Below are 144,179 nucleotides of genomic sequence, written 5' to 3'. Positions count from 1 at the left end.
TAGTGTGAGAAGCTTGTGCTGAGGTGGTGAGAACAAGCCCAAACATCTCATTTTCTAACGAGCCCCTGTGGGACCGGTTGCAGTGCCGGGCTACAAGCAACCAACTGAAAAGTGAGAGCAGCCTGAGCTACTTTTGGCCTATAACAAAGCAAGCGTGAACATTCCAAGTCATAAAATAACGACCTAATATCACACTCCCGGGTGACAAGCTGTTGGATGGCACGCCACAAAGGCTACAAGGAGATGTCAGATTCAGTGATGGCTCAATACAACAAAACTGTATCGTTACATGGTTGGTCCGTGTTTCTGGGATCATCTGCGGTACCTGAAGGTTTAAGGGTATGTCAGGCAATTACTGCAGTGCTAGACAGAGCTTGTCGTACTCTCCCATTGGCCAGTTGTTGATGTGTCTGATGTTCTTTGTGTCAGTGATATGCTGGATATTGTGTCTGGTATAGTATTAGACTTGGGAGATGTACATTCTTCTTCCGCAGTCAAATTGATCTGTAACATGGTTCAGAGACACTGGTGAGACATGTATACCTCCAACTGCGGTGTGTAGCATGTGTATGTAGCCTTCCACTGTATGTCACTGATATTTCAGTGTATAAGTCACTGATATTTAAGTGTATAAGTCACTGATATTTCACTGTATGTCACTGGTATTTCAGTGTTTAAGTCACTAGTATTTCAGTGTACATCACTGATATTTAAGTGTATAAGTCACTGGTATTTCAGTGTATAAGTCACTAGTATTTCAGTGTATGTGATTGATATTTTAGTGTATAAGTCACTGATATTTCAGCGTTTAAGTAAAATCAAATCAAATCAAATTGTATTTGTCACATGCGCTAAACACAACAACCTTACAGTGAAATGCTTATTTACAAGCCCTTAAGCAACAATGCAGTTTTAAGAAGAAAAAAAAGAAAAAAAAGAAATAAAMGTATCAAATAATTGAAGAGCAGCAGTAAAATAACAATAGCGAGGCTATTTACAGGGTACAGAGTCAATGTGCGGGGCACCAATATTTCAGTGTATGTCACTGGTATTTCAGTGTATAAGTCTAGAGGCCACAGGGACATTACCATTGAGGTAGTCTTCATCACTCGCTTCCTGTGTTTATTGCAAGTGGAAGCGACTCATTAAAGGATTGTGCTGGTTGGTTGAAGCCGAGGAAGGAAGAGTCAGTGTAATTAATTTTCCAGTGTGGCTTGACCATGGTGTTGTGTCATAGTTCCTGAGTGGCGCAGTGGTCTAAGGCATTGCATCTCAGTGCTAGAGGCATCACTACAGACCCTGGTTCAATTCCAGGCTGTATCACAACCGGCCGGGATTGGGAGTTGCATAGGGTGGCGCACAATTGGGCCAGCATCGTCCGGGTTAGGTTTTGGTAGGCCATCATTGTAAATAAGAATTTGTTCTTATCTGACTTGCATAGTTAAATAAAAATAAATAAAATAAAATAGTTCATTTCAAGCCATATCACTGTTAAGAATCTCCCTGCAGRCCCCAAGCTTCAACTCTAGGATCTCTAACCTTATCTACACCCGGTAGATAGGTTTGTCCCCACACAACCTGTCTCTGAGGAGATAAGCGTCTCTTCGGCCTGTATCCAGTTTTTTCTGTGGCCTTATGTAGCTGTATAAAGGAAACTAACCTAATCCTAGATGTCTATTGGGGCTGGTTTGAAGTGTTTTTTTAACGTTTTTTGTTGATTCTAGCAGCTGGTCTCTTKGAAACAGATTAAGTCTGGTCCTGGACTATAAAAGCACGATCAATGGAAAATATCTTAATTTGTGTCCGGGAAACGGGCCCTAGGTGACTTGGACGATAGGGTTTAGAGAATGAGGTTCTTTAACTGAGACTGGTGCTCTCTGGATCGTTGGTCCTCAAATGCATTTTGATAATGAACAAGTGTTTGCGCTTACTTTTTAAGACAACTCTCATTAGCACCATATTCATTAATTTTGCCATTTTCTCATTAGTCATGGAAAAGACAACGCGAAACATATGTTTCCTAGAGAAAAACGAACTTATAACGAACATTTCCTTACATACTCTAGGTGGGCAGTCCCGCAACTTGTTACTCAATGCAAGTACACATGATCGTCATTTTGCGTAACTGCTTTCTAGCGTTGTGTAGGTTAWAAATGAAGCTCGAGTCACCGCTTCATCCTTAATTACTCCTGGTGTCCACAGCGCACCCTGAAAGCCCACTGGTTTGATTGGGCCACTGCATCTTCTAATTACTTTTAGAATAATACCACATTAGTGAACAATAAACGCCATACGTGTTTTTGATTTCTAGACTCCGAAAAAGTCATTTATTTATTTTCAATCCACTTTAACTTGAATAATTGAATTCTTACTACATGCGATCTTGGTCACTCTGGAGAGAGAAGGTGAGCATGTCTGGCCTCTTATTTCTCTTCTGCCTGTCAACTCTGGGTATTCATTGTGTGAGGTTCTAGCAGAGGTGGGATTCATTTAACTGTACGAGGCAATTAGAAGGGTAAGCGTTGGGTCCTGCATGTATTAACCTCTTCCATATGTTCTGCCTTGTATGTATGTGTGTGTGTGTGTGTGTGTGTGTGTGTGTGTGTGTGTGTGTGTGTGTGTGTGGTGTGTGTGTGTGTGTGTGTGTGTGTGTGTGTGTGTGTGTGTGTGTGTGTGTGTGTGTGTGTGTGTGCGCGCTTGTCCTTTGCTACGTGGCAAGTGTACACTTGCACATGCCTCTATGTGGTGGGGTGTGTGTGTGTGTGGTTGTGTACACATGTGTCGTGTGTGTTGGAATGCGCATGGATTATGTTTTCAATAACGGGATTGTTTATGGTGTATGGTAAATTTTTGCATCAGATCTGAGCGTTTGTCCACATGCAGTGATGTAGTCTGCTGTCAGACGGTCTTGGACAGTGAGACAGTCCCTAGGGCAGCCAGCCCTTACTGTTTGCATTGGGACAATCCCCCAGTCTCACCCTGACAACTGTTCTGAGATCTGCTCCTGGCATCTGGTCACCACAAGCATGCCCATGTTTGCTATCAGAGCTTGTGTGGCTTCTGTTTCCTTTACGCCACAGAGCATTTAGGTTAAAAGGCAGTAGAAAGTGTCAAACAAATGTTTGTTTAAAAAGTGTTTGTTTAAATAGGAGCATATCTTGATGAAAAGGGTCTGTATGGCATCGATAGTAGTCAGAAACATTCATTCTAGAGCCAAATTGACTACAAAGTGTAAATAATATAACTCTGGTTATTAAGGATCCGCCCCTTTATTTCAATTTTCGCATTAAATACTCAAATCTAACTGCCTGTAGCTCAGGCCCTGAAGCAAGAATGTGCATATTCTTGGTACCATTTGAAAGGAAACAGTTTGAAGGTTGTGGAAATGTGAAAGAAATGTAAGAGAATAAAACAGAATAGATCTGGTAAAAGATAATACAAAGAAAAAAMCAACCGTTCTTTTGTATTTTTTTGTACCATCATCTTTGAAACACAAGAGAAAAGCCATAATGTATTATTCCAGCCCAKGTGCAATATACATTTTGGCCACTAGATGGCAGCAGTGTATGTGCAAAGTGTTTGACTGATCCAATGAACCATTGCATTTCTGTTCAAAATGTTGTATCAAGACTGCCCAAATATTCCTAAATTGTTTATTAATAACTTTTTATGTTAAAAATTGTGCACTCTCTGCAAACAATAGCATGGTATTATTTCACTGTAATAGCTACTGTAAATTGGACAGTGCAGTTAGATTAACAAGAATTTGAGCTTTCTGCCAATATCAGATATGTCTATGTCCTGGGAAATGTTCTTGTTACATACAACCTCATGCTAATCGCATTAGCCTATGTTTGCTCAACCGTCCCGTGGAAGGGACACCGATCCCGAAGAAGTTTTAAGTCAGTGTCTTCCAAAACAGAGATTTGCGAGATGTATTAATGATGTTGCTAAATCATTGGACATTTGAGGGTTGGGTTTGGATTTCAATCATACCCACATGCCCACTAACATGGTTCAGCTGCCTGGTAACACCTAAAGGACCAAGCTGCACACTATATCAACCTACAGCCCGTCCATTTCCTTACAGACAACAAAACTACCCAATTGAGTCATTAGCATGCAGCGCCTGGGAACTTGTTTGATTGATATGAGACAATGAATGAGAAATAGCTACACAACATTATCGCCAGTTTTMTGTTGAAAGAACGAGACGTGTTTTTTTATGAACGGCTTGTAGTTTTTCTCCAACACAAACATCCTCACATTCGTGAGCTAACGTGAGCATCACAAACATAACTGTCCTTCCAACTTTAACTCAGCTACAGTGAGTGAAGAGGAACAAACAAGCCTAACTGCCAGGGTATGATATAGCGAACACTACACACCCACAAACCAAACCCCCTTTGATGCAAATCACGTGTTTCTTTATGAGGATGTGGAAAAACGATCCGAAATCAGTATGTTCAGCCCCCCCTTTAAAGGGGTTAAAAAAGTGTTGTTTTAAAAGTCTAGCAAAACTGAAACAGAAACTGTCCGTAACCTAATTGTTTTGTTCTCTATGTTGTGTTTCCATGGTGATCAATGATATTTGTTTTTTTTCTTGACATACACGTTATACCATTTTGATGTACACGATGAGTTGTGGAACGAATCAATGTGAAAATCAACAAGTTGTAGTTAATTAACTTATGGACTTGCTGTTTAATGAAGTAGATGCATGAATAAATGTATAAATGTATGGAGTCTCAGTGGGGTCCATATTACCCGACAGACATTATAGATYCACAATGATTTGAGAGAAATGAAGCACATGTGTTTGCAACAACATTCTCACCTCCTTCACATTTTAATGGTTCTATATTTTTCATTCACTTTTTTTATTCTAGTGCTTCTTTTTTAAACCTGTTTGGGCTAGGCATCCCGCTAGCGGGACAACTTCCGGTGAAACTGGAGGGCGTGCAAAAAAAAAAATGGATATTAAACATTTAGGTACATACAAGTTTCTTATATCAATTGAAAGCTTAAATTCTTGTTAATCTAACTACATTGTCCGATTTACAGTAGCCATTACAGCGAAAGCATGTCATGCGATTGTTTGAGGACAGCACCCCACATCAGAATATTTTTCCACCGGCACAGGTTTCATAAATTCACAAATAGCGATTAAATATTCACTTACTTTTTGAAAATCYTCCTCTGATTTGTCATCMAAAGGGTCCCAGCTATAACATGTAGTGTCGTTTTGTTAGATAAAATCCTTCTTTATATCCCAAAAAGTCTGTTTAGTAGGCGCCATCGATTTGAGTAATCCACTCGTTCAACATGCAAAGAAAGGAATCTGAAAATCTACTCCTAAACTTTGTTTCAACAAGTCAAAATATGTTTATATTTACTCCTCAGATACCCTAAAATGTAATCAAACTATAACATTTCTTACGGAAAGAAGTATGTTCAATAGGTAACCGATTTWAGCAGGTGCGTTCTGTCTTCATCGCGCGCACATATACAAATTTCCAAGACTGTGTCTCTGTACTAAAACTCATATTTGTTATTTGTTTTGGAAGTTACAAGCCTGAAACCTWGAACATAGACTGCTGAMACCATATGGAAGCCATAGGAATTGCATCCTGGGAGCTAGAATTCAGTATGCCCCTACACTTTCCATTGTAAGAGCATGGGCTCTCAAAAAAATGAAATTCTGGTTGGTTTTTCTTTGGATTTTCTCCTACCATATCTATTGTGTTATATTCTCCTACATTATTTTAACATTTCTACAAACTTCAAAGTGTTTTCTTTCCAATGGCATCAATTATATGCATATCCTGGCTTCAGGGCCTGAGCAACAGGCAGTTTACTTTGGGCACGTCATTCAGGCGAAATTGAGAAAAAGGGGCCTAGCCCTAAGATTAATATGATGTATCACTTCAAAACAGCTATAACTGTAGCGGACCAAATTATTAATTAGGTTAACAATATGCTTCTATTTTGAGCGTGAGGGATCAGTGGAAGACCACAGGCAGTAACGTACCTTCATGATGATTGACAGAATCACATAGTATGAGGAGAATAACAAAGAACACAATGTCACAGAAACACAGCTGTCTGTTACAGCAAAGCTAGGATTCATTTGTAATGATTATTAATGTCTCATTGGATTTTCTTCCCAACATCGTGTGTCACGGATCCCTCCGGAACATTCATTACACATACCTGGCTCTTATTCCCAGTCATTAGTAATTGTWTAAGTGTGTCCTTGGTTTACCATTGTCCTGTCGATTATTGTTACAATGTCCGTTGGTTGTGTGGGTACCTGTGCTGTGTGTTTTGGCTTTCGTGCAATTGTGGATTGCGCAGATKATTACGGGTCTYGTCCCGTGTGATAATCATTGTGCTCTTGTGCTATTTATTCAAGGTACTCCTCGCTCTTTTGTTTGGGTTTCAACCCTGTGTYTTGTATGTTGTTTGTTTGGTCTTCATCCCGGTGCCTTTACACGGCACGCTGTGATTTGGGTAAATTAAAACCTCTATTACGCATTCCTGTGCCTGTCTCCCGACCCTTTATACCGCCATGACAGAATAATCGACCATTACGGGAGACTGCAGGAATAGCCCRTCCGACAACGCTGCAACTGCTCCGTCCGGCGTCGCCGCATCTTTGGAGCTGCAACTGGGACGTCCGACATCGCCACAATGGGTCCGTCCAACGATGCAACTTCAGCAGCTGCAACTGGCCCATCCTATGCCGCCACAACCAATCCTTCCGACGCCACTGCTATTGGTCCATCCTATGCCGCCGCAACTTCGGCAGCGGCAACTGGCCTGTCTGACAATGACGCAACTTCGGCAGCTGCATCAGGTTCTAATTGACCCGCACTGCATTCCTGTGAGGCCAGTTTCATTGCGCTGCTGGTGCTGTCACGGATCCCTCCGGAACTTTCATTACGCACACCTGGCACCTATTCCCACTGATTAGTAATTGTATAAGTGTGTCCTTGGTTTACCATTATCCTGTCGATTATTGTTACATTGTCCGTTGGTCGTGTGAGTACCTGTGCTGTGTGTTTTGGCTGTCGTGTCATTGTGGATTGCGCAGATGATTACTTTGAACCAATGTGGAAAACTGATTGGATTTTCATAAAGTCATCAACGTAAAGGAATTGCGTCTTTTGTTCACTCAACTTTCAACCTAAATCCAATGACGTGAAATGTTTTGTTGACTTCAAGTTGATTTCATGTTAGTTGACAACTCAACCAACCTTAACTAGTTGAACTGACTTCTGTGCCCAGTGCAAAGGAAGTGCATTCTCTCATACTACTCTCACAGGTTTACTTTATGGAACATTTATTTCTAACCAACTTAATGTATTAGTATCCTTAGTCTCTTTGTGCTTGTGTGTCAATTCCTCTCACTTCTAACATTTCTTTACGGGTATTTTCTCACACTCAAACCTGTATTAATTGAAAACAAGGATGGGTTGTGAGATGCAATATGACACATTTACTTTGGAAAATGTTACTAAAGTAAGCTGAACTCTGACATTGAATGAATTTAATGGCTAAATGCTTAGGTTTCATGCACGCACATRCATACACACATTGTCACTCACACTCTCACACACACTCACAGAGACAGAGAGACAGACAGAAACAGAGACAAACAGAGACAGAGAGAGACAGAGACAGAGAGACAGACAGAAAGAGACAGACATAGAAAGAGAGAGAGAGACAGACACAGAGAGACAGAGAGACAGAGAGAGACATAGACAGAAAGAGAGACAGAGAGACAGAGACAAAGCAATAGTACATGCGAGTCCCTTTTGAGGTACAATCAAATGGAATATGTAAATGCTCCCTAGAATAATTTGTCATTACAAAAGCCCTTTTTTTTTTACTAATTTAACCAGATACAGTACTGAATATTGAACAATATGATCCAAGCTGACAATGAGTATGTGTATATGAATAGTCAGAGTAAGAAACAACAATTCACATGACCATAGCTGTTTGATTATTATCATGTGCATTGGCCACATACAACAGTGCCACAATAATCGTTTTTTTCTTCTTCTCAGGATTGCAATCTTAAACCGTGATCATTTTACCCATTGTCATTCAAGTGTTGAGTCTCCAACAAAACAAAGAACATGCTGAATAACTCCAAACAGCCTCCCCTTCTTTCTTCAACATGAATGCTACTGCACTTCATTTGCTGAGTGCCATTTCCCAATACAATGCAGGTTGCCTTTGATAACGGGAGAGAATATAAAAATCTAATTTTATAATTCAAATTAAGCAATTAAAGTTTGCGTAATAATAACCTCTCTGACTATTGTGTATGCAGGGTTTCTGTTTGGGAGCAACATGGTTGTTGAATAAACCCCTTCGATCTATCTCACCTCACTGAAAGGGATCAGAGGAGGCAGGTTGGTTACTTCCCCTCCTTTAATAACAGAATGGCCTGTGAGGGGAAGTATCCGTATGTTGGTACTGTTTGAAGGCCAAAGGTGGCCATTTTGTATTCTGCAAGTTGATTTTTATTTGTTTATTTTATATACAGTATATACTGTATATTTCATCTGACAAACAACAATACAATACAGACAATACAAATGTCCGCTCCCACAGTGGGTGCTCTGGTCAGAGGGTGCTATCCCACAGTGGGTGCTCTGGTCAGAGGGTGCTCTCCCACAGTGGGTGCTCTGGTCATTAAACTACCCATAACTACCAGGACCAGCAGACACACCGCGCACAGCATGAAACTACCCATAACTACCAGGACCAGCAGACACCCCGCTCACAGCATGAAACTACCCATAACTACCAGTACCAGCAGACACACCGCGCACAGCATGATACTACCCATAACTACCAGGACCAGCAGACACACCGCGCACAGCATGAAACTACCCATAACTACCAGGACCAGCAGACACACAGCATGAAACTACCCATAACTACCAGGACCAGCAGACACACCACTCACAGCATGAAACTACCCATAACTACCAGCACCACCAAACCATAAACATAAAAAACGAAAAGTAAATAGTCCCATCCCCACCCTCACCCCTGATTGGAGGACCTCAAACATTTACACTATACATTTGTGTATATAATTATTCCAACACTTATCAATTCCACCCTTCAGACAGACACAGACCAACCCATATTTGCCAACTGTCTGACCAAATGTCCCTAAAAATAAACATTTTACCCAACAGCACAATGATGTTTCCGACTGTGGTTCAACAAATCCCCCAGCAATAGTGTGCAGGTCAAACCGCACCCTGATATTATGGCAGGGTTAGTTCAATTTGCTTTGCCCCTAAAAACCTGGTATTAGGTTTGTGTTGGGCGAGGGGTAAGCTGATCCTAGATCTGTGCCTATTGCTTACAAGCAATTTCTACCTGGCACTAGAGAGCCTATGTGCTTTTCACAACAACCTAGCATTGTGCATTGGGACTTAAACTCATGATATTCTTTGTTGTTAATTTTACAGACACAAGCAAAGGACATTTCTGAATAGATCAGTGAATGACTACAAATGTATTATTGTTCATTTATTTCTGCGAAAGAGTGAGAGAGCGAATGAGCTTTGAAGTGAGAAAGTTAGATGGGTGAAGATGAGACAGGGACTTTTGTTTAGGGAACATTCTCAATCTTGTACAAAACATCAGTGTGCTCATTCTTCTAAACTGACAAGTCAGTAAAAAGAGCTTTCTCTCTTTCCGACGTCTTGATTGAACTAGTTTAATTAGTTGAAATACTGTCTGAAAAGGATATTTCATTACAAGCCATTTTATTCAACAAGAAAAAAGCATTTTTCCTTAGATGTAAATTCTCCATTGCTTCTACTCCACCCTGCTATTTGCTTATCTCCGTAATGCCTTTTCTTTGTCACTCAGATTTTTTCAGCGTTATCCACATAAAATGAYACATTATTTTGCATTCTGTAAAACATGTATGCTCAAGAAATTAACAGGAAATTAATAAAAATGGCCAATGTGCCATTAATAAAAATGGCCAAATATGTGTACAAAAGCTATTTTCTCTGCGTAGTGTTGAGGGGGGTTGTCAGCATGAGCCGTGAATGTAAGAGGATGGTCAGAGGTGGGTAGACACATTGGAGGCTTGTTAAATGCCCATTGTTTTCAATTGGTATAAAATTCATAACAGGAGACATGTATGCGTGATGGCATTCCTGGGGTTCATATTTATATGCCAAAGTTGTTGAACAATCGGTTCATGGTTTGCACTTACAAATTACCCTATGCTGGAGAGGAGACCAGTTTATTACACCGTCTTGAACTAAATTGTCCAAATCTTGTGGTAAATTGATCTGTACTGCTGGCCTTTGGATTTCATCCAGAGCAACAGACAATGCTCTGTGACCCTTCACAAACAAGTTTAATATTTTGCTCATTTTTTTCTTACCTTGACAGTCTCTTCTGGGACAAGAATACCTGCAAGTGCGATCTGGGTTGTGTCCATTGGGGAACCCATTGGAAAAGGTTTTAAAATGTTTTGCAATGGAAAACAAAAATGTGTGTTTCTTATTGGACAAGTCCAGTTAGTCGCATCCTGTTTCAGTCTCTTTTCTTCCATTTGGTGCCTTATGAACACAACCCAGGCTTTTAGTACTTTAATATAGCCACACAATGCTAACATTAGCATAGATTAACACAAAAAGATAGGCAAAAATGTTGCAGACTGCAGTAACTATCAAGTAACTGTAAAAAGCAAATGGAAATCTGTGTGTGAATCATCTTTTCCACTACCTTTTATGCAGCCATCTGCCTTCTCCAATCATTGTCAAGCAATCTTAAGGTTTATCCACCTGCTGGATGTCATTGGTACGTTAGAAAACCTTGGTGCAACARTAACTTCATAGACACACAGCTAATGGCATCATATACATATGAACTTTTCATCCCTAGCTGCTTCGTGTTCAACAAGGAATAAGCGTTAAGTTGTGGCCCACCTGTACATTGCACATTTTAGTACCCTAAGACAAAAGMTCCTCTATTTCTTTATTCCTGAACAGAGGATGTTACAGCATGTGCCACAGAGGGATAGCATTAAGACTGCATTGCTCAGTGCTCAGTGCTGTGTGTCATATCATGTTGATGAAAACATATTTGTCTGAAGTTCCCTGTTTTTTAATTTGACATCATCCACCCACCGTGAGACTGGATGAAGGGTGACTGAGACCATGCCTCCTACATTTGTTCTTCCGTGTAAATCAATCCTGAACATACACATGAAGTACACGCATATTGAGGTACATGCGTACCTCAATGTCGATTGAATATGTATTTATGTATGAATTCTGATCCACCTCACACAATATTGACCCTGGGGGTTTCGACCAAGACAGATGGATCTTAACCATAGAAGTATCATCTATAGAACATGTTCTATTTTTATGGTTATGATCTTACAGTTTTTCTCAATCGCGTACAAGCATTTTTTTGGATTCTATGTTGAGATGCAGAGAAGGAAGTTGCGTTACATCTCAAACATTGTGACCTTCCAGTAYAGAGCTTTGCTTTGGTGTGGATTGAGGCCTATCCAGTCATATCAGTTGTATTCCTCCATTGTGTTCACCTTTCCTTATTTCTATCGTGGATTGTGTTTCTGTGCACCAATGGAAAGTCTACAAAACAATGAGCAAATCAGCCAATGTATTGAATACGTGGAATTGGATTGTGATGATACCGATGAATGAATCTTGCACACAATGTGCTACATTTTTATTTTAAATAATTAAAAATCAGGAATAATATATAATTTGATGGGTATGAAATTGTTTAGTGAAATGTGCATAAAAGGAGACTAATTGCTCATAAATATGCACCTTTACATAGTTGTACTTCCAATTTTGATCATCATGATTTAGTGACTGCAATGAAAATGTATTGATCTACTGAGATTTWAAAAAAGACAGACTAACTTTCTGTTTTGTGTGCTTGGACTCAACAGAAATTGTGTGTTCATCTTTTTGCAGGCAGAAATGAATGTATTCACAATTTTTACAGTGTAATTGTTGTGTATATGTTTTGAGAAAGCAATGACATTTACTGTTTTGCAAAATAACAAAGAGTTCTGTAATGTAATATATGTCATCTGACTCTGAGATGCAGTACATAAGTGGTTGCCTACTTCCCAACCCTCCTCTTGAATAGTGTGCAGACTTTTGTTCCATTCCTACCTTAACTCTCCAAATTCACTGAATAAAGGTCCTGTGGAGCTGCTGATTGGAAGAACCAAGGGTGTTAAAGCAGGGCTGGGGAAAAAAACCTGCACACCCTGTAGCTCTATCTTGGAGGAAAGTTGGCAAATTAGCAACTCATGTAGTAGGCTACATCTACCCGTGGGAATACTTTTTTCAATTCAAACAGACCTATGCATTTGACAGGACAAGAACATAGTATTTCCTCTAAACCACCAGCAACTATCGAGAACTTATCCCAAATGAGATGGTGCTCTAGGAAAATATTATGTGTTCATGCTAGGCTAAATGACATGACAGAGGAATAAACTGTCACCTGATTTTATAATGGCTCACATAGTACAACACTATCCCCTAGTGGCCATTATTAGTAATTACACAAATGCGTGCTGACCAAATTGATTGTGTTGTTTAGTTACATAACTATCCAGCAGCAGTAGTGATGGAGGGGTGTCTATATGGAATGTGTCTGATCTGCCCTGCATTGCCTCTCTTTCCCACGCCACCCCCCAAGTGAGACCAGAGAGAGAGAGAGAGAGAGAGAGAGAGAGAGAGAGAGAGAGAGAGAGAGAAGGAAGGAAGGGTTACTGATGATTGGTTCATGGCCAGTATGTAATAACACTGGTATGGCCTACATTACAAAAACACAAACATCAATCTAAATGACACTGACAAATTCAACCATTTCTAACCGGGGAAGGGTGAATGGCATGTTACATTACATTTTAGATGAAGGCTAGTCTGTTCATCTTTAGGCTAAGCGATAACGGTTATTACAACAAGGAGGATACAATATACACCATATACAAACTTCCAGACTTTTGTGTTTGTCCATTTTTACCTGAGGTAGAAGGTGTGCTGCATCTAAATTAGGAGAACAATCAGGAAATCACAGACAGAAACACATATAGGCCTATACATATTCATAGATCTGTAAATATTCATAGACCTGTAAATATTCATAGACATAGCTAGAGGAAATACACTGAGTATACAAAACATTAGGAACACCTTCTCTTTCCATGACATAGACTGACCAGGTGAATCCAGGTGAACGTTTTGATCCCTTATTGATGTCCTGAAATATTTCTGGGTGATCAGGATAGGGCAACCCTTCTCTCAACCATTTCACTGTTCTGTTCTCCTCAGACAGAGAGATGTCTGTATGCTGTGTTTGGATACAGTGTGAGCTTACAGACATCGCACTTTACTTATACACACTTATGCACTCACATACAAGTGCACACACAAACTGTCAACAAACTGGTCCTGTGTCTAACATAAATCCTGATTGACACAAACTCTTAACATACTTGAGTGACACCAGTCTACACTGTTGATCTTCCAGTCCACCAGAGAGCAGCTTCAAACCTGAACCTCCTGGGTGATTGTGACTCAGTTCCAGCTCTCTCAGGTGGGAGGGGTTTGACCTCAGAGCTGAGGGTAGAGAAGCAAAGCCTTCCTCTGTGACCACTGGCAGCAGCCCCAGAGACCCTCCTCTGATCTGGAGTATTTCTTCAGGTCAAACACATCCAGCTCCTCTTCTGAAGTCAGCAAGACAAAGACCAGAGCTGACCCCTGAGCAGGGGAAATGTTGGCTTCTGAGATATGTCCTGAACTCAGGTAGCGTTGAATCTCCTTCACCAGAGAATAGTCATTCAGCTCATTCAGACAGTGTAACAGATTAATGCGTCTCTCTGAGGAGGGTATTTCTCTGATCTTCTCCTTGATGTACTTGACTATCCTCTTATTGGTCAGTGAGAGGCTTCTTGTCTGTGTCAGAAGGCCTCAGAGGAGAGTCTGATTGGACTCCAGTGAGAGGCCCAGAAGGAAGAGGAAGAACAGCTCCAGCTATCCATTCTTACTCTGTAAAGCCTTGTCCATTGCAAATCCAGCTGGTGACGCCTCCACATACAATTTAAGAAAATCATCAAGGATAACACAATAAAGCTTAACAACTTATTTCCATTGCAGTCTTTTTGAAGATGGAAAGGGGAAGGGGGAATAMAACCAGGTTAGGCGGCGATTGTAATGACAACAGACAATGACAGACAATTTTTGTTTGTTTCACAGCATCCAATAATTAATACAATTTCTGTTCCTAMTAAACTATGAACAGGTACATCTTCCATGTCTCACATACCCTTAAAATATAAACAATCAATCCCTAATATATATATATTAGGGATTGATTGTTTATATATATACAGTGGGGAGAACAAGTATTTGATACACTGCCGATTTTGCAGGTTTTCCTACTTACAAAGCATGTAGAGGTCTGTAATTTTTATCATAGGTACACTTCAACTGTGAGAGACGGAATCTAAAAAAAAAAAAATATCCAGAAAATCACATTGTGTGATTTTTAAATAATTAATTTGCATTTTATTGCATGACATAAGTATTTGATACATCAGAAAAGCAGAACTTAATATTTGGTACAGAAACCTTTGTTTGCAATTACAGAGCTCATACGTTTCCTGTAGTTCTTGACCATGTTTGCACACACTGCAGCAGGGATTTTGGCCCACTCCTCCATACAGACCTTCCTCAGATCCTTCAGGTTTCGGGGCTGTCGCTGGGCAATACGGACTTTCAGCTCCCTCCAAAGATTTTCTATTGGGTTCAGGTCTGGAGACTGGCTAGATCACTCCAGGACCTTGAGATGCTTCTTACGGAGCCACTCCTTAGTTGCCCTGGCTGTGTGTTTCGTTTCGTTGTCATGCTGGAAGACCCAGCCACGACCCATCTTCAATGCTCTTACTGAGGGAAGGAGGTTGTTGGCCAAGATCTTGCGATACATGGCCCCATCCATCCTCCCCTCAATACGGTGCATTCGTCCTGACCCCTTTGCAGAAAAGCATCCCCAAAGAATGATGTTTCCACCTCCATGCTTCACGGTTGGGATGGGTTCTTGGGGTTGTACTCATCATCCTTCTTCCGTCCCAAACACGGCGAGTGGAGTTTAGACCAAAAAGCTCTATTTTTGTCTCATCAGACCACACCGACCTTCTCCTATTCCTCCTCTGGATCATCCAGATGGTCATTGGCAAACTTCAGACGGGCCTGGACATGCGCTGGCTTGAGCAGGGACCTTGCATGCGCTGCAGGATTTTAATCCATGATGGCGTAGTGTGTTACTAATGGTTTTCTTTGAGACTGTGGTCCCAGCTCTCTTCAGGTCATTGACCAGGTCCTGCTGTGTAGTTCTGGGCTGATCCCTCACCTTCCTCATGATCATTGATGCCCCACGAGGTGAGATCTTGCATGGAGCTCCAGACCGAGGGTGATTGACCGTCATCTTGAACTTCTTCCATTTTCTAATAATTGCGCCAACAGTTGTTGCCTTCTCACCAAGCTGCTTGCCTATGTCCTGTAGCCCATCCCAGCCTTGTGCAGGTCTACAATTTTATCCCTGATGTCCTTACACAGCTCTCTGTCTTGGCCATTGTGGAGAGGTGGAGTCTGTTTGATTGAGTGTGTGGACAGGTGTCTTTATACAGGTAACGAGTTCAAACAGGTGCAGTTAATACAGGTAATGAGGAGAACAGGAGGCTTCTTAAAGAAAAACTAACAGGTCTGTGAGAGCCGGAATTCTTACTGTTGGTAGGTGATCAAATACTTATGTCATGTAATAAAATGCAAATTAATTACTTAAAAATCATACAATGTGATTTTCTGGATTTTTGTTTTAGATTTCGTCCTCACAGTTGAAGTGTACCTATGATAAAAATTACAGACCTCTACATGCTTTGTAAGTAGGAAAACCTGCAAAATCGGCAGTGTATCAAATACTTGTTCTCCCCACTGTATACCATATAATATGGGTAGGCCCTAAATATATATATATATATATTAGGGATTGATTGTATAATATACAGTGGGGAGAACAAGTATTTGAACCTGCAAAATCGGCAGTGTTTCCTGAAAATCCAGAAAATCACATGTATGATTTTTAAGTAATTAATTTGCATTTAATCCTAGTAAAAATTGTCTAGGTCAGTTAGGATCACCACTTTATTTTATGAATGTGAAAAGTCAGAATAATAAGTAGAGAGAAATGACTTATTTCAGCTTTATTTCTTTCATCACATTCCCAGTGGGTGAGAAGTTTACATACACTCAATTAGTAATTGGTAGCATTGCCTTTAAATTGTTTAACTTGGGTCAAACGTCTTGGTAGCCTTCCACACGCTTCCCACAAGAAGTTGGTGAATTTTGTCCCATTTCTCCTGACAGAGCTGGTTGTAACTGAGGCAGGTTTGTAGGCCTCCTTGCTCGCACACGCTTTTTCAGTTTCGCCCACAAATTTTCTATAGGATTGAGTTCAGGGCTTCATGATGGTCACTCCAATACCTTGACTTTGTTTCCTTAAAACTTCTTGACGCACGGATCCCGATAGGGATCATTTTCGTAAACAATCGCTGAATTGCAGAGCGCCAAATTAAAAGACAATACAAAAAATATTTATAATCATGAAATCACAAGTGAAATATACCAAAACACAGCTTAGCTTGTTGTAATCCACCTATCGTGTCAGATTTTGAAAATATGCTTTACAGCGAAAGCAATCCAAGCATTTGTGAGTTATCAATCACTAGAAAAACAGTAAGAACAGCTAGCCGCAAATTAGCTGGTCACGAAAGTCAGAAAAAGCAACAAAATGAATCGCTTACCTTTGATAATCTTCGGATGTTTGCACTCACGAGACTCCCAGTTACACAATAAATGTTATTTTTGTTCGATAAAGATTAGTTTTATAACCAAAAACGCCATTTGGTTTGCGCGTATGTTCAGAAAACCCCAGGCTCGTTCCGGTCCTGAAGGCAGACGAAAATCCAAAAAGTATCCATAATGTTCGTAGAAACATGTCAAACGTTTTTTATAATCAATCCTCAGGTTGTTTTTAACCTCTAACGAGCACAAACCCGGATCCGGGATCCCCCCATCAAAAAGCAGACTAGCATAGCCTAGCCTAAAGCTACAGGGATATCATATAATAAAATGTCATGAAATCACAAGTCCAAGACACCAAATGAAAGATACAGATCTTTTATCCAGCCATAATTCCGATTTTTAAATTTTTACAGGAAGACACAATATGTATTTCTATTAGCTAACCACCATAGCAAAAGACACAACTTTTTTTCCCCACCATTTTTTTCTTGCATAGGTAGCCATCACTAATTCGACCAAATAAAGATATAAATAGTCACTAACCAAGAAACAACTTCATAGATGACAGTCTGATAACATATTTTATGATAGCATATGTTTTGTTAGAAAAATGTCATATTTCAGGTATAAATCACAGTTCTACATTGCAGCTGCAATCTGAAATAGCGCTGAAGCAGCCAGAATAATTACAGAGACCAACGTCAAATACCTAAATACTCATCATAAAACATTTCCGAAAAATACAAAGCGTACAGCAAATGAAAGCCCAACATCTTGTGAATCCAGCCAATATTTTCAGATTTTTTAAGTGTTTTACAGTGAAAACACAATATAGCATTATATTAGCTTACCACAATAGCCAGAAACACAAGCAATTTACCAGCAGCAAAGGTTAGCGATCGTAACAATCCAGCAAAAGATATATAATTTTGACTAACCTGATATACTTCATCATCAGATGACAGTCCTGTAACATCATATTACACAATGCATATAGGTTTTTTTTCGAAAATGTGCATATTTAGCAGCACAAATCGTGGTTATACAATGTGATTAGTAGCAACATTTCAGGCAATCTGGCCGGCGCCATCTTGAGAGGCACCTAATCTAATCAATAAATAATCATAAACTTGACTAAAAAATACAGGTTGGACAGCAAATGAAAGATACTAGTCTTTATGCAACCGCTGTGTTAGATTTTTAAATTAACGTTACTACGACATACAGGGTGCGTTTATAGCAGACCCCACCGAAATTAATGGAGGAATAATCATTTAAATCTTTCCACAGAACAACAATTAACATCATAAATAGTTACTTTTGATGAGCTCCCATCAGAATCTTGGGCAAGTTGTCCTTTGTCCATAATAATCGTTGCTCGGCTGTAGAATGTCCTCTTCAACTTTGGAACTAGCAGCAAACGGAGCTATGTGGCTCAGAGGTGTCCAACTGTCATAGCGCAGCACAAAGAAAAATCAGAAAATCGAAATATACTCATGTAAACTGAATAAACTCGGTTTAAAAAAACTACATTATGATGTTTTTAACACCTATATCGAAGAAAATCACAGCCGGATATATCTAACTCGATAACGTGAGCTTTTCAGAAAGCCATGCTGATGTCTGCCTTGCGTCATGGCGAATCTTGAAAAGAGTGCGCCACTCGTGCCAAGCCTATTTATATGGCCCAGATCTGCCTAGAAACTCCATCCAATTCTCATTGGTTACTGACATCCAGGGGAGGTGCATGCAGTCATGTCGACCCATAGGATACATACAGAGTTTTAAACTGATCCTAGAACAGAGTCAACATTTCAGATTTTGGAGTTCCTGTCAGGAATTTCGCTGCCATACGACTTCTGTTTCACTCAGAGAAATAATTCAAACGGTTTTAGAAACTAGAGAGTGTTTTCTATCCAATACTAATAATAATATGCATATTGTACGAGCAAGAATTGAGTACGAGGCAGTTTAATTTGGGGACGATATTTTACAAAGTTGAAACAGCACCCCTATAGTGACAAGAAGTACATAATCGATAATATTTCAACCGGACGGTAAACTATTCAATACTACAGAGAAAGAAAATGTCGAGCAACAACTCTCGGGCGCATGAACTAATCAAAGGACACCTGACGCGTTTTGATAAATCTCGCTCATTTTTCAAATAAAAGCTTGAAAACTATGTCTAAAGCCTGGTCACAACCTGAGGAAGCCATTGGAAAAGGAATCTGGTTGATACCCTTTAAATGAGAGGGCAGGCAATGGAACAGGGATTTCTCCAAATAAAAGGCACTTCTGTGTTGGATTTCCTCAGGTTTTCGCCTGCAAAATCAGTTCTGTTATACTCACAGACAATATTTTGACAGTTTGTAAACGTTAGAGTGTTTTCTATCCTAATCTGTTATATGCATATTCTAGCATCTGGGCCTGAGAAATAGTCTGTTTACCGTGAACGTTATTTTTCCAAACATAAAAATAGTGCCCCCTAGCTGAAAGAGGTTAAGCCATTTTTCCACAGCTTTAGAAGTATGCTTGGGGTCATTGTCCATTTGGAAGACCCATTTGCAACCAAGCTTTAAATTCTTGACTGATGTCTTGAGATGTTGCTTCAATATATCCACATAATTTTCCCCTCATGATGCCATTTATTTTGTGAAGGGCATCAGTCCTTCCTGCAGCAAAGCACCCCATAACATGATGCTGCCCTCCGCCCCCGTGCTTCACGGTTGGGATGTGTTCTTCGCGGCTTGTAAGCCTCACCTTTTTTCCAAATATAACGATGGTCATTATGGCCAAACAGTTCTATTTTTGTTTAATCAGACCAGAGGACATTTCTCCAAAAAGTACGATCTTTGTCCCCATGTGCAGTTTTTTTTTTAATGGTGGTTTTGGAGCTGTAGCGTCTTCCTTGCTGAGCAGCCTTTCCGAATATGTCAAAATAGGACTCGTTTTACTGTGGATATAGACACTTTTGTACCTGTTTCCTCCAGCATCTTTACAGCGTCCTTTGCTGTTGTTCTGGGATTGATTTGCACTTTTCACACCAAAGTACGTTCATCTCTAGAGACAGAACGCGTCTCCTTCCTGAGCGTATGACGGCTGCGTGTCCCATGGTGTTGATACTTGCATACTATTGTTTGTACAGATGAACCTTCAGGCGTTTGGAAACTGCTCCACAAGATGAACCAGAGTTATGGAGGTCTAGAGTTTTTTTTCTGAGGTCTTGGCTGATTTCTTTTGATTTTCCCATGAGTGAAGCAAAGAGGCACTGAGTTTGAAGGTAGGCCTTGAAATACATCCACAGGTACACCTCCAATTGACTCAAATATGTCAATTGCCTATCAGAAGCTTCTAAAGCCATGACATCATTTCTGGAATTTTCCAAGCTGTTTAAAGGCACAGTCAACTTAGTGTATGTAAACTTCTGACCCACTGGAATTGTGATACAGTGAATTATAAGTGAAATAATCTGTCTGTAAACAATTACTTGTGTCATGCACAAAGTAGATGTCCTAACGACTTCCAAAACTATAGCTTGTTAACAAGAAATTGTGAAGTGGTTGAAGAACAAGTTTAATGACTCCAACCTAAGTGAATGTAAACTTCCGACTTCAACTGTAATATATATATATATTATATAATATATAATATTATTATATATATATATATATATATATATATATATACACACACACAAGACAATCGCATTATAATAAACAACAGGCACCAAAAAGGCTATCCCGGGCATTTCCCTCTCCGCCACCTACTTTAATCTTACCACTCACTTTTGAGACATGCTACTATTTAGCCATTTTTTCAGTGAGAACTTGAAACTACCTATGGAGGTTATAAGTTTAAAATTCTTTGGAAGATTATTCCAAAGAATGGCAGCCGAGTATAAAAAAAATATTTCGCCATACCACTTTTAAATCTAAAAGGAACGACGTCAGTTTCACTCCTAGTGGAATAGTTATGGTTATCCCTTACTAAGTTAAAGTAGTTACATAAGTATCTGGGGACCATACTGTGGACAATCTTATGTACAAGACATCATTTTATCTGAGCGACTCTCTCATCCACTAATTGCCATCAAAGGCTTTCAAAGTGGCAATAGTCAAGATGCATAAGTGCTGGAAGTTTAATAATAATCCTAACTAATTTGTTCTGAGATGTCTGCAATTATTTTTTTTATATCTTGGGGGCACAATAGTACCAGGAAGAACATACATAGTTGAAGTGGCACTGAACAAGAGCCCCTGCCAATGTCCCCATTGCATTCCTATCCAGGAATGGCACAAAATATTTGGAGGTTCTAGCCAGGAACCTAATTTTATGGTTCACTTTGGCGATAACATTTTGTGCCATGCTCTCCCCTGTCAGATGGTTATCTAGCACACATCCAAGATACTTTACAGAGTATTTTTCTGCGACTACTATGTCACCTACTACCACCTTAAAATGTGGGGATTTTCCTCAGTTTCACTTTGGACCCAAACAAGATGGACTCTGTTTTCCAAGGTGAAGTGACAGCTTATCATCATATAGTAATTTACTGACATTCAGAAGTTCAGCACTGAGGGCTTTCTCAACCACATTTTTGTCTTTGTGGGAAACCAACAGTGCAGAATCATCTGCATATAGGAAAAGGTCATTTATATACAATAGAAATAAAATATACAATAGAAAATATACAACTGAAATAAAAGTGGACCCAGCACACTCCCTTGGGGTACCCTGCAGGTCAAGATTTGGGGTTTAGACAGGGTCCCATTCACATCCACTATCTGTTTTCTTCCTTGTGGGTAAGAGCTGACCCATTTTACTGCTAAGTTGTTAAAGCCCATGGCTCTTAATTTGTTTAACAGAATCTCATGATCCACTGTATCGAACGCCTTTTGGAGATCTAACATAACCATACCACAAAACTTCCCTCCGTCTACTTCCTTCATTATGTGGTCATTCAGATATAGGCAGTAGGCAGGTGTCAGTGGAATGGGATTTCCTGAAGACAGATTGGAGCTCATAGAATAGGTAATGCAAGGATATCAATCTGCTTGAACATAATATGTTCCATTACCTTCGATAAAGCACACAGGATTAAGACAGGCCGATAGTKTCCATGATCTAACTTATTCCCTTTTTTGTATAAGGGAATGACCCTTGCAAGTTTTAGTTCACTGGGAAAACACCCTAGTTCAATAGACAGATTCACAATGTGAATTACACAGGGGGTGATAATTACCGCAGCATCCTTTAGAAATCTGGCGGGAATGTTGTCAAGGCCCGTTGCTTTGGAATGGTCAAGTTCTTTTAGCCTCTCCAGCACAGTTGACTCAGACACCTTTTCAAATAAAAAATAATCTACTTGAATCCCCTGCTGTGAGTAAAACTGCTGGACATAACTCTGCCCATAGCAACCTGATTGACTAGGTAACTTGCTAACTAATGTATTAGCTATAGTTGTAAAATAGCTATTCAGACTGTCTGCAACCATGGTCTTATCTGATGTAACCTTTCCTCCAATGTCCAAGCTAAGATTGAGAGCTTTGGTCTTTAATCTGTTACTATAACCTAACAGCTTCAGACACTTCCATAATTTACTCAGATTGTTCATTTTCAACTATTCAAAAAGAACAGTGTCAGCTTCACTGTAGAGGTTGATTGTGGTCCAGCCTTTAGACTCACATTGTTGTTGGTGAATGATAGGAACATATATAAAGCAGCAAGAAACTCCTGGATGCTCAGATGAATAAAGCAGTACACCTTCTCCTGGTACAGACCACACTCCTCTCTGAAGATCTTGATCAACACTCCTGAGTACACTGACGCTTTCTGATATCAATGCCACACTCTTTCAGGTTCTTCCTATTAGAATATCAGATTGCCCTTCTCCAGCTGTTGAAAAAACTGTTTCTCTATTGTCATGATGCACTCTTTATTCCAGTGGGGATCTGTCTCATTTTTCCCATGATACTTCACATTCATTAATTTGGACAGAAATACCAGGAAGTATGTGTACATCTCAGTCAGTGTCTTGGGAATCTCTCCTCTTCTATCTGAATTCTAAATGTCTTCAAGAACTGTAACTGATATCTAACAGAAGACTGGGTATCTGGTGCATGATATGGAGACTCCTTGATGTCTTTACGTGTGAGATGATTGTGCTGGTAAGGTTCTCATCACTGAATCTGTACCTGAAGTGCTCCTTCTGTGGGTCATTGAATCCTCGTACCTCTGTCACCTGGTGAATACACTCAGGAGGGACCTGATTGGCTGCTGCAAATCGTGAAGTTATTCAGAGGAGAGCGGAGGGGAGAAGATTCCCATTGATGATGTTTGTCAATAGCACATCCACTGAGGTTTAATCTGTGACATCACACCCTTTTTCGTTGTTTTTGAAGTCAGAGGAGGTCGACACTCATCCAGACCATCAAAGACAAACAGAATTTTGTACTTGTCATACTTGGAGATTCCGGATTCTTTGGTTTCCAAAAAAAAGTTATGAAGAAGTTCCATCAAGCTGTGTTTGTTCCCCTTCATCAAATTCAGCTCCCGAAATGGAAGTGGAAATATGAACTGAAGTTCCTGATTTGCTTTTCCTTCAGCCCAGTCCAGAATGAACTTCTGCACAGAGACTGTTTTTCCAATGCCAGCAACTGCCATTGTCGGCATATTTCTGATAGATTTGTCTTGTCCAGGTAAGGGTTTAAAGATGTCATTGCATTTGATTGCTATCTCTTTTGTTGCTTTTCTGCTGGATGCTGTCTCACCTCATTTTCATTATTGCCCTCTCCACTTCCACCCTCTGTGATATAGAGCTCTGTGTAGATCTTATTGACAAGTGTTGGGTTTCCTTGTTTAGCTATTCCCTCAATAACACTTTCAAATGCCAATTTGAACTTTTCAGCATGCCTTTTCAGCATGCCAATTGCACTCTCCCTCAAAACTTGAGACATCTGTGGCATTGTGTTGTGTGACAAAACTGCACATTTTACAGTGGCCTTTTATTGTCCCCTGCACAAAGTGCACCTGTGTAATGATAATTATGTTTAATCAGCTTCTTGATATGCCACACCTGTCAGGTTAATGGATTATCTTGGCAAAGGAGAAATACTCACTAACAGAGATGTAAACAACTTTGTGCACCAAATTTGAGAGAAATAAGCTTTTTGTGTTCATACTCTTGTTCAGTTTACTAAGAACATRAAGTCCATTTTGTGTCATTTTTACAACAGAACATGACATTAGGCCTTCCCAATAGACCTGCATGAAAATGCAATCAAACAATGCAGTTCTAAAAATGTAACATGTTTTGGTTTATATCTGTGGTTGTTCGTCTTGTCTCAATCACCCACTGGAGTTTATAGTTGACCTATCTTTTTTTATACCACTACATCCCTGTTTGCAACCCTAACTACAACCAAGAAATGTCTATGTAACTAACATGAGGTTTAAAAATGGTGGACCATTCTTGATAACACACGGGAAACTGTTKAGCGTGAAGAACCCAGCAGTGTTGCAGTTCATGACACAAACCGGTGCGCCTGGCACCAAATACCAGGAAGAGTAGCTGCTGTCTTGCCAGCAGCTAATGGGGATCCATAAAAATACAAAATACAAATACCATACACTGTTCAAAGGCACTTAAAAATTGTGTCTTGCCCATTCACCCTCTGAATGGCACACATACACAATCCATGTCTCAATTGTCAAAAAATCCTTATTTAACCTGTCTCCTCCCCTTCATCTACACTGATTGAAGTTGATTTAACAAGTGATAAGGGATCATTGCTTTTACCTGGATTCACCTGGTCAGTCTAAAGAGCATGGAAAGAGCAGCTGTTCTTAATGTTTTGTACATATGTGGTCAGTTGTTATATTGAGTAGTGTCAAATAAATGTATTTACTTACTACTTACAAGTTATATGAAGGCTCTATCATTTAAAAAATCTTATTTACCTTAATTCATGTATTTTACTCAGCTCTTTTTCACTGACAGTGTAGAAGTAGCAACATGACCTGTCCAGTAGATGGCAAGGTGTAGGCGCATTCCATAGACTTGGATCAGGGGAGAACGACTGGCCCCTCTCATTGAGGATTTCAAGTCAATGGGAGTATGGTGATCTTCATGGTCAATATTCATGTATAAATAAAAATAACCAATACTTATATTGCACCTGATGTATGTGGATTGCAAACAAGGGGATCCCACAATCCAGGTTAAATTTTTTTGTAAAACTGGGCCCAGACAATACATTTTATTTACTATAACCATACATTTCACTATACTTTAAGCATCAGACAATACATTTCACAATTAGTTGGGTTCTTACCTTGTGGTCTGAAATCCCAACTAGAACATGACGTCAAATCACTGAAATATCTTAATTTCTGTTCTGGGAGCGATCCTTAGAATAGGTGTTGTTTGTGAACCTTCCCAGTGACGAGTAGCTCTGTTGCAATCTAGGTTGAGTGTACAGTTGATCTTGGGATGCAATAATGTGTGGTCAACATCTAATGTCATCTCATTAACAGATGAGTGGTGAGGTTTTACGTGTGTAATAAAAGCCCAGTTTAATCATTAACAGAACAATGTCATCTGAACATCTAGTTTTGATACATAGTATCCACATTCACTCTTTCGATTTACACGTACAAGACCTCAGATAAAATCACATGCAACACACACATACAGTACATAGTTTACAGGTGCATGTGTGTGTGTGTGAGAGCCAGAACTGTGGTAGAAGTAGTCTCATTCGGCTTGTGTGTGTGTGTATGTGTTCCATCATACGGAACAGAAGAGTAAATAGCAAGCATCCTAAATATGGATGTGGTACATTTGTTGACCTTGAACACTTGGTATAAATCTTGTTTATTAATATTTAAAATGAATGAACCTGGTTGAGGGAATTATTCAAATATAGCTGCAATTACTCGTAAAGTGAGAACGTGGACACGCATTGTCCCTTTATCAGAACAGCCCTTGTTAGAGCGCAAATAGTCCAACCTTTGTAAAGTCATTAAGGAGAGGGATCGTCAGTAATGATAGAAATGTAGCATTTAGATTAAACATGGTTCTATGCACCAAAAGATAAGAGACTTGTGTCAGGACCAATCAAAGGCTCACTCAGTCTAAATGTTATATTTCTATCTGAAAAACTGGGTAACTTTGCACCTTTATGAAGTTTCCAGGTATGATATGTCTGTTGCAGCCATGATGGACATAGAGACTCTGGACTGACAAGCCTGGCAGACATTTTTCAATTAACTGTCTGAGGCATTTTCTCAGGTGACAGGAGGCGTGGGTGGCAGGCGCTGATGGGTAGGTAGGCAAGGCGGGCATGGTGATATCTCCGCCCATTTGGGCCTGTAATGAGCCACTCTGACGAGCTTGTCTGACAGCAGCCAGTGAGAAAAAATTCTAACYGTAAACAGCCAGCCAGGGATAAGAAGTGCAAATGAGAGTGAGAGAGGAGAAAATGTGTCATGTGTGCTGCTCTTAAGGCAGCAATACATTCTGTTTTAATGGGACACCACTGCAGTAGCATGCACTCTGTAGCAGCAGCCTGTTGTGTTTGATACCAAATGAGGAAGTAAAGTGATTTGCTGGTCCAAACTCTCTCTCCACCCCCATCCGTCTCATCACTCCTCTCCAAACATCCTAGATGTGAATTACGCCATGCATAGATTACGCATGAGGTAAGACGGAAGTACATTGGTTTCAAATGGGATGTGGTGCACACTAATGAGACTTTGCATATCCCGATAATTGCAAGTAGCCAATAACATTCCTCAAAAATAGTTGCAGTCAAAATCTGTGCTACTAAGGATAAAAGAAGCCAGTACAACAGTTGAAAGGAAAATAATTGGGCGCCAATCTCTTCCTTTTATTTTGGATTGAGATAAAGCCTGAATCTATACAACCGGTAGAATGAGATTAAGTAAACTTCAGACAATTATTTTTAGATCCGAAACTATTTAGAAAAAATTATTTGAGTGAAATATCCCTTTAATCCTGTCCTCATGAACAAGATACTGAGCATACAAAAAAAATGTTGGTACAAACTTTATATTCACATGATCAACAAATTGCATTTCTTAGAGGGGGAAAGATAGTATAAACAGTGCATTTTGATGGTGTATCAAATGGTGCAATTGCACCCCCTTGAAACTACTCAGCTAAACACACCTGAAAGAGAAATCACTTCAATCACATCACCTTCCATCAAGTTGTAATTTGTTTCGTGAGAATTGTATATCAATAACAGGACAATTACAAACATTTTTCAAAAACTTACAGAAATAGCCCAAGGGACATTCTGATGTTCTTTGCAATCTTTGGTTAGAAAGTTTATTGGTTATTTTTATTTATACATGAATATTAACCATGAAGATCACCATACTCCCATCTGATGTTCTTTGCAATCTTTGGTTAGAAAGTTTACATAACACATACGAGGGGATTATCTAATAAAAGGTTAGCATGATTATTTTACCACAAAAAAAAACTACTTAAATCATCAATAAAGAAAAACATACAATCATTGCATTCCAAAATACAGATCACATTAACGGTTACAGGACTGTACAAATGTTCATTTTTTTCTGTTCCAATCCAATGCTAGTGTCCCTCCAACTCCGTGATTACAATCACAAAGAGTACCACTACCAATGCATCATTTATAGACCTAAAATCAACTTATGCGTTACACAACACTTTATGTACTGTAATGTATACTGGTCAATACCAGACCTGGTTTCAAATACTTTAGCTAGGCTTGATTGAGCTTGCCTGGCACAATGGAACTAATAGAATACTGGCAAATCCTGTCCATTTGGCACTCCAGGCAGGCTAAAGTAAATGATAACAGTACTTAAAGATTTGAAAAAAGTATTTGAGCCCATGTCGGATCACCAAAGGTCCTTGGTTTGATGTAGCAGCAACTTCACACTGGCAAACAGTTACTTTTTCTTCCATGATTAGACAGATCAGACTGATTAATTATCGTATATACAAAGGTATCCCATTAAATAGAGATTCAAACCTCAGCCTAAAATATCAACATAAAAAGGATTAAGTGATTTGTGTAACAGTGATTTTAGTTTAACGTTAAATAAAGCTATTTCAAGTCATTAGTGTTTAAAGCAAAATCAAATATCGCATAGTTCGTTAGAAAATAAAGTTTAAAATAAGTTTGTGATATAAATTGGTATAAAATGTACGGCAGTAGCTTCCCATATTACAGTATATGTTAACAAGAATGAGTGTTTAAAGCAAAATCTAATATTGCACAGAAAATACGTTTGATATTTATTTAACCAGGTAGGCAAGTTCTCAAGTTCTCATTTACAACTGCCACATGGCCAAGATAAAGCAAAGCAGTTCGACACATACAACACAGAGTTACACATGGAGTAAAACAAACATATAGTCAATAATACAGTACAAAAACAAGTCTATATACAATGTGAGCAAATGAGGTGAGATAAGGAAGGTAAAGGCAACAAAAAAGGCCACRGTGGCGAAGTAAATACAATATAGCAATTAAAAACACTAGAATTGTAGATTTGCAGTAGGTGAATATGCAAAGTAGAAATACTGGGGTGCAAGGGAAGGGAGGCAAAATAAATACAGTAGGGGATGAGGTAATTGTTTGGGCTATTTATAGATGGGCTATGTACAGGTACAGTGATCTGTGAGCTGCTCTGACAGCTGGTGCTTAAAGCTGGTGAGGGAGATGTGATTCCAGTTTCAGAGATTTTTGTAGTTCGTTCCAGTCATTGGCAGCAGAGAACTGGAAGGAGAGGCGGCCAAAGGAGGAATTGGCCCTGGGGGTGACCAGTGAAATACACCTGCTGGAGAGCGTGCTACGGGTGGGTGCTGCTATGGTGACCAGTGAGCTGAGAAGGCGGGACTTTACCTAGCAGGGTCTTGTAGATGACTGGAACCAGTGTGTTTGGCGACGAGTATGAAGCGAGGGCCAGCCAACGAGAGCGTACAGGTCGCAGTGGTGGGTAGTATATGGGGCTTTGGTGACAAAACGGATGGCACTGTGATAGACTGCATCCAATTTATTGAGTAGGGTATTGGAGGCTATTTTGTAAATGACATCGCCGAAGACGAGGATCGGTAGGTTGGTCAGTTTTACGAGGGTATATTTGGCAGCATGGTGAAGGTGCTTTGTTGCGAAATAGGAAGCCCATTATTTAACTTTGGATTGGAGATGTTTGATTTGAGTCTGGAAGGAGAGTTTACAGTCTAACCAGACACCTAGGTATTTGTAGTTGTCCACATATTCTAAGACAGAACCGTCCAGAGTAGTGATGCTGGACGGGCGGGCAGGTGTAGGCAGCGATCGGTTGAAGAGCATGCATTTAGTTTTACTTGTATTTAAGAGCAGTTGGAGGCTACGGAAGGAGAGTTGTATGGCATTGAAGCTCGTCTGGAGGGTAGTTAACACAGTGTCCAAAGAAGGGCCAGAAGTATACAGAATGGTGTCGTCTGCGTACAGGTGGATCAGAGACTCACCAGCAGCAAGAGCGACATCATTGATGTATACAGAGAAAAGAGTTGGCCCAATAATTGAACCCTGTGGCACCCCCATAGAGACTGCCAGAGGCCCGGACAACAGGCCCTCCGATTTGACACACTGAACTCTATCGGAAAAGTAGTTGGTGAACCAGGTGAGGCAATCATTTGAGAATCCGAGGCTGTTGAGTCTGCTGATGAGGATGTGGTGATTGACAGAGTCAAAAGCCTTGGCCAGGTCAATGAATACGGCTGCAYAGTATTGTTTCTTATCGATGGGGGTTAAGATATCGTTTAGGACCTTGAGCGTGGCTGAGGTGCACCCATGACCAGCTCTGAAACCAGATTGCATAGTGGAGAAGGTACGGTGGGATTCGAAATGGTCGGTAATCTGTTAACTTGGCTTTCGAAGACCTTAGAAAAGKCAGGGTAGGATAGATATAGRTCTGTAGCAGTTTGGGTCAAGAGTGTCCCCCCCTTTGTAGAGGGGGATGACCGTAGCTGCTTTCCAATCTTTGGGAATCTCAGACGACACGAAAGAGAGGTTGAACAGGCTAGTAATAGGGGTTGCAACAATTTCGGCAGATCATTTTAGAAAGAAAGGGTCCAGATTGTCTAGCCCGGTCGATTTGTAGGGGTCCAGATTTTGCAGCTCTTTCAGAACATCAGCTGACTGGATTTGGGAGAAGGAGAAATGGGGAAGGCTTGGGCGAGTTGCTGTGGGGGGTGCAGTGATGTTGACCGGGGTAGGGGTAGCCAGGTGGAAAGCGTGGCCAGCCGTAGAAAAATGCTTATTGAAATTMTCAATTATAGTGGATTTATCAGTGGTGACAGAGTTTCCTATCCTCAGTGCAGTGGGCAGCTGGGAGGTGTTCTTATTCTCCATGGACTTTAGTGTCCCAGAACTTTTTTGAGTTTGTGTTGTAGGAAGCAAATTTCTGCTTGAAAAAGCTAGCCTTGGCTTTTCTAACTGCCTGTGTATATTTGTTCCTAACTTCCCTGCATATCTCGGAGGCTGTTTGATGCTAATGCAGAACGCCACAGGATGTTTTTGTGCTGGTTAAGGGCAGTCAGGTCTGGAGAGAACCAAGGGCTATATCTGTTCCTGGTTCTAAATTTCTTTAATGGGGCATGCTTATTTAAGATGGTGAGGAAGGCATTTTTAAAGAATAACCAGGCATCCTCTACTGACGGGATGAGGTCAATATCCTTCCAGGATACCCGGGCCAGGTCGATTAGAAAGGCCTGCTCGCTGGTGTTTCAGGGAGCGTTTGACAGTGATGAGTGGAGGTCGTTTGACCGCTGACCCATTACGGATAGAGGCACTGAGGCAGTGATCGCTGAGATCTTGGTTGAAAACAGCAGAGTTGTATTTAGAGGGCAAGATGGTTAGGATGATATCTATGAGGGTGCCCGTGTTTACGGCTTTGGGGTTGTACCTGGTAGGTTCATTGATCATTTGTGTGAGATTGAGGGCAACAAGCTTAGATTGTAGGATGGCCATGGTGTTAAGCATGTCCCAGTTTAGGACAGATATAAAATAGTTTAAAAAACATTGTGACATTGCAGTGGTTTCCCATGTACAGTGGCTATGTAAAAATGAACAGTTTTGTTCCTTGACCACATAACCTTTAGAAAAAGAGTTTAAAATAATGTTACTTTTTCACCATAATACCGTGGTTTGACCATTACTTCAGCTGAGGGGAGGCAAAGAAGCCTTCTTGGCGACTTGAGCTAGTGGATGCCTTGCTCTTGCTTCCAAATCTGTAAACGTATATAAGAATAAAAAACATTCAACGCCATCACTCTGATATAACCACAGATTAAGCAAATTAAGAACAGATATAATCCAAGCTAACGAGAATATTAAAAATACATTCAGGCAGATTTATCACCCAATAAACACATTTWGGGCTGACTCCATTTAGTTGACTGGTCGATTGTTTGGTCAATAGGCTGTTGGTCGACCGAGATTTCCTTAGTTGAGCAGTAGCAAAAAAAAAAAAAAGATGGTGTACAAGACACATGCCTGATTCGCGCCTGTCTGAGTGGACTAATCCATTGTGGAGGCCGTGGGGATGACACAGTCCATCACTCTATGACATGTGCTACTGAAATTGTATATGGTTATATTACATAAGAACAACACTAATAAAACATTTTATAACAAATGTGCTTTCTATTTTTCTTGTTCTGAAACATCAGTGCATTTTCCTAGACCATGTTGCTATGTGCATAATAGCAAAGTTAACCAGCATATTGGTGTTGAGAACAATGTGGCAGAGACAGCAGCGGAGTTAGGAGATGAGAAAACAGCCCTTGTCTTAATTGTCTAAGAAAAGTGAGGCGAGAGGAAACCAACTTAATTCGGTCTATAATCAATAGCCTAACATACATGTGCCTGGTTTAATAGATCATCAATATATCTACAGAAATAAGACAAACAGGCAACAAAAGCAGGATCTGAATGTTTGTTTAATAGCCTACTGATTCCGTGAGCACCAACGCAACCACAACATGTTAGATAAACAATTTCCCAAATTAAACTGGTTTTGATCTTTGCTATGCTGTAATGGCTTAAATTATATATTTTTCAATTAGAACAGCCTCTCTGGTATCATTTATAATTGATTTAGTGCTGTTTACGCTGTTCCAAATTCCTTCTTATAGTTATTATTATGATCATCATTAGAATAATAAGTAATGTTGTTATATTAATAGGCTTAGTATAGCAGCCTTGTATAACCACCATYGAGCTGTAGGCCTAAGAGCCCATCCTGTTTAGCCTTAATACCATAACTTACTGAGGCCTATATTTCAATACTTATATAGGCTACTGTATCAATCAATCATTTATTCGTTCATGTCATCACACAGCATACGAGACATTCATGATTTGAAATGCAATCAAGCATTTTAGTTAAAATAAGCGACCAAAGAATAATTAGCGCAAACAATAAATAAATAGTTCCATTTCGGAAAATGCATTCATTGTTACAATATATTTTTCTGACCATTTGTAATCTATACAGAACCTGTTTGGCACACATAATGTGCTTGCTCCTTTACTTATTTTTCTTGATGTCCAGTATTTTCCACAACTAGTCAAATTCATTCCATTTTGCTGTCACATGTGCTACGTGTTCAGAATTTGTTATAAGCAATTTATTGATGCGATTATGATATAGTTCAGGCCCTATTGTTCACGTGCAGGCGATGCATACGTGTCACGTAAAGAGAGTGTTGAGGGAATGTTTTTCCTAAACAAATGAGGGATTTCGGTAACATAACTTTTCAGTCAGAAATGGCAGTAATTATGTTGCAGCTTCAGCAACACAGACAGCGTGATAAACACTGTTGATGTTCTGTGGTGGTCGCTGCAGCACTTTAAGAGAGAGACAACGGGTGCTAGTCACACAATCACTTTTTTTAAACACAGAGCTGCAAGTGTGAGTCCAGCCCGGCACAATCAAATCAATTGCGGTCAAACTCCCTCTAGTCATGCGTGTGACTATTGGGACTAGAAGTGCAGTGTGACTATAAGTTTTCATCAAACAGTGCACTTAAAGCATCAGAMAAGCTCAGTGCATATTTCGTTGATTTGTTGATTTGATTAAAACACATAGGATTTGTTTATATATGGAAAAATACACGTTTTCAAATTTCGACCAGACTACTCTCGGGCGACCAAGATTTTTGTTGTTGTTGGGGACAGCCCTAAAACACATTAGACCCATTTGAGATGTGCCCTATGGTTAGAGTGTGGTGCTTACATGGTGGTGCTGGAGAAAGTCTGTTTCATGCGCTGGGACAGGGAGCTGGAGGAGGGTGTTTTAGTCATCTGGTGTTCTGGAGTGGTCACTGGTCCCAGCATGCTCACTGTGTGGTCAGAGAATTAACACATTTAGGAGAAAATTATTATTTTAGGCTGGCCAATATTGTGAAATCATTTTGGAAAATTGCCCACCCTGTATTTCCACATCACATTCAAGCATTACACACACACACACACACAGTGTGAAACTGTAATGTAGCTCCAAAGTGAAACTAAGAGCATGCCATTTACTTCATTCAGTACCTTTTTAAACTATTAACATAGCAATGRTAAAGGATACTGAATGTTTGGTATTTTAGACCTTCCTTAACACTACTGAATGTCTATAGGCCAGGAGAGACGGGTTCTCAAAGCTGTTTACCTTTGTGGTCTGGAGTGTTGTAGCAGTTAGCATCGTCTTTGACCACATCGTCTGGATGGGTGTGCTGCTCCACTGTGAACTGGCTCCAGTACTCATAAGGAAGGTCCAACAAGCACTCCATCACCTGTGTACATCAATAGGAATCTCTCAAAACTGTTTTCACCACTTAAGAATTGCGTTCTCTAGAAAGAACAGTGCCTTTCTCTGTGTGGAGAGAATCATTGTTATTGGGTATTCAAAAAGGTACTGTAATACAATAACAATATTCTGTTCAACTAGACAGCCAATAAATAAGTGTCCACATAATATAGAAATAACTTAAATTCAGCTTAGKGTCTGAGTATTATTTTACATATGTATGTCTAAATATATATTTGTATAGATCTCTACATACCCGTGGTTGTCTGTTGGTGTCGTGCAGGATGGTCATGGGGTCTGGGTCTGGGACGGCATGACCCACCAGGGTGGGTCCAAACACTCTTGCCAGATTGGTGATGTCCATCTTGGTGTCTAGTACACACTGGGCCACCCTGAAAGAACATCGTAAACCATTTCAGAGAGATTCAAGTCAGGTTCAAGCTCCTCCAGTGCCTTGTGAAATCAGGACTTGCTTTTAAACTCGTCTTTGATTATGGGGGGCAGTTACTACAGAATTTAAATAACATTGACAGTTACATTTGCCAACATCCACCACTACAGTTTACAAACATGTGCAGGCAGGGGCACCACTTTCGACTGGGTTTTCAAGTTACAGATTGTGCCTCAAATGGCGGTTTGATGGAGTAACCATGAGGTGGATTGAAGCTCTGCCATACCTCTGCAGGTGGATGGACAGATAGGCCAGAGTGTCTCTGTTAGGATGGGGCAGCTCACTGATGGTCTGGTAGATCATTGACAGGCTATTGCCATTGTCCGGGATTTCTGTGTGCAAGACAAGAGGAGTGACATAAGAGCTCCATAGACTATTTACAAGGTGAAGAAACCAATGCGTCAGTCAACAGCTGTAGACGGACCTGCAGCCTCCATGAAGTCGCGGTTGAGGCGGAAGGTGAGGAGGGGCTCCGGGAGGTTTCTCAGGAAGTCCTTGAGGAGGCCCGTGACACAGTGGATGTCCTCCACCTTGGCCAGGGCAGGCACTGTCCTCCCCCGCAGGAAGCTCTTCTTCAGCTCCTTCACTGTGCGCCCCTCGCCCGACACACGGTACAGACCCATCTGACAGGGAAGGAGAGAGAAAGAAAAAATGGGRTGGAATATTAACTGGCAGTCAGGATAGGGATGATGACATCAGTTCAATGGAAATTATCAAGGTAAAAACAAAACATTTGTAAAAAGTGCTGATATGCGAGAAGAAAAAAAAGTTACGTGAATTTTGTATGTGCTAAAGTGGCAACATTTAAGTGCTGAAATGGCTGCTCACCTCGTGTAAACCCCTGTGCTCAATCTCCTTGACACAGTGGACCACCAGGGCAGGGATCATGGGAGAGGAGGAGGGAGCGTAGTCTGCAAGGGAGCTTGGCTGCAACACAAGATAAACACTCATGACATGGGACATTTCGAGAAGGCATTCAAAACACATATGGTGCGATACAAATCAGTCATAATCCATCTAACCATACCCAGGACCCTGAATCATAAAAAATACAAAATCATTATTAGTTATTGCTGTATAAGCATTGCAAATATGAAGTGTTGTCAATCTAAGAATATATAACTAACTGCCCAGGTGTAATACCTCTCTGGTCCTGATGGGGGTGCTGCCTGTAGAGATAGGGTTACATGGCAGGGTGCAGCGGTCGCGGCACTCTGGGTGAGCCACCAGCCTGCAGTCCTGGCACCTCAGGTAGAGCTTCCCAAACTTGGTCTTCCTTCCACACGGCACGCAGAACTCTGACCTGATCACCTGTGTGAGGAGAGGGGATGGGACAGACAGACAGAGGCTAGTGACAAATGGGACAGACAGAGGGTAGAAGAGGGGACGGGACACACAGAGGGTAGAAGAGGGACGGGACAGACAGAGGCTGGTGACAGACGGGAGAGAGAGGCTGGTGACACAGGTTTGTAGGCCAAACCTTTCGGACGCTAAAGACGTTTTCATGAGTAGACCGATTTTCATGGTCTGACAAACATCGCTCTAGCTCTGTCACCTGATGCGGAAGTGCGACATAGGCAGATGTGATGGATTGAGACGCATCCAACGCAAAAAACATATCTCTAGCTTAAACTGATGGATTTTGWTTTTTTTTATGCTAATTAGATTCACACAGAACAACAAGTGTATTACAAACWAAAGCAATAACAGAAAGTGTACCGTTTTGGCAAGGAACTCGTGCTTTCGGGCCCCCACTTTGGCTCTGGGTGTTTTGGTTGGGGGCGGAGCCTTACTGCATGGAGTGCTGAGAGCCTCGTTAGCTGTCTCTGATTGGTCAATAGAAGTAGTGTCCCAGCCCTGAGCAGCTGGAAAAACAAGAGAACGCCAAGTTTTTACCCCTCAAACTGGAAGAACTACTTAATTTTCTTCAAATTTTAAATCTTGATACATTGTGCGCATCTGAACATGGCTGTCAAGAATAAGGCTTGTTAGTGCCGTCTCACCGGTCCTCTTCCTGCTGCCTATCCAGTAGCCAGGCACTGTCTCCATGGTGGACACGGCCTCTACCGGACCTCCGTTGACGGGCACTGTGATGGTGGTCTTGGTCACTATGGACTCGTTCACCTGTAATAATACATATATAAAGCATGAGTCACATGAAATAATGCTGAAAAAGGAGAAAGCAAAACATAAGTATTTTTTTACAATTGGAAGCAACTGATAAAGGTCTACAGAGCAATGTTTTGTTTACACGCAAACGTTCGAGTGATGCGCGCGCATGCTAACATCAAAAACCCTGTAGCAGAATAGCTTTACACCGATGTTGGTACCTTGACAAACTTAGCAGTGAGTGATGACCATGAAAACCCACAATGGCTATAGCTACTGTATGTTCAACAAGTATATTACTCTTCTGGCTTTATCTAGCTCTATTTGTGACATTGTACCTTGTCTCGCTTGGGTTGCTAGGTAATCAATCCTCTGACATCTGCAATGTTGGAGACGATAACCATCTGACTACTTTTGTTAACTTGCATGTGCTGCATCTGAATTTGGATGTTGTCAAATTTAATGTAAACAAGCCTCTTTCTGGTGCCAAACTGAGCACGCAACTTCTCATGACGCGGGCGGGAAATAGGTMTTTTGACTGAAATTCAACACATTGAATACCAGTGTGCTGAATGCTATCCAAATCAAGTGAGACTACGATTAGAAATTCAGTTTTTCTGTAGTATTAGCTACATTGGCGTTAACTTCAGAAGCCTGCACGGAGTTGCCTGGCTACCCATCCACACCGCTCCAGCCAAACTGACGGTTCTTCTCCACGATTAGTTGGGATTTGCCTGCTGAAAACCCTGCATCCCACTGCTGGCTTGCTTCTGAAGCTAAGCAGGGATGGTCCTGGTCGGTCCCTGGATGGGAGACCAGGTGCAGCTGGAAGTGGTGTTGGAGGGCCAGTAGGAGGCACTCTTTCCTCTAGTCTAAAGAAATATCCCAACGCCCCATGACAGTGATTGGGGACATTGCCCTGTGTAGGGTGCTGTCTTTCGGATGGAACGTTAAACGGGTGTCCTGACTCTCTGTGGTCACTAAAGATCCCATGGCACTTATCGTAAGAGTAGGGGTGTTAACCCCGGTGTCCTGGCTAAATTCCCAATCTGGTCTTCATACCATCATGGCCACCTAATCACCCCCAGCTTACAATTGGCTCATTCATCCCCCCCCTCCTCTCCGCTGTAACTATTCCCTAGGTCGTTGCTGTAAATGAGAATGTTCAGTCAACTTACCTGGTTAAATAAAAATAAATAAAACATGTCTAGAATGCAAACACATTCTGATTGTTCTGATTGGTCCCAGAACCCGATTCTTTGGGTCGGAGCCAGCCTACATGATGACGTTATCAACTTCGATTGGTTAGAGAAGATCCAATCACTTATTCATTTATTTTGTTCAATACCCCTCATTTTGAAGTCACACAAACAACTTCTAGGATTGCAGTTTCAGACTGAATGTATGTAGCGATCAATAGAGCAGAGGAATTCAATTCAGGGTGAGTGGTCAGGCAATGCATTGTGTAGTACCCTCTCGGAAGTGCGGCCAGTGGAGCGGGGTTTCTTCACCACCTGCTGGGGAGGCTCAGCAAGGGTTCTGGAGGAACGCTGTGGAAACAAATAGGAATGACTGAGCTAACAATACTTCCAAATGACTGAGCATTGTAGCACTACATTCCCACACTATCCTTGACTAGACACTTTAGATATAAAATGATAAACATTTTTACGTACATTTCCATTGAGGATCTGTCAAGCTCTAAACTAAACAGTAACTCTCCACTCACCCTTTTCTGCAGTTTTCTCAGTCGCACTGTCCTCATCACAGAAGAGTCCCAATCCTACAGGAAATATAGAGCGATGACAACCCAATAGTTCATGTTTATATAGGTACTATTAGTGTGGCTATATCTGTTTGTCACTTTTTCTATTTTTGGCATATTGTTTTCATGTATTTTTGCGATGTGTCACTATGATGTCCAAGACAAATGTCCCCTTGGGGACAAGGTGAAAATGTAAAACGCAATACTAACCAGAGAATCATCTGTTTTGTCATAGCTAATGTCTGACAACAAGGAAGCAGATTCATCTATGGTGGTTAACCTGAAAGACATGACGGTAGGCTTGGTTACGATCCCTGTTTTGAACCTGAACAATCTGGGTCATATTCACTAAACACAAAACTGAATCAAACGTTCCGAAACAGGGTAGGCATATCTAATTACGTCCTAAAAGAAACATATATTTTTGTTTTGCATTTCAAAACATTTTCCGTTGGGTGCTCCAATGAATGCAGGCCAGACACGGCTGATGAGGGCCTAGTAAAGGGGTGTACAGTGCCTGTGGCTGTTGTTGAGGTTGGGGTTGTTCTTGGCAGCCTGCGCGGCCTGGGAGTGGGCGTTGAGGAAGGCCAGGGCAGAGCGCTGCTCCTCACTCAGGTGGAGGCTGCTGCTGGAGCTCTCCGCCACCAGCATATCCCGGATCAGCTGGATCTGACGCTCCTACACAGAGATCAGGAAATTACCCCACAATGTCATAGCCACCCAAACAGTGTGTGATTTTGTGAATTTCTTACCAACTCATAACTAATTAATCTAACCATAGATTTCTTCAAACTTTGTCCTCTTTTTGACAATAAACATCACAAATGAGCAGCATTAYGCAATAGAAGCCACCACAACATGTACAATTCTGACGTAGAATCACCTGCGACCTGTACTGTAGCAGTCTTATAAACTGTTTACCAACCAGTTTCTCGTATTCTGCCTCTGCCCGCTGGCGCCGTCTGATCTCCACGTCCACCTGGTTGCGGGCGTGCTTCAGCTTTATCTCCAGAGCCCCCCTCTCAGTCTCTGTTTTGGTCAGCACCTCCTTGCAGGCTCCCAGTTCCTCCTCCCACTGCAGCCACTTCCTCCTGCAGTCCTCGAAGTTCAGAGCCATTTGGATGAACTCTGATCAAAGAAATAAGGCCAAGGGGATGGTTATTGGTTGAAGATCTGCTTTCATCTCATTCAGATCAGTTTACTCTTTTGAAGTCAATCTCCCCTATGGTTTTTCTGGTGAGGGGTGAAGGGGGGGCATTGATGCCAACATTCTTTCAGGTAGGTGGCAACAGAGATGGGCAAGGGTTCCACCTTGTCTAAGTGAATGCGCAATAAGTCATTTTGTTATCCATTTTAGATGATTTAGCGTTTTTCAAACCTACCTCCACCCCCCTTTCAATTTTGGGGTCATTAAGTGTCTTGTGCAAGGGCACCTGGAATACTCACTCCAGCAAACGTTCAATGTCATTACACATGGGTTTTCAACCAACAACAACCTGCGAGTTTCTGGTCTGCTGAAAACCTGCCATCCCTGATATGCAATGGCATGGGCACTGATTCAACAATCCACCAAAAGCATGCTCCACTGGTCACTTACGTGGTTCGAGGCCCTCATTGAGAATATTGGAGCATGCACAAAGATTCTGGAAATGGTTGAGCAGGTTCAGCACTGTCGATTCCATGTCCTGATAATGCAAGGTGACAAAAGGACATGGGGGGGACGGTCACGTGACAGAAACCCAGCAGGGGACTTCAAAGATTTTCTAGCAAAGACAATACAGTATGTTTTAGAAACTCTGTTTCTAGTATAGCTTTTTCTCTCCGACTTTATTTATTTGGTAGGTAGTTATAACGTTAGCAAGATTATAAATAATAGATAGCTAGCCTAGCTGCCAAAGTTAGCTAAACAGATTGAAACGGACTCACCTCCACTTTTTAGCAAGCAAGCAGGGTATTAGCTACTATAGCTAGCTAACGTTTGCTAACTTTAATAAAAAAATACAAATATATTGAAAACAAACATGAGCAGAAACTTACGGACTTTGGTCCTTCCATGAACAGTGTCCCACGGCGGATGTTTCCAGCTGCTATCAAAGGCAACATATATTGTATATCGTGACAATAAGTGGGCTACGTTGTTTCTAGCAACGCAAGCTACAACACCTGTCTGTTCCAACTTTTCCAAGCTTTTCAAAAACCAGGCGCCGAGAAAGAAGGCGTTTCTTCGGGTTGGTTTGCTGACTATGCAGATGGCAGCTATTTGGGCATTATCGCCACCATGAGAGTTGGAGTGTAAATACGCTTACAACAAGAGGCTAAATACATTCGAATAGGGCAGGTTTTCCCAAAACTCGCTCCTGGGGGCCCCTGGGAGCACGTATTGTTTTTTGCCCTAGCACTACACAGCTGATTCAAACCATCAAAGCTTGATGATGAGTTGGTTACTTGAATCAGCTGTGTAGTACTAGAGCAAAAAACTGAAATGTGCACCCAGGGAGGTCCCCAGGACTGAGTTCGGGAAACCCTGGAATAGGGAACATACAACTGCCTTGTAAAAAACAGTGTTGGTAGAAAAAAATAGAGAATACATTAGAGAGAAATGTTCCATGTTACATTCTCCAAGGCTCTGGGGTGTAAGACACTAAAGAGATATAGGGTGGAATGTCTGTGAATTATCAGGTCTTTTACTCAGACCTGTTCTCCTTTAGTTTGTCTGTCACACATGGGACATACTCCACAGCATCATTAATCAAACCATGCTGGCGTATCTGGGCCCTGCATCAGCTTTACTGTGCCATATAATGAGGAGGACAGACACTCACTCACTTGCGGACACACGCTAACATACAAACACATTTGGATCAAAATTGTATGTGTTTGTAAAAAATAGGACGACATGCAAATAGGCAAACACACACCTGTACACACACACCACGAGCATTAACTCTGCTATGCTAGTCGCTCACTCATAATTGTCTTCTTGCTCTTCCACTACTGTAGGTCCATTAGTCTTGATTTGAGATCATTGGACTTGTCAGTCAATAATACTGACTCTTTGTCTATATCTATTATTTATACAACAGCTAGAGGCCCTTTCGTGGCTCTGCAAATATTCCACTAATCAAGCATCAATTAACTGTCGGAACTCTCTTTCTCCTCTCAAATCAGTCTACTTTGTCTTGGACTGACTAGAGAAGTTAGTGAGTTTCCTCTCTAGGAAGCTTGGCATCCGTCTTACAAAGACTGTGATATGGAAAGAGAATATGGAATGAATTTGCATTACCAAACAACCCAGAGAAGGCATTTTGGGAAATAAGCCACCACCTATCATGTCAGTGAAGAGTTTTACCAACAGATTTCTATTAAAACACACCACTCCTTCTGCCCTACATCACTTAAATCTGTACGCATTCTTTGTACACACAATTCTCCATCCACTGTAGCACTTTAACACAGACCAATCCTGCAACTCTAATGCATACTATCCACACGTATGATGCTGATAGGGCTTCCCGCCACCTACAAGCATGTGTTCACACATGAGTTAAACTGATTAGAGTGAAACATGAAACTACCTGTAACACAGTGTGGCTGGATCAAGTATTTTACAGTAAAGAGGGTACAGGAGAAAAGGCCTTCACTATCAGACTCAGGAATAACAACAATGAGGGTAAAAGACAAACAATTAACCTATGTAGATATATTCCATGTTGAATTTGCATTCCAATATGACACTTGACATACATCACAGAAGACTGAAATAATGTATAACRAAACTGTTTGACACAGAATCTGATATTTWAAAAAATAACAATGTTTTTAATTGTGAAAGTGCTTACCTTGAGCTGGATCCTGCCAGAACAGGGTCGGCACATCTTTGTTTTTTTCCGGAACCTATCTGTATCCGGTACCTCATGGCATGTATAAATTCTAATAAAAGAGATCAAAGTTCATTCGAGTTGCCTCTTCGTTAATTCTCCTTCCCCCATAAAAACACAGTGTGAAAAAGTAGATTTTCAGCCTGGGCCTGATATTCTAAGAGTTGGGCCGACCTGGGCTTATGGTTTGCGTAACATTGTAACCTACAGCATGTTTGAGACCAACGCCTGGCGGTGGCTGTGTGAGAAGCGCGCATGTGTCTCTCACAGAACTAGAATGAGAATCACTTTATATGATCTCTCTCTCCCTTTCCCTGCTCTGATAGACATGAGCCTGCTGTAGGCTACCAAAATATTTGATCAACTTCCAAATATTGGTGTACAAAGTAAAACAAGAGTAAGATAGGCTTTTGGCACCAGCGCATCGGCTATCACCAGCGAGAGAGCTGCTCATCATTGGGTGAGTCAGTGAAACTGGAAAGCATTTTAAGGACTATAGTTTCCTTATCATATTGTAGCCAATATGTCTCCATACACCTAGGCCTAGGCTATTGATGTATTCAAAACAAGGTCATTTTTATTGATCTCAGATTCTCAGTTTGTTAGTGTCAAAGTAGCCTGTCATTTCGATCATTTGTGCGGTATGAAAAAATATTCTGCCAAAGTCTCCAGTCATCTAAATTTACGTAGAATTGCATGAAATGCGTTTATAAAAGGGCATTTTTCCCAGACCCTAGGCTACTAAAAAATGTTCCCCATGTGTGCAACTTCTGTAAGTGCCTCTACTCTACTGCTCAATGCCACTACACAAATGCGACGATATATATGCATGGCTTTATTTCTTATGCGTTCCGGGATCTCAGAGCTCCCGAGTTCAACCACCTCTCACGCTCACTTTTTGTTCTGGCACCTCCCAATTTACAACAGGATCGGTCCCAACCTCGGGACGCTGAGCTAACGTGCAGCTAATGTGATTAGTATGAGGTTCTAAGTAACAAGAACATTTCCCAGGACATAGACATATCTGATACGGGCAGAAAGCTTACATTTGTGTTAATCTAACGGCACTGTCCAATTTACAGTAGCTATTACAGTGAAAGAATACCAAGCTATTGTTTGATGAGAGTGCACAGTTATGAACTTGAAAATGTATCAATAAACCAATTTGGCACATTTGGGCAGACTTGATCCAACATTTTGAACAGAAATACAAGGGTTCATTGGATCAGTCTAAAACGTTGCACGTACACTGCTGCCATCTAGTGGCCAAAATCTAAATGGCGCCTAAACTGGAATAATACATTGTGGCCTTTCTCTTGCATTTCAAAGATGATGGGGGAAAAAATAAAAAAGATGCATCTTTTTTTCTTTGTATTATCTTTTACCAAATCTAATGTGTTATATTATCCTACATTAATTTTACATTTCCACAAACTTCAAAGTGTTTCCTTTCAAATTATATCAATAATTTGCATATTCTTGCTTCAGGTCCTGAGCTACAGGCAGTTAGATTTGGGTATGTCGTTTTAGGCGAAAATTGACTAAAAGGGGCCAGATACTTAAGAGGTTTTTAAGCACTGAAAATATTAATAACATTCCACCATGAGGGCTCTAGAAKGCGATTTGGTAATTTTACTGCAGGAAAGGGCAATGTGTTCTGTCTTTCGTTGTAACAAAACATCAAGTCTATTGTTTAACGCAAAACAAAAACTGTGTTGTGTACAAGGCGCGTAATAACGCTTTTGATGTGCATCCGGTATGAGCAAAGATGGTTGACTGCAGGAAACCCCTTTTGTGTTGTTCCTTAAAATCGGGAACTAGCTTTTCTGTATTTAGTGGGTCACTGGAAAAGACCAGGGATCCAAGGGTGTGGAGTTTCAAGTCATTACTATTACTGAATCCCCACAGACTGGCAGCGTTGTGCTGAGCACAACAGCTTTCCTGTGGCTCCAACACAACAACGGTAATGGATCTGCAACTAGACTCGAGGGGACCACTTCGTCGACACACATCCACTTAAGAGGAAGCAATGCTCTCAACATTCTGCGTGTGTGGGTGGGTGAGGTTCCCTGGCAATCACGTCATAGGAACTTTGGCTGTGTGTATTATACAGGCCTTGATTTTATTAATGTGATGTGATGTGCATGCGTGTGTGTGTACATACAGTAACATGGTAGAGTGGTATCACACAAATTATATTACACAGTGAATCCCCTATTCACAAAGTGGTTCCTGGCAGAGGATTCCTTTTTCCATATCCCAAAGAACCAAAACATCAACAACAACTAAACAAACAGGCACGACCAGGCCCTCTCATTGGGCAGGATTAGGCGTCCGCCTATGGCGGCAGATTGATGAGGGCGGCATTTTCTGAGCTAAACTGACCAAGATGCACCTCCAACAACAACACATAAAACCTCACATTATCCGGCCCCAAAACAATGGCAATTTCTTTCAACCAGTAGCATATGGGCTTTTTAGGTGAACATTGATACCGTCCTGTGATAAGCAGTGGCMACTTTGTCAAAGGTAGCGGCGCAAAATATTTTGCTTGTCCATTCCCAGCATGCCTCTCCGGGGTTCTGTTGGAGAGACGCATTGCTGCATAAATCATGTAGTAGCAGGGGCGCAACTTTGGTTTTAGAAGTGGGGGGGGCAAAATTCTAATTATTGTAATGTTTTTATCCAGTCGGATAAACACTCCAAACAGCCTACCCGACCGTTCTGAGGCATCCACATGGTCCTAAAGCACACCGTTGCCTAGTTTTGTATCACATTCCAATGGTAAAACTGTGGGGAACAAAAATGCAATTTCAGAATGTGGGGGAGACATGTCCCCCCCGTCCTCAGTGAAAGTTGCACCCCTGTGTAGCAGATATCGGATATGGTAGAAAGAGCACGTTGCCTTTTCTGTAGCCTACAACGGTAATGGATAATGGTGATAAAATATATGACAATTTAATGACAAGGACACTTTTTACATCATACAGGTTTCTTCAATCAAATAGCCTAACCTAAGACACTTTTTACATCATGCAGGTTTCTCCGATCAAATAGCATAACCTAAAAAAAATGTACTGTCATGTTAACAAACAACATATCCTAAAAATACGTATTTTCAACATCCGGAAAATAAGTATTTTCAACTTTTAATAGAACCGAAAATAAACCTTATTTCAACGTCAGGAAAATATGTATTTTTCAACGTCCGGAAAATATGCCTTTTCAACGTCCTGGAAAATATGTATTTTAAACGTATGGAAAATACATCTTTTCACCTTTCATGCAGACCTAAATTGAACCTAACTTCTATGTCTGGAAAATACATATTTTAGATGTCTTTTCAATGTGATTTTGCTTACTGGCACTATTCTAGTTTTGGGGGATGTCATTTTTTGGTCTTGCCTAGGGCACAGAACAGCAAGGACCGGCCCTGCAAACAGGGGTGGCATATCTCATGAAACAAATACATTGCCTTAGCCAGCGAAAAATAGCAGAAATCCCAGATTTCCCACTCTTGAAAAACCACTATGACAACAAAGTTGTTTTATTCAACATAACTTACTGCACCATACTGCTTAATGAGAAACAAAGGCTTTCAAAGTCAGACAGTAGACCCACACAAATGCTGTGCTTTTTACAATGTAGAATTTCTTCAGTTGTGCTTGAAAGAAAATCGCCCTGTAGGGTTTGTGGGCAAAAGGATAAGGCCAAAATAGCACTCAAGGGCATAACTGACTGTGATAACATGGGGATTCACAAAGAGTTTGCATTAGTTTAGCTTTGTCTTTTGTTATTACTCTCTCCTGAGAGAAGTGGTGCAAAGCATGGTATATGTAGGGCATACTAGTCCCCTACATCGTTATATGAAAAAATGGTTATACATCAGATAAACACTGCATTCAGACTTCAGAATCCCTGCATCTCGTCATCACTAATCAACCAATCAAGTCAGTCTTTGTTTGGAGGTTTCCTGTCTGATATCCAATCAGAGCCTCAGGAGCTCATTGTGGCGATGGGGATGACGATGACAAGGACTATGGTAATGGCTGTGAAGATGAGCGCCCCCAGCTTGCAGGCTTTGGCTCTGCGCTGGTCAGCCTCTTTGCGCCTCAGTAGTGTGTCGTAACCTGGCGTGTAGATGTCCTCCATCCAAAACTCCAGATTATTGGGGTTTAGAGACTCCTGGGCCTACGAAACAAAACATAAGGTCACCACCACTCTATCATGCCAGATGTTAGACAGTCAGATAGATAACTGTTTGAGTTTCTTCGTTAAAAGTATTATTCACTGGGAGTTCCATTTGGATCCCAGTGAATATACATTTTCTGAATATATGTTTTCTAAAGATTCAATGACTAATCCTGGTTTATATCATTTTAGGAGAAAGCTCTGTGAAACTTTACCGAATGCTTTATGATGCAGTTATAAGCATCATCTCATAATGACCCTGACTGAATAACATCTGTTTTCAGTCTGTTGAATAAACAGCATATTAATACATTTAAGCTTATAATAAGACATTTTAAGTGCTCATAATAACAATAAAATATTTCCTCTTGGAAAGCAGGGGTCTCAAACTGGGGGCCGATGGGCCAGATACGGCCGGCAAGCTGATTAAATGTGGTCTGTGGTTTAATTAAAGGAAAGTGTTACCAAAAGGCCAATAAGGTCCTAATGTACCTGCAGTTCCAGAGGGGACATTCTGGCCTCTCTGTCCTCCACGGTCCAGACCGGGRCTCCTCCTCCCCCCCCAGCCAATCTGGGGTCACAGGGCAACCCAGAGGACAACCCAGGATTGGTTAACCCGCCACCCTTCTGACGCAAGAGAGAGGAACTGAACACTGGCTCCACCAGGTGGGAGTGTTTTTGAAGGGGGAGCTTATGACTCTGGGCGGAGTTGTTTGATTGGTCCATCTGCATGGAGGGTGAGTCAGAGATGTGAAAGATAGAATGCGGATGGATGAGAAGGAGGAAGAGAGAAAAATAGAGCAAACGTAAAGGCAGAAACAAAAGTTGTCATATTGGAATAAACGTGATCAAACTGGATACACACAAGCAGACCTTCTCTTGCCTTCTTATCCTAAGTGGAAAATTACTGATTACAGTCTTAGAAAAAGTGCTATTTAGAACCTAAAAGAGTTCTTCAGCTGTCGCCATAGGAGAACCATTTGAAGAACCCTTATTGATTCCAGCTAGAACCCTTTTGGTTCCAGTTAAAACCCTTTTTGGCTCCATGTAGAACACTTTGAACAAAGGATTCTACATGGAACTCAAAATGATTCTACTTGGAACCAAAAAGGGTTCTCCTATGGGGACAGCTGAACCTTTTTTTCGAAGAGTGTACGATGAAAGACAGTCCTGCATTGAAAGTAAAAGAGCCATGGGTTATACTAATCGACTATGTATTYAACTGACCACCTAAACAGTCTGACCAACAGGCTAGCTAATTACATGTCTGACTCAAGTTCTGCTTTAGGTTTGAGTATTAGTCTTTTCCCATCTCTGCCTAAAACTCCAAAATCCACAGAGCTTATATTTCCTTATTCTGACACACACAGGTCCAAACTAGCCTTGTGAAACCCAACCAGTGTTATAAAGTACTACTTAAGTAGTTTTTGGGGGTTTTCCCAAAAATGCTGATCTTTACTTTACTATTTATATTTTTGGCAACTTTTACTTTTACTCCACTACATTCCTAAATAATATACTGTATGTACTTTTTACTCCATACATTTTCCCTGACACCCAAAAGTACTTGTTACATATCGAATGCTCAAGCAGGACAACAATATGGTCCAATTCATACACCTATAAATATTATGCATTGTCACCCCTACTGCCTCTTATCTGGCAGGCTCACTAATACTGCGTTTGTAAATTATGTCTGAGTGTTGGAGTGTGCCTATTGCTATCTGTAAATAAAAAAACAAGAATTGTGCCATCTGGTTTGCTTAATATACAGAATTTTTGGTATAGCAYTTAAAGTAAACTTTTTACTTTTTTAAGTCAATTTAAAACCATAWACTTTTAGACTTTTACTGAAGTAGTATTTTACTGGGTGACTCACTTTTACTTGAGTCATTTTCTATTAAGGKATCTCTACTTTTACTCAAGTATGACAATTGAGTACTTTTTCCACAACTGAACCCGACTGATCTTACAATAGCTCACATTCTGTATAACTTAATGTGAAATGGAATGTGAGAAGTAGCAGCCAGTCTCCTTTACCAGGCTAGGCCCAAACACCAACACACGAAAATACAGAGCAGATAACAGGTTAGACTCTGAGACTGCTTTACAGCACACACAGTTAAACACCCGACTTAACAAAATGATCACACTCAATAACACACACATACTCACTTACCCCCAACCGAATCCAAACATTTCAAAACAAATTGATGCGTGCATAGCAACACACACACACTGACATACACTGTTGCACTGACTATGGTCGTACATCACCTGCCGTTTTTTCCCGGGCTGGGCCTTGCCATCTTTACTTTTCGAGAACGACACCGTCCAATCCCGCGCAGACGAGTTGGAGACGACGCTCGGCCGTTTGGAGTCTGCGCCACTTTTCTCCTCAGGCTTGGAGGAGGCCAGCCGAGAGTGCACACCCTTCTTCCCCCCTTCGGTCTCACTCAGACCTCCGTTTGTCTCTGTCTTCCCTTGGCTGCTGCCCCACTTGTTCCAGTCCAGGCTGCCAAACGAATGCCCTGACACAGACAGGGGCTGGGGTTCCGAGGAGCCACCAGACCCAGGAGTGAGCGAATGGCTCAGGCTACCCAGGGAAGACCCACCACCGCTGGGCGGTCCCAGCCACCTACCTCCACTCCCTCCTCCCCCTCTAATGGCCTGCTCTTGTATCTTCTCATCCAGTCGCTGGAGGAAGGAGAGAACTTGGGAGATCTCGGCCTTGACCTCGGACAGCGACTCCAGGCGTCGCTCGATCTGGCCCATTCTCAGGAGCAGTTTACATACGCTGGCCTTGAGGCCGCCATCGTCGCTGCCATCCAGGGAGTGAAAGAGCTTCTGGAGCTGGCCAAGGCGGCCACGCCGTGCCTCTGGGGTATCCTGGGCTGCCGAGGGGCCCACGTCGTGGGGGTGGAGGACCCCCGTGGAGCCGCACATGCTCATGTCATCCAGGAAGCGGAAGATGGCGCTGATGTCATCCTCGCCCATCATGTCGGGGTCATCCATCGAGGTCATGAAGGACAGCCGGTCGGCGTGCACCAGGCTCCGCAGGCGCCGGGGGTCCGGCATGGTGTCGGTCTGGGTGCCCCTGCTGCAGGCCGTCAACCCCCCTCCCCCAAGTGCGGGAATGGTGTTCCCCTCCCATCCCTTTGGAGGGGACAACCCCCCAGCAATGTTGTTTGTGGTGGGGCTGGGAGTGAGTCTCACCTGAAGAGAGCCCTCGGAGCCATCCAAACCCACCCCCGCTAAGCCCACCACCCTGTCGTCCAGACTCAGGCTCTTGTCGGCCCACCCTGGCCTCTGGGCCCTGGGGGGTTGGAGGTGGAGGGGGGACCATTCTTGAATAGTATCCCCTGGGCCAAAGTACGTGGAGTCCTGAAGGTCGTCCAAGCTTTCATGCTTGGCCCGGCGCTCCGGCGAAGACCGACCAACAGTGGGGGAAGGATACGGGTTGGAAAGCAGTTCAAAGCTGCGGTTGGAAAAAAGTTCCTGCCTCCCTCTTCGTCCTACTCCTCCTCTTGGAGTCTGAGACTCAGTACTGATGGTCACCTGGGGAACCAGTTGCGACTGGTTGTGGAAGTCTTTCTTGAAGATGTCTCTCTTCTTCACGCAGGAATGCCGCTCCGATCCCGGCTGTGATCCCGGCTCTGATCCCGGCTCCGATCCGGGATCTCTGGGTGCCGAGTCTCCGCTCAGGGAATCCTTGGAGGACTCACTGTCCGTCTCCAGGGGGAGGTAGATGCTCTGCATGCCTGGGATATTGCCGCTGCCAGCGAACAGTGGGGTGTTGTGGCGCCAGTCAAAAGACACAGCCCTGGCACGGCTCGGAGGGGATGAGGAGACAAGAGAGAGGGGATCGGGAGGGAGACTGGCGCGCTTGCGGAACGAGTAATTTGATTTGGGCCAGAGCAAGCTTGGGTCGATGGGGCCTGAGATGGTCTGAGAGTCTGAAAGTGTGCGCACCCTATCACATCTGGAGAATCTCACTTCGTCAGTGATGGGCAAAGAGCTTTGCAAAGAGGGCTCTGGGGATTGGTCGATGTGAGGGGCGGGCTTGCCTTTTATTGGCTGAGAAGCCTGGGCCTCATCGGGGGCCACACCCGTCATTTGAATTAGGTTGAATATAGTGACGATGTCAGCTGCCACGCCTATCGGGGATGTCCCCAGTCCCTTGGGGGTGACCCTGTCTCTGAAGAGGGTGGCGGGGAAACAGGGGTCGCGGCAGGCTGCGGAGAACAGCAGGCTCCTAAGCTCTGTGAGGTGCTGCAGGTCGAAGCGGGTGCTGACCATTCGACACAGGTCCTGGAAGGAGAGCCAGTGGCGCATAGCGGCCAGCTCCTCCAGAATACCCAGCAGGACCAGGGGGTACTCCTGTTGCAGGCTGGCCATGAGCCAATATCACCTTCATATCAACAATAAAATCAACAGGAGATGTGAGAACAATCAAAGTGGTTGGAAATAACTCCTAGGATAAATACCACTAATTTATTACCACTAATTTATTACCACTTGAATACCACTAAGCCAGAGTAAAACCTCTGGAGTTTAAAGTGTGTGCTAGCCTAAAGAACATATTAGTAAAATATTATTTATCATATATCAAAATAACAAGAAATCACAATCTATAGCTAATTAATGAAGCATGCACCCTCTTGCAATTCAAACCAAAAATATGTGGACCCTGCTGTTTTACTTCAGTGATGTAAAATGATCTATCTCACTGAGAGTCACACTTTACAGCAAGTGACCTTAATTTGAGCCTTAAAATAACTGACCAGATGAAATGACGAGGAAATGCTGCATAGCCTATAATATACTGTACACCGGTTAACTCGAAATGAACCAGAAAATAAAGTAGGCTAAATGAAAAGCCAAACTTAAATAGCAGCGTTTTAAAAGGCATAAAATAGCACATATGACATACATTAATCTGATAATGTAGTAGTTTTTAAGCCATCTCAGAAGCACTAAAAGTTTAACAATTGGGAGAGCAGAATCAAACACAGTCATGGAGTCAATCCAGTCTGTGTCAATTAATAATCCATCACATGAGAACATGAAATCATCTTCACTTGTGCTTGGTGAAAAGGTTGAAAAGCCTTTTTATTTAGAAACAATATTTTATCAACAGTCAGGTTTTAAATAATAGTCACACAAAGTCGGAGACTTAGCTAGCCTACCTGTTATCTCTGGGCACAGAATAGTTGAATTTCAACAGCAGCACCTCCGTTAGAATAACAGCACTGGCTTTGAGAATCGCAAAATGACCTCAGGAAGCATATTGTCTGCAGATTAATGAAAGGACGATATTCCTTTGGAAAGAAAGATCCAATCCACTGCACAGTTAATTCTCATCTGCCTGGATGAGCTCTGTTAAAACGGGTAGCTACAGACCAGGCTGAGAGTCGAAAATTAGAAACCAGGTCATCCTCTCACTAGTCCCTAAGTCCCCAAAGGAGCCTCAAAAAAGCAACCATTAAACTAAGTATGATCTCCCCGAATAGAATAGCTTTATGACACCTGAAATGTCAACACAAACTAGAGGCTACATGTAGGCTAATCATAATAATCATACACCAGCCTAAAATACAGGTTGGCACAGTATATCTCTGTGTGTGATGGAGTGTGGGAGTGTTTCTTTTAGGCTGTGAGATGACAAAAGTGTGTTTGAGTGTGTAAAGGAGAAAACTGATTAAAAATGTATGATTTCATAATTCAGACTCCTCAACAACATCTAGCTTGACAGTAAACCATAAGGCGTGGACGACCTGATCACACACTAACACACACACACACTAACACACACACACACACACACACACACACACACACACACACAGACACACACACCGGCCAGTTCTCCTGGATCTGTCATCATTAGCAAACATTAGCATCCATAAAGGCCAATACTTAAAACCCCATTAGACTGAGAGGAGAGGAAAGCTTTCAGCTTCTACATCTCTGTCAGTTTCACCTGAGCCATATAGGAATAAATCTATTATATACCGAGGATGGAATCCCTTTCGATCCATAAAATGAGTGGATGGTATGGGAAAGCGCTTTTATATAAGATTTTATTCTACAGTAAATCAATTATGATGTATTTGCCTAGAAATAACATAATAGTAGCAGGTAATTTCTGGCAATTGTTTGTACAATGTTTGAAAACAATTATAATATACTGTGTAACCATCTATTCATCAAATTGTGTAATTACCTTAATAGTTAATAATCGTCTCTTCATCATACTGTGTCATTTACTTAATAGGTAATAATCGTCTTTCATCACACTGTGTAATTAACTTAATATTTAATAATCCTCTCTTCATCATACTGTGTAATTAACTTAATAGTTAATAATCCTCTCTTCATCTCTTTGGGACACAAGGCCACAATGAGATCCGTCCAACAGATCTCTCTCCAACAGATATCTTACCATGGTGTTATTGAGTAATTTCACATATAGATACTGGGTAATAATGTTGCAACTCCCTCAATAGTAAATAACTATAAACTATCTCTAACCACTGCTACAAGGTAATTACTGTATTGTAATGGGTGACTTTAATTTACAGTTCTCTTACCCTTGAGTTTTCTAGTAGTTTTACATGTAGATACTCTGGTCAGGTCAGCCACCAACTGCTTTATTAGACGTCAGTCCTAGTGAGTTAAACATTGTGAGCCGACATGGCAATTCATCCACCAGAATCAGCTAAGTGCCTTTACAGTTTGCCCAGATTTCCTTGCAAGGATGGTGTGGTGGTGCATAGCGGGCAATACAGAGTTAGAGTTAGAAAAATGGGCCACTCCACAAAATCTCTCTCTATCTCGATCTCTCTCAGAACCAGGAAGTCCCTCTAGTATGTGACCCAAATGCAGGAATGGGGGGTCTGGAAGAGGGGGATGTTGACATGATGGCTGTTGACATGAAAACTTTGGATGAAATGCAGGCTGAGGACTTTGGAGATTCTTCCAGGGTGGTTGAGGCTCATTTACAGTGGGCGTGGGGTCCCGGGTAGTGAGAGAGCAGGGTTTGGGATACATGTTTCCCAGTTTCAGATACACCAGGGCAAGCAGCTGTATGATGGACTTTCAGTCTTTTCTGATTAAATGCTATCACTAATGTGGGCTCTGTAGTGGGTGGAAGAAGTGGGGCCTGACAGGGTCATTTTGTGTTCAGATTCTGCCACTCTCCTGGTTGTACTGAGCGAATGGAAGTCTAGGGCACGTCCAAAGATTTGTTAATCGAGCTACTGATGGCACTTTATGGGGTGGGGCAGAAAGGGTGTATAAGGTATGTTTTCTGTGAGTCCCAGCCCATGTAGGGGTTAGGGGAAATGAAGCAGCAGATAAGGAAGCTAAGGCAGCTCTGAAGAGGGAGGAGGTAGATGTGGTGGTCCCGTTAGGGAGGATGGAATGTAGGCGTATCATAGCAGAGGGGATGACTCAGAAGTGGCAACGTGAGTGGGAGAGAAATGAGAACGGAGGATTGTTTTTCTTTATCCAGAACTCTGTGAGGAAGGTCAGTAGGTACCTGGGGAGTAACAAGTCTGAGGTTAGGTCATTGTGGATTGGGAGGTGGGTTAGCTTTAGTAGGGAAACATACAGATGGGAAGTGTGAGAAATGTTGGGAGGTGGAGTCTGAACAGCATGTCCTGCTATAATGCAGGTGGTATAAAGAGAATAGGAGGGAATTATACTGTGAGCTGGCTTTAATTTCACTTGAAACTCTCKTGGGTTCAATATGACCGGCAGTGCGAAATAGCTTGACAGCTTTTGGCTTTTCTCTATACCACTGGCCTGCACTTACTGGTGTGAGGCTGGAATATGAGATATATATTTATATATTATACCTATAATATATATATATTTATATATAATACCTACGCCAACCTGTGAAAGGCAGCAATGCATCGTAAAGTTACAAGAAGAAGAAGACAAGAAGTACCTCCTACAAACATTCTTCAGTTTCTGAGAAAACAAAACTGATCTGAGTCTCTGAGTTGTCTGTCTGTGTGAGAGTGAACAACAACAGTCAAAATGGCACAACAGAGAGTTYAGCTGGACCAGGACCAGTTCTGTTGTTCTGTCTGTCTGGATCTACCGAATGAGCCGGTTACTATTCACTGTGGACACAGTTACTGTAGGAGCTGTATTGAAGGCTGCTGTGATCAGGATGATGACAATTGCACACAGTCCCCATTGCACACAGACCTTCACTCCAAGGCCTGCTCTGAGGAAAAATAAAATTTTGGCTGAGGTGGTGGAAAAACTGAAGAAGACAGGACTCCAGGCTGCTCCTGCTCTGTACTATGCTGGACCTGAGATGTGGCATGTGATTTCTGCACTGGGACCAGAAAGCAGAAAGCCCTCATGTCCTGTCTGGTATGTCTGGTGACTGCTGTGAGACTCACCTCCAGCCTCACTATGATATTCCTGGACTAAAGAAACACAATCTGGTCAAAGCCACCGCACATCTACAGGGGAAGATCTTCTCTCGTCATGACAAACTGCTGGATATTTACTGCCGTACCGATCAGCAGTGGGTTTGTTATATTTGTACAATGGATGAACATAAAGGCCATGATGCAGTGTCAGCTGCAGCAGAGAGGACTGAGAAACAGGTAAGGTGACTTTGAACGTGGCACCGTCAAAGGATGTCACCTTTCCAACCAAACAGTTTGACAAATTTCTGTAAGGCAAAAAACTGTAACTGCTGTTATTGTGAAGTGGAAACTTCTAGGAGCAACAACAAAGGCTCATCCRCGAAGAGGTAGGCCACACAATCTCACAGAACAGGACCGCTGAGTGCTGAAGCGCGTAGGGTGTAAATATTGTATGTCCTCGGTTGCAACACTCACTACCGAGTTCCAAATTGCTTCTGGAAGCAACGTCAGCACAAGAACTGTTCGTTGGGAGCTTCATGGAATGGGTTTCCATGGCCGAGCAGCCGCACACAAGCCTAAGATCACCATGCGCAATGYCAAGCGTTGACTGGAGTGGTGTAAAGCTCGCCGCCATTGGACTCTGGAGCAGTGGAAACGTGTTCTCTGGAGTGATGAATCACGCTTCATCATCTGGCTGTCCAACAGACTAATCTGGGTTTGCCAGATGCCAGGAGAACTCTACCTGCCCCAATCCATAGTGCCAACTATAAAGTTTGGTGGAGGAGGAATAATGGTCTGGGGCTGTTTTTCATGGTTCGGGCTAGGCCCTTTAGTTCCAGTGAAGAGATATCTTAACGCTACAGCATACAATTACATACTAGATGATTCTGTGCTTCCAACTTTGTGGCAACAGTTTGGGGAAGGCCCTTTCCTGTTTCAGCATGACAATGCTCCCGTGCACAAAGCGGTCCATACAGAAATTGTTTGTCGAGATCGGTGTGGAAGAACTTGAATGGCCTGCAAAGATCTCTGACCTCAACCCCATCGAACACCTTTGGGATGAATTGGAACGCAGACTTCGAACCAGGCCTAATCACCCAACATCAGTGCCTGACCTCACCAATGCTCTTGTGGCTGAATGAAAGCAAGTCCCCGCAGCAATGTTCCAACATCTAGTGGAAAGCCTTCCCAGAAGAGTGAAGGCTGTTATAGCAGCAAAGAAAGACCAACTCCATATGAATGCCCATGATTTTAAAATGAGATGTTTGACGAGCAGGTGTCCACATACTTTTGGTCATGTAGTGTAGTTATTCACATGAAATAAATTGAGGTCCAAAGATGAAAATATGATCATAAACCAGGAGTATATTGATGAATCTAGATTCTCAGAATATCCCCATGCTCTAGTCAGACACCATAATCGTATCCAAAAGTCAGTCTAAGCTCCCGGATACATGTACTGTAAAAGCAATAATCTTTCAACTATTAACATAGATAATATAATTGTTTGAAGGGACTTCCATAACATTTGAATCCCTACCCTCTATGGGCCTTAAATCACTTTACTATACTATTGAACTATTGAGCAAATATCGTGTTGAATCACTTTACTATACTATTGAACTATTGAGCAAATATCGTGACATCTCAATGACGACTGCTGTCCACAGAGGTAACTGGACATGAGTCATCAGAAGGTCCAGCAGAGTCCAGGAGAGAGTGAATGTGCTGAAGGAGCTCCAACAAGCTGTGGAATCTCTCAAGGTGAGTATTATTGATCAGAGGAGACAATTCCACTTCTCTCCTCCAGTCAGCCGATGAGAGAGGCCACTCTCCAATCCCGCTGAGCCCCAATGTGGGGAACAGGGTCATATTGGCCCCCAGTTAACAGTGGTCTTGTCTTCTCTCTCTCTCTTTGTCCTAACAGCGCTCTGCACAGGCAGCAGTGGAGGACAGTGAGAGGATATTCACTGATCTGATCCACTCCATTGAAAGAAGGCGCTTTGAGGTGAAGGAGCTGATCAGAGTCCAAGAGAAGGCTCAAGTGAGTCAACCTGAAGTACTCCTTGGGCAACTGTAGCAGGAGATAGCTGAGGGGGAAAGGCACTGAACTGGAGCAGCTCTCAAACACAGAGGATCACATCCATTTCCTCCAGGTAACTAGAATGCCTTGATACAGGTGATATGGAAAGAATAGAATAGATACTTTACTGTCCATTATGTGAGAAACTCTCTCAAGGGCAATGGCAGGAGACCAGCAGCTGCCAGATTGACAGTTTTTGTCTCCCTCTCTCTCTCTAGAGTTATCAGTCTCTCTCCAGCCCCAGTATATCTTCAGACTTACCCAGCATCGTTGTCCATCCTCTTTCACATTGAAGATGTGACTGAGGCTGTTGCTGAAATGAAAAATAAACTACAAGGATTCCTTAAAGGATATGTTCTATAGAGGTGGGTGGAAAATAATACTAAAACAAATTGTGAAACACTTTAGACCAATGAGGTCTTATAGCCATTGCTTTACGTGTGTGTAATATGATCATAACATTCTCTCTGTGAATGTGTTTGTGTGTCTGCAGTGAAAACAGTGGATGTTCTACTGCCTCCAAAGCCAAAGACCAGAGAACAGTTTTTATAATGTGAGTGTCTTTATCCTGAAGTAACTTAGTCTCTTTTTATTAACACTCCTCATAAACCATAAGATAGAAATACATAGCCAAATACTAGTTAGACACAGTATCTGACTCTTGGTATCGCTCTGATTTGATCTCTGCTCTGCTATAATCAAAGAGGGTAGATACAGTATCTGACTTAACTTATTGTTCTAACTCCCCTCATTGGTCTCTGCTCTTTTTCTAGATTCATGTCAGCTCACATTGGACCCAAACACAGCACACACATACCTCACTTTGTCTGAGGGGAACAGAAAGTTGACAAATACAGAATTAAACCAACTCCATCCTTTCCATCCAGACAAATTCACCAGCTTTTTCCAGATTCTGTGCAGAGAGGGTGTTACTGGGAGGTGAAAAGGAGTGAAAGGCAGGTTTATACAGCCGTCTTATCTAAAGACATCATCAGAATAGCAGGTGATGACAGTAAATTTGGAAACAATGACAAATCCTGGATCCTTATATTACTCTAGTGGTAGTTATAGTTTCAGACACAATAATGTTGTGACTAAAAACTCAGGCCCTCAGTTCTCCAGAGTAGGAGTGTACCTGAATTACAAGGCAGGTATTTTTTATTATTATTATTAAACCTTTATTTAACCAGGAAGGGCTCATTGAGATTTAAAATCTATTTTTCCAGAAGCTCCTGGCCAAGWTAGGCAGCACCAAGTCATTACAAAAATTACAGACAAACAACATGAAAAACTACAAGTAATCTAGTAAAAACCATATAATTCACAAGAGTATAACAAAATCAAAAACAGCAAATTAAAAACATTGACAGGTCAGGGAATCAGTCTCAAGATCATTCATCAGTGATTTAAAAATACCAATCGAGACAAGTTCTTCCAGTTTAAAAGTATTTTGTAAGGCGTTCCAAGACGATGGCGCAGAGTACATAAAAGCCCTTTTACCAAATTCAGTTCGGACATTTGGTACAGTTAGCAGGATAAAAGTCCAGCGAACGAAGAGTGTACCCACCACATTTCTGAACAATAAAAATGCCCAAATAAAAAGGTAGTAAACCCAAAATGGCTTTGTAAATAAAAGTATACCAGTGACTGAGCCTACTAGTGACTAGAGGCCAGTCAACCCTGTCCTACTCTGTCCTTCTACAGTGTCTCTGAAACAATGACCCTCCTCCAGAGTCCAGACCACATTCACTCAGTCCCTTTATCCTGGGTTCAGGCTTTTTGAAAGCAACACTACTGCTGAGCTTTGTAACCTATGATAGTAGTGACAATCCCCATGCAATCGTGATGCTTTATTATGTTTTCCAGTAGACCTATTTATTCAAGTGATTTTGTCTTCAGTGTAGATACTGGGTAATAATGTTACAACACCCTCAATAGTACAGAACTAAACTTAAAGGGGCAGTCTGTAATTTGATTGTTTTGGGATGGGGCTGAAGAAATGTAACCAGTGAAATGCATAGACATACTACTATTAGACGTCTGTCCTCGTGACTTTGACACTCTGGATCCCTTAGTGGTACTGTGACTATAGCGCATGCACAGAGTTAATTCGTGTGAAGTAACTGTGAAGTCACTTTAGATTGCAGTTGACTGCTCTCATTGTATTTTGGTCACCTATGTCAAAGTAAGCACTTGATGGTTGATTATTAAATAGGTTGGTTGATTATGAAAAAGTGTATATTTCAGTCTTACTAACCCCTAGACCACTATAAAGAGACTAACCATCTGCACAAATGCAAAAAATCAGAAGATCAGAAAACCAGTCAGTATCTGGTGTGACCACCATTTGCCTCTTGCAGCATGACATATCTCCATCGCATAGATAAGGATGTTGATTGTGTCCTGTGAAATGTTGTTCCACTCCTCTTCAATGGCTGTACGAAGTTGCTGGATATTGGCGGGACCTGGAGAACTCTGTCGTACTCGTCGATCCAGAGCATCCCAAACATGCTCAATGGGTGACATGTCTGGTGAGTATGCAGGCCATGGAAACACTGGAACATTTTCCGCTTCCAGAAATTGTATACAGATCCTTGCGACATGGGGCCGTGCATTAACATGCTGAAACATGGGGTGATGAATGGCACGACAATGTGCCTCAGGATCTCGTCACGGTATCTCTGTGCTTTCAAATTGCCATCAATAAAATGGACTTGGGTTCGTTGTCCGTAGTTTATGCATGCCCATACCATAACCCTACCGCCATCATGGGCCACTCTGTTCACAACGTTGACATCAGCAAACCGCTCGCCCACACGACACCATACACGCTATCTGCCATCTGCCTGGTACAGTTGAAAATAGGATTCTTCCTTGAAGTGCACAATTCTCCAGCGTGCCATTGGTCATTGAAAGGGAGCATTTGCCCACTGGTCTCAGATTGATCCCACAGGTGAAGAAGCCGGATGTGGAGGTCCTGGGCTGGCGTGGTTATATGTGGTCTAAGGTTGTGAGGCCCGTTGGACATACTGCCAAATTCTCTAAAACGAAGTTGGAGGTGGCTTATGGTAGAGAAATTAACATTCAATTCTCTGGCAACAGCTCTGGTGGACATTTCTGCAGTCAGCATGCCAGTTGCAAGCTCCTTCAAAACTTTTGTGGCATTGTGTTGTGTGACAAAACTGCACCTTTTAGAGTGGCCTTTTATTGCCCCCAGCACAAGGTGCACCTGTGTAGTGATCATGCTGTTTAATCAGCTTATTGATATGCCACACCTGTCAGACGGATGGATTATCTTTGCAAAGGAAAAATGCTCACTAACTGGTGTAAATACATTTGTGCACACATTTGAGAGAAATAAGCTTTTTGTGCATATGGAATATATCTGGGATCTTTTATTTCAGCTCATGAAACATTGGACCAACACTTTACATTTGGCATTTATATTTGTGTTCAGTGTATATGCAGTGATACAGATCAAGTAATATACAGTTCTTTTTTTCTGTTTTATTTACATGCACCAGAAAATGGCAGCATTACATTTGGGATGTTAGAGATGAGTCATTTTGATTGTTGTATATATAAAAAAACAAGAATTTACATAAAGAGGTTAAAAAGGGTTATATCACAAATGAAAACAGCTAAAATGCCCAGTACCAACGCCCCCCCCATCACAGAGCTACACTTTCAGGTATTAATTAAACATTGTTGTGTTCCAATTTTCTAGTTTTGGATTTTTGAGCATAGTTTCACGCTCCCACCTCTTCCAGGATGTTGGATACAATGTCGGACTCTCCTCCTCTGTGAAAATGTGACATTGATAATGCAATTAGTACTCTCAAACAGTATCATAAAATAAAAAAGAAAACTGTGTGGTAGGTTCTACTTTTATAGTGCAGTGTAGTGTAGTATAGTGTAGTATATTGTAGTATAGCATGCTGTAAGTCCTTGCCTATGATGTCATCCTCAGTGTCAAGCTCTTTGCAGGATAGTGGGATCCGGGCTAAGGCAGACAGTTTAGCTATGAAGGCCTCTTCTGCCTCCTGATGGAGCAAACACAAAAATGCATTATGCAAATGTTGTTAAGGCTGCTAATTTACTTTTTTTTCATAAGTAGTTTGTTAACCATTAGTAAACTATATATCATTCTTCAAATAAAATGTTTGCCAACTCTTATGAACATTCTCTGCTTTCACATCTAAATTATCATAATCAAGAACCACAATGTCATTCAGGTTGTATAGAGTGGTTCTTACCTGTAACTGTCCTTTGAATTTCTCCATGTTTTTTTGCTGGGATAACTTCCTACTCTCAAAGTTCCACACGCAACTTCCAGCTCCAAGTCATACTGTTCCAACATCCTCTTCTTCTGCAGTTCAACTCTATATAAGTATTGCTTGTAGTGTACAATGAAAAGGAGTGAGCCTTTCTCTCTATAATATATTCATAGTATCAGACCTGGATTCAAGTAATATTTGTTTTATTTAGCTTTTTTATGTGAACTTTAGCTGCACTTGATTGAGGTTGCCTTGCTGCAATGGAACCAATGGGAATACTCCGAAAAGTACAAACCCTGCCCACCCCAGGCAGGCTCAATCAAACAAACACTCAGAGTATTTAACAAATACTATTTGAATCCAGGTCTGTACATACAGTATTTAATCAGCACATGCTTAAAATGTAGCCAGCTCGTATTTGTTTGTTGGCATGCTAAGACATAAGAGAAAAATATGTTAACAGCAATTGATTAGTAGAGAAACAGTACCTCTGGTGAAACTCAGTGAACATGGGCTTTCTCCCCCTGTTGACCAGCTCCTTCAGAAGGGCCTTGTTAATCTGAGAGCTGTCCTCTCGTCGTTCCCACCCCTATGTGACAGTGACAGCCGTATTAATTTAGGCCCAAATTCAATCAATCGAAGAGGCGTGAGTTACATGAAATTTTGAGTTACACATACAGTAGCCTTTTCTCAATTGCAAACTCCTTGCTTCCTCTCTCCTCGTCTCCTTCTCAAAACCGATTGTAAGAGACGGTCAGAGGGGAGGGACCTCTGGCTTTTCATCCATTGAGTTTTGAGAAGGCAACAAGGAGAAAGGACGCAAGGATTATGCAATTGAGAAAAGGCCATAGTATCTCTAGTTAAGATTTAGCCCTTACAGACAGTGCGCTTATTCTGTCTGCATGAAAYGCCCCCATTCAACTCAAATAGAGTAGAGTAGAATTAAGCAATAAGATCCGACAGGGTGTGGTATACTGTGCATTCGGAAAGTATTCAGACACCTTGACTTTTTCCACATTTTGTTACATTACAGCCTTAGTCTAAAATGGATTAAATAAAAAAAATCCTCAGCAATCTACACATAATACCCCATAATGACAAAGCGAAAACAGGTTTTTAGAAATGTTTGCAAATTTATAAAAAAATTCAAAACAGAAATACCTGATTTACATACTGTAAGTATTCAGACCCTTTGCTATGAGACTTCGAAATTGAGCTCAGGAACATCCTGTTTCCATTGATCATCCTTGAGATGTTTCAACAACTTCAAGTCCACCTGTGGTAAAATCAACTGATTGGACATGATTTGGAAAGGCACACACCTGTCTATATAAGGTCCCACAGTTGACAGTGCATGTCAGAGCAAAAACCAAGCCATGAGGTCGAAGGAATTGTCYGTAGARCTCTGAGACAGGATTGTGTCAAGGCACAGATCTGGGGAAGGGACCAAAAAATGCCTGCATCATTGAAGGTCCCCAAGAACACAGTGTCCTCCATCATTCTTAAATGGAAGAAGTTTGCAACCACCAAGACTCTTCCTAGAGCTGGCCGCCCTGGCCAAACTGAGCGGTTGGGGGAGAAGGGGGTTGTCAGGGAGGTGACCAAGAACCCGATGGTCACTCTGACAGAGCTCCAGAGTTCCTCTGTGGAGATGGGAGAACCTTCCAGAAGGACAACCATCTCTGCAGCACTCCACCAATCAGGCCTTTATGGTAGAGTGGCCAGACAGGAGACACTCCTCAGTAAAAGGCACATGACAGCCTGCCTGGATTTTGCCAAAAGGCACCTAAAGTCACTCAGACCTTGAGAAACAAGATTCTCTGGTCTGATGAAACCAAGATTGATCTCTTTGGCCTGAATGCCAAGTGTCAGGTCTGGAGGAAATCTGGCACAATTCCTACGGTGAAGTATGGTGGTGGCAGCGTCATGCTGTGGGGATGTTTTTCAGCGGCAGAGACTGGGAGACTAGTCAGGATCGAGGCAAAGATGAATGGAGCAAAGTACAGAGAGATCGTTGATGAAAATCTGCTCCTGAGCGACCTCAGACTGGGGCGAAAGTTCACCTTTCAACTGGACAACGACCCTAAGCCCACAGCCAAGACAACGCAGGAGTGGCTTCGGGACAAGTCTTTGAATGTCCTTGAGTGGCCCAGCCAGAGCCTGGACTTGAACCCGATCAAACATCCCCGGAGAGACCTGAAAATAGCTGTRCAGGGACACTCCCCATCCAACCTGACAGAGCTTGAGAGGATCTGCAGAGAAGATTGGGAGAAACTCCCCAAATACAGCCGTCAAGCCCAAGAAGACTCGAGGCTGTAATCGCTGCCAAAGGTGCTTCAACAAATTACTGGGTAAAGGGTCAGAATACTTATGTAAATGTAATATAATTTTTTATTTATTTATAMATTTGCAAAAAATTCTAAATAACTGTTTTTACTTTGTCATTATGGGGTATTGTGTGTAGCCCTTAGCCGTGTAAATACCACAAAGTACCCCGAAGTGCATTATTGCTATTATAAACTGGTTACCAACGTAATTAGAGCAGTAAAAATACATGTTTTGTCATACCAGTGGTTTACGGTCTGACATACCATGGCTATCAGCCAATCAGCATTCAGGGCTTGAACCACCCAGTTTATAATATAATCTAGATCTCATCTTTGGCCCTGTTAGAGTGCTGCTGCTGAAGGCCCTTGGTGATGTCTTGGATCTGAGAGTAGTAACTGGTGACCAGAGCACTAAGCGAATCCCTGGTCACATATACACTCCGAGGCTACCACCGTCAGATGGCTCTACACATACACAAAGCATAAACAGTGAGAATAGATCACATATCCCATCTATGACAAAATGGGTGGTTATTAAAACACATATAGGTCCCTTCTCATTTCTATCTGGTTTTAGTCATTCAACTTTAATCCAAAATGATCACATGGGCCGTAGTTTTCCCATGTCTGGCCTAGGGGGTAGGGACTAGGGCAGCATTTCCCAAACTCGGCTCTAGGGACCCTAAGGGGTATGCATTTTGTTTTTTGCCCTAATACTACACAGCTGATTCAAATAATTAACWAAATTAATCTATCAAATGTATTTTATAAAGCCCTTTTTACATCAGCAGATGTCACAAAGTGCTTCTACAAAAACCCAGCGAGATATAGACGCACATCATCATCTCATCATCAAACTTTGATTATTTGAATCGGTTATGTAGTGCTAGGGCAAAAAACAAAACGTGCACACCTTGGGGTCCCCAGGACCGAGWTTAGGAAACAGTGGCCGAGGGGTTGTTTCTGGATGAGGCCAGAGGATCTGGTACCTTCCTGCTGTGGTCAGGTTGGGGCGCAGACCTGGGAGGGGCCTGATCCATCTGCTGCCAGAGGCTCTGGCTGAGGGCGTGTCCCACCAGCAGCTGGGCGTTGGCCTGCAGGAGCTCCGCCCCCGTCTCCAGTTTCCTACTGGAAACTGTGGCCAATCAGCGGCGTCTCCGGTACCAGGTGCGCCTTGGCGATTCTGGCACTGAGCACTGAGGGAGATAGAGACATAGGGAGGTGAGTGACAGACCACAGTGACAAGGTGACAGGGACATCTTGACAGTCTCAAACAGAGCCATAGTTGGATGGAGTATAGCAAACATTAGAAACATCTTCCTAATATTGAGTTGCACCCCCCCTTTTGCCCTCAGAAGAGACTCAGTTAGTCGAGGCATGGTGTCGAAAGCATTCCAGGAGGATGCTGGTCCATGGTAATGCCAATGCTTCGCACAGTTGTGTCTACTTGGCTGGATGTCCTTTGGGTGTTGGACCATTCTTGATACACACGGGAAACAGTTGAGCGTGAAAAACCGAGCAGTGTTGCAGTTCTTGACACAAATATGTGCGCCTGGCACCTACTACCATACCCTGTTCAAAAGCATTTAAATATTTTGTCTTGCCCATTCACGCTCTGAACAGGACACACACACAATCCATGTTTCAATTGTCTCAAGGCTTAAAAACCCTTATTTAACATGTCTCCTTCCCTTCATTTACACTGATTGAAGTGGATTTAACAAGTGATATCAATATAGAGTCATAGCTTTCACCTGGATTCACCTGGTCAATCTATGTCATGGAAAGAGCAGGTGTTCTTAATGTTTTGTATACTCAGTGAATGCCTCTAAAGCAGTTTGTCAATTAATTCCTAAGGGGGGGTCTTAGAGTGTCCACTAACACACCTGATTCAACTAATCAAGGGCTAGACAATTAGACATGTTTGCGCTGGGATGGAACAGACATGTGCACCCCTGGGAATGGCTTGAGAAACTCTGGACAAAACTAATGTCTTCATCTCCTTATGCTTTTGTAGGCCGTATTGTTGTAAGAAATAAACGGAACAAAAATGTAAACGCAAGATGGAATAATTTCAACGATTTTACTAAGTTACAGTTCTTATAAGGAAATCAGTCAATTGAAATAAATGCAATAGGCCCTAATCTATGGATATCACATGACTAGGCAGGGGCGCAGCCATGGGTGGGCCTGTGGAGCCAACTCACTGGGGAACCAGGCCCAGCCAATCAGTACGTTTTTAATGCAGACAGAAATACTCCTCAGTTTCATCAGCTGGCGGGGTGGCTTGTCTCAGACGATCCCGCAGGTGAAGAAGCCAGATGTGGAGGTCCTGGGATGGTGTGGTTACAAGTGGTCTGTGGATGTGAGGATGGTTGGACAACCTGCCAAATTCTCTAAAACAACGTTGGAGGCAGCTTATGGTAGGGAAATGAACATTCAATTCTCTGGCAACTCAGGTTGACATTCCTACAGTCAGCATGCCAATTGCACATTCCCTCAAAACTTGAGACATCTGTGGCATTGTGTTGTGTAACAAAACTGCACATTTTAGAGTGGCCATTTTATTGTCCCTAGCACCTGTGTAATGATCATSCTGTTTAATCAGCTTCTTGATATGCCACACCTGGCAGGTGGATGGATTATCTTGGCAAAGGAGAAATACTCACTAAAAGGGATGTAGACAAATTTGTGCAGAAACTTTGAGAGAAATATGCGTATGGAAAATGGAACCAACAATTTACATTTTTATTTATATTTTTGTTCAGTATAGTTTATTATTGTTGTAATTGTAAGTGGAAGTGTTACTGGACCTGATTCTGAGCTTTGGTCTTTGTTGGGCTGACTGTTGCCTGGATCTGGTTCACTAGAGCCAGCAGGGACCTGAAGTCATTCTGAGACAGCACCTTGAGCTTGGACAGCCTCATCTCCTTCAGGATCCTCAGGCTGAAGTGTCTGGCCAAAAAGTGCCTCTGCACCGCAGCCAGCAGTAGTTACTGTTTCTTCTCGATCAACATCCCCTCGTGGCTAAGATAGAATAGAACAGAACAAAATAGTGATATTCAGAATAGTCAATATGTCCAAATGCATATCTTGTCATTGATTTCAAAGACACTGAATCATATTATGCACATTAAACACACTTAAACATATTGTATTAAATCTATTAAGTTGTCAATGATGAATATTCTATTATATACTTGGCACACCTGCCAGGCAAAAGCATGGATTGATGTGGCTCCCTGGTTCACCYGTGGGCTCCCGAGTGGTGCAGTGGTCTAAGGCACTGCATCTCAGTTTCAAACTACAGTCCCTGGTTCAAATCCAGGCTGTATCACATCTGTCTGTGATTGGGAGTCTCATAGGGCGGCGCAAGGTTGGCCCAGCGTCGCCAGGGTACGCCGTCATTGTAAATAATAATTTGTTYTTAACTGACTTGTCTAGTTACATTTTAAAAATAATAATAAATTCAGCACGTACCTCTGTCTGACCACCATGTCTCTGAAGATCATCACCTGCTGTTCATCTAGGTGTCTGAGGCAGGCCAGGGCCACCTCCTCACACCATAACATGACCGAATACAAACAGTGTAGCTATTCCCTCCGCAAGGCAATCAAACAAGCTAAGTGCCAGTATAGAGACAAAGTAGAGTCGCAATTCAACAGCTCAGACACAAGAGGTATGTGGCAGGGTCTACAGTCAATCACGGATTACAAAAAGAAAACCAGCCCCGTCGCGGACCAGGATGTCTTGCTCCCAGACAGACTAAATAACTTTTTTGCTCGCTTTGAGGACAATACAGTGCCACTGACACGGCCCGCTACCAAAACCTGCGGGCTCTCCTTCACTGCAGCCGAGGTGAGTAAAACATTTAAACGTGTTTAACCCTTGCAAGGCTGCAGGCCCAGACGGCATTCCCAGCCGCGTCCTCAGAGCATGCGCAGACCAGCTGGCTGGTTGTTTTACGACATATTCAATCAATCCTTTTCCCAGTCTGCTGTTCCCACATGCTTCAAGAGGCCATCATTGTTCCTGTTCCCAAGAAAGCTAAGGTAACTGAGCTAAACGACTACCGCCCCGTAGCAATCACTTCCGTCATCATGAAGTGCTTTGAGAGACTAGTCAAGGACCATATCACCTCCACCTACCTGACACCCTAGACCCACTCCAATTTGCTTACCGACTCAATAGGTCCAGAGACGACGCAATCGCAACCACACTGCACACTGCCCTAACCCATCTGGACAAGACGAATACCTATGTGAGAATGCTGTTCATCGACTACAGCTCAGCATTTAACACCATAGTACCCTCCAAACCCGTCATCAAGCTCAAGACCCTGGGTCTCGACCCCGCCCTGTGCAACTGGGTACTGGACTTCCTGACGGGCCGCCCCCAGGTGGTGAGGGTAGGTAACAACATCTCCACCCCGCTGATCCTCAACACTGGGCCCCACAAGGGTGCTTCTGAGCCCTCTCCTGTACTCTCTGTTCACCCACGACTGCGTGGCCGTGCACGCCTCCAACTCAATCATCAAGTTTGCGGACGACACTACAGTGGTAGGCTTGATTACCAACAACGACGAGACGGCCTACAGGAGAGGTGAGGGCCCTCGGAGTGTGGTGTCAGGAAAATAACCTCACACTCAACGTCAACAAAACAAAGGAGATGATTGTGGACTTCAGGAAACAGCAGAGGGAGCACCCCCCTATCCACATCGACGGGACAGTAGTGGAGTGGGTAGTAAAATTTAAGTTCCTCGGTGTACACATCACGGACAAACTGAATTGGTCCTCCCACACAGACAGCGTTGTGAAGAAGGCGCAGCAGCGCCTCTTCAACCTCAGGAGGCTGAAGAAATTCGGCTTGTCACCAAAATCACTCACAAACTTCTACAGATGCACAATCGAGAGCATCCTGTCGGGCTGTATCACCGCCTGGTACGGCAACTGCTCCGCCCACAACCATAAGGCTCTCCAGAGGGTAGTGAGGTCTGCACAACGCATCACCGGGGGCAAACTACCTGCCCTCCAGGACACCTACCACCACCCGATGTCACAGGAAGGCCATAAAGATCATCAAGGACAACAACCACCCGAGCCACTGCCTGTTCACCCCGCTATCATCCAGAAGGCGAGGTCAGTACAGATGCATCAAAGCAGGGACCGAGAGACTGAAAAACAGCTTCTATCTCAAGGCCATCAGACTGTTAAACAGCCACCACTAACATTTAGTGGCCGCTGCCAACATACTGACTCAACTCCAGCCACTTTAATAATGGGAATTGATGGAAATGTATGTAGAAATGTATCACTAGCCACTTTAAACAATGCCACTTAATATAATGTTTACATACCCTACATTACTCATCTCATATGTATATGTATATACTGTACTCTATATCATCTACTGCATCTTGCCATCTTTATGTAATACATGTATCACTAGCCACTTTAAACTATGCCACTTTATGTTTATATACCCTACATTACTCATCTCATATGTATATACTGTACTCTATACCATCTACTGCATCTTGCCTATGTTGTTCTGGACTATCACTCATTCATATATCTTTATGTACATATTCTTTATCCCTTTACACTTGTGTGTATAAGGTAGTAGTTGTGGAATTGTTAGGTTAAATTACTCGTTGGTTATTACTGCATTGTCGGAACTAGAAGCACAAGCATTTCGCTACACTCGCATTAACTTCTGCTAACCATGTGTATGTGACAAATAAAATTTGATTTGATTTGATTACCTACAGCGGGTCAAACAGAAATACAGTATTAAAACCAGAGGCGTATTCATTAAGGCACAACGTAGCAAAACGTTTTATAATGGAAAGCAAAAACAAGTGGTTCTTATTGGTCCAGGTATTCTCACCCTGTTTCACTCCGTTTTCTTCAGTTTGGTACCTAATGAATACAACCCAAGATGAGATAAACCTGGGGCCTGTTCAGTAGACTGTAACATTACAGAACCTCCAGATAGAAATGTATTGAGCAGAAAGGATGTCTGTCAGGTAAAATAAGAAATCGAGTCAGCTCTATTCATTACATTTCTAGGTCTGGAARAATTCCTAACTGTCCATCTTGTTCCAGCTGAGCCGTTAGGCCCTCCAGTTGCCGTTTGGCATTGCCCTCTGCCTGCTGCAGCAGTGCAGCCAGGTCACCATCTTGATCCAACCATAGCCTCTGATCCTGGTCTGGCATGATGCCTCTGGAGATACAAAATCATGGGTGATATACCCAGAGAAATAACAAAGATAACAAAGCATTACAAGGCAAATGCTGACTGCTTGGGGCTATTGGCTAGGATAATTCAATAGACAAAAACCAGGGGACTCCTCAACCTCTTTGACAAGGTAGAATGAAGTAAACAGTACAAAACACAAACAATAGGTTAAAAAGTTGGGTGGTGTCATGTAAAAATCTTGCCAGCGCGAAATAGTTCCCAATCGTTCTGATTGTGTTGCGACTGTGACGTCATGTTGTCATATTGTGACGTTAAGTGGGTGCTACAGGAAATACACTATATATACAAAAGTATGTGGACATCCCTTCAAATTAGTGGATTTGGCCATTTTAGCCATACCCGTTGCTGACAGTTGTATAAAATCGAGCACACAGCCAGCCATGTGTCATGACTGTCCTGTAAGGATCCAAATAGGTCAGATCAGCTTGGCAACAAATTACTTCCAGCAGACCATCTCTCACCCACAGAGGGGGGAGAAGGGAACTGGTGGCAGTTGACAGCTCACACCCTGTTGTAAATCAAGGACAGAACATTCACCTATCTCCCTCTCCAATGATCACCACAGGAATGGGCCTTTGTTTCAGACACTTTTCCCACCAAAACTCTAACACGTTCTAAAACAAWTACTGGAAAAATATTTCTAACGTAGAACATGGAGAATGGTCAGAGGCGATCTAAAGAATAATAATGTCATTTCAGTTGTTATTTTGTGATGTCATTAAAAAATGTATAAAGGATATACTGTAACTTGAAAAGTACACACACTATATGTGTGAAGTGTCCTTCCGATGCGTTGTGCATGAAATATGATGAGTGTTTTTGTTAAGAGAGGGATGTGATTTTAGAAACTATAAGAGGAAAAAGTTTCTATAACTTTGTTCAAGTTAGTATTCACCGCACCCTTGAGTGAGGTCAGAGAGTGTGTCAGCCTGACGGAACCGCCCTTTCGAATGAACTTTAAGAATGAACATATCAGACTAGAAAGACGTGGAGCTGCAGCTCACATCCAAAGTGGTTTGAACTCTGAATCTCAACACGAGGTAGAGACGATAAAGTCACCTCCCGGACAATCACTGGTACTGCTGATTAGCTGTCCTAAGTAAAGTATCTAGAGAAGCAAATTTAAGTGGGACCATTCTACTACTCTTCTCAAATCACCTTAGTATGCTATTCTCATCACCCCACTGATAACCATCAACACGGCTGGCTAGCCTATCTTCAAATAAGCATCTTCCAGAGCGAATGGAAGTAGAATAAACTCTGTCACCGGATACCGGACGACAGCAGAGGCTGAACTCAATTTCCAAGGCGGCCTGGTTCCGACAGAAATACATGAAGAACCAAGGCATTTACATGTAAATACATTCATGATTTCTTACTCCAAACGGACGGTGGTTCGTGTGCAAAGTATATGATTACTGTGAGAGTAGTTTCTAAATGTACCAAAGTATTATGTCTCTGTCCCTCTCTGCCCTCCTCTTTTGTAACAAGCCACCATATTGTGTCAGTCCGCTAGTGACCTGTTTCTAATGTATTAAGTGTGTATGTTTATCCTGTGTTACCATTTAGTTAGCTAGTAAATAAATAATTAAACCAATTTGTGTAGTACTGAATCATAAGTAAGGTTCTGGTTTTTGCAGATACAGGAGGTTACGACTGTTCAGAATGATGATATGATACAAGGTTATGATTAATAAGTTGACTGTTTATGGATGTGATAAGACCTTTAGAGTTTAATTYGGGAGATTGTAACTCTTTAAAGAACTGCTCTCGTGGTGCCCCAAATTCGAATGAGTCAAATGTTACATGATTAATTTAATCTGGTAACAATTAAAAATAGTTAGTTTATTAGATAAATAACAGATTAATGAAAGTAAAGTCACGACACATGCAATCTCCATAAACAAACATTGTCAGTCGAATGGCCTTCCTGAAGAGCTCAGTGACTTTCAACGTGGTACCGTCATAGGATGCTACCTTTCCAACAAGTCAGTTCAACAAATTTCTGCTCTGCTAGAGCTGCCCCAGTCAACTGTAAGTGCTGTTACTGTGAAGTGGAAATGTCTAAGAGCAACAACGCTCAGCCGCAATGTGGTAGGCCACACAAGCTCACAGAACAGGACCGCCGAGTGCTGAAGTTCGTAAAAACCATCTGTCATCGGTTGCAACACTCACTACCGAGTTCCAAACTGSCTCTGGAAGCAACGACAGCACAAGAACTGTTAGTCGGGAGCATCATGAAATGGGTTTCCATGGCCAAGCAGCTGCACACAAGCCTAAGATCACAATGCGCAATGCCAAGCATCAGCTGGAGTGGTGTAAAGCTTACCACAATTGGACTCTGGAGCAGTGGAAACGCGTTCTCTGGAGTGAWGAATCAAGCTTCACGATCTGGCAGTCCGAAGGACAAATCTTTAGTCTGCCGGATGCCATTAGAACGCTACCTGCCCCAATCCATAGTGCCAACTATAAAGTTTGGTGGAGGAGGAATAATGGTCTGGGGCTGTTTTACATGGTTCGGGCTAGGCCCCTTAGTTCCAGTGAAGGGAAATCTTAATGCTACAGCATCTAGACAATACTGTGCTTCTAACTTTGGGGAATGTMCTTTCCTGTTTCAGCATGACAATGCCCTGTGCACAAAGCAAGGTCCATACAGAAATGGTTTGTCAAGATCGGTGTGGAAGAACTTGACTGGCCTGCACAGAGCTATGACCTCAACCCCATCAAACAAGTTTGGGATGAATTGGAACACCGACTGCGAGCCAGGCCTAATCGCCAACATCAGTGCCCTACCTCACTAATGCGCTTGTGGCTGAATGGAAGTAAGTCCCCACAGCGATGTTCCAACATCTAGTGGAAAGCCTTCCCATAAGAGYGGAGGCTGTTATAGSAGCAAAAGGGGGATTAACTCCATATTAATGCACATGATATTGGAAGGAGATGTTCAACTGAGCAGCTGTCCCCATACTTTTGATCATGACAACCTACCCTCCAAAGACCCCAGCCACTCTACCATCCTGCTGCAGCTCCAAGTCACTGCTCTGCTTCTTTTGTTTCAGAACATTTTTTAAATTTAACTAGGCAAGTCAGTTAAGAACAAATTCTTATTTACAATGACGGCCTAGGAACAGTGGGTTAACTGCCTTGTTCAGGGGCAGAACAGATTTTTACCTTGTCAGCTCAGTGATTCGATCTAGCAACCTTCACGGTTACTTGCCCAAAATTCTAACCACTMAGCTACCTGCTCTTGATACAACTGGAGAGGAAAATTGAACTGTTAAACCCGGAGCATGCAGCTATCAGGAGCCATTAACAATGTAATGTAATGAGATGGATAACTGTTATAGACTTACACAGAGGTGGCACTCATCCAAAGTAGACTTTATAGTGAAGTGATTGAATAGATCAATGTGAGCAGTAGTTTACTACTACTATTGTTGTGGCACTGGACACATGACAGGGAACGAATGAGCCTACTAAAAGAGAGATATTGACCTTCACAAATTCCTGTGGGTCACTGTGAGTCTGTGCAGAATCCAAGACACGGCTTCTCTCCTTCGCTTGAGTCCTCAAGAGCTTCTTCTTCTTGGAGTCGATCTTCTTGCACTTTTCATACTCAAGCTCCTTGGTCTTTATCCTGCATTCTGTATAAAAAATGAAGTTACATGTAGTTTTGATCACAATGCTACTACACTAAGTTGCTGATTCGGCACAGAATATGACCAGTTTAACACAATTCACTTCATTCTTCTGTGTATCATTATGCACTTACCATTTATAGTCGAGTAGTACATTTMATTACTACAAATGTACTTAKGATGGGGCGGCAGATAGCCTAGTGGTTAGAGCATTGGGCCAGTGACCGGAAGGTTGCTGGATCAAATCCCCGAGCTGACAAGGTAAAAATCTGTCGTTCTACCCCTGAGCAAGGCACTGTTTCCTGGGTGCCGTGGATGTCGATTAAGGCAGCCCCCGCAACTCTCTGATTCAGAGGGGTTGGGTTAAATGTGGAAGACGCATTTCATTCGTTGGACAACTGATTAGGTATCCCCTTTCCCTATGTCAAAACTGTATTACTATACAATTATGTTTTATTTTGGTTTGCATTGGTGCTCTCAAAGACTAATCACTTGATACTTCCATACATTTATTTGATTCAATCTTGTTAGAAATGGAGAAGAGGCCGTAAAATGGGCTATTTTAAGACACCAGTTCATTTAAGATGAGGAACTAGGCCACATAATACTGAAAGATTGCCACCATATTCCTCAGGAGGGACATCCAGCAGGGTATTACAGAATTACACAACTTCCCAGTGGGCATAACTGGTTGCAAAGACGTCATTATGACACTATGTTCCAAATTCTACCCTCTGGGTACTGATTTCACATGAACTAGAATGCTAATCTACTACACAATATTTGACCTGATATTGAATTCAAGGAGGTCACTCTTTTGTTAAAAACACACACCAGTTTCTTTGCTTCACTGGTTGGCTATTTGGAGTTGGTGGCCCGCAAGAACAATAATGTGTCAGGAATCCCCCGGTTAGCAGATTACAGATTAACGAAAAACGTGTGTGTGTGTGTGAGTGTGCATGCTCCTGCGAGCATGCATCTGTGTCTGCGTCATGAGTCACCTTCACTGCAGTACTGGAGCCCATCGGTCAGGGCAGCTTGCAGCTCGGCCAGGGTCTTCTCCATGGTGGCGAAGGTCAGGTGTCCCGTCACTGGTCAGCTGCTCCAGGCCTCAGGCCACTAGGCCCTGTCTGKGGGATGCCTTCTGCCGGAGCAGGGCCTGCTTGGCCCGCAGCACACACTTCAGCTCCTCCCACCACAGCAGCTTCTCCTGTGTCCTCTGGGAGAGCTGGTGGGAAGAGAGATATGGATCTAGAAACAAGCCTTAACGCCTTGGCATTGCTTTTGTTTTTGCAATGTCTTTGKGGTCTAGTTCGGGTTACAGTATAAGCACTTTGTGACAACTGCTGATGTAAAAAGGACTTTATGAATAAATTTGATAAAATTTCAATTGACTTGTGTAGCTAGATCTGAGAAGCCTATTATACTGGATACGCGTATGCCATACCTAGAGCGGGTCAAACAAATAATATTAAAAACAGGGATGTATTCATTAAGGCACACCGTAGCAAAACATTTTACAATGGAAAKCAAAAACAAGTGGTTCTTACTGAACAAGTCCACGTTAWYCCTCCCTGTTTCAGTCCATTTTCTTCAGTTTGGTACCTAATGAATACGACCCATGATGAGTGAAACCTGGGGCCTGTTCAGAAGACTGCAACGTTACAGAACGTCCAGATAGAAATGTATTGAGTAGAGATGATGTCTCTCCCTTATTTTGACTCATTCTTACAGTTTCTCACCTTCATGTCTGCGGCCTGAGTCTCAGTCAACTGGTTTTCCACCGATAGGAGACAGTGGATGAGGGTGTGGATAACATCCTGGGCCTCATTTCTGGGGAGAATACTGGACCTGCCCAGCAGTCTCTGGCAGAAGGTCTCCACCTGTTTGCTAAAGCCCTTTGTCGTGGAGCGACACATACAGTACTTACAGTTTCCCACCAAACTTTAAGATCTTTTTAGAAAAAAAWTCCCACAAACTTCAAGATGTATTTTTAAAAGTTTACCCATAAACTTAATTCCCCCCATTTAAATCACGTCTTACTTGCCTGAGCAAATAATATGGTTCAGATTTGGCGGGTCAATTTGTATAATGTGAATTACATACTATGCGGGTTGAAAGGTTTGATTGTGCTAGTCTACTACGTAGACAACGTTTTATACGTTTTCATGYCTTCATTTAACACACCGTGTAAACATTCACAGTGCAGGCTGGGGAAAGTATGTGAACCCTTGGATTTATGTGAACCCTCCTTTGGCAGCAATGACCTCAACCAAACGTTTTCTGTAGTTGCAGATTAGACCTGTACAACGGTCAGGAGGAATTTTGGACCATTCCTCTTTACAAAACTGTTTCAGTTCAGCAATATTCTTGGGATGTCTGGTGTGAACTGCTCTCTTGAGGTCATGCCACAGCATCTCAATCAGGTTGAGGTCCGGACTCTGACTGGGCCACTACAGAAGGTGTATTTTCTACTGTTGAAGCCATTCTGTTGCTTCACCCAACTAACATTCTCCTGCAAAATGTCTTGATGAACTTGAGAATTCATTTTTCTGTCAATGATAGCAAGCTGTCCAGGCCCTAAGGCAGCAAAGCAGCCCCAAACTTAGATGAAGATCAGATCAAATTTGATGACCAATTTATGCAAAAATCCAGGTAATTCCAAAGGGTTCACATACTTTTTCTTGCCACAGTATATCGAGATTTTGACAGAGATTCCTTCCTACCCTTTCCTGCAGGAGAAGACATTGATGTACAAATCTGAATCCTTTTTATCTTGGAAACCGACCACTGAGTATAATTATGARAATTTGGAGAAAGAGCTACAACAAGGAAACAGGAGAAGTAAGGGAGATATCGTCTTGAGATTTTGACGCACCAACATTTGACACATGCCCAGTGACACGAGCCTACCAGACAAGCTAAATAACTTCTATGCTCGCTTCAAGGCAAGTAACACTGAAACAKGCATGAGAGCATCAGCTGTTCCGGACGACTGTGTGATCATGTTCTCCACAGCCGATGTGAGCAAGACCTTTAAACAGGTCAACATTCACAAGGCCGCAGGGCCAGGCAGATTATCAGGGTGTGTACTCTGAGCATGCACTGACCAACTGGCAAGTGTCTTCACTGACATTTTCAACCTCTCTCTGTCTGAGTCTRTAATACCAACATGTCTCAAGCAATCCACCATAGTCCCTGTGACCAAGAACACTAAGGTAACCTGCCTAAATGAATACAGACCCGTAGCACTCACGTCTGTAGCCATRAAATGATTTGAAAGGATGGTCATGGCTCACATCAACACCATTATCCCAGAAACACTAGACCCACTCCAATTTGCATACCACCTCAACAGATCCACAGATGATGCAATCTCTATTGCACTCCACACTGCCCTTTCCCACCTGGACAAAAGGAACAACTGTGAGAATGCTATTCATTGACTACAGCTTAGCGTTCAACACCATAGTGCCCTCAAAGCTCGGCAGGGGCGGCAGGTAGCCTAGCGGTTAGAACATTGGGCCAATAACCGAAAGGTTGCTGGACCGAATGCCCGAGCTGAGAAGGTAAAAATATGTCCTTCTGCCCCTGAACAAGGCAGTTAACCCAATGTTCCCTGGTAGGCCGTCATTGTAAACAAGAAYTTGTTCTTAACTGACTTGCCTAGTTAAATAAAAAATAAAAAATAAGCTAAGAACCCTGGGATTAAACACCTCCCTCTGCAACTAGATCCTGGACTTCGAGCACGCCCCCATTCTCATTGACGGGGCTGTAGTGGTGCAGGTTGAAAGCYYCAAGTTCCTTGGCATTCACATCACCAACAAACTGACATGGTCCAAGCACACCAAGACAGTCATGTAGAGGGCACGACAAAACCTRTTCCCCCTCAGGAGACTGAAAAGATTTGGCATGGGTCCTGAGATCCTCAAAAGGTTTTACAGCTYCACCATCGAGAGCATCCTGACGGGTTGCATAACTGCCTGGAATGGCAACTGCTCGGCCTCCGACCGCAAGGCACTACAGAGGGTAATGCGTACAGCCCAGTACATCACTAGGGCCAAGCTTCCTGCCAACCAGGACCTCTATACCAGGCGGTGTCATGGGAAGGCCCAAAAAAATGTCAAAGACTCCAGCCACCCTAGTCAAAGACTGTTCTCTCTGCTACCGCATGGCAAGCGGTACCGGAGCACCAAGTCTAGGACAAAAAGGCTTCTAAACAGCTTCTACCCCAAGCCATAAGACTCCTGAACAACTAATCAAATGGCTACCCAGACTATTTTCATTGCCCCCCCCCCCTCTTTTACCCTGCTGCTAATCTCTGTTATTATCTATGCATAGTCACTTTAATAACTCTATCTACATTTACATATTACCTCAGTTACCTCGACACCGGGGGCACCGGTGTCGAGGTAATTGAGGTAATATGTAAATGTAGATAGAGTTATTCAAGTTGACACTGTACTTTGACTCTGTACATTGACTCTGTACTTGCACCCCCTGCATTTAGCCCCGCTATTGTTATTTTACTGCTGCTCTTGAATTATTTATTATTCTTATCTCTTACTTTTTTAGGTATTTTCTTAAAACTGCATTGTTGGTTAAGGRCTTGTAAGTAAGCATTTTACTGTAAGGTCTACACCTGTTGTATTCGGCACATGTGACAAATACATTTTTATTTGATTTGACATTACATAGCAAGTATTATCGATAAAAATGCACAAAAAAAAGCTTATATCATGTCTTATAATGCTATATGGGGATATAATAGGCACTATAAGTGCATTCATAACAGATTATGAATATTTGGCTTAGTTTGGTAAAAACAGTAGGATRAATACACATGTAGGTAGAGTCCATTCTCGCTTTTTTTCTCCTTTTCTTTTAAGAGCTTTGTCACAACAGACCAGTCAGTCAATGCATTATGAACARTTAGCATTATAAATTGTTTGCTAGTGTGTGATGAAAGAAAGAGGTCACCCACCACACATTTCTCCTCCAGGACCTGTGAACAGTGTTGCTGCACGTTCCTGTAGAGCCAGAGAGTATAGGCTAATCCTGCACTCAAATCTACAATGATAACAGCTACACTAGAAACACAGCTTGCATTTACAGTAGAACGCCTTAAAAGGTACTCAGAAATATGACATCATCATAAACAGCTAGAACTTTGATGATCCAGTCCAAGGGATAGTTTATCTACATTAAAGTGAGGATTGTCTATACACTCTTATACACCCCATGGGAGAAACCTTTGAGTAACCCTTTTGGTTTCCATGTAGAACCCTTTCAACAGAGGGATATACATGGAACCCAAAAGGGTTCTCCCATGTAGATAGCCAAATAACCTTTTTGGATCCCTTTTTTCTAAGAGTGTAGACTGATTTCAAGGTAAGAAAACACAAATCTTAATATGTAATTTCTCTGAATTATCCCTTTAACTGAATATCTATCCCACATCAGCTCACCCTGTCTGAGAGACTGTGTGGGGGTAGTGGGCCACCTGGRTGAAACTCTCGTTCTGGAGGCTCTTGGTGACCAGCGAGGAGATGAACTGGCTGCTGTCATCATCGTCCTTGTCATGGCTCAGTGACTCCGCTAGAGTCAGATGAGGACACTCCGTTGGGGAGGATGGGATGCTTGGAGTGCTCGTGCAGCGATGGGATGGAGGCTTCATCCGCTAAGGGCTGTCGTTGGGAATTGACATTAAAGGGACAGTTCGCATCAAAGTCAAAGTTTGCCAGATGTATTCAGTCCTATTTAATGTGATCTTAAAATGGAAAGTTCAGCCATAGACTGCTTTCAAGGAAAGGGAAGAAATATTGAAATATGTATTTGAGCTGAACTATCCTTTGAACCCCGTCCCATGCTCTTGGATTGAAGGCAAAGTGATATTCCAATTAGGGTTACAATCTGGATAGATTTGGTTAGAACCTTTTATAGCTTCTGTGGTATGAAGTCTGTAATATAAACAGATATCCCGAGTGGCATAGCGGTCTAAGGCACTGCATCTCAGTGCGAGAGGCCTCACTACAGACCCTGGTTTGATCCCAAGCTGTATCACAACCAGCCGGGTTCGGGAGTCCCATAGGGCGGCGCACAATTGGCCCAGCGTTGTCCGGGTAGGCCGTCATTACAAAATAAGTATTTGTTCTTTACTGACTTGCCTAGTTAAATAAAGGTTAAATAAAGGATCTTACTCTGTATTTCTGGTTGATGGGGTACACCACCTTTGCCTGTGATGCAAAAGCAGCCACATCGCTGTTCATGGGTGGCTTCTTCTTTTCCTGGTAAATTAATAAACACAGTGAATTGTTATGGAAAGTCAATGAAAGCCAAATCAGCTTTTATTTACACATACTGTATGTTATGGTTTAGTTTTTCTAAACAACAAACACTTGTTCTCATTTGAAGCTGACGTTTATCTCAATCTCTTCTTGCTGACACAGTCACTTTGGTTGTTCTCCCTATCCAGGTCGTCTCCCTCAAACAGTCTTCTGGCATCATAGCCCTGGTGGAAAGGAAGACAGTTCAACTATCAGTGCATAGATTATATGAATATGGAAAGGGGGATACCTCGTCAGTTGATCAACTGAATGTATTCAACTGAAATGTGTCTTCCGCATTAAACCCAACCCCTCTGTATCTGAGAGGTGCGGAGGGCTGCCTCAAACGACATCCACGTCTTCAGCACCCAGGTAACAGTGGGTAGCATTTCACTACACCCGCTATATCATCTGCTAAACATGCGTATGTGAGCAATACAAAAGGCTTCTRAACTGSCTTGTTCAGGGGCAGAACAATAGATTTTTACCGGGGTGTATTCAAAAGGACTACTCCTGACTTTAAGTTGTTAAAACCTGTTTGGGAAAGGCGTGCCGCTAGCGGGACACCTCGACAACATCCGGTGWAATTGCAGAGCGCCAAATTCAAACTAAATTATTATAAATATTCTTGTTAATCCAGCCGCTGTGTCAGATTTCACAAAGGCTTTACGGCGAAAGCAAACCRTGCGATTATCTGAGGACAGCGCCCCGCATACAAACACATAAAAAACATATTTCAACCAGGCAGGTGCGACACAAAAGTCAGAAATAGCGATATAAAAAATGATGACCTTTGATGATCTTCTTCTGTTGGCACTCCAAAAGGTCCCAGTTACATCACAAATGGTCATTTTGTTCGATAATGTCCTTCTTTATATCCATAAAAACTCAGTTTAGCTAGCGCTCTTCAGTCAATAATCCACCCAGTTTCCCTCCATCAAAATGCATACAAAATGAATCCCAAATGTTACTAATAAACTTTTCCAAACAAGTCAAACAACGTTTAYAATCAAACCTTAGGTATCCTAATACGCAAATAAACAACAACATTTAAGACGGARWATCGTTATTGTCTTTGCCGGAGAAAAATACCAAAGAACACGCTCTCCTCCACGCGCTTGGAAACACTACAGCCAAAATGGAAGCGACCTAGAAAAACTACAATTTCTGGGTCATTTTTCCAAAAACCASCCTGAAACTCTTTCTAAAGACTGTTGACATCTAGTGGAAGCCCTGGGAACTGCAATCTGGGAGGACTTGGCCATATAATTAAAGTGCTAGCCATTGAGGGGGGGTGGTTTGTCCTCTGGGTTTTGCGTACCATATCAGTTCTGTTATACTCACATACATTATTTTAACAGTTTTAGAAACTTTWGAGTGTTTTCTATCCAAATCTACCAATTATATGCATATCCTAGCTTCTGGGCCTGAGTAACAGGCAGTTTACTTTGGGCACGCTTTTCATCMGGACATCAAAATACTGCCCCCTATCCCAAAGTTAAACAGTTACAACGCATTGGTTGAAATAGTGCTAATATTACATTGATGTTTGCCAAATAGTGCGCTTATATGACTGTACTGTTATGGAATATTGCTGTTAGTATTCTCAGTGCAGTATTTGGCTATTTCAACCAACATGCTATGACACAAACTAATAATAATCACCTTTACAAACTTACTTGTCGAGTTAGAAGCATAGGCTTTAGGTAAAACACATACAGAAGGGCTGCTGGTATGATTCTAGAAAAACCCCGCATACATATCCTGTAAATATGTGCAGAGATTCGGMAAACTGAACCAAGACGTTATTGGAGCATTCAGTAATCATATCCTGGTCGTTCATTTTTGGATAATTACCTGGTGCAATTGAAGAAAATAACCGAAAAACACGCAAARATTTTAGGCTAGGTCTGAAAGAATGAATCAGGACAACAACTCAAACTGATCATGGATAAACATCGCACAGCATTGCGCTACAGAAAACAACCCTAAAAGTTACTTCTAAAACCTTTTTATGGTAGAGAAAGTAATAACTTGAGGTATGACACAGCAAATAACAAAACAACAATATACTAAGGCACCAAGGTTACAAAGTACTGTAATGAAACAGCAGGGAGCAGGTCTCGAACCCTCGACCTTCTAGCCCGAGGTCCGGCGCGCTATCGACTGTGCCGCAAAAGCATGCTCGAGCGGCAGAATCGATTTCCGCGCTTATAAACCCAGGGTCATTACAGTACCTTTTTTTTTAGATTAACAGAGTCGATGTTTCACAGATGGCGTATTCAACCAATGATTGAACAGATTTGATGATACGCACGTTCAGGGGTGGAGCTTGTCATTTTCATCATAGTTTTGTGGAAGTCTTCAAGGAAGTTTGGATGACCAACTTCCATAACTAGTGTTTTTACAGTGGACAAACTGTGTTTTTACAGTGGACAAACTGTTTAGCCTACTGTTTTTTGTCTATTTTCCTTGACACATTTTTTTATATAATATAACACAATGTCGTGTTATCAGAGAACAATTACAATGTTGACATTGTATGTGCGACTTTCGGTCACAGTAGCAGGATGATGCAAGATGTAACGGATTTCGGAGGTAGTGAAAGTTTTAGGACACAAACGAATTCTTCAGGTAAATTACATTTCTTCGTGGAAGTCACTGTATTCTTTATTTTCCTCTGTTTTCAACTAGAATATAGGCATATATTTCGGATACAACGTCTACAACACCTCCCTTTTAATTTGTAYGGGTTCTACAATGTAACCCATCATGAAACTCCATGCCATTCCGCTATCCTGGGGGACAGCAACGATAAACATCCCGCGTTCTGTAGCTCCCTACTCTCATGGGGAACTTTACAGAACCCATTTGGAAATGGTCGACCTAGAGTGAGTGCAATTCCTTTATTTCTGTGCCTGTTCTATTCCATGCTCAACGAAGGGTTTTACATCCGTCTGCCTGAGATGCAGTAGTTGACCGGTTTTTGTTTCGTTTTTAACTAAGTTTCCCCCCCCATCAGGACTCTCCCAGACCATTTCATCACGACCCTGCTGGAAAATCAGCGGAGCCGAGTTTGAAGAAGATGGATGGTTTGTTATTATCTACTCAGCAAACTTTTTATCAGGTATATTTTAATCCGGTATTATCCCTAGGGTAGCGATAAGGGCATAACATCCAAAGTGACACTCAGCTGTAAGTAGCCAATGATTAAGCTGTTACATATGTTCAAACCCATTGGGTCATCAGATGTGTACTGTCACTGTACGCTACTATATGTTAACTAATGGTCCTTCACAGGACAACAAGGGCAATGTGGTCCCTTGGCTTTCTGTGCTGAAGWKGGTCCTCTTTGTTCTTTGGCCCCAGCAGCAGGCCCCTGGGGACAGTCCCTCTATGCCTCCATAAGCCCAGAGCCGCAAGAGAAGCCTCACCAGATACATCACTGGTCACACTCTGCCTCATGTAATCATGCACATAGCATAAATACACACACACAAGTACACACACACATACATACACACACACACACAGCCCCAGGGGTTGTGGTAAAAAAAATCCTAATGGAAAATAATGATGCAATTTTCTATACCTGGTTTCGTGAAACAAAAAAAAACATGTAGCGTCTACTTTTGTATTTTCTTTCAGGTTCAGAGTGATGCACAGCCATCAGCGTTTGGACTCACATTTCACAAATTTGCCCAGGTAAGTCCTTTTGACTGTGTAACAGACAGGCTTCCTTTGCTTATTGCTTGTTACCCTTCATGTAGACCGGATATGTGGTAGTCTATACGTGTGCCCATGCGACATTTGTAGTCAAAGTGGAAGGCTTCACAGCTATCATATTATGTCCTCAACACTATATATATTTTTCTCTCGCTCTCTCATGTCCTCATATTTCCCATTGCACTATTATATATATGATCATTTGGGACACAGGTGGAGGTGGGGACTGAGTTCCCCCATCTGACGTTCTTCCTGCTCATCCACAACATTGGGCCTCCAGGGGGCACCAACCTGTCCAAGCTGGCCATCAGGGACTTCGTATCTGGGATAGCACCCCTGCAGAGTGGGGGGATGGTGGTGGAGACAGGCTTCCAGACCTTCACCATCGACTCACTTCCAGGTATACAGTACCAGTCAAAAGTTTGGATACTCATTCAAGGGTTTTCTTTATTTTTTACAATTTTCTACATTGTAGAATAATATTGAAGATATCAAAACTATGAAATAACACATATGGAATCATGTAGTAACCAAAAAAGTGTTAAACAAATAAAAAAATATTTTATATTTGAGATTCTTCAAATAGCCACCCTTTGCCTTGATGACAGTTTTGCCCACTCTTGGCATTCTCTCAATCAGCTTCAATATACTCACTGGTCACCATAGCAACACCCACTCGTAGCACGCGCTCCAGCAGGTATATTTTACTGGTCATCCCCAAAGCCAACACCTCCTTTGGCCACATTTCCTTCCAGTTCTCTGCTGCCAATGACTGGAACGAATTGCAAAAATCACTGAAGTTGGAGACTTATATCTCCCTTACTAACTTTAATCGTCAGCTGTCAGAATAGCTTACCGATCTCTGCAACTGTATGCAGCCCATCTGTAAATAGCCCATCCAACTACCTACCTCATCCCCATATTTGTTTTTGTTTTTCTGCTCTTTTGCACACCAGTATTTCTACTTGCACATCCTCATCTACACATATATCACTCCCGTGTAAACTGATAAATTGTAATTACTTCTCCACTTTTGGCCTATTTATTGCCTTACCTCCTTGCTTCATTTGCACACACTATACAGATTTTTCTATTGTGTTATTGACTGTACGTTTGTTTATCCCATGTGTAACTCTTTGTTGTTGTTTTTTGTCGCACTGCTTTGCTTTATCTTGGCCAGGTCGCAGTTGTAAATGAGAACTTGTTCTCAACTGGCCTACCTGGTKAAATAATGTTGAAATAAAACAAAATAAAAAATGAGGAAAGCTTTTCCAACAGTCTTGAAGGAGTTCCCACATATGCTTAGCACTTGTTGGCAGATTTTTCCTTCACTCTGCAGTCCAACTCATCCCAAACCATCTCAATTGGGTTTAGTTCGGGGGATTGTCGAGGCAAGGTCATCTGATGCAGTACTCCATCACTCTCCTTCTTGGTCAAATACCCCTTACACAGCCTGGAGGTGTGTTTCGGGTCATTGTACTGCTGAAAAACAAATGATAGTCCCACTGAGCGCAAACCAGATGGGATGGCTTATCACTGCAGAATGCTGTGGTAACCATGCTGGTTAAGTTTGCTTTGAATTCTAATTAAATCACAGACAGTGTCACCAGCAAAGCACCCCCACACCATCCCACCTCCTCCTCCATGCTTCATGGTGGGAACCACACATGCAGAGATCATCCGTTCACTTACTCTGCGTCTCACAAACACACAGCGGTTGGAACCAAAAATGTCAAATTTGGACTCATGAGACCAAAGGACAGATTTCCACCGGTCTAATGTCCATTACTTGTGTTTCTTGGCCCAAGCAAGTCTCTTCTTCTTATTGGTGTCCTTTAGTAGTATTGGTTTCTTTGCAACAATTCGACCGTGAAGGCCTGATTCATGAAGTGTCCTCTGAACAGTTAATGTTGAGATGTGTCTGTTACTTGAACTCTGTGAAGAATGTATTTGGGCTGCAATCTGAGGTGCAGTTAACTCTAATGAACTTATCCTCTGCAGCAGAGGTAGCTCTGGGTATTACTTTCCTGTGGCGGTCCTCATGAAAGCCAGTTTCATCATAGCGCTTGATGGTTTTTGTGATTGCACTTGAAGAAACTTGACTTGAAAGTTCTTGACATTTTCCAGATTAACTGACTTTCATGTCTTAAAGTAATGATGGACTGTCATTTCTTGACTTATTTGAGCTGTTCCTGCCATAATATGGACTTGGTCTTTTGCCAAATAGGACTACCTTCTGTATACCACCCCTACCTTGTCACAACACAACTGATTGTCTCAAATGCATTAAGAAGGAAAGAAATTCCACAAATGATCTTTTAACCAGACACACATGTTAATTGAAATGCATTCCAGGTGACTAACTTATAGCTGGTTGAGAGAATGCCAAGAGTGTGCAAAGCTGTCATCAAGGCAAAGGGTGGCTACTTTGAAGAATCTCAAATATAGAATATATTTATATTTGTTTAACACTTTTTTTTCTCGCTTCTACATGATTCCATATGTGTTATTTCATAGTTTTGATGTCTTCAATATTATTTTACAATGTAGAAAATAGTAAAAATAAAGAAAAACTCTAGAATGAGTAGGTGTGTCCAAGCTTTTAACTGGTACTGTAAGTCATGAGAAATCTGTCTCTCCTCAGTCTGTCTGTCACACAGGTCGTGTTCGGTAGCCATAAAACGCAAGAAGAGTACATTTTTATTATACATTTGATTGAATGGTCGGTACTGCCTGAACCTGTCTAATAACAGATTATGAATGGTTAGGTACTACCTGAACCTGTCTAATAACAGATTATGAATGGTTAGGTACTACCTGAACTGTCCTAATAACAGATTATGAATGGTTAGGTACTACCTGAACCTGTCTAATAACAGATTATGAATGGTTAGGTACTACTGAACCTGTCTAATAACAGATTATGAATGGTTAGGTACTACCTGAACCTGTCTAATAACAGATTATGAATGGTTAGGTACTACCTGAACCTGTTAATAACAGATTATGAATGTTTAGGTACTACGCTGAAAGCCTGTCTAATAACAGATTATGAATGGTTAGGTACTACCTGAACCTGTCTAATAACAGATTATGAATGGTTAGGTACTACCTGAACCTGTCTAAAAACCAATTATGAATGGTTAGGTACTACCTGAACCTGTCTAATAACAGATTAGGTTCATTTTCGTTTTCTGTTTCAAAAGGTTCTGCTAGTGTGTCCCGCTGAACAGGACCTCAGGCTCCACTTGAACTTTTAAACATAACCATTGTGAGAATGATTATGATATGGATTTTTACATTGGTTTGGTTGTGTTTCTACAGCTGGGTCTCAGTATGTTGTGACGTATACTGCCCTCATCAATGGTCACAAGAGTGAAATTCTGGACCTTCCTAACGTTCTCCAATGCCTCACTGGTACTGTACTCACACTTATTTTTTCATATTTAACTTGCTCTTTTTGCTTCTCGTCGTCTGAAACACGTTACATTACTGTACATAGGCATCAGAGGAGGCTGGTGGGAAGAGATAACGGAGGACAAGCTCATTGTAATGGCTGGAATGGAATTAATGGAACAGGGTCAAACGTGGATTCCATGTGTTTGGTGTGTTTGATACCATTCCATTAATTCCATTCCAGTCTTTACAATGAACTCGTTCTCCTATAGCTCCACCCACCGGCCTCCTCTGATAGGCATTATTTCAGGGTAACTTTAACTGTTCTCGCTCCACAGAATGACGTCAATATGTTTGGTCCAGTAGTGGCTAATTTAAGGTAACTTAGTATGGACTTTTCAATACAGTAGCCTGCCTCACCTTACAGACGTTTTATCACAGTTATCAGGTCACAGGTTTGGCCATGACCCTGATACTAATTTCCTTCTCTATATTGAATATTATGTAAATATCTCATATGACCTACTTTCAGATTCATCCCAATCACGGTGTCCACTTTGCTGGGTTTGTTGGGGGATTCTTCCTATCCTTGTTGCTGCTGTCCCTAGGATTTCTGGCCATGAACCTGATATGTGCCAGAGCCAGGAAAACCTCTCTGCAGTGAAGGGTAGGCCGTTATGACTATTACCTCACGACTATTAGCTAGCCTGAGTCCCAGATTATTTGTGCTGTCTTGCCAACTCCATTGCTGCTTGTCAGTACCATGTTGGCTGTGTGACAATGACAGCAATGGAGTAGGGAAGACAGCAGAACAGATGTGGGACTCGGGCTACAGCCGGGATAAAACCCAATGAAACCAATGTATTGAATAAAATGGACTCTCTTTTGTCCTTTATTTGAAATATTTAGAGTGACGCCTTTTTTCCCTCTTGTTGGTTGACTTAAGGATTCTTTCTTTATTTTTGCGAGAGTGTGACTATCTCTGTATGTCTGTCTTTCCCATAGAAAAAGCAAGGTGATTCAGACCCTAAGTATGCAGTGTGCAACATGAGCGAGACGGCCAAGGAAGAGGCGGCATTCGAGGACAAGATGGTGGACATTATGGTGCTGGAAGACCCCCAGAACATGTATCAAGCTCTGGAGAAGTATGGCTACACCAGCAGATATATTGCTTTATTACTTGTCACAAGCGTATATGAGCCTTTATTGTTCTAATGTCTGCTTTCAACTCATACTCTCAAACACGTAGATCCCCTGAACGCAGCTCACTTTCCAGCTCACTCTCAAACTCATAGATCCCCTGAATSCAGCTCACTCTCCAGATCCCAATCACCTGAATTCTAATCACCTGTTCACACACCTGTATGTCATTATCACACACTATTTAGTTCAGTTCTTTGTACCCCATGTGAGGTATTGTTTGTTTTGTGACACACTTCTTTCGTAACTCTGTTTTTCCCGTGATTTACTCCTCCCGTGTATGATAGTTTTTGCCTGCCTCACAAACRACGCCTTTTGCCTATTCCCTGCCTGTACTTTAGCCTATCAGATTTCCTGTTATCTACCTATTGCCTGATCCCCCAGACTACGTTACTAGCCTTTTCCCTGCCTGTACTGTTGTCCATTTGGACCCCTGTGTATGACCTGCCTGCCCCTGGACCCAGCTACCTGCCTCCTCCTGTGGTCCTTTGTAATAAACACCTGCTGCGCCCTGCGCTTGAAACCAGCTCTCTGTCTCCCCTCGTGTTCATTACAATTGTGTCTTATACTCAAGGTTTATATGATATATTTCTATTCTGACTAGACTGAAGTAGCTGAAATGTAGTCAGCATCATTATGTCAGCATGCTTAGACGTTATAAGGTGGTCATACAGCCTGCTGGGGGCTACCTCCAGCCTGGAGAGCAGCCATGTTCAGATGTACAAGGATGTGATCGCCACCCTGCTGGTCACGCTGTGCTCCCAGAATCACATGTCCCAGCAGGCTGAGCAGCGCCTCCTGAGCGTGCTTCACAGCCAGCTGATGGGCATGGAGGGCAAGCTGAAGGAGGAGCACATGGCGCATGGCAGCCCAGTGTAACCTGGAGACCTGGGAACAGATGGAGGCGGAGCACTGCAGGGAGGCCCAGGAGAAGGCCCGGGCAGAGGTGCTGTTTCAGCACGCCGGCCAACAGGTACTGTCTGTAGGGGCTATCGTCAATCCAAAAATCACTGGCTCAGGTAGAGATCAATGTGACTTGTGCACAAGAAATTGGTTAAACAGGCCAGAAATGGCTCCTACGGGCACAGATGGAGAACCAACCCCCTAGTCCAGGGCTGGCTTGGCTAACACTGTTCCTGGAGAGTGTGGGTGTGCAGGCTTTTGCACCAGCATTGCGCTAACCCACCCTAATTCAGCTAATAATGCTGAAGACAATAGTTAGGTGATTATTTGAAGCAGGTGTGGACTGGAGCAAAAGCCTGCACACTCAGTAGCTCTGGGGACAGCAAGGAGTCATCAGGCCAGGTAGTCCTGAGGTATGGTCCTAGGGCTCAGGTCCTCCAAGAGAAAGAAAGAAAGAGAGAGAATTCGAGCGAGAATACTTAAATTCACACAGGACACCGGATAAGACAGGAGCAATACTCCAGATATAACAGACTGACCCTAGCCCCCTGACACAAACTATTGCAGCATAAATACTGGAGGCTGGGACAATGCTGGGGGAAAAGGCCAAACAAACTATACAGACAATGCCTTCATCAAACAACACTGTTTCACAACGCATCAGTGACATGGCAGGATATGTTTTGAAGCAATTACTGCTTCGCATACAAGGCAGTGAATTATATGCATTACAGCTGGATGAGTAAACAGACGTGGTGGGCCTGGCACAGCTCCTGCTATATGTCCGTTACATTTATGGGGGGCCAATTAAGGAAGACATCCTCTTCTGCAAACCACTGGAAACTAGGACAACATGAGAGGATATTTTAGAGTACTGGACAGCTTTGTGATATCAAATGGACTTTGGTGGTCAAGATGTGTTGGTATCTGTACTGATGGAGCAAAAGCCATGACTGGGAGACAGTGGAGTGGTAATGCGCGTGCGAACAGTTGCTCCCAACGCCACTTGGGTACACTACAGCATCCACCGAGAGGCTCTTGCTGCCAAGGGAATGCCTGACAGCTTGAAAGACGTTTTGGACACTACAGTGAAAATGGTTAACTTTGTTAAAGCAAGGCCCCTGAACTCTCGTGTATTTTCTGCAATATTCACTGATATGGGCAGCGACCTTGTAATGATTTTACAACATACAGAAGTGCGCTGGTAATCAAGGGGCAAAGTATTGACACGTTTTTTTAAATTGAGAGACGAGCTTAAAGTTTTCTTTACTGACCATCATTTTTACTTGTCTGACCACTTGCATGATGACGAGTTTCTCACACAACTGGCCTATCTGGGTGATGTTTTTTTCTCTCCTGAATGATCTGAATCTAGGATTACAGGGACTCTTCGCAACTATATTCAATGTGTGGGACAAAATTGAGGCTATGATTAAGAAGTTGGAGCTCTTTTCTGTCTGCATTAACAAGGAAAACACACAGGTCTTTCSATCATTGTTAGATTTTTTTGTGTGCAAATGAACTCAAGCTTAAGGACAATGTCAAATGTGATATAGCGAAGCACCTATGTGAGCTGGGTGTGCAATTACGCAGGTACTTTCCCGAAACGGACAAACAACTAGATTCATTATCCTTTCATGCCCGGTCTCCAGTCCACTTACCGATATCTGAACAAGAGAGCTACATCAAAATTGCAACAAGCGGTTCTGTGAAAATTGAATTTAATCAGAAGCCACTGCCAGATTTCTGGATAGGGCTGCGCTCAGAGTTTCTTGCCTTTGCAAATCGCGCTGTTAARATACTGATGGCCTTTGCAACCACATTCCTATGTGAGAGTGGATTCTCGGCTCTCACTAGCATGAAAACTAAATACAGGCACAGACTGTGTGGAAAATGATTAAGACTGAGATTCTTTCCAATACAACCCAACATTGCAGAGTTATGTGCATCCTTTCAAGCACACCCTTCTCATTAACCTGTGGTGRGTTATTCACAATTGTTGATTAACAAATACGGTTTTATATGTAAGATGGCTAAATAAAGAGCAAAATTGTTGATTATYATTATATTATTATTTGCTCCCTGGTCCTATAACTTCTTACGGCTGAGATCCCGTTAACGGGGTCGATATGACAACAGCCAGTGAAAGCGCAGGGCGCCAAATTCAAACAACAGAGATCTCATAATTAAAATTCCTCAAACATACAAGTATTTTACACCATTTTAAAGATAAACTTGTTGTTAATCCCACCACTGTGTCCGATTTCAAAAAGGCTTTACGACGAAAGCACACCATCTGATTATGTTAGGTCAGTACCTAGTCACAGAAAAACACAGCCATTTTTCCAGCCAAAGAGAGGAGTCACAAAAAGCAGAAATAGAGATAAAATGAATCACTAACCTTTGATGATCTTCATCAGATGACACTCATAGGACTTCATGTTACACAATACATGTATGTTTTGTTCGATAAAGTTCATATTTATATCCAAAAACCTCAGTTTACATTGGCACGTTATGTTCAGAAATGTTTTGCTTCTAAAACATCCGGTGATTTTGCAGAGAGCCACATCAATTTACAGAAATACTCATAATAAACATTGATAAAAGATACAAGTGTTATGCATGGAACTTTAGATAAACTTCTCCTTAATGCAACCGCTGTGTCAGATTTCAAAAAAGCTTTACCGAAAAAGCACACCATGCTATAATCTGAGTACAGCGCTCAGAGACCAAAACAAGCCATACAGATACCCGCCATGTTGTGGAGTCAACAGAAGTCAGAAATAGCATTATAAATATTCACTTACATTTGATGATCTTCATCAGAATGCACTCCCAGGAATCCCAGTTCCACAATAAATGTTTGTTTTGTTCGATAAAGTCCATTTATGTCCAAATACCTCCTTTTTGTTCGCGCGTTTAGTTCACAAATCCAAATTCACGACGCGCAGGCCAGACGAAAAGTCAAAAAATGCCATTATAGTTCGTAGAAACATGTCAAACGATGTATAGAATCAATCTTTAGGATGTTTTTAACATAAATCTTCAATAATGTTTCAACCGGAGAATTTCTTTGTCTTTAGAAAGGAAAAGGAACGCAGCTTACTCTCACGGGCGTGCGCCTGACTGAGCTCATGGCATTCTGCCAGACTTCTTACGCAATCAGCTCTTATTCTCTCCTCCTTCACAGTAGACGTCTGAAACAAGGTTCTAAAGACTGTTGACATCTAGTGGAAGCCTTAGGAAGTGCAATATGACCCCATAGACACTGTATATTGGATAGGCAATGACTTGAAAAACTACAAACCTCAGATTTCCCACTTCCTGGTTGGATTTTTTCTCAGGTTTTTACCTGCCATGTGAGTTCTGTTATACTCACAGACATCATTCCAACAGTTTTAGAAACGTCAGAGTGTTTTCTATCCAAATCTACTAATTATATGCATATCTTAGCTTCTGGGCCTGAGTAGCAGGCAGTTTACTCTGGGAACCTTATTCATCCAAGCYWCTCAATACTGACCCCAGCCATAAGAAGATAAGAGCTCTTTGTCACTGTGACAAAACTCACACTCATTCTTATGTTTAATACATTTATTGTATAGTGTGTGTGTGTGGCAGGCTTACAATGATGGCAAAACAACATTTGAGAGTGCGCTGACCCTGGTGCTAGAGGGGGTACACAGCTGAAGGTTGAATGTTTGAAGGGGTACGGGACAATAAAAAGTTTGGGAACCACTGCACTAGAGAATAGAACTCTTGGAGCAGTTTGTGCCGTGCACCATATGTTTAGGCTTGTGTCAGTCAGTGAATCACACCAGCACAATGTGTTACTTGTCAGTAAACGCTGAATGCGGTAAAGGCTTAAAGGCTTATAAGACACATTCATCATGTCAGTTGAATCATGTATTTTCGCTCCTATCAACGGGATTTGAATATGGCCCCTTTTTGCCATTGTAACTAGCTACCTGTCAAACAAATAGCCTGCCACAAAGGCTAGTATTTCAAAGAAACTACAAAGAAATGGTTCAACATTTCAGCATTCATTTAGGGATCTAGTAGCAAGCTAAGACTTTATTGATCATACAGGGGGGTGCTGGCATTTCTGTACACACGAGAACGTTTGACTGAACCAGCGAAAAGACCTATCTGCAAAAGTTTGGTTATTCCCCCAATTTTACAGCACTGTTGAAGTAGTGAGACCAATCAATGGGATCTCACTGAGGAGGAAAGAATACTACTTCTGTGCATCATACGTTCCCATCTGCCTATGATACATTGGCTAGGAGCATGGAACACTTCTGTCAACGTCCTGTCTGGCCAACATTCTGTTTGGACTCTGTTGCTTATGTGAATAATGCTCTTTGTTTGAGGACGCCTGGCCTGGGACTTGGCCTGTCTATTCAGGGAAGTTCATGAGAACGTTAACTTAAGTAGCATAATATCCATCTCCATCTGCTTAGTTACCCTGGCCCTCAATTGAATAATGTATATAATTAAATTTATTTTTATTACTTTTATTTGACAGGGACCATGTACAATAAAAATACAAAAAAACATACATCAACGGAAATGTGATGCATTGTAGATGTATTCTTGATATAGCTAGAGAGTTAATTTCCTTCTCCGTTCTGGGCTGTTTTCTCAGGTGGCCAGGGGGAGCAGGTAAATCTCTGCTTGTCAGACTGAGGGAGGATATGGTGGGGAGGAATGTCTCAGCCCACGCAACGGACCAGGACCGAAACCAGTGAGGGCAAGACAAAGAGCCTCTCAACTTTCTTCTGGAGCTTTTATTTCCAATGTGGATACACTTTATCTAAGGCCCCAATTCAATTCTCATAATCTCAGAATATTGACAATTTAGATTTTTTATTTAACCTTTATTGAACTAGGCATGTCAGTTAAGAACAAATTCTTATTTACAATGACGGCATACCAAAAGGCAAAAGGCCTCCTGCGGGGACGGGGGATAAAAAAAAWGTAAGATATAGGACAAAACACACATCACGACAATAGAGCCACCACAACACTATATAAAGAGAGACCTAAGACAAAAACATAGCATGGCAGCAACACATGACAACACAGCATGGTAGCAACACAACATGACAACAATATGGTACTAACACGATATGGTAGCAGCACAAAATATGGTACAAACATTATTGGGCGCAGACAACAGCACAAAGGGCAAGAAGTTAGAGACAGCAATACTTCACACGAAGCAGCCAGAACTGTCAGTAAGAGTGTCCATGATTGCGTCTTAGAATGAAGAGATTGAGATAAAACTGCCCAGTTTAAGTGGGGGTTTTTCAGCTCTTTCCAGTCACTAGCTGCAGCAAACTGAAAAGATGAGCGACCCAGAGATGTGTGTGCTTTGGGGACCTTTAACAGAATGTGACTGGCAGAACAGGTGTTGTATGTGGAGGATGAGGGCTGATAGGTAGGGAGGAGTGAGGCCTAAGAAGATTTTATAAATAAGCATCACCCATTGGGTCTTGCGAAAGGGTATATAGAGATGACCCGTTTACAGAGGAGTATAGAGTGCAGTGATGTGTCCTATAAGGAGCATTGGTGGCAAATCTGATGGCCGAATGGTAAAGAACATATAGCCGCTCGAGAGCACTGCCAATCTCTAAATTATGTCTCCGTAATCTAGCATGGGTAGGATGGTCATCTGAATCAGGGTTAGTTTGGCAGCTTGGGTGAAAGAGGAGAGATTACGATAGAGGAAACCAAGTATAGATTTAACTTTAGCCTGCAGCTTTGATATGTGCTAAGAGATGGACAGTGGACCGTCTAGTACTTGTATGAGGTGACTACCTCAAGCTCTAAACCCTCAGCGGTAGTAATCACACCTGTGGGGAAAGAGAAATTCTTCTTACCAAATCACATGACCTTTGTTTTGGAGGTGTTTAGAAGAAGGTTAAGGGCARAGAAAGCTTGTTGTACACGAAGAAAGCTTTGTTGTAGAGCGTTTAACACAAAATCCGGGGAGGGGCCAGCTATGTATAAGACTGTATCTGCATATAAATGGATAAGAGAGCGTACTACTGCCTGAGCTATGTTGTTGATGTAAATTGAAAAGAGCTTGGGGCCTAGGRTCGAKCCTTGGGGTACTCCCTTGGTGACAGGGAGTGGCTGATACAGCAGATGTTCTGTCTTTATACATTGCACTCTTTGAGAGAGGTAGTTAGCAAACCAGGCCAGAGACACCAATACTCCTTAGCCGGCCCACAAGAATGGAATGGTCTACCGTATCAAAAGCTTTGGCCAAGTCAATAAAAATAGCACAATATTGCTTAGAATCAAGGGCAACGGTGACAACATTGAGGACCTTTAAGGTTGCAGTGGCACATCCATAACCTAAGCGGAAACCAGATTGCATACCAGAGAGAATACTATAGACATCAAGAAAGCCAGTCAGTTGATTATTGAAGTTTTTCCAACACTTTTGATAAACAGGGCAAAATAGAAATTGGCCTATACAGTTAGGATCCGCTTGATCTCCCCCTTTAAATAAAGGATTCACCGTGCCTGCCTTCCCAGAGAGGAGCGACAAGTTTAAAAGGTCAGAGATAGGCTTGGCGATGATAGGGGGAGCAATCTTAAAGATGAAAGGGTGTAAACCATCTGACCCAGATGTTTTTGGGGGGAGAAACTTTGTAGCGGGGCAGGGGAAAAAGAGGGATGAGCATCGGGGCTAGTCGCATTAGAAGGGGAGGGAGATGAGGAAATGTTAGACGGGCAAGGAGGCATGGCTGAGTCAAATAGGAATCTTGACTTAATGAAGTGGTGATTAAAGTGCTTAGCCATGTGCTCCTTGTCAGTAACAACCACATCATCAACATTAAGGGACATGGGCAGCTTTGAGGAAGAGGGTTCATTCTCCAGATCTTTAACCGTTTTCCAGAACTTCTTGGGGTTAGACCCATAGAGAGAGACCTTCTCTTAAACTTTGGCCTTCCGGAAAGCCTGAGTGCACTGATTTCTCATTTGCCTGAATGAGAGCCAGTCGGCCTGAGTATGCGTGTGCCAAGCCTTTCGCCAAATTGAATTCTTGAGGTGGAGTAACTCTGCAAGATTACGGTTGAACCAGGGTTTGAACCTGTTTTTAATTCTCTATTCTTTATGTGGGCATGTTTGTTAACAATACCACTGAAAATATCAAAAAAGAAGGTCCAAGCATCTTCGACAAAGGGGATCAAGCTGATTCTAAACCATTTTACAGAGCTCAGTTCATGAAGGAAGGCTTGCTCATTCAAGTTTTTTTGCAAGTGTCTATGACAAATCAGGACCGTTCGTTTCACTGAGCAGTCATTACGAATGCAGGCTGTAAAACAGTGATCACTAAGGTCATTACAGGAAACACCAGACGGATACCTATCAGGATTATTTGTGAGGATGACATCGAGGAGAGTAGCCCTTTCTGGGTGTTTGGAGTCATACCTTGTGGGATTGGTAATAATCTGAGAAAGAGTTAGGGAGTTCCATTGCTTTAAGACTTGGTCAGGTGGTTTAAGCATGTCCCAGTTTAGGTCGCCTAGCAGGACAATTTCAGACTTAGTGTAAGGGGCCAGGAGAGAGCTTAGGGCAGTTAGGGTACAGGCCAGTGCTGATGAAGGACAGTAACACCCAGCAACAGTCAACAAAAAACAGCAAATAAAACTGTTTGGGGACAGACTTGGTGGAGACAACCGAGCACTGAAAGTGATACTTGGTAAAGATTGCCACTCCACCCCCTTTGGAAGATAAGTTATGCCGAAAAAGGTTATAACCAGAAAGGTTAACATCAGTATTCAAAACACTCTTCATTAACCATGTCTCAGTAATGACCAACACATCTGGATTGGAGCTGTTAACCCAAACTTTCAATTGATACATTTTAGACAATACGCTTCTAGTGTTAACGTGCAGAAAACCCAGGCTTTTACGAGAGCAGAAATCAGTGAAGCAGATATCAGAGCACAAGTCAGAATTGGGGCTAGCAACAGTAGATGGGCCAGAGTGTACATGCACATTTCCAGATATCATCAGCAGTAATACAATCATGGCACTGCATATGACAGGGAGAGCTCTGCAGTGTTGATTTATGACATTTGAATGTGCATTAGATGGCAACAAGATCATATTGTACAGCAATTTCATCAGGTAACATGAATACAAAGCTGCCGAGAGGTGGTTAGAATAGGATGGGAGGCCAAGAGTCCGTGTAGCAAATAGAGAGTCAGAGACCCAAGTGTGAGAACAAACATAGTCTGTGCCACGGTTGGGTGAACAAGAAAGTTCATAGTCAACAAAGCATGCAGGAGTCAAGAGGCAAATAGCATAAGTTACAAGAAAAAAATATTAACTTAGCATTCAGTCCCCATAAAGTAAAATATATCATTGTAATGTATTTCTTGGCTTTAAAAATAGCATCAGACCAAACATTACTCGCTCAGTTCCAGGTTGGATGGTGTCCTCAGGTCTCTGCTGTTTGTTTGCCAGAGCACCCGCTGTATAGCTTGGAAAAAGGAATCCTTGGTAGTAGGAAACCTTCCAGGTAATTTTGTCCAAAATCAATTTGTAGGTTGGGAGTTTTGATCTGGAGTGAAGGTTATGCTATGGAGGGTAGCATCATGTATATGTCCCTGCCTAAAAATCCAAGTTTATTTAACTCCAAATCTATCTTTTTGTAAAAAGATACTGAAAAAAGTAGGAGCGCACATGCAGCTGTGTCTCTCTCTCTATCTCCCTCTTATCAATGCAATGTTAACGAGGACAGGTGGGTCTTTGTGAATTTAAAAAGGTTAATACCTCGATAACGATAAAGCATAGCGACAGAGTGGTACATCCATTTTGGTCCCACTAAAAAATAAGAAAAGCCTTTGTGAACCCAATTCTGTAAACCCTAATTGAATTGAACCTATGGGTATGTGTGCTAATTACTAGGAAATAACTTGGTAGAGACAATTGGAACCTATGGGTATGTGTGCTAATTACAGTGCATTCAGAAAGTATTCAGACCCCTTCACTTTTTCCACATTTTGTTACGTTACTTCATCATTCTAAAATTGAACAAATTGGGGGTTTTCCTCATCAATCTACACACAATACCTCATAATGACAAATCAAAACAGTGTTTTTGAAATTCTTGCAAAATATTACATTTACATAAGTATTCAGACCCTTTACTCAGTACTTTGTTGAAATACCTTTGGCAGTGATTACAGCCTTGAGTCTTCTGGGTTAAGACACTACAAGCTTGGCACACCTGTATTTGGGGAGTTTCTCCCATTTTTCTCTGCAGATCCTCTCAAGTTCTTTCAGCTTGGATGGGGAGCGTCACTGCACAGCTATGTTCAGGTCTCTCCAGAGATGTTCAATCGGGTTAAAGTCCAGGCTCTGGCTGGGCCACTCAAGGACATTCAGAGACCTGTCCTGAAGCCACTCCTGGTCTGAAAGTCCTTTAGGTGCCTTTTGGCAAACTCCTGGCGAGCTGTCATGTGCCTTTTACTGAGGAGTGGCTTCCATCTGGCCACTCTACCATAAAGGCGTGATTGGTGGAGTGCTGCAGAGATGGTTGTCTTTCTGGAAGGTTCTCCCATCTCCACAGAGGTCCACTCTGGGGCTCTGTCAGTGACCATCGGTCGGGTTCTTGGTCACCTCGCTGACCAAGGCCCTTCTCCCCTGATTGCGCAATTTAGCTGGGCAGCTAGCTCTAGGAAGGGTCTTGGTGGTTCCAAACTTCTTCCATTTAAGAATGATGGAAGCCACTGTGTTCTTGGGGACCTTCAATGCTGCAGAAATGTTTTGGTAACCTTYCCCAGATCTGTGCCTCGACATAATCCTGTCTCAGAGCTATACGGTCAATTCCTTTGACATCATGGCTTGGTCTTTGCTCTGACATGCACTGCCAACTKTGGGACCTTTCAAAAAAATAAAAGTACCTTTATTTTACCTAAATCATGTCCAATCAGTTGAATTTACCACAGGTGGACTCCAATCAAGTTGTAGTTGTATAAATATCTCAAGGATGGTCAATGGAAACAGGATGCACCTGAGTTCAATTTCGAGTCTCATAGCAAAAGGGTCTGAATACTTATGTAAATAAGGTATTTCTGTTTTTTATTTTTATAAATTTGCAAACTTTCTAAAAACCTGTTTTAGTTTTGTAATTATGGGGTATTATGTGTAGATTGATGAGTAAAAATGGTTAATTAATCCATTTGAGAATAAGGCTGTAACGTAACAAATTGTGGAAAAAGTTAAGGGGTCTGAATACTTTCCGAATGCACTGTAGGTGCTTCAGAAATCCTAAGGAAATGTCATGATCTTAATTTTCCAGGTTTCAGGACAAGAGAAAGAGCCTGCTGGAGAGGCTGTTCCTCAAACCCAGACCTGAGGCTCCCAGGGACGTCATTTAAGTGTTGGTCCAGGAAAAGGGGAGGGAGGGAGTTCTTCGACCCACTCCACAACAACTCACTCCCAAACCAGTCGCGACTGGAATGAGCCAAACCACAACCTCGGAACAGCTCCAAGACTTTGTTCTGATTTCAGTGGGAGGAGGAGTAGAGGTGGACAGTGAAACTGTGTTTGACTCTACTACTGCAGCAGAACCCTCCACCTCTGGCCTGGGGAACGATGCAGTAGTACTGGACATCCCCACTACGGGGGAGAGGGTGTTTGTGTTCCGCACCCCACTGGAACCCCAGAACACCACGGGAGCCACCAACAGGAAGAGGACGAAGAGGAACTTCCTTAATCTGAAGAATGGGTCGGTGGCCCCCACGGACCAACCCTGAGTTTGTTGGTCCGGGTTGGTCGTCTAAAAATTGGTCATAGGATCAATTCTGGGTACAGAAGATTCCTACTAGTCCTATACTGTACCCCAAGCCTGGTCCCAGATCTGTTTGGTGCCATGACAATGGCCAAAACAGCATAAACAGATCTGGGACAAGGGTARGGGGTCCCTGTTAGATTCTGCTATGTGGTCTTAAATGTCTCACCAGTATGTTACTCACTGATGGTATGAGAAAAATTAACAGAATGATTTATAATAATTTTGTTGAAATAGTCAGCAAGTAATGTAAAATAGTCAGATAGTTGCAGGCTTTGTCTTTAGGCAGGTAGTTTTTATTAGAACAAATGAGTTGCACGTCTTGTTAAATACATATGTATTCACTATTATCAATATTTTAACACATTTTATGAATGCAATTATGATAAATTAATAACATCTTTATCAAAAACATTATTTTAGTGTTCTTGTCAGTTGTATGTTAAACATCTGCAACAGTGCAGTCATCTTATAGCTCCGTTTTTGGCCAGTTCCAAAATATATATTTTTAACACATTTCAACCAATGTGTTATAACTGTCAATACATTTAAAAAAAWATATATTTAACCTTTATTTAACTAGGCAAGTCCGTTAAGAACAAATTCTTGTTTAAAATGACGCCTACCCCGGCCAAACCCTAACAACGCAGGGCCAATTGTACGCCGCCCTATGGGACTCAGTGATACAGCCTGGAATCGAACCAGGGTCTGTAGTGACGCCTCCAGCACTGAGATGCAGTGCCTTACATGCTGACCAAACCACATGCACACATGCGTCCACATGCGCATCGCGCGCTAGTTGATTTTGTTCACCTACACCAGAAGCGATCAGAAAACGCAGGTTGAAATATCAAAACAAACTCTGAACCAATTATATTAATTTGGGGACAGGTCAAAAAGCATGAACCATTTATGGCAATTAAGCTAGCTAGCTTGCTGTTGCTAGCTAATTTGTCCTTGTAATATAAACATTGGGTTGTTATTTTACCTGAAATGCACAAGGTCTTCTACTCCGACAATTAATCCACAGATAAAAAGGTAAACCGAATTTGTTTCTCGTCATCTCTCCTCCTTCCTTCAGGCTTATTTGACTTCTTTGGACTTTATATGGCTGTTGGCAACCAACTTTACAGCATTACTATAACCGAGCAGAGTGTGGACCTAAGTTCATTCAATCACCCAGGTGGGTATATGCTCCTAAAAACCAATGAGGAGATGGGAGAGGCCGGACTTGCAGCTCGTTGAGCTTCACATAGAACCAATTTCTATTTTAGCGCCTGGCCACGCAGACGCTCGCAAGCAATGTGGGTGCAATGATTGAATAACAAGTATGTGTAAATGTATTTTGCAACGCTCACTGCACAAGTGGTGTGGTCAGCATGTAACGCTTCGAACATATCGACAGCATCATTGTGCAAAATTGTTTGCGCATCATCTGGATATGTAATGTGTGTCCGAAGCATAACACCATGCCCAAACCAGGGCGCGTCGCCTGCGCGAGTGTTGCAAAATAAATGTACACATACTACATGTTATTCAATCATTATACCCACACTGCTCGCGAGCGCCAACGAGCGTCTGCGTTGTCAGGAGCATGTCCTGCCTCTCCTATCTCCTCATTGGTTTTTAGAAGCATATACCCATGTGGGTGATTGAAAGATGAACTGAGGTCACTTGTGGTAATGCACCTTATTATGAAAGTTAGTTGCCAATCGCCATATAAATTCCAAAGAAGAAAAAGAAGCGTGGAAGAAGGAGAGATTACTTGAAATGATTTGGTTGACCATTTTATGTGTGGATTAATTGTAGGAGTAGAGGATTGCTGCATTTCAGGTGAAATAACAACTCAATGTTTATATCCCTGGACAAATTAGCTAGCAACAGCTAGCTAGTTAGCTAAATAGGACAAATGAACTAGCAACTGCAAGCTAGCTAGCTAAATAGCCATAAATGTTTAATGCTTTTCGACCTGTCCCCAAATTAATATAATTGGTTCAGTGTTTGTTTTGATATTTAACGAGGTAAAGACAGTTTCAAGTAGGATATTCGCGCTTTCAAACATCAATAGCTTTCAAACCACTTGAGCCACAGACTCCAAATAAGTGTCATGATGTTGGAAAAATTGCGCACAACATTGCACAGGTCTTTTTTTCACGATATGGATATTAATTTGCTTTCCAAAGCAAATAAACATGTSTAAATGTGAGCAGCTTTTTGTATTCCTAGTTGAATTAGTTAGGGAGCGTAAACAAAGTACAAACTTTTTTTACATTCGATTTTACATTTCAATAGCTCCTTGGTCATGTGACCTACTTGACTCAAACAAGGTTCAGAATGTCCACTGACTACCCTTCTATATTGCACACCCTTTGGTTTGTCCATTTTCATCTCAAACGTTTTTACATAAATTTTTCAAAGTTTCTAATTTGAATAGATCCTTGGTCATGTGACCTACTGACTTCAAACAAGGTGAAGAATGTCCACTGACTACCCTTCTATATTGCACACCCTTTAGTTTGTCCATTTACATCTCACAYGTTTTTACATACATTTTTCAAAATGTAAAACTTCAATAGCTCCTTGGTCATGTGGCCTACTGGACTCAAACAAACTTTAGAATGTCCACAGACTAGCTTTATATATTGCACACTCTTATTTGTGTACTGTAAAATCACACGGTGTAACGCACATTTTTCATAGTTTTAAATGTCAATAGCTCCTTGGTCATGTCAATTACACACCTAAGAAGCGTGCAGTGGATATACACCCATATTACATAACCTCTAGTCATGTATCTTCTATATTGTTGTACATTGATAAACTCAGCAAAAAAAWWAAWAAATAAATGTGCCTTTTTCAGGACCCTATCTTTCAAATATAGTTAGTAAAAATCCAAATAACTTCACAGATCTTCATTGTAAAGGGTTTAAACACTGTTTCCCATGCTTGTTCAATGAACCATAAACAATTAATGAACATGCACCTGTGGAACGGACACTAACAGCTTACGGTAGGTGGTAGGAAATTAAGGTCACAGTTATGAAAACTTAGCACACTAAATAGGCCTTTCTACTGTCTGTGAAAAACACAGAAAGAAAGATGCCCAGGGTCCCTGCTCATCTGCGTGAACGTGCTTAAGGCATGCTGCAAGGAGGCATGAGGACTGCAGATGTGGCCAGGGCAATAAATTGCAATGTCCGTATTGTGAGACACCTAAGACAGCGCTACAGGGAGACAGGACGAACAGCTGATCGTCCTCGCAGTGGCAGACCACGTGTAACAACACCTGCACAGGATCGGTACATCCGAACATCACAACCGCGGGACAAGGTAAAGGATGGCAACAACAATTGCCCGAGTTACACCAGGAACGCACACCCCTCTATCAGTGCTCAGACTGTTCGCAATAGGCTGAGAGAGGCTGGCGAGGGCTTGTAGGCCTGTTGTAAGGCAGGTCCTCACCAGACATCACTGGCAACAACGTCGCCTATGGGCACAAACCCACTGTTGCTTGACCAGACAGGACTGGCAAAAAGTGCTCTTCACTGACGAGTCAGGGTTTAGTTTCACTAGGGGTGATGGTCGGATTCGCGTTTATCGTCAAAGGAATGAGCGTTACACTGAGACCTGTACTCTGGAGCGGGATCGATTTGGAGGTGGTCCGTCATGGTCTGGGGCGGTATCACAGCATCATCGGACTGAGCTTGTTGTCATTGCAGGCAATCTCAATGATGTGCGTTACAGGGAAGACATCCTCCTCCCTCATGTGGTACCCTGCCTGCAGGCTCATCCTGACATGACCCTCCAGCATGACAATGCTACCAGCCATAAGCTCGTTCTGTGTGTGATTTCCTGCAAGACAGGAATGTCAGTGTTCTGACCATGGCCAGCGAAGAGCCCGGATCTCAATCCCATTGAGCACGTCTGGGACCTGTTGGATCGGAGGGTGGGGGCTAGGGCCATTCCCCCCAGAAATGTCCGGGAACTTGCAGGTGCCTTGGTGGAAGAGTGGGGTAACATCTCACAGCAAGAACTGGCAAATCTGGTGAGGAGGAGATGCACTGCAGTACATAATGCAGCTGTTGACCACACCAGATACCGACTGTTACTTTTGATTTTGACCCCCCCTTTGTTCAGGGACACATTATTCCATTTCTGTTAGTCACATTATCTGTGGAACTTGTTCAGTTTATGTCTCAGTTGTTGAATCTTATGTTCATACAAATATTTACACATGTTAAGTTTGTGCATTTCAGGTAAAATAACAACTCAATGTTTATGTCCCAGGACAAATTAGCTAGCAACAGCAAGCTAGCTACATAGGACAAATTAGCTAGCAAGTGCAAGCTAGCTAGCTAAATTGCCATAAATGTTTACTGCTTTTCGACCTGTCCCCAAATTAATATAATTGGTTCAGAGTTTGTTTTGATATTTTAACCTGCGTGTCGTGATCGGGTTTGTTGTGGGGGGACAAAATAAATGTATGCACGATGGCGCACACGCGCAGCCGGTATTGGTTCCGTGTTACAAGGAAAACTACAGGCGAATATCCGTAGAATATCCAACCTGAAACTCTTTTTACCTCGRTTTGACATTTCAACCTGCATGTCGTGATCGAGTTTGGTGTTGGGGGACAAAATACATTTTCGCGAGTCCGGTATGGTTTTAGGTAGGTTGTAGTAATGCTATAAAGTTGGTTGCCAACAGCTATATTAAATCCAAAATAAGAAGAAACCCGAGGAAGGAGAGAGATCGATAAAACKGTAAACCGAATTCCTTTATCATCTGTGGATTAATTGTCGGAGTAGAGGACCTTGCACATTTCATGTGAAATAACAACCCAATGGTTATATCACAGGACAAATTACCTAGGAACAGCAAGCTAGCTAGCTAAAATGCCATAAATGTTTAATGCTTTTTCACCTGACCCCAAATTAATATAATTGGTTCAGTTTGTTTTGATATTTCAACCTGCATGTCCTAATCGCTTCTGATGTGAGTGAACAAAATCAATTTGCGGGCGATGGTTAAAAAAATATGCATTAATACATTTTGATTGTAACGTGTGGATTGTTACAAAATGGGATGATGCACTTTGTTGCGCATCAAATAGTGTTATTTGACGTGTATCTTTTTTGACACGCAAAGACCCAAACGGCGTATCGTATTCCATACACTTGTTTCCAAAATGCATTGGAGAATGAAATATTTTTCTTCGACGTCATCATCACTTTTCTTTTTTCGGTCCAACTATAATCTGCAAAGGTGCTGGGCGAAGCACACTCGTGTTGTAAAGCTCTTGCCTAGTTGCCTAAACATAATAAGCCTGTTTTGACCGACGCAACAACGGTTGAAAGATGAGACTCGCACTTTTGTTGTGTTTCTTCAGTTTTATTTGGTTGGCTGACTGTGCACCACCGACATGCTATTCCCGAGTGCTCGGCTTGAGCAAGGAAATAATAGGCCTTTTGGAAAAACTACACAATTATCATCGCACGGTGAGCTATTCCAAATTACATTATTGATTTGATAAAACCGTTTTCTAATGTATCCAAATGTTTTCTAATTTTAACTTTTTCTGTTGCAGAAAACATGCGTTGAGATTCTGCCCAAGATGTTTCTGGATGTGCAAGTGAGTTGTTATACATCCTATTGATGTGAACAAAAGGTTGATTCTCAAACGTCAGTACTTAACAAAATGTTGACAGAGTGAACCTGCATCAGATTTGATGTCTCATTGGGTTATGTTGCAGCAACTGTAATGAGTTGGTGATGCAATACCTACGTTTGCCGTAGACTAGAAGATGCATACATTACATAATGTTGTTGGATGCCAATATCAAAGCTCAAAAACATATCTTGTCAATTGATTTAAATTCATATAAAAACATTGTTCTACCCCAGTAACTGAACCTGTTTGTGACACCTTTTCATTCAAAATAGTATAATATCCATTGAGCAATAAGATTTACAATGCCATTATTATTTCCCTATAGAATTCGTGCATCAATACCAAGCTCCGTGACTTCCTCTATGTCATGGAGAACCTTCCTACGCAGTACTGCAGAGAGCGACCCAGGATCGTGTTGTTGAAGCAGAAAGTCACCAACCTGTACAGAATCATCAACAGAATCTGTTATCGGGTATGTCTGCTCAGCTCTGCAGAGGAATGAACCATGCTGTCTCTCATAGCCAGAATAATTAATTTTTTAAGAAAAAAAAAGGTCTATCATAGCCTACTCTGGATGTGGTGCAGGGAATAACTAGCCTGGTTCCAGGTCTGTTTGTGCTGTCTTGCCAACCGTTATATATAACAACAATGACCATGTGAGTTGGAGTGTTTCTGATAATTGCTTCTGTAGTTTATTATCTGTGGACATTTCAGTCAGCCGTGCACCCACATTCTGCCGTTGGAGATGTCGTGTATGCCTTAGTGTGACTGTGTGACCTCCCCACAGGACCTAGTGTATTTTACAGATGACTGTGAGGCCATTGAGACTGGCCAGAGTACCCCTCACTACAGAGAGGACAGGCTCCAGCTGCTGGTGGAAGAGAAGAGATGAGYCCATCCAGAGACAAACACACATACACCACACACACATATACACACACAGGAATATAATTGTGAGGGCATGTAAACTCTGTTTCACTCACACACACACATACATAGCATCACACACAACTGTAGCTAAAAAACATGCCAACATAGTTTCATTTCTAACCTGTAAGCCTAAAGATTTGAGTTTTTTGTCCAAGTGAGGTCTCATGTTAGATGGCATGTGTTACATTTCAAATGGAGAACTTTCCACAGGAAATTAGCTGAATACCAGCTATTCTGATGAAAACCTTTTACCAGAATAAACCAAAATGTTTGTGTGCCTCACTTACTGCTGCTTACCTACCACACCGTTCGAAAGACATGCCTTATTTATCCAAATATCTTGTATGTTTCCATAACTCTTCATACATACCGAGGTCCCAGCTCGTACATCACCGAGAAAAGATTGATTACCTCATGCTGATTGTATGACTAGGCCTAGTCTTTAACCTAAACTCTAGTAATGTATCTTGTTCAGATRTAGGCTATACTTAATCATGATTGCATTTTCTTGTAATTGGTGCAGTAGGCTTATACATATGTGTATTAGTTATATGTATGTAATAAAACAACTTTTTTTTAATGCTCGTAGCTTTCAAATGTGTTGTGTGAGTAGCAAGCACAATTGCAATTGATTGCAACCATTCGCTACCATGTCTCAACTTTACCTGTTGTGCTTGCCTGTAAATATATATATTTTTTTCAATCGGACAATGCTTCTCAGACTGTTAGGATTCAGACAAACGTAATGTTTCTCGCAGAGATGAAGTCAAGACTCTAGAGACCCATACTATAGATCAGACCAAGACCGTTAAAATGGGGGGGAAACACACCCTCGGGCTTCCATATGGAAAAATGTAGTTTCCTGCACTTCTGAGTTGTCACTCCTAGTTAGTTAAAATACTCTTAAGAGCTGGTACTCAGTGGTGTATCTTGACCACATGGGTTGAGAGACTACAAAAATCATGCTCTTGTCCATGACCAAGGCCCAGACCGAGACATTGTGTTCCAAGACCCTTACCCTGTGTATCGAAACAAGGTCCCAGACCCTTAACCTGTGTATCGAAACAAGGTCCCAGACCCTTAACCTGTGTATCGAAATGATGTCCCAGACTAGACATTTTGTGCCAAGACCATGAGATGAAGACTTCACCTCGGTTTCACTTGACAAAGTTTGTCAAGTGAAACCTGACTGATAAACGTTGGTGGTGTTGTGATACTATCTGCTTAAACACACATTTGTTGAACAGAAACAACCAAATGATGAACTCTATCTTATAAGCTATTTTACTGCTTTACTGAAATATTGGTGCAGTATTTTTCCACTTTCTTTGTAACATACAAACCATAACCTCTTGCTCATCCTCTGTCTTGCTAGCCTGTTAATCTAGGTGATTGTGTTTCCACACCCCTTTGAGATCTGTTGTAGAGTACTCTTTATTATCCCCAGGGGGCTATTCATTTAGCACAGCGTACATGACAATAAATATACACCAAAACAACACATGCAGCAATATGTACACAGCTAACCGTATTAATACAGTTTATTGAGAAAGCTGATAGCAGCTGGCATGAAGGAGAGTTTAGACCTATTTGTTTTGAACTTGGGGAGCCTGTATCTGTGCTCTGAGGGAAGCAATATACTGTATATTCATCAAACAAGGGATGCTGGGAGTCCCTCAGAATGGATTGTGCCTTACATATGACTGTCTGACAGGTGAGAAAGGTCAATTAAGTAACATTTTAAACATCTATATGACTTTCTCACAGTGTCCTTACTAAAAATCAAATACCTATACATTTTTAGATAYATGGGTAACACACATGAATAGGTTTAGTGTAGGAACACTGTTAGATGTTACTTATTATAACCACTATGACTTATGAGAGTGAGCTGATATTGCTTGTCAGCTGTTTCCAATTTCCACTGTATCTTCTGGACCAATTTTATATTACATGTGTTCCTAAGGCAAACTGGGAAATGTATGATACTTTTTGACTTACTTGATACTTTACAAGATATCAATCTTACTCATCACTAGGTTTTGAATCCACCAGATTTCTTTTCTTGGGATTTGGCAGGAGGCCTCCCTTAAGATACAGTATGTGTCATGGATCCTCCATCTAGTGCAGCTGTAGAAATCAGAAACCATTAAAAACATCCTAAAGATTGATTCTATACATCGTTTGACATGTTTCTACGGACTGTAACGGAACTTTTTGATATTTTGTCTGCAACTGGTGAACGCGCTTCGTGAGTTTTGATTTGTTTACCAAACGCGCTAACAAAAGTAGCTATTTGGACATAAATGATGGACATTATTGAACAAATCAAACATTTATTGTGGAACTGGGATTCCTGGGAGTGCATTCTGATGAAGATCATCAAAGGTAAGTGCATATTTATAATGGTATTTATGGCGGATATCTCTTTGTCTTGATTGGGCTCTGAGCGCCGACCTTAGATTATTGCATGGTTTTCTTTTTCCGTAAAGCTTTTTTGAAATGACACAGCGGTTGCATTAAGGAGAAGTGGATCTAAAATTCCATGTATAACACTTGTATCTTTGATCAAAGTTTATTATGAATATTTCTGGAAATTGATGTGGCTCTCTGCAAAATTCCCCAGATGTTTTTGGTACTACGCGCCAATGTATACTGAGATTTTTTTATATAAATATGAACTTTACCGAACAAAACATACATGTGTTGTGTAACATGAAGTCCTATGAGTGTCATCTGATGAAGATCATCAAAGGTTAGTGATTCATTTTCTCTATTTCTGCTTTTTGTGACTCCTGGCTTTGGCTGGAAAAATGGCTATGTTTTTCTGTGATTTGGCGCTGACCTAACATAATCGTTTGTGGTGCTTTCGCTGTAAAGCCTTTTTGAAATCGGACACTGTGGTGGGATTAACAACAAAATGGTATAAGATACCTGTATGTTTGAGGAATTTTAATTATGAGATTTCTGTTGTTTGAATTCGGCGCCCTGCACATTCACTGGCTGTTGTCATATCCCATAAGAAGTGTTAAGGGTTCTTCCTTTAAAGGGGCAATCTGAAGTTCAAACAATAACAAAGCGGTAAACCCCACACCTGATTTGTTCATAAGCTAAGGGATGGGACTGGATAAATGTTATACCACTCTCAAATTCATAGAAAGAGCTATGTTGCAAGGACTAAGCATTAATGAGATCAAAATTGTAGTTTTAACCATGTTTTGAGGCTATACAGTGTTGGTTTACAATTACTTTGTTTACAAACAAAGGAGTAAAAAAACATATTTTGGGTTCTCATGGGGTAAGACAATTGAATTAAGCTCATTAGACATTTATAAGATATATTCTTCAAGAATATAAATCATGAATTTAAAAGTGAAATAAAAATGGATGTAGCAATAGCAGAGTGCCTCTTTAACATAAATCTTCAATAATGTTCCAACCGGAGAATTCCGTTGTCTTCAGAAAAAGCAAATGGAACGGGAGCTACCTCTCATGTGAATGCGCATGACCAGCTCCTGGCACTCTGCCAGACCTCTGACTCAATCACCTCTCATTCAGCCCCCCTTTACAGTAGAAGCCTCAAACAAGTTTCTAACGACGGTTGACATCTAGTGGAAGCCTTAGGAAGTGCAACATGACCAATATCCCATTGTATCTTCAATAGGGGCTGAGTTGAAAATCGACCAACCTCAGATTTCCCACTTCCTGGATGGATTTTTTCTCTGGGTTTTGCCTGCCATATGAGTTCTGTTATACTCACAGACATCATTCAAACAGTTTTAGAAACTTCAGAGTGTTTTCTATCCAAATATACTAATAATATGCATATATTAGCAACTGGGACTGAAGAGCAGGCAGTTTACTCTGGGCACCTCTGGGCACCTTATTCATCCAAGCTACTCAATACTGCCCCCAGCCATAAGAAACCAGAGACAATGCAGTTGAAGTAGCGTGTTACAGTAATGTAATACATTTTTTTTTTAACAAGCTGAAAATGTTAGGTTTGCAATATTCATTGTAATAGAATGAAATTAAGTTTAATTAGGGAAACATGCAACATAAAAAGATAATTCCTCTTTAACCGTCAGAATGTGGCTTGTTTGGAGGTCCAATCCCCTCCTATTAATATGGCGTAATTGCAATGCTGATTGATAATCATTACAGGGTAACATATTTGCCTTATCCAACTTTTATTGTGTGTCATTATGCCAAAAAGCAAACAAACACTCACGCATCGGGGGGTCAGGGGGTCAGATTATGTTCTGTGACATTGCACTAAAACAATGCATGTGCCACGTTGTAAAGCTCAGTAATTTTGCCAAAGGGTGGCAGAAACCATTCTCTTGTTTGCTGAATTAAATTGGCCTGTAAAAGAAAGATCAGACACTTGTTGTTTATATTAAGGGCTTGCTGAAGCAGTATTTATGTGCGTTTTAATGCTTTTATTTATGAGGGTTTCAGGCAATTTTCCATCACATTTACAACGTTAGTGTCTTAAAACAAATACTGCCTCATTAGTTCACGTAAGAAAATATTTCCCTTTAAATGTTCTAACTGACTGGAAAGCAATCGTAATTATACCTCTGACAAATTTGGCCACAAATAGATTTGTGTTTCATTGTATTCCACCCTCTTCGAGTTGAGCAGGACTCCTAATTACATTCAATGTCTGATAAAGGCTTTGCCCCTCTTGTCATTGGCATTACGTAGTTTGCGCACTTTGCAACATTTTTATGCAGCTTTTAACACAAGTTAAAACAATTATTTAACAAAAGGCCATTAGAGGAGGTGTGGTTGCCCATTCTTTTCAGTATTYCAAATGGGGGATGGAACATCTATGATGTGGAATCAGTCAGAAATACACTGTTCTAACCACTAAACTGTTCTTCTTCTTCGGGATCGGTTTGGTGGATTGCATCCAACTTAAAGGTGCATACACATCCTACTGTACTAAAGTGTGAAGCCAGGCACGGCCTACCTACATTAAATTATCTTCAATATTCCTGTTTCTAAAAGAAACAGTTGCACCACAAACTAGCCCTACTCCTATATACCACTATATAGGATATATATATATATATATATATATATATACCACTATGTCATAAAAAATATAAATCACTACCCAATTAACTCTTCTGCAGTAAAATCTCATACATCCAGGTACTTCTGGAGTTGCCACCTACACTCATTAAAAACCCACTACCCCATTCCACTACTTTGACCCTATCTGCTCCTGCACCATGCCAACGGCCTGGGAGGATGGGACACCACCCCTCAACACACCCTGGAACTCTTCTTAAGTCAAATCTCATATACCCAAATACTTCTCTGCAGCTGCCACCACAACATCTATTTACTTTCCATTTCTGTGGTACAGTTGATAACCATTGCTATGAACGCTAAGAAGCCAACCTTACTGAAGCATAACTCACTCGTTACCCTATCCCTCTGTATTGGCACAAATCTGCTACTCACTGGGTTCCTCTCAGGTTCCCTCACCCTTGACCCCTCCTCCGCCACTTTCTTCACTGCCTCAGCATACGACACCCTCTAAACTACTCTGACTCTGGCCACTTCAATCTGCCTCTCTCGGATTGGACACTTCAGATCCCCAGCAACATGAGCACCCTTACAATTGACACACAACTTTATCCACTGAAACTACACAATTCTCTGTCCCATGACCTCCTGCACACTTCCCACATCTTGGAATCTCTCTCCTACACATTGCTGTAACATGACCATAAATGTTGCACCTGAAACAGTGTACTGGATTCTGCACAAAACCACTAACAGGATAACTGATACATCCTAACATGACTTTGTCTGACTCAAAACTCAAAAGGACTGACAATGACTCCTCTGTTTCACCCCGCTCCCCACTGGGTCTCCGTCACACTAAACGGCGGGCATCACAAACACCAGGAATTTTCTACTTCAATTGCTCCACCTCCACACCTAACGTTACTCCAAACATCACTTCTTTCAATGGTGCCCTGTTCCTAAGAGCAAAGCAAGAAACAGATCTTGACCCAAGTTGCGTGACACACCTTCTCCCTCTGGTCAGAAGTAACACAAATAAATATCACAAGTCCACTACAGGTTACCTTCACAGATTCAACTACACCCAACTCCTTTCTCACCCACCCTGAAACCACAAATGGATCTGCCAAAAGGCAAGGGGTTCTAACCACTTCTCCTTTGAGGTTTATTGGCAGACTACACTAATAAAGTGTATTGCCGCCACCTACTGTACAGGGTAGTAAAAATACCCCTAAAACAAAAAATGTTTTACATTTACAAATTCTTACTTATTACCAAAAACAAAAAACACTAACGAAAAGTCCAATGTGCTCCCTACACAGGCTCATAAGCCTGGCACCCCTTGCAGGTCTCCCGTTGTGAATTCTTTCAGGCCCAAAAACTTTACTGCCGCAGCCACAATGATTTCCAATTTTTGGGATTTCTTTGACACTTGAGCAGTATAATTAATAACCATTGCAATACAATCCAAAAAATCCACTTTTTAACACCTTTTACAATTATTTAGCTTGTCTCCACGTGGTAGATCCTATGACCCACCCTTACTTTTGCAACACAGTAAAAATGGTACCGGAAGAAATGGCAGCAGTTTTACGGGCGCCCAACCAATTGTACTATTATGTGGGTTTTTATGCGTTATTTTTAACTTATTTTGTAAATAATGTTTCTGCAACCGTATCTTACGGCAAAAAAGAGCTTCTGGATATCAGGACAGCGATCACTCACCTCGGATTAGACAAAGATGTTTTCTACAACAAGGAGGACGCACAAGACATTCTCCAAACACCCCACAGGGCCGACATCCCCGTTATTTGCAAGAGGAAGCGACGCAGGTACAGAGGACAAAGAGCCGGATGCCTCGTCAGGACCCGGAGAAGGCGAGTGGGAAAGCTGCCGTTACCATCAATACTACTCGCCAATGTGCAATCATTGGACAATAAATTAGACGAGGTACGATCACGAATATCCTACCAACGGGACATCAAAAACTGTAATATCCTATGTTTCACGGAATCGTGGCTGAATGATGACATGGATATTCAGCTAGCGGGATATACGCTGCACCGGCAAGATAGAACAGCACACTCCGGTGTGAAGAAGAGCTGGTGCACGAAATCTAAGGAAGTCTCTAGATTTTGCTCGCCTGAAGTAGAGTATATTGTGATAAATTGCAGGCCACACTACTTGCCTAGAGAGTTTTCAGCTATACTTTTCGTGGCTGTTTATTTACCACCAGAGACAGATGCTGGCACTAAGACCGCACTCAGTCAGCTGTATAAGGAAATAAGCAAACAGGAAACCACTCACCCAGAGGTGGCGCACCTAGTGGCCGGAGACTTTAATGCAGGGAAACTTAAATCAGTTCTACCAAATCTCTATCAACATGTTAAATGTGCAACCAGAGGGAAAACAATTCTAGATCACCTGTACTCCACACACAGAGACGCGTACAAAGCTCTCACTCGCCCTCCATTTGGTAAATCCAACCCCATCTCTATCCTCCTGATTCCTGCTTACAAACAAAAATTAAAGCAGGAAGCACCAGTGACTCAGTCTATAAAAAAGTGGTCAGATGAAGCAGATGCTAAACTACAGGACTGTTTTGCTATCACAGACTGAAACATGTTCCGGGATTCTTCCGATGGCATTGAGGAGTACACCACATCAGTCACTGGCTTTATCAATAAGTGCATCGAGGACGTCGTCCCCACAGTGACTGTACGTACATACCCCAACCAGAAGCCATGGATTACAGGCAACATTCGCACTGAGCTAAAGGGTAGAGCTGCCGCTTTCAAGGTGCGGGACTCTAACCCGGAAGCTTACAAGAAATCCTGCTATGCCCTGCGACGAACCATCAAACAGGCAAAGCGTCGATACAGGGCTAAGATTGAATCATACTACACCGGCTCCGTCGCTCGTCATATGTGGCAGGGCTTGCAAATTATTACAGACTACAAAGGGAAGCACAGCCGCGCGCTGCCCAGTGACACGRGCCTACCAGACGAGCTAAATCACTTCTATGCTCGCTTCGAGGCAAGCAACACTGAGGCATGCATGAGAGCATCAGCTTTTCTGGATGACTGTGTGATCACGCTCTCCGTAGCCGAGGTGAGTAAGACCTTTAAACAGGTCAACATACACAAGGCTGCGGGGCCAGACGGATTATCAGGACGTGTGCTCCGGGCATGTGCTGACCAACTGGCAGGTGTCTTCACTGACATTTTCAACTTGTCCCTGATTCAGTCTGTAATACCAACATGCTTCAAGGAGACCACCATAGTTCCTATGCCCAAGAACACAAAGGCAATCTGCCTAAATGACTACAGACCCGTAGCTCTCACGTCGTAGCAACGAAGTGCTTTGAAAGGTTGGTAATGGCTCACATCAACCCCATTATTCCAGAAATCCTAGACCCACTCCAATTTGCATACCGCCCAAACAGATCCACAGATGATGCAATCTCTATTGCACTCCACACTGCCCTTTCCCACCTGGACAAAAGGAACACTTATGTGAGAATGCTATTCATTGACTACAGCTCAGCGTTCAACACCATAGTACCCTCAAAGCTCATCACTAAGCAAAGGATCCTGGGACTAAACACCTCCCTCTGCAACTGGATCCTGGACTTCCTGACGGGCCGCCCCCAGGTGGTGAGGGTAGGTAGCAACACATCTGCCACGCTGATCCTCAACACTGGAGCTCCCCAGGGGTGCGTGCTCAGTCCCCTCCTGTACTGCCTGTTCACCCACGACTGCATGGCCAGGCACGACTCCAACACCATCATTAAGTTTGCAGACGACACAACAGTGGTAGGCCTGATCACCGACAACGACGAGACAGCCTATAGGGAGGAGGTCAGAGACCTGGCGGGGTGGTGCCAGAACAACAACCCATCCCTCAACGTAACCAAGACTAAGGAGATGATTGTGGACTACAGGAAAAGGAGGACCRAGCACGCCCCCATTCTCATCGACGGGGCTGTAGTAGATCAGGTTGAGAGCTTCAAGTTTCTTGGTGTCCACATCATCATCAAACTACAATGGTCCAAACACACCAAGCCAGTCGTGAAGAGGGCACGGCAAAGCCTATTCCCCCTCAGGAAACTAAAAAGATTTGGCATGGGTCCTGAGATCCTCAAAAGGTCCTACAGCTGCAACATAGAGAGCATCCTGACTGGTTGCATCACTGCCTGGTACGGCAATTGCTCGGCCTCAGACTCCAAGGCACTACAGAGTGTAGTGCGTATGGCCCAGTACATCACTGGGGCTAAGCTGCCTGCCATCCAGGACCTCTACACCAGGCGGTGTCAGAGGAAGGCCCTAAAAATTGTCAAAGACCCCAGCCACCCCAGTCATAGACTGTTCTCTCTACTACCGCATGGCAAGTGGTACCAGAGTGCCAAGTCTAGGACAAAAAGGCTTCTCAACCGTTTTTACCCCCAAGCCATAATACTCCTGAACAGGTAATCAAATGGCTACTTGCATTGTGTGCCCCCCYCCAGACCCTCTTTTACGCTGCTGCTACTCTCTGTTTATCATATATGCATAGTCACTTTAACTATACATTGATGTACATACTACCTCAATTGGGCCGACCAACCAGTGCTCCCGCACATTGGCTAACCGGGCTATCTGCATTGTGTCCCACCCACCACCCGCCAACCCCTCTTTTACGCTACTGCTACTCTCTGTTCATCATATATGCATAGTCACTTTAACCATATCTACATGTACATACTGCCTCAATCCGCCTGACTAAACGGTGTCTGTATGTAGCCTCGCTACTTTTATAGCCTCGCTACTATATATAGCCTATCTTTTACTGTTGTTTTATTTCTTTACTTACCTATTGTTCACATAATWCCTTTTTTGCACTAATGTTTAGAGCCTGTAAGTAAGCATTTCACCTGTTGTATTCGGCGCACCTGACAAATAAACTTGGATTTGATTTGATTTACCTCCTTCACCCTTACATTGCACCTGAATGGCGCAGCGGTCTAAGGCACTGCATCTCAGTACTAGAGGCATCACTACAGACCCTGGTTCGATCCTGGGCTATATCACAACCGGCCGTGATCGGGATCCCATAGGGCGGCGCACAATTGGCCCAGCGTTGTCCTGGTTTGGGGAGGGTTTGGCAGGGGTAAGCCATCATTGTAAAATAAGAATTTGTTCATAACTGACTTGCCTAGTTCAATAAAAAATAAAATAACTCTGGATCATATTCCCCACCACAGTTGCAACACTGACCTTCACTTTGATTTTCAATACACTCGTTCCATCTGCAAACATTTGCAACATGGCCAAATCCTTTACAGTTATTGCATTGTAGTGGCTTGTGGACAAATGCTCTAACTGCATACTTTACATAACCTAACTTTACATGGGCAAGGTTGTGCTCTTTATCAAAAAACTAAAGAACTGACAGTTCTAACCACTTGGTAACAACTGAAGCATGTATACTGTCTGACCTTGCAGCCTAGTTTCAGCTTTAATCAACTTACTTTATTTATTCAGTGTGATTATCATGATTTAACCTTATTGTTACAGGCCTTGTTTTTCCATTTATATATCAAGGTTGGATGTTAGAACGTTGGGCGCACCGATTGGTGGCCTGGTCCCATATCCACAAAGCACATCAGAAAAGGTGTTAGGAATCCTGTTTTAAGACAACAAAAACCTCTCAGCTCAGAGTAGGTTTTAGGATGACAAGACACTGCCCTGACAAACTAAAAGTTTATCACAGCTGGATATCACGACAGTTTGAGGTAATGCAACGGAAAGATAGTGATGAAGCTCATTGGTTATTCCCCAATTTGCAACAATTGCAATCGCAATGAGGCATCGCCAGCTGTGAACTCTATAGCATAGACTAGTGGTTCTCAACTAGTTTTACCTGGGGACCCAAATTTGACAATGACAATTGTGTCGCAACCCAATTTTATGGACTGTTGATGATTACATTTTGTCTAAAGTTTAGACAACCACAGTAAATGTGACTGCACACAAAGATGATGGATAAACTGACAAGATACATGTCTCTCCGCCCTAATGCCATGTTCAAAACCACTGGGAACTTGGAAAAAAAATAGCTTTGACTGGGGAAAACATTTTCGAACGGTCATACAACTCGGGAACTCGGGCCTCTTTCTAGAGCTCCGACTTCCCGACTTGAAGATCACTGACATGAATATTTTACTTTGTATTCTTCAGAGTTCCCAGTTGTCTTGAATGCACCATATCAATGGGAGTCTTTGTCCACAAAGCGGCATGGTGGGCTGTCTAGCTCCAACCCATCCTTTCGTTGGATGGCCTCATTCCATGAATATGCATAGCCATCTCGAAACAACTCCGATATAAAGTGTTTTTTCTCAAAGTTGCCGGGATGTCACGTGACCTACTTTTATCAGTACACTTACAATTTAGGCATTACGAAACTTAAAATCAGTCAAATAAATGTCACGTAGCAAATAAGCCACTAATTTCTTGGTTGACCAAATTCAACACTCATTGGCATCCATACAAAAACGAACATGCACAGGTAGCTTTCTTTTTGAAGTGATTTGTTTGACAATGAGATGAAAATATCTTGACTGGTTGAGTTCATGCCACATTTAAAGGTAATTCATTTTTACCGTTTAAATGACGTCTTTATTATTAGGCCCATAAAAAAAATCAATAGAGACCCACGAATGTCATGGTGTAATTCGCACTCTGACTCACTGCATTTTTCTATTATCAAGACACCTGCTGGTAACTCTTAACTGGTTAGGACAACTCATGAGGTGTCATAAATACATACCTGTCAACTTGGTGCGATTCTTATGACTAATGAGGCTTCATGCATAGCTTTTATTTTTATCCATAAGAGTAGGAATCTCTTAGCACTTAGAACCAATTTCTTCTCTGAGAAGCTTTGTGGATATGGGCCCAGAATTCCATCAGTCCTGCAATAGTGGATTTCCTGTCAGCACTTTCAGAAGTACATTTGATCTGCACAGAAGAATGTCCAGGATGGTGAGAGTTGTCACTTGATTAAGAAATAGTCTGTTGGGTTATGTGTACGGGATCAGAGTTGATCAGAGTAGGTCAGTGTTGGTCAGAGTTGATCAGAGTAATTCAAAGTAGGTCAGAGTTTATCAGTTTTGGTCAGGGTTAATCAGAGTTGGTCAGAGTAATTCAGAGTATGTCAGAGTTGATCAGATTTTGTCAGAGTTCATCAGAGTTAATCAGAGTTGGTCAGAGTTGATCAGATTTGGTCAGAGTTAATCAGAGTTGGTCCGACTAATTCAGAGTTGGTCCGACTAATTCAGAGTTGGTCAGAGTTAGTCAGAGTAATTCAGAGTATGTCAGAGTTGATCAGATTTGGTCAGTTAATCAGAGTAGGTGAAAGTTGGTCAGGGTTGAACAGTAGACTGTTCACTGGGTGAGATCAATTAATACCAGCAGGACGCAGGGCCTGAGTTGTGCACCTATGCACGAAAATATATTAGTCAACATTTTCAGAGAATTTAGAGAACGTTAGGGTAACTGTTTCTATGAGACATTTTGTAACGCCTTATGAATGCATTATTGCCATTTATACATTTATATAGTTTCATAAGGAGCCATGAGCTATTATAAATACTTCTGGGATGTTTTACAATGCATATTACCACCAGTGTGCTTTATGAATGCTATGGCATTCAGGGAACATTCTGTTAGTATTTCTTATAGAGAGTGCTTTAGAATTACTTGAAGGACATTTCCGTGTTTTAGAGAGAATCATCATTTGGTTTATTTGAGTTTCATAATTTGGTTTATTAGAAGATAATGCTTTCATCTGTCCTCATTTATTCTCTTTCCATTCATCCCAGTCATAACACAGATGACACTCCTGACCCCTAGTGGATACCAGAAGTGATGACACAGAGGACACTCCGACCCCTAGTGGATACCATAAAACATATACCAAGAAAACAGAATGTAAAGTATGCGCTACTCTAATCTAGTAATCTAGTAACGCTAATGCTGCCTCAGAAAACACCATCAATCTGAACCTCTTCTCTCCCGAGTGTTATTTTTTTCTCTTTCATCTGAAGATACTTTTGTCTGATATGTCTGATATAGGCGTGATCTTGACTGAAGGTCCATTACAAGACATGGGCAATGTAACGGCTGTCGTAGTCGTTCTCCTCCTCAGACGAGGAGGAGCATGGATCGGACCAAGATGCGGAGTGGTAAGTGTTCATTATTTAATGGAAAACAAAAACTACAAAAATACAAAACCAACAAACGTGACTAACGTTTGTGGTGCCGGAACTGGAGGCAACTGGGCTGGAGACACGCACCACAGGGAGCGTGCGTGGAGGAGGAACAGGGCTCTGGAAACGCACTGGAAGCCTGGTGCGTGGTGTCGGCACTGATGGTACTGGGCTGGGGTGGGAAGGTGGCGCCGGATATACCGGACCGTGAAGGAGGGACACGCATCTTGAGCCGAGCCTCCCAACCTTACCAGGTTGAATGGTCCCCGTAGCCTGCCAGTCGCGGCGAGGTGGAATAGCCCGCACTGGGCTAATGCAGGCGAACCGGGGACAACCACCTGTAAGGCTTCAATGCACCCGGCTCGATGCCCAACCTAGCCCTACCAGTGCGGCAAGGTGGATAGCCCGCACTGGGCTAAGCACGCGTACTGGGACCGGTGCGCTCCATCGCATAACACGGTGTCTGACAGTACGAGCCCTCTCACTCCACGTTAGCCTGGGTGGCGCAGGTCTCCTACCTGCCCTCGCCCACTACCTCTTAGCCCCCCCCCAATACATTTTTGGGTGAGCCTCTCGGCTTCCAGCCGCTCTGCCTTGCTTTCGCCTCGTAATACCTCCTCTCCGCTTTCGCTTCTCCAGCTCCCGTTTTGGGCGGCGACACTCTCTGCTCTGCCCAGGGTCTTTTCCGTCTAGGATTTCCTCATGTCCATTCCTCTTTTTCCCCATTGCTGTTGTATTTGCCGTCCTTCTCCACTCGCTTGGTCTTTTATGGTGGGTGTTTCTGTAACGGCTGTCGTAGTCGTTCTCCTCCTCAGACGAGGAGGAGCATGGATCGGACCAAGATGCGGAGTGGTAAGTGTTCATTATTAATGGAAAAACAACAAAACACTAACAAATTACAAAACCAACAAACGTGACTAACCCGAAACAGTCCTGTGTGCCCAAACACTGAAAGGAACAAACACCCACAAAACACAAGTGAAACCCAGGCTGCCTTAGTATGATTCTCAATCAGGGACAACGATTGACAGCTGTCTCTGATTGAGAATCATACCAGGCCGAACACAAAATCCCAACATAGAAAATCAAACCTAGACCAACCCACCCAACTCACGCCCTGACCAACTAAAACATATACATGACAAAGGAAAACAGGTCAGGAACGTGACAGGCAAACTTCGCTATCTAAGGTTACAGTTAAATATAGGTTACAAGTCTAATAACTGTAACCTATAACACAGTTTTAAAATAATTCCCACTTTTTTTAAGATGTTTTTTTATATATAAATGGATGGAATTTAATTTTCAAATTCCATTACTTTGTGGCTAAAGTATTTTGACTGCACATCGGGAAGTGTCTGGAAGGTGTATTCAGTCTGAGTTCTGCGCAACAGACATAATGCATGTGGCCTTTCTTTATTACTTCCCAACGATGCATAGTTAAAAATAAGAAATATAAATAATAAGAAAATAGTAATAAAATACACAAGAAGTTACTGCTGCAAAAGTTTACTTCTCCCTTCTTTCCGAGGAAGGCATATAAATGCGTTCTGGAGACCCGGTAAAACGTCCGAAATCGCCATCTATTTCTAAGGATCAGTCTTAATTTGCTACCAGTTGATTCATTTTTCTCAACAATGAAAATGAAATTCAATGTAATGTAGTAGTAGGTATTACCTGTGTAGACTATATTTACATAGTAGGCCTAATTATGCAGGTACAGTGTATACAATCCATACATTTTACTACAAGGTTAGGCTACAATAACATTTTAAAGATGTTCAAATAAACTCAACTTAACGGGAGGTGTAAACACAAATGATAAAAGTTTACTGTAAAATCCTATGCCTGGAAAAATGGCTTTGGGTTGCACAAACGTCACACAGGTAACAAGAGCATACCGTGCTTTAAAATGCGCAAAAAAAAGGTATGTAGGCTTATTGTCCTTATATTTAACGTATTGTCTTGTTTGATTATATTTGCGTAAAAAAAAAAAATACCACGTTATGTTACTATTTAAATCATGACTAAATTATATATCTATAGAACAATATTATTTATCTTTCCCAATGGGCATACGCACTACACACAGGGCTACGTCGGTGAACATGCACATTTCATGAATTCTGTGAAGTGGCCTGAACATGACTATTGACGTTTACAATAACAACATTTGTAAAATGCAAGTTGTGTCCCTAAAATCATGCCATAAATGATGCATGTCGATAGGACTCTCGTGGGGGACTCATGGGCCTGCACACTTTTGTTCCACTTACACAGGCAATAACTAACCTGATTCAACTAATCAAAGGCTATAGGTGATTAGGTGATTTGTTAAATCAGGAATAGCCTATAGTGCATAGTGCTGGGCTAAAACAGTGGTCCCACTCCCCAAACAGTCCTTTTGCGAACAGGCAGGYGGGATGGAGGCTGCTCTCTCGCGCTTTCAACACAAGGTGGTGTTGTGGTATTTGAAACGACATGAGGAGAACATATTGACGCTCGCGACTGCTTGTGTCATTGCTTTGAAAAATACGAATGATTAGCAACACTTTATATAAAGTGTCCCTTTAGCCCTGTATAAGTTATAGACTTCTACAATATGTGTAATCAGAATATAATTAGGTCTACGTGTGCGTCACTCCAGGTACGCGATCCTACATAAAATATTGATTTAACCAAACTGTCCAAATTCTGTGTCAATTTCTCAATTGATGGTTCTGTTACTGATATTGTATAGTAGGCTAGGTACAACCATAATAAGAAAAAGAAAGTCATGGCATTAGTGCAACTTGTAAAATGTTGAGTGTAAGCCAGTTATAAACGGATTCAAACGAGCGTCAGAGTAGGCCGCCTGCAATAATAATAGGCTGTACAAATTGAGTCTGTTCAATTAATGGCTATAGCTTAACATATACTGGAATATGTATACATTAGAAAATCAATGAAAGTATGCCTAACAGTGATGATGATAATATGAATAGGCCTAGTTATTAACAGTATTATTCTTATATAATTCGTATATGATGTATACATAAGTAGGCCTATACAATAAGGTGCATTGTAAGATAACTAAGTGTGATGGATACATCGCCCTTATAAAGCAAAGCGAGCATAATTTATTTCAGCAATTCTGCTTGTGTTAGGTTTGAATTAGTTATATTGTAGTTTTGGTTGCTATTCGTGACGGTATATTGATACAATGCCGCATATCGCTATATTAATTGTCCCAATTTTTCATTTTCCAATAAGATGGCCCATGCTATAGTGCATGGTCATGCAGTCTACTTTTGTAATGTGCCACTAAGAGGAATGCTCAACTTTGAGCCAATAGGTAAACTGTATTAAATTGAACATCATTTTCTGTTTTTTTCCAGACATAGACATACGTTTCACATTGCCTGTAGATAATAGGCCAGACCTTGAGGCGCTGACACTAGTAGTCAGTCGCTTGAATAAGGGTATAACCTATTGCCCATATTTTGATAAAGATTGGAAATATGAAATTATAGTTTAAGTTTGCAGTTGTCTAAAAAACACTATTTTGCTCAAAACATGTTTGTTTACCCTTTAGTGTGTGCATGCCTACTTTACTGTATTTATACTTGGGATATCGCTTTTCAACAGTAAAAGTTCAAAAATCGCTGAAGGACGACTTTAATGCTTGTAATCGAATGGTTTTACGTTCTCACAAAATTAGGATGCTCATTTGCCTATAGCCTATGCATTTGCCTATGCGTTCATGGCATTACCTGGACAACAATTTCCATACCAAACAGCATACATTCTGAAACATTAGAATGCAAAAAACGTGGCATCTGTGAATATTTTTACCAATATAATATTCATATTACCCACCACGGTGTAGTGATCCTCTTAATAGTCGAAGCATACTCAACAATACACTGTAGGCCTACCTATTTTTGAAAATAAGAAAATAGTCTAATATATCATCATTATTTGAAATACATTCAGATCAGTAAAGGAAGCATCCTAAACGTATCTGCCTCGATACCGTTGAATAACTTCTTATTCATTGTACTTATATATTTATTTTTGTTTATTTTACCACAATACCAGACAGGCACTAAAAGAATTGCCATCCTTCTCCCTTGACAGTGGGATCTGGCGCCTATGAGGGGCAAGAAACGAAATAGTGTTTCTCTCCTCGCTACCCGTTGTGATCCTTTGGAAGACATAGACAAGCGAGTTTTGTTTTATTTTTGGCTCCAGGCAAGATAGAGGGGGAAACGAAAGAAAGACCGTCTTCTTGAAAGAACCGACAGATCCCCTTTGGCTCTTTTGTGTCAAGTTTTTCCCTTTCAGTCGGAGCGTTCATCCGTATGATTCTCAACTTATTGTCATTACTTATTTATTAATTGATGCCTCCTGGGTGAAATAGAGCGAGTGACTCGCCCGAGGCACTTTACAAGCCTATGGCAAAAAAATGTCAGGACAGTGTAGTCCTATAACCTAGCATCTTCGAGCGAATCTCGGGCCAATTCAACTTCACAATAACATAACAGCCATAGCCTATACATCTAGTGTTGTTTATCCGATAAAATTATCGTTTTTTCTTTGCCCACAGAAACGGGTGGCCTTGTTCTCAATAACTTCGTGTGAATGCCGAAGGGGTGAAGGAAAGGAAACACAAGCAGGGAAGAACTGTTACACGTCACCCTCATTGACATTTTAGGAATAAAAGTTCCGCCTTGCCTGCAGCTACAGCCTCGCTGGAGCCGGTGTTCCTCTGCTGCAGATTGCCTTTGTTCATTATGGCAATTATTTTACTCAAATTTAAGCCCTGCCTGAATGGTACGACCGGTCAAAGCCGCCTCTAAACTTTGGAGCGGGCTGCAATTCGCCCACATTAGTTTCCTATTTTTCTAAAAGTCTTCGTGATTGCAGCAATTGACATGGGCATTTATTAGGTTTTGAAAAATCTTCCTTCTCTGTGCCCAATTGAGGAATGACAAGAAGCCTGTATTTATGTGTCGAATGACACACGTCTGTCTGCCTAACACCGTGGTTTATCCATAATGTAGGTGTCACCTGGCTAATTACAGTCGAAAATGACATTCCACCGAATCGTTTACAGGCAATTTAGCCCTAGACTCAATCTCTAATTTACCGGAGTGTTTAAATCCGCACAATTGATGGTTGTAGATGTTGGTCCCCCCCTGTGCTTTTCTGGCGCCAACAAAATCTGGGTGAGATATTTCAAAGCAATGGACAACAGCTGTAGAAATACATTCCGCGTTTTGCTCAGCGAAATGACATTTGACAGGTCTAATTCAAAGCTGTAACACTTACACTGCAATGTTCATGAAACTGCTGCTCTTTCACAATTACAAAAATATGGGTGAAAGACATTATAAACTGGCTACCCCACAGTGGTTACACAGACAAAGCATACATGACATTTGCTTATATTCGGTCTTTGCATAGTCGCCTGTGTGTGCATTTATTTTCAAAGTTCCTGCATTTTTTACTTAAAAAGGCTTAATTTTGGTTTAGGCTACTTTACCACAATGATAGTGGAAATATCAGGCTTAAGTCCTACTTTCGATTGTACGTACAATAAACCATAGCATTCAGAGCACACATTTTTAATAAACCTACGTTTTGTTGATGAAGTTCATGGATAGAAAAATGTAATAACATTTAAGGGTAGACTGGTCTGAAATATAGCCCACTGGGCACAGACGTCAATTCAACGTCATCCACGTTGGTTCCACATTTAAATGACGTGGAAACAATGTTGAGTCAACCAGCGGGAGACTACTTTTCCTCACATTTGCCTGCACGTTAGTTATTTTCCATTTATATAAGTCATTTCCCTGACTGTTAGTTATTTCCCCTGCATATAAGTCATTTCCTTTACATGTAAGTTATTTTCCCTGCATGTTAGTTATTTTTCCCTACATAAATGTAATTTCCCCTGCATGTTAGTTATTTTCCCTACATATAACTAATTTCCCCTGCATTTTAATTATTTCCCATATTACAAATAGTCTTCCAATAGCCTGTAGTTTTCCAACCACTGTCTACACTCATTGAACTCGATATTTTCTGACGTCGAAACCACATCATTATGGTTACTAAATGTTACCTTAAATCAACGACGTGTAAGAAAACCCTGGTGCAATGTTTTAAATACTCAATAACTGCTGGCACGTTCGAGTTTAAATTAGGCCTACATATCATATAGGCTATTCTAGTCATTTGTACTGTCGGTCAACACGAAGAACTGCTCAATGAAAAATAATAAACCATTTATTGTTAATTTATGTCACAAATATATTCAATATAAATGAGGATATTTTTCAAATATACAGTATTTTACAGTACACAAATCCCTTCTGAAGGGAATCATTCAAACAGACAGTGCTGTTATAATATATAAAAAATGGTGTGGTTCTTCTAATTTAACAAAGAGCGTTCATTGACTTTGGATTCAGTAAGCCACTATTCTATGCATTGACAAAAATGCACATGAAAAGTATAGCATCTTAGTCTGTAGTGACAACAGTCCACATTAGTGATGAAAGCCCAACCTACCTTTGGGTCTTATGTGTGTTGGTGCAAAACCCCATGCTGGTGCGTAGAACTTTGGGATGGTCTAACTTTAACTTTTGGGTGGACTCGGGTAGCCAGTAGGAGTTTTAGTGACCCAATAATCAACCGTGGCATCAGACTAATGGCAAAGTAGATGTATATACTTGACATACCGAGGAAAACATAGCACTACTACAAGGCAGTCCTTACTCATGACTATCCAGTCAAAATATGCAACACCAGATAGTATTTTGGCGATGTGGGTCTATGTTGAAGCACTTCATAGTCTACATGGCACAAAATATGTCCTTCCTTCACGTCAGGCGAGGTGATACATGCTGTATCCGACATGAGCTGCATACAGTCCCATGGGAGACACTGGCAGGGAGTGCCTCTGAAAGTGGTGCGACCCTCCATAAGACGAGGGGACGTGCGCACCGAACGGAAAGGAAATCCCGAACGCTGGAGGCAGCATTGGCTTGGCTGCCATTTTCAGTTTTTCCAGTTCTGCCTCCTGGAGCCTCTTGGCTTTGGCTCGTCTGTTCTGAAACCATATTTTCACCTGCGTCTCCGTCAGGTTGAGCGAGTTGGAGAACTCTGCGCGCTCGGCGATGGAGAGGTACTGCTTCTGTCGAAACTTCCTCTCCAAAGCCAGGAGCTGGGACGTGGTGAAAGGGGTCCGGGGCTTTCTGTTGGTCTTGTGCTTTCTCAGTGGACAGGAGGGGGGACTTAGCCTTCCTGCAATAACCAAGACAGAAAACATCGTTAAAACCCATGCTTTCAATGTGACGGAAATGTACAAGTTGTGTTGTTTTGATGTACAGAATTAATAATAAACACTTTATGGAACTGCAGCGTGATTTTAACATAGGAATTCGTTAAAGCAGATACGTTCGAAAATACCAAATTATTATGTGCTTAAACTGCAATGATATAGGCCAAACTAAAATGATCAAACTCAATACAACGTTGCTATAAATCATGCAACACGTTTCACCTAATTGCATCCTGTAAAGCTCTATGGCGTATCACAGTTGATTTTACGCACACATTATGGAAGGATAAATAGAAAGAGAACGCTTACGTGGAGGAGTAGGCGAAAAGCGAGGGCTCTGTATCCAAGAATGTCGGTCTTGACTTTCTGGACTCTCGGGTTTAATCAATGCGTCCTCTTGCATGTTCATAATGTCGCCTACTGAGAACAGCGACCCGATGGCCAGGGAGGGGGCCGAGTTATCCAGTCTCGAAAGCGAGCCCATCCTTGAGCCTAGCGCCAGGGATGACCCCGACATGGATGATCTTTCTGGAGATGTCAAGTCTCTTCTCGGTTTCCTGTCGGCCATCAGAGCCTCGACGCTGAAGGGAAGAATCGCTACTTTGGGCTTTATCCTTTTCTCCTCCGCCACCCTGCTCAAATTGGTCTGCATCGCTCCTGTGCCAACGAGACCCGAACGTGAGGGAATGTCTTCTGTTTTCAAGCCAACGGATAAAGCTGACATGGCAACAGTTGGGGCCATATAGATTCGGCCTTTACTTGGGGGTAAACAATCGAAGAATTTAAAAGTTGAGTCACAGAAATTGCTGGATTGCTCCTATGCTAGTGGCATCCTCATGTTTATCTGAACACTCTGTCGAGCACTGCTATAAGGCAGGCGTAGGGACGCCACCGTCCAATCAGATGTGAGGTGGGTGGGACGAAGCCATTCGATTAGGAAGGAATCTCAGCTAAAACTGATGTGATGCTTGGTTATTTGATTGGCAGGGAAAAGTAAACATTTTAGGCTACATTTTACAACTTAAAGTTAACAAAACTTGTGCAAATACTTAATTTGGAATGGTATAACATAAATTGGGGGGGGAAATACTTTTTCAATACTATAATTTTTCAATACGATCATTTATATTACAATTTAGAATATTCTTAATATTATTGATGTTATTATTATGGCAGTGGTGGTGGTACTCTTATAGTATCGGTGACTGTGGTTATTCCTGCTTGCGCTGTCAGAAAAATGGGCCCATCAGAGGAAGCTATAAGTTTCATGTTATATTGAACTTATTATCAAATCAATATACAGGCTGCTGTAGCCTATATAGGTTTTATACTATTTACTTATCTCATGTCTTGTACGACTTTATTATGCTATTATGTTCAACAATTAAAGTGAAATAGAAACTCTCGAATGTTGGCCAACATTTACTGCCTTCCTTTATGTGATCCGCCTCTTGCAAAGCAATTTTTATTGATGGCTGCAGGGCTCTAATCATATTGAAACACACAGCCCTTCGCAGTCATTTAGGGGTAATTATCAGGCTTGGGGGAGGGATTACTGGGATCTTTCCCTTTGACTACAACCATTAAGGTAAAAAATTATGTGGAGTCAAGGAAGGTGGTGGAGGCAACCGTGGAGCCTATGTTCAATTTAAGCTAAGGCTGTCATTGATTTACCTGTCTACTCTGCGTATACTTGAATAGTCCTATTCTAATAGATACACGTGTATCATGTTTTTTTTTATATAGCGAGATATAGGGCCAACGCTTACTCAGTTGTTTGTTCTCTATTATTTATCTGAAATTGATTAATGACCGTATTTTCCTCATTGACGCACGCACAGTGTCGTGCAGTTATAACTCTATAGAGTAGGCTATTCTTTCTCTTCATTTTCTCTTCACTAAAATGAAGCACAGCTGATGCAATCTCAATTGTGTACGAAAATCACGAATTTAACTATTACTATTTCGTGCAGTCTATTTATCTCTCTGGAAAGCGTCTGCGTCGCTAATTGCTAAGTATAAACAATCTGTCACGATTTGTCAGTCCCTCTAATAGGCAGACAAGTTATGTTGTTTTTAGGCGCCAGCATCGGCATGATCAGAGGGTTTGACTTTAGGGAGACTATTGAAAGTCTTTAACCCGCATCGAGAGCGCAACCCGCCTCCTCCTTGCCCGCCCTAGCCTTGGGACATTACTATTCAGCCTGAAAAATTAGCTTTCTCAGCCGATCGCACGCCATTCCCAACAATTTAGATGGGTCGCTATAGCTAGTGTAATAATAGGCGACTCAGAAGAAAAGGTCAATGCTTCCCAATCCCACTACTTATTTTCAGAGAGCCCCTTGCTGAAAAGGATTCCTAGGAAGCAACGTATCTTGGTTTCCCTACAGTGGTTAGTAGGCCTAACGGGAACATGGTGATTTAGCTCTGAAGCTGTCTCAAGTCCTGAGAGTAAATTCTTGTTTTATCTTGCGTAACTACACCATTCAAAGTGACATGATTTAGGAATGACAGTTGAGGTAGCCTATCAATTATTTCTACTGTTGTTAGGTGTGAATTAGCTGTAATATCTACCATCAACTGTAAATTGTTTCCACTTTTGTTTTGGGATCAATAGGTTATTCATTCCTTATATAACTAATACAATTACACGCAAATGTGTAATTTAGCATTTCCTTCATTCTACATCCGGTGCTCAGGGGGAAATACATCTGCAACTATGTATGTTTTTGGAAACACTTAAGTCCATAACCAAGAATGAGTGGCACTGCGTGTTCACCGCGTGCTCTCTTTGAAGTCTCTGGGATCTCATGTGTTCCACGTCTGTTTGAAGTTGAGTCCCCCGACGAGCGCCTGCTCACGGTTCGCGCGCACTTCTCCATCTTCGAACACGCACTCGTAAAATGGTCCGCGCGAGTAAACACAAATAGGCACACATGATATACATTAACTCCTCTGGTCAAGCGACTGCATCCGTTCGTGACGCTTTAATCGATGTATTTTAACAGGTCTGGGGACACAGAAAGAGAAAGGAGCGACTTTGTATGTTAAATCTCCCCTTGAAGTGCGCCAGAGTGTTATGTAAAGACCTTCTTCCTTGTTTACTTGAGTTTATTTGCGTTGTGAACAGAGGGATAGTGGTGGAGGAAAACAATGTTGGGGGCAATTAGCATCCCAAACACTATGCCCTTTCAAAATAATAATTTGCCAGGGAAAAGAGGATTACCATACCGTTTCATTTAAATTCCAAGGCAACAAATGAGGGCTGAGCTGCGATACAAAACAACTGTAAGCCTCATCTGAGCTTTGTTTAACTTTCTAAACTACTTTTGATTTGGAATCAAGAGGCAAGGAGGCAAGACAAAGTTCCATTGTGGTCCCCTCTGAAAGTTGTCTTAACCCTTTTCATGCAAAGTCTGACAGTTTTGATATAAAATACATMAAATCAATGTTGATGTCAAAAGGCATTTTAGGCAAAATATTTGCACCTGGTGAAAGAAAATGACTTTCATCTGGACATATTCAGGTTTTAAACACAAACACCAAGTTGCTTGTGAACATTATAGATTTATTTTTTTGAATGTTGCTGATGCTTGTGGAACTATTTGGCAGTGGCAGAATATCCTAATATTATGGTGTTATTTTTCGATGCATTTTTATAAAATAATCAATGAGTGCACGTACATTGGATGCATTATAGACACGCTTTATGGACACACCAACCCCACATGAGTTGTCTCACTGACTATCGAACTCTGGCAAACTTTTGTTGTGTCACATTCCCTGATCAGGTCTCTTTAAGAAATCACTGAGCTTAGCACAGAATGGAATGCCCAATTTTGAGTGGCCTGAATTAATTTGATCACCACATTATGATGCACTTCAGAAAGATGAAAGGGACAGCCAACAGCCTCCTCCAAGATCTCCATAATTATAGATAATGTATCCTATTTCAAAGCGGCTAGCTCAGTCAGGCGTAACGAGGCACTTTGCTGCCAGTAAGTAACAATCAGAGTCATATATATATATATATATATAGATGGCTCTGGTAACAATGCCTCACGGTCATTTAAGCTTCAAAATGCCATGCAGTCTCCAAAGCTCGCAGACTTGTCTGAAGTCTGGTTGGCAGGTTTATGTCCAAATTCGCCTTTCTCACTGACAAAACAAACCAATGAAGAAGTCACAATGTTACAACTTAGACATGGTACATATACAGTGCCCTTGGCACCGATTACAGCTGTAAGCCTTTCTGGGTAAGTCTCTTAAGAGTTTTGCACAAGTGGATTGTACAATATTTGGACATTATTCTTTTTTAAATTATTCAAGTTCTGTCAAGTTGGTTGTTGATCATTTCTAGACAACCATTTTCAAGTCTTGCCAATTTAAGTCTAAACTGTAACTAGGCCACTCTGGAGCATTCAATGTTGTCTTGGTAAGTAACTCCAGTGTATATTTGGCCTTGTGTTTTAGTTATTGTCCTGCTGAAAGGTGAATTTCCCCCCCAAGGTCTGTTGGAAAGCTGCCTGAACTAGGTTTTCCTCTCTGATTTTGCCTGTGCTTGCTTACCTCTATTCCATTTATTTTTTTATCCGAAACAACATCCAAGTCCATGCTGATGTCAAGCATACCGTAACATGATRCAGCCACCACCATGCTTGAAAATATGAAGAGTGGTACTCAGTAATGTGTTGTGTTGGATTTGCCCCAAACATTAAGCTTTGTATTCAGGACATAAAGTACATTTTTCTTTTTCACATTTTTTGCAGTTTTACTTTCTTGCCTTATTGCAAAGAGTATACATGTTTTGGAATATGTTTATTCTGTACAGGCTTACTTCTTTTCACTCTGTCATTTAGGATAGTATTGTGGAGTAACTACAATGTTGTTGATCCATCCTCAGTTTTCTCTTATCACAGCCATTAAACTCTGTAACTTGGGGCTCCCGAGTGGCCCAGCATCGTCCGGGTTAGGGTTTGGCCGGGGTAGGCCGTCATTGTAAATAAGAATTTGTTCTTAACTGACTTGCCTAGTTAAATAAAGGTTAAATAAAAAACATCCTAAAAGTAACTGTTTTAAAGTCACCATTGATCTCATGGTGAAATCCCTGAGCAGTTTCCTTCCTCTCCGGCAACTAAGTTAGGAAGGATGCCTGTATCTTCGTAGTGATGGCGCCGGAGGGGATGGCTGTTGTTTTACGGGCTCCTAGCCAACTGTACTATTTTGTTAGTTTTTTCACATTGTTTGTAACTCATTTTGTACATCATGTTGCTGCTACCATCTCTTATGACCGAAAAGAGCTTCTGGACATCAGAACAGCAGTTACTGAACTCGAACTGGACAAAGCTTTTTTCTTTAATGAGTGACCCGAAGGATATACTGCTTTGTCGAGACAAGGCCCACAATGAGTAGGTAAATGACCACTATCCATCCTAGCTGAAGTGGTGCTCTCATCTTATCTACCAACATAGACAGGGCTCTAACTCTTCTAGCTCCACAATGAAATAGGGTGCAGGCCAGGCAGCAGGCTGTTAGCCAGCCTGCCAGCTTAGTGGAGTCTGCCACTAGCACAGTCAGTGTAGTCAGCTCAGCTATCCCCATTGAGACTGTGTCTGTGCCTCGACCTAGGTTGGGCAAAACTAAACATGGCGGTGTTCGCCTTAGCAATCTCATTAGAATAAAGACCTCCTCCATTCCTGCCATTATTGAAAGAGATCGTGATACATCACATCTCAAAATAGGGCTACTTAATGTTAGATCCGAACAATCCAGAAGGTAGGTACTGTCTTTCCAAGCTAGTCGGAAGACTTCCAGTTTGGTGTGGCGCCATTTCCGTTCCAATTTTCTGGAAGCTTGCTTCAGAGCTCGGGTATTTTCTGTATACCAGGGAGCTAGTTTCTTATGACAAATGTGTTTAGTTTTTAGGGGTGCAAATGCATCTAGAGTATTGCGCAAGGTTAAATTGAATTCCTCAGTTAGTTGGTTAACTGATTTTTGTCATCTGACGTCCTTGGGTAGGCAGAGGGAGTCTGGAAGGGCATCAAGGAATCTTTGGGTTGTCTGAGAATTTATAGCACGACTTTTGATGCTCCTTGGTTGGGGTCTGAGCAGATTATTTGTTGCGATTGCAAACGTAATAAAATGGTGGTCCGATAGTCCAGGATTATGAGGAAAAACATTAAGATCTACAACATTTATTCCAGAGTATGAGAGTATGACTGTGGCAGTGAGTAGGTCCAGAGACATGTTGGACAAAACCCACTGAGTCGATGATGGCTCCGAAAGCCTTTTGGAGTGGGTCTGTGGACTTTTCCATATGAATATTAAAATCACCAAAAATTAGAATATTATCTGCTATGACTACAAGGTCTGATAGGAATTCAGGGAACTCAGTGAGGAACGCTGTATATGGCCCAGGAGGCATGTAAACAGTAGCTATAAAAAGTGATTGAGTAGGCTGCATAGATTTCATGACTAGAAGCTTAGAATATGATTTATTTTATTTTTTTGTCAATTTAAATTTGCTATCGTAAATGTTAGCAACACCTCCTGAACAATCCGAAATTTCTTTTTGATACTGTCGCAAAGCTAACTAAAAAGCAGCATTTCCCAAGAGAGGATGGCTTTCACTTCAGCAGTAATACATTCATGAACTTCTTTGAGGAAAAGATCATGATCATTAGAAAGCAAATTAAGGACTCCTCTTTAAATCTGCGTATTCCTCCAAAGCTCAGTTGTCCTGACTCTGCACAACTCTGCCAGGACCTAGGATCAAGAGAGACACTCAAGTGTTTTAGTACTATATCTCTTGACACAATGATGAAAATAATCATGGCCTCTAAACCTTCAAGCTGCCTATTCCAACTAAACTACTGAAAGAGCTGCTTCATGTGCTTGGCCCTCCTATGTTGAATATAATAAACGGCTCTCTATCCACCGAATGTGTACCAAACTCACTAAAAGTGTCAGTAATAAAGCCTCTCTTGAAAAAGCCAAACCTTGACCCAAAAAATATAAAAAACTATCGGCCTATATCGAATCTTCCATTCCTCTCAATTTGTTTTGAAAAAGCTGTTGTGCAGCAACTCACTGCCTTCCTGAAGACAAACAATGTATACGAAATGCTTCAGTCTGGTTTTAGACCCCATCATAGCACTGAGACTGCACTTGTGAAGGTGGTAAATTACCTTTTAATGGCGTCAGACCGAGGCTCTGCATCTGTCCTCGTGCTCCTAGACCTTAGTGCTGCTTTTGAWACCATCAATCACCACATTCTTTTAGAGAGATTGGAAACCCAAATTGGTCTACACAGACAAGTTATGGCCTGGTTTAGAACGTATCTGTCGGAAAGATATCAGTTTGTCTCTGTGAATGGTTTGTCCTCTGACAAATCAACTGTAAATTTCGGTGTCCCTCAAGGTTCCGTTTTAGGACCACTATTGTTTTCACTATATATTTTACCTCTTGGGGATGTCATTCGAAAACATAATGTTAACATTCACTGCTATGCGGATGACACACAGCTGTACATTTCAATGAAACATGATGAAGCCCCAAAATTGCCCTCACTAGAAGCCTGTGTTTCAGACATAAGGAAGTGGATGGCTGCAAACTTTCTACTTTTAAACTCGGACAAAACAGAGATGCTTGTTCTAGGTCCCAAGAAACAAAGAGATATTCTGTTGAATCTGACAATTAATCTTGACAATTAATCTTGATTGACCTCGGCGTTACTCTGGACCCTGATCTCTCTTTTGACGAACATATCAAGACTGTTTCAAGGACAGCTTTTTTCCATCTACGTAACATTGCAAAAATCAGAAATTTTCTGTCCAAAAATRATGCAGAAAAATTAATCCATGCTTTTGTTACTTCTAGGTTAGACTACTGCAATGCTCTACTTTCCGGCTACCCGGATAAAGCACTAAATAAACTTCAGTTAGTGCTAAATACGGCTGCTAGAATTCTGACTAGAACCAAAAAATTTGATCATATTACTCCAGTGCTAGCCTCCCTACACTGGCTTCCTGTTAAGGCAAGGGCTGATTTCAAGGTTTTACTGCTAACCTACAAAGCATTACATGGGCTTGCTCCTACCTATCTTTCCGATTTGGTCCTGCCGTACATACCTACACGTACGCTATGGTCACAAGACGCAGGCCTCCTAATTGTCCCTAGAACTTCTAAGCAAACAGCTGGAGGCAGGGCTTTCTCCTATAGAGCTCCATTTTTATGGAATGGTCTGCCTTACCCATGTGAGAGACGCAGACTCGGTCTCAACCTTTAAGTATTTACTGAAGACTCATCTCTTCAGTAGGTCATATGATTGAGTGTAGTCTGGCCCAGGAGTGTGAAGGTGAACGGAAAGGCTCTGGAGCAACGAACCGCCCTTGCTGCCTCTGCCTGGCTGGTTCCCCTCTCTCCACTGGGATTCTCTGCATCTAACCCTATTACAGGGGCTGAGTCACTGGCTTACTGGTGCTCTTCCATGCCGTCCCTAGGAGGGGTGCGTCATTTGAGTGGGTTGAGTCACTGACGTGATCTTCCTGTCTGGGTTGGCGCCCCTCCTTGGGTTGTGCCGTGGCGGAGATCTTTGTGGGCTATACTCGGCCTTGTCTCAGGATGGTAAGTTGGTGGTTGAAGATATCCTTCTAATGGTGTGGGGGCTGTGCTTTGGAAAAGTGGGTGGGGTTATATCCTGCCTGTTTGGCCCTGTCCGGGGGTATCATCGGATGGGGCCACAGTGTCTCTTGACCCCTCCTGTCTCAGCCTCCAGTATTTATGCTGCAGTAGTTTATGTGCCGGGGAGCTAGGGTCAGTCTGTTATATCTGGAGTACTTCTCCTGTCTTATCCGGTGTCCTGTGTGAATTTAAGTATGCTCTCTAATTCTCTCTTTCTCTCTCTCTTTCTTTCTCTCTCTCGGAGGACCTGAGCCCTAGGACCATGCCTCAGGACTACCTGGCATGATGACTCCTTGCTCTCCCCAGTCCACCTGGCCGTGCTGCTGCTCCAGTTTCAACTGTTTTGCCTGCGGCTTTGGAACCCTGACCTGTTCACCGGACGTGCTACCTGTCCCAGACCTGCTGTTTCCAACTCTCTTGAGACAGCAGGAGTTGTAGAGATACTCTTAATGATCGGCTATGTAAAGCCAACTGACATTTACTCCTGAGGTGCTGACTTGTTGCACCCTMGACAACTACTGTGATTATTATTATTTGACCATGCTGGTCATTTATGAACATTTGAACATCTTGGCCATGTTCTATTATAATCTCCACCCGGCACAGCCAGAAGAGGACTGGCCACCCCTCATAGACTGGTTCCTCTCTAGGTTTCTTCCTAGGTTTTGGCCTTTCTAGGGAGTTTTTCCTAGCCACCGTGCTTCTACACCTGCATTGCTTGCTGTTTGCGGTTTTAGGCTGGGTTTCTGTACAGCACTTTGAGATATCAGCTGATGTAAGAAGGACTATATAAATACATTTGATTTGATTTGATTTATTGGCCAACGTGCAATCATTGGCAAATAAACTGGACGATCTACGATTAAGACTATGACTATCCTACCAACAGGACATTAAAACTGTAATATCGTATGTTTCACAGAGACTTGGCTGAACGACGACACAGATAATATAGAGCTGGCTGGCTTCTCCGTGTTTCGGCAGGACAGAACAGCTACGTCTGGTAAGACGAGGGGCGGGGGTGTGTGCCTATTTGCCAACAACTGCTGGTGCGCGATGTCCAATATTAAAGAAGTCTCGAGGTATTGCTCACCTGAGGTAGAATACCTCATGATAAGCTGTAGACCACACTATCTGCCAAGAGAGTTCTCATCTATATTATTCGTAGCCGTCCACAAACCGATACTGGCACTAAGACCACACTCAACGAGCTGTATAAGTGCAGAAGAAAACAAGAAAATGCTCATCCAGAAGTGGCGACCCTTGTGGCCGGGGACTTTAATGTAGGCAAACTTAAATCTTAAATCTACCAGCATGTCACATGTGCAACCAGAGGGAAAAAAACCTCCAGACCACCTTTACTCCACACACAAAGACGCATACAAAGCTCTCCCTTGCCCTTCATTTGGCAAATATGAACATAATTATATCCTCCTGATTCTTGCTTACAAGCAAAAACTAATGTAGGAAGTACCAGTGACTCGCTCAATACGGAAGTGGTCAGATCCCGCTACGCCCTCAGACGAACCATCAAACAGGCAAAGCGTCAATACAGGACAAAGATTTAATCCTACTACACAGGCTCTGACGCTCGTTGGATGTGGCAGGGTTTGAAAGCTATTACGGTCTACAAAAGGAAACCCAGCCACGAGCTGCCCAGTGACGAGAGCTTACCAGACAAGCTAAATGCCTTTTATGCTCGCTTTGAGGCAAGCAACACTGAAGCATGCATGAGAGCACCAGCTGTTCCAGACGACTGTGTGATCACGCTCTCCATAGCCGATGTGAGAAAGACCTTTAAACAGGTCAATATTCACAAAGCCACGGGGCCAGACAGATTACCAGGATGTGTTTCAAAGCATGCGCGGACCAACTGGCAAGTGTCTTCACTGACATTTTCAACCTCTCCCTGGCCGAGTCTGTAATACCTACATGTTTCAAACAGACCACCATAGTCCCTGTGCCCAAGAAAGCGAAGGTAACCTGCCTAAATGATTATAGCCCCGTAGCACTCACGTCGGTAGCCATGAAGTGATTTGAAAGGCTTGGCTACCAAGCTCACAAGTTCACATCAACACCATCATGCCAGAAACCCTAGACCCACACCAATTCGCATACCACCCCAACAGATCCACAGATGACGCAATCTCAATCGCACTCCACACTTCCCTTTCCCACCTGGACAAAAGAAACACCTATGTGAGAATGCTGATCATTGACTACAGCTCAGCATTCAACACCATAGTGCCCACAAAGCTCATCAGTGCAAATGTGCAAATCCAAGATGGTTGCCAATCAGCCTGTCCGTTTGCATGTGTGATCCTGGAGAGTTTTAAGAGTTTTTATGTTTTAATGACCCTGATCCTGTTTACAGAAGCAAATACTTTTTATGTGAAGGTGGATGCTGTATATAACAACAATTATTTTTAGATCATAGTCTCTATTTTATGAAATTTACTTGTACAAAGATTTCGGATTGAGAAGGCCCTTATTTTTTTACTCACCTTTCTGGAGTTGGAGCTCGCCGTGTTAGGAGCGTTTGTCTGCGCGCAAGGCCTGCTACACGAGCACAGGGGCGCACTGACTAGGACCGGAGAAGCGGTTATCGGATTGGAAAACCTGATGCACGTGGGCGGTGGGAAAATCTACCTTGTTCTACACAGCGTCTACTGGTCATTGCACACCTGTGCTGAAATACCTGTAAAAAAATGTCATTATGTATCTGTTACTGTGCCTGCTCTTTACTCAATGCCGTCCTGGTTTAAATAGGCTGAATGATCAATGGGTGAGTGAATTATCTTCGCCTTATGCCCTACAATTTGCAAACACTCTGACGAGACCATCATGTTAATACCACCAGGAACTTGGTCTCTCTCTGCAATTACATTTGTACCACTCTCAAACGCAACTGGACGTACACTTGATGGCATACTTCCAAAATCTCAAACTATTGAATTACTTTTTTTCAGTGTCGAAAGACTCAGTTYGTTTTATTGACAATGGTGCTGGCTCCACCAAGTCCTCACGCATTGGGCAACTGAGATATATTGTTATGCTTTTATTGTTGATCTCTGGTAATGTGCGACCAAACCCTGGGCTGGTAGATACCATGCAATCTCTACAGACTCCACATGATTTTAAAAACAGAGCAGGTTTTGGCCTCTTGCATGTTAATGCCAGAAGTCTATTTACAAAAATAGACATGATTAGAATATGGGCCAAAACGACTAATGCAGACGTAATGGTTTTATCAGAAACTTGGCAAAAGAAATCTGTCAAATAACTTGATTTCTATTGATGGGTACATGGTTTTTAGAACGGATCGGATGAGAAAAGGAGGAGGGGTTGCAATATATGTGAAATCTGAGTTTAACACCTCTGAAATTCTCTCGATTACCAAAGCCAAACATTTTGAACTGCTTGCGGTTAAAGTGAACATATGTAAGGACTCCCACATCACTGTAGTCAGTTGCTACAGACAGCCCTCGGCTTCGGGAGACGCACTTAACTCTCTTTCTGATGTCCTACACAAGCTAAATGACTCTGAATTCATTCTTTAAGGAGATTTGAACTGGGACATGCTTACATCTGTATCGGACTCTGTTAAAGAACTGTGTGACTCTCTGAATCTCGCTCAATTAATTAATGCGCCTACAAGACCGATTCTCAGAGCACCTAACAAATCAACGCTATTGGACATTATTCTAACGAATACCCCTCACAAATACACATGGACTGGGATATTCAGTGATCACTGTGCTATATGTCAGTGATCACTGTGCTATTGCTTGTGTTAGAAATACAAAAATTACCAAAGCCAAACCCGTTATATAAAAAAAAMMAAAAAAAAAAMAAACATTTTAGACAGTTTGATGAGCAAGCTTTCTTACATGATCTGGACCATAATATAGACAGAGTAAGTCGGATTCCAGATGTTGACACTGCCTGGGACTATTTTATATGAAATTTGTGTCGATTTGTGATAAGCATGGCCCTGTGAGGAAATGTTGAATCAGTGGCAGGGACAATCCCTGGTTTTCAGATAACTTGGCAGAATTAATTAGAAGATAAATATCTCTTGGGCTCAAGCTAGACATACAAGTGCTCCTGTTGACTGGGCCTCCTTCAGAGCGCTAAGAAACAAATGCACAGGATTGATCAGGAAGTCCAAATCAGACTATTTAAATGCAGTCACAGAGAACCTAAACAACCCTACCAAGTTCTGGAAGCTAATCAAATCAGTGTCAGGTTCTAATGTATCCTCTGGCCTTCCTGACCATTTAATGATGGATTCTAATGAAGTGAAGGATAAAGCCGATATWGTTTTTTTTTTAACAAGCACTTCATATCTGCTGGTTCAGTTGTTGATAATGGTGGGGCCCAGGCCTCTAATGTAAACTCTGTTACAGTCAACTATGACATAGGCCCTCATGTGAACCATTTTAACTTTGAGCCTGTTTCTTATACTGAGGTCTATAAAGCACTAAAGGCAATAGACACAAAAAAGTCTGCAGGTCCAGACAACCTGGATCCCTACCTCTTAAAGATAGCAGATGGTATTATTACTGAACCTGTGGCTCACATTTTCAACTTGAGTCTCTTGACCAATTCCATACCCAGCATTTGGAAATCAGCTTATGTCCTCCCATTGCTAAAGGGTGGAGATCCCTCAGATGCTAATAACTATCGTCCCATCTCCCCTCCTTATCCTGGCCAAAGTCTATGAATCCCTAGTGAACTCAGAGTTTTAAAACATCTTCATTGAAAAGAACATACTGAGTGTGGTTCAGTCTAGCTTTAGATTGGGGCACAGCACCACAACTGCAGCTATGGCAGTGGCAAACGACATCATGAATGCACTTGATAAAAAGCAACATTGTGCTGCTGTATTTGTGGATTTATCAAAGGCCTTTGATTCAGTTGACCATGAATTGTTGCTAGCTAGACTCAGAAACATTGTTCTCAGTGAAGGGGCAGTGAATTGGTTAAGGAACTATCTTTCTGACAGAACACAATGTGTATGTACTGACAATCACAAGTCTAGCTTTCTTGAGATTAATAGAGGTGTGCCCCAGGGTTCCATTTTAGCTCCTGTGTTGTTCTCAATTTTCATTAATGATTTTGGAAATGGGATGCAACCAGCAAAGTTACATCGATATGCAGACGATACAGTCATATATCCATGTGCTCCTTCTCTGGTTCAGGCTGTTGAAGAGCTCCAGACTGCTTTTCAGTCATTGCAGGCCTCCCTTTATGGTCTCAAACTGGTCTTGAATATACAAACAACTAAATTCATGACCTTTACCAGAGCTAGAACTGTCAGAGAACGTTAGCATTGTCACATCTGGTGGCTTATCCATTGCAAAAGTGTCATCCTACAAATACCTAGGTATTTGGTTAGATGACAAGTTGTCCTTTAAAGTTAATGTGGTTGATGATCTTGTGACAAAGCTTTAATTTAAATAGGGGTTTTATTTTCGTAATAAGGCTTGCTTCCCGCTTATGGCTAGAAAGAAGCTTGTTCAGGCCACTTTTCTCTCTGTAATTGATTATGGTGACTTGTTGTATATGCATGCAACCTCCTCTGACTTACAGAGACTGGACTCTTTATCATGCATCCTTGCTCTTTATTACAAATGCCAAGTCACTCACCCACCATTGCACATTGTACCAAATGGTAGGTTGGACCTCACTTTATATGCGCAGAAAGATACATTTGTATGTGTTAATCTACAAAGCCCTTTAGGGTAAACTCCCTCTTTACCTCTGTAGTCTGGTCTCCTTCACCACCAGCAGTTTCGGTACCCTGTCTGCTAGGTGGTTGCTACTTAAAGTCCCCAGGACATTCACAGTATTAGGCAAGACTGCCTTCTCTTCTTGTGCACCAGACGCATGGAATAATCTACAATCCATGCTTCATCTAGATATGTTAGTGCTACTGAATGAATTTAAAATATTGATGGGAGACTGTTACAGAGGAGTGTAAATGCTTTTTTAGGCTGGATCATGTTGTTGTATGTTTTAAATCTGTAATGTATTGATTGTTGCTGCCTTCTTGGCCAGGTCTCCCTTGAAAAAGAGACTCTGTGTCTCAACGGGCTTTTCTTGGTAAAATAAAAGTGAAATAGAAATAGAAAATAAGGATCCTGGGACTAAAGACCTCCCTCTGAAAATGGATCCTGGACTTCCTGACGTCCAGGACCAATATACCAGAGTAAGGCCCAAAAAATGGTCAAAGACTCCCGTCACCCGAGTAATAGACTGTTCTCTCTGCTACCGCACGGCAAGTGGTACCAGAGCGCCAAGTGTAGGACCAAAAGGCTCCTTAACAGCTTCTACTTAGTAAAGTAACTATGCATAGATAATAAACAGAGAGTAGCAGCAGTGTAAAAACAAAGGGGGGGTTTAAGTAAATAGCCCGTGTGGCCATTTGATTAGTTGTTCAGCAGTCTTATGGCTTGGCTTACCTCGACTAACCTGTACCTCCATACATTGACTCGGTACCGGTACCACCTGTATATAGCCTCGTTGTTGTTATATACATTTATTGTGTTACTTTTTTAAAACTTTCGTTTATTTAGTAAATATTTAATTAACTCTATTTCTTGAACTGCATTGTTGGTTAAGGGTTTGTAAGTAAACGGTAAGGTCTACACCTGTTGTTGTATTTGGTGCATGTGACAAATGCAATTTGATTTGATTTGACTGGGTGTATTGACACACCATCTAAAGTGTAATTGAATAACTTCACCATGCTCAAATGGGTATTTAATCTCTGCATTTTTATTTTTTACCTATCTACTGTTTGGTGCCCTTTGTGAGGCATTGGCAAACCTCCCTGTCTTTTGTGGTTGAATCGGCAATTGCTYGGCCTCTGATCGCAAGGCACTACAGAGGGTAGTGCGTATGGCCCAGTACATCACTGGGGCTAAGCTGCCTGCCATCCAGGACTTCTACACCAGGCGGTGTCAGAGGAAGGCCCTAAAAATTGTCAAAGTCCCCAGCCACCCCAGTCATAAATGTTCTCTCTACTACCACATGGCAAGCAGTACCGGAGTGCCAAGTCTAGGACAAAAAGGCTTCACAACAGTTTTTACCCCAAGCCATAAGACTCCTGAACCGGTAATCAAATGGCTACCTGGACTATTTGCATTGTGTGCCCCCCCCCAACCCCTCTTTTTACGCTGCTGCTACTTTGTGTTTATCATATATGCATAGTCACTTTAACTATACATTCATGTACATACTACCTCAATTGGTCCGACCAACCAGTGCTCCCGCACATTGGCTAACCGGGCTATCTGCATTGTGTCCCACCCAGCACCCGCCAACCCCTCTTTTACGCTACTGCTACTCTCTGTTCATCATATATGTAGAGTCACTTTAACCATATCTACATGTACATACTACCTCAATCAGCCTGACTAAACGGTGTCTGTATGTAGCCTCGCTACTTTTATAGCATCGCTACTGTATATAGCCTGTCATTTTACTGTTGTTTTATTTCTTTATCTACCTATTGTTCACCTAATACCTTTTTTGCACTATTGTTTAGAGCCTGTAAGTAAGCATTTCACTGTAAGGTCTACACCTGTTGTATTCGGCGCACGTGAATAATAAATTTTTATTTTATTTGAATCTGTGTTTGACATTCACTGCTCAACTGAGTGACCATACAGATAATTGTATGGCTACAGAGACGAGGTAGTCATTCAAAAATCACATTAAACACTATTATTGCACACTGAGTCTTTTGTATTTGGTATTTAATTGGGATCTGTTGCAAAAGCAGCACCTACTCTTCCTGGGGTCCACACAAAACATGAAACATGACATAATACAGAAGAACATTAATAGACAAAAACAGCTCAAGGACAGAACTACATCTATTTAAAAAAGGCACACGTAGCCTTCATATCAATACATACACACAAGCTATTTAGGTCAAACAGGGGAGAGGCTTTGTGCCGTGAGGTGTTGCTTTATCTGTTTTTTGAAACCAGGTTTGCTGTTCATTTGAGCAATAGGAGATGTTCCATGCAATAATGGCTCTATATATAATACTGTACACTTTCTTGAATTTGTTCTGGATTTGGGAACTGTGAAAAGACCCCTGGTGGCATGTCTGGTGGGGTAAGTGTCTGTGTCACAATTTGGGATTTTCAACACATTAATGTTTCTTATAAAAAATAAGTAGTGATGCAGTCAGTCTCTCCTCAACTCTTAGCCTCTTGAAGCTAGGGGGCAGAATTTTTCCCATTGTAAGCTGCCTATTTCTCAGGTCCGGATGCTAGAATATGCATATAATTGACAGAGTAGGATAGAAAACACTCTAAAGTTTCCAAAACTGTCAAAATATTGTCTGTGAGTATAACAGAACTGATTTTGCAGGCGAAAACCTGAGGAAATCCAACCCGGAAGTGCCTTTTATTTGGAAAAATCCCTGTTTCATTGCCTGCCTATCCTCCATGTAAAGGGGTATCAACCAGATTCCTTTTCCAATGGCTTCCACAGGTTGTGAACAGGCTTTAGACATAGTTTCAAGCTTTTATTTTGAAAAATGAGCGAGATTTATCAAAACGCGTCAGGTGTCCTTTGATTGGTTCATGTGCGCGAGAGTTGTAGCTCGACATTTTCTTTCTCTATAGTATTGAATAGTTTACCGTCCGGTTGAAATATTATCGATTATGTATGTTAAAAACAACCTGAGGATTGATTATAAAAAACGTTTGACATGT

At 42.0% G+C, this 144,179-nt stretch overlaps 4 protein-coding genes and 3 pseudogenes across 5 annotated transcripts; 3 read left to right on the top strand and 4 right to left on the bottom strand.

Moving 5' to 3' along the window:
* Positions 1–26,770: 26,770 nt before the first annotated feature.
* LOC111970441 (rac GTPase-activating protein 1-like) lies at positions 26,771–40,300 on the bottom strand. Of its 2 annotated transcripts, none has more exons than XM_023997169.2 (17): positions 40,145–40,300; positions 39,705–39,792; positions 39,033–39,235; positions 38,625–38,785; positions 38,318–38,387; positions 38,072–38,125; positions 37,815–37,892; positions 36,237–36,357; positions 35,953–36,098; positions 35,377–35,544; positions 35,062–35,160; positions 34,658–34,856; positions 34,460–34,565; positions 34,039–34,174; positions 33,645–33,768; positions 33,222–33,327; positions 26,771–31,212 (listed from the first exon to the last, which is right to left on the bottom strand). In XM_023997169.2, the coding sequence occupies exons 1-17, from the start codon at positions 40,208–40,210 to the stop codon at positions 31,137–31,139; spliced, it is 2,001 nt and encodes a 666-aa protein (XP_023852937.1). In that variant the 5' UTR covers positions 40,211–40,300; the 3' UTR covers positions 26,771–31,136. The 2 variants fall into 2 exon arrangements, with proteins under 2 accessions (XP_023852937.1, XP_023852938.1); XM_023997170.2 differs by having other exon boundaries at positions 40,149–40,249.
* Positions 40,301–44,082: 3,782 nt separating this feature from the next.
* On the bottom strand, positions 44,083–51,784 carry LOC111970440 (major intrinsically disordered Notch2-binding receptor 1-like). Its single transcript, XM_023997168.2, has 4 exons — positions 51,366–51,784; positions 48,454–50,587; positions 46,669–46,902; positions 44,083–46,176 (listed from the first exon to the last, which is right to left on the bottom strand). Exons 2-4 carry the CDS (start codon positions 50,572–50,574, stop codon positions 45,982–45,984), a joined length of 2,550 nt encoding a protein of 849 aa, XP_023852936.1. The 5' UTR covers positions 50,575–50,587; positions 51,366–51,784; the 3' UTR covers positions 44,083–45,981.
* Positions 51,785–54,225: 2,441 nt separating this feature from the next.
* Positions 54,226–58,472, top strand: LOC139028348 (tripartite motif-containing protein 16-like; annotated as a pseudogene).
* A 1,574-nt stretch (positions 58,473–60,046) lies between these two features.
* Positions 60,047–81,550, bottom strand: LOC111970744 (evC complex member EVC-like; annotated as a pseudogene).
* Positions 81,551–82,569: 1,019 nt separating this feature from the next.
* On the top strand, positions 82,570–93,455 carry LOC111970439 (limbin-like; annotated as a pseudogene).
* Positions 93,456–104,037: 10,582 nt separating this feature from the next.
* Positions 104,038–106,712, top strand: LOC111970661 (cytokine-like protein 1). Its single transcript, XM_023997459.3, has 4 exons — positions 104,038–105,029; positions 105,119–105,163; positions 105,528–105,674; positions 105,990–106,712. The coding sequence occupies exons 1-4, from the start codon at positions 104,889–104,891 to the stop codon at positions 106,092–106,094; spliced, it is 438 nt and encodes a 145-aa protein (XP_023853227.1). The 5' UTR covers positions 104,038–104,888; the 3' UTR covers positions 106,095–106,712.
* Positions 106,713–125,689: 18,977 nt separating this feature from the next.
* LOC111970438 (homeobox protein XHOX-7.1-like) lies at positions 125,690–127,588 on the bottom strand. Its single transcript, XM_023997165.2, has 2 exons — positions 127,069–127,588; positions 125,690–126,722 (listed from the first exon to the last, which is right to left on the bottom strand). The coding sequence occupies exons 1-2, from the start codon at positions 127,499–127,501 to the stop codon at positions 126,304–126,306; spliced, it is 852 nt and encodes a 283-aa protein (XP_023852933.1). The 5' UTR covers positions 127,502–127,588; the 3' UTR covers positions 125,690–126,303.
* Positions 127,589–144,179: the final 16,591 nt, after the last annotated feature.

This window comes from Salvelinus sp. IW2-2015, linkage group LG11 (genome assembly GCF_002910315.2).
Source record: "Salvelinus sp. IW2-2015 linkage group LG11, ASM291031v2, whole genome shotgun sequence".
Taxonomy (NCBI): domain Eukaryota; kingdom Metazoa; phylum Chordata; class Actinopteri; order Salmoniformes; family Salmonidae; genus Salvelinus; species Salvelinus sp. IW2-2015.
This window is presented reverse-complemented; position numbering and strand designations above follow the sequence as displayed.

What these genes read in the sequence shown, in the direction of transcription:
- LOC111970441 (XM_023997169.2), bottom strand. Translation starts at nt 40,210, where the DNA reads ATGTTGCCTTTGATAGCAGCTGGAAACATCCGCCGTGGGACACTGTTC. An exon ending in AACCTCAACAACAGCCACAG is followed by an intron (nt 38,388 to 38,624) that starts GCACTGTACACC and finishes CATGTCTTTCAG; the next exon opens with GTTAACCACCATAGATGAAT. An exon ending in ACACCAACAGACAACCACGG is followed by an intron (nt 33,769 to 34,038) that starts GTATGTAGAGAT and finishes TGATGTACACAG; the next exon opens with GTGATGGAGTGCTTGTTGGA.
- LOC111970661 (XM_023997459.3), top strand. Translation starts at nt 104,889, where the DNA reads ATGAGACTCGCACTTTTGTTGTGTTTCTTCAGTTTTATTTGGTTGGCT. An exon ending in AGATGTTTCTGGATGTGCAA is followed by an intron (nt 105,164 to 105,527) that starts GTGAGTTGTTAT and finishes ATTTCCCTATAG; the next exon opens with AATTCGTGCATCAATACCAA. An exon ending in TCAACAGAATCTGTTATCGG is followed by an intron (nt 105,675 to 105,989) that starts GTATGTCTGCTC and finishes ACCTCCCCACAG; the next exon opens with GACCTAGTGTATTTTACAGA.
- LOC111970438 (XM_023997165.2), bottom strand. Translation starts at nt 127,501, where the DNA reads ATGGCCCCAACTGTTGCCATGTCAGCTTTATCCGTTGGCTTGAAAACA. An exon ending in CTTTTCGCCTACTCCTCCAC is followed by an intron (nt 126,723 to 127,068) that starts GTAAGCGTTCTC and finishes TGGTTATTGCAG; the next exon opens with GAAGGCTAAGTCCCCCCTCC.